The 144179-nt window shown below is 50.6% G+C and overlaps 1 protein-coding gene across 2 annotated transcripts; it reads left to right on the top strand.

Annotated features, from left to right (window-relative positions):
- The first annotated feature begins 55782 nt into the window (after positions 1-55782).
- Positions 55783-131003, top strand: LOC147106479 (carbohydrate sulfotransferase 1). 2 transcript variants are annotated; one of them, XM_086009702.1, is made up of 5 exons: positions 55783-55959; positions 70910-70941; positions 102925-102948; positions 109526-109542; positions 129941-131003. In XM_086009702.1, the coding sequence occupies exons 1-5, from the start codon at positions 55815-55817 to the stop codon at positions 131001-131003; spliced, it is 1281 nt and encodes a 426-aa protein (XP_085865828.1). In that variant the 5' UTR covers positions 55783-55814. The 2 variants fall into 2 exon arrangements, with proteins under 2 accessions (XP_085865828.1, XP_085865829.1); XM_086009703.1 differs by lacking the exons at positions 70910-70941; positions 102925-102948; positions 109526-109542 and having other exon boundaries at positions 129880-131003.
- The last annotated feature ends 13176 nt before the right edge of the window (positions 131004-144179 follow it).

Below are 144179 nucleotides of genomic sequence, written 5' to 3'. Positions count from 1 at the left end.
AAGTGAGGTACACACTCTGCACAGTGAGGTACACACTCTCTGCACAGTGAGGTACACAGTGAGGTACACACTCTGCACAATGAGGTACACACTCTCTGCACATTGAGGTACACACTCTCTGCACAGTGAAGTACACAGTGCGGTACACACAGTGCGGTACACACAATGAGGTACACACAGTGAGGTACACACAGTGAGGTACACACAGTGAGGTATGCACAGTGAGGTACACACAGTGAGATACAGTGAGGTACACAGTGAGGTACACACAGTGCGGTACACACAGTGAGGTACACACAGTGAGGTACACACTCTCTGCACAGTGAGGTACACACTCTCAGCACAGTGAGGTACACACTCTCAGCACAGTGAGGTGCACACTCTCAGCACAGTGAGGTACACACAGTGCTGTACACACAGTGAGGTACACACTCTCTGCACAGTGAGGTACACAGTGAGGTACGCACAGTGCGGTGCACACAGTGAGGTCACATTCTCTGCACAGTGAGGTACACAGTGAGGTACACACTCTCTGCACAGTGAGTTACACACTCTCAGCTCAGTGAGGTACACACTCTCTGTACAGTGAGGTACACACTCTCAGCACAGTGAGGTACACACAGTGAGGTACACACTCTCTGCACAGTGAGGTACACACAGTGCGGTACACACAGTGAGGTACACACTCTCTGCACAGTGAGGTACACACAGTGTGGTACACACAGTGAGGTACGCACTCTCAGCGCAGTGAGGTACACACAGTGAGGTGCACACTCTCTGCACAGTGAGGAGCACACTCTCTGCACAGTGAGGAGCACACTCTCTGCACAGTGAGGAGCACACTCTCTGCACAGTGAGGAGCACACTCTCTGCACAGTGAGGAGCACAGATAGGTACACACTCTCTGCACAGTGAGGTACACAGTGAGGTACACACTCTCTGCACAGTGAGGAGCACAGTGAGGTACACACTCTCTGCACAGTGAGGTACACACAGTGAGGTACACACTCTCAGCACAGTGAGGTACACACGCTCTGCACAGTGAGGTACACACAGTGAGGTACACACTCTCAGCACAGTGAGGTACACACTCTCAGCACAGTGAGGTACACACTCTCAGCACAGTGAGGTACACACAGTGTGGTACACACTCTCTGCACAGTGAGGTACACACTCTCTGCACAGTGAGGTACACAGTGCGGTACACACAGTGAGGTACACAAAGTGAGGTACAGTGAGGTACACACAGTGAGGTACACTCTCTCTGTACAGTGAGGTACACACTGATATACCTATCAATTCATCCAATGAAAAGCGACGAGTTAAGAAAGTAACTAAAGGTTTTTATTGGCTAAATAACAGAGCCCACCCTCATGGGTGATCGGATACAACAAGGAGGAATGCCAGCCAGTCGACTACCTTTATACCTGGGCAGGTAGGTGGAGTCATGGGCGGAGTCAGCAGTGGTCAGCCCAGGTATAGCAGCGTGACAAGAGGCGACCTCGTACAGTGATACAACAGTGTGAACAGTGATAACCATAGAGTAATGATATAACAGTGATAACTATAGTGTAACGATAGTGAACGATAAAAGTGGTTTACCACATTCACCCCTTGTTTAGATTTGAGTCCGGCGGGGTGAAGTGTACTACCAGTTCTGGTATGTCAGTCTGTCCGGAGGCCTCGTAAGCCTTTCTGATCGTCGCAGCGGCGGTGTTGCATTATCCAGTGTTAATGCTGGTGTCTGCGTGGTCGGCGAAGGCTCGTGGGGTTCCGGCATGCCGTCTACCTGGGCTGGAATTGGGGGGGTGGTGGGGGGGGGGGGTGAAGGTGGTGTCTCCGGAGTGCCCGAGGGTGCGAGGTCTCGTAAGGAGACTGTGTCCTCCCGCCCGTCTGGGTATGCCACATAGGCGTACTGGGGGTTGGCGTGCAGGAGGTCCACCCTCTCGACCAGGGGGTCCGTTTTATGGGCCCTCACGTGCTTTTGCAGCAAGACGGGCCCCGGAGAGGTCAGCCAGGTTGGTAGCGTGGTTCCCGTAGTCGACTTCCTGGGGAAAGCAAACATTCGTTCATGGGGGGTGGCGTTGATGGCAGTGCAAAGTAGTGACCGGGTGAAATGCAGCGCTGCCGGGAGGACTTCCTGCCAGCGGGAGGTTGGGAGGCCCTTAGACTTTAAGGCTAAGAGGACGGCCTTCCATACCGTCGCGTTCTCTCTTTCCACCTGGCCGTTCCCTCGGGGGTTGTAGCTGGTGGTCCTGCTTGCAGCAATACCTCTCGCTAGTAGGAACTGACGGAGTTCCTCGCTCATGAAGGAGGAGCCCCGGTCACTATGTATATAGTTTGGGAACCCGAACAAGGCGAAGAGGTCGTTCAGGCATTTAATGACCGTGGTACTGGTCATGTCTGGGCAGGGGAAGGCGAAGGGGAAACGGGAGTACTCATCAACAATGTTGAGGAAGTACACATTACGGTCAGAGGACGGGAGGGGCCCCTTAAAGTCGATGCTCAGGCGCTCGAAGGGGCGGGTGGCCTTGATCAGGCTTGCTCTGTCCGGCCTAAAGAAGTGCGGTTTGCACTCGGCACAGGTCTGGCAGTTCCTGGTCATGGTCCTGACCTCCTCGATGGAGTAGGGCAGGTTGCGGGCCTTAATGAAGTGGTAAAGTCTGGTGACCCCGGGGTGGCAGAGGTCGTTGTGGAGGGTCTGAAGTCTATCACTTTGCGCGCTGGCGCATGTAATTCGTGACAGAGCATCGGGGGTTTCGTTCAGCTTACCTGGCCGGTACAAGATATCATAATCATAGGTGGAGAGCTCGATTCTCCACCTCAAGATCTTGTCATTCTTGATTTTGCCCCTCAGCTTGTTATTAAACATAAAAGCGACCGAACGTTGGTCGGTAAGGAGGGTAAATCGTTTGCCTGCCAGGTAGTGCCTCCAGCGTCGTACCGCCTCCACAATCGCCTGGGCCTCCTTCTCGACCGACGAGTGTCGGATCTCAGGGCCCTGTAGGGTCCTTGAGAAGAAGGCCACCGGTCTCCCCTCCTGGTTAAGGGTGGCGGCTAGGGCGAAGTCGGATGCATCGCTCTCGACTTGGAAAGGGATGGACTCATCCACTGCGTGCATTGTGGCCTTGGCAATGTCTCCCTTAATGAGGGAGAAGGCTGCGCACGCTTCCTCCGTAAGGGGGAAGGATGTGGACTTCATGAGGGGTCTGGCTTTGTCCGCATAATTGGGCACCCATTGGGCATAGTAGGCGAAGAGCCCCAGGGTTCTCTTCAGTGCCTTTGGACAGTGGGGGAGGGGTAGCTCCATGAGGGGGCGCATTCTTTCGGGGTCGGGGCCGATGACTCCGTTCTCTACTACACAGCCGAGGATGGCAAGGTGCGAGGTGTTAAACACACATTTCTCCTTATTGTAGGTGAGGTTCCGCCGTTGGGCCGTACGGAGGAATCTCTCCAGATTAGCATCGTGGTCCTGCCGGTCGCGGCCGCAGATGGTGACGTTATCTAGATAGGGGAACGTGGCGTGCAGCCCGTTCTGGTCAACCATCCGGTCCATCTCCCTTTGGAAGACCGAAACCCCGTTGGTGACGCCGAAGGGAACCCTAAGGAAGTGGTAGAGGCGGCCGTTCGCCTCGAAGGCTGTATACTGGCGGTCCTCAGGGCGGATAGGGAGTTGGTGATAGGCCGACTTAAGGTCGATGGTGGAGAATACCCGGTACTGCGCAATCTGATTGACCATATCAGATATGCGGGGAAGAGGGTATGCGTCCAGCTGGGTGTACCTGTTTATGGTCTGGCTGTAGTCGATGACCAGGCGGTTTTTATTGCCGGTCTTAACGACCATGACCTGGGCACGCCAGGGGCTGGTGCTCCCCTCGATGATGCCCTCCTTCAGGAGACGCTGCACCTCAGAGCTAATGAAAGCTCTGTCCCCGGCGCTGTACCGCCTGCTCTTGGTAGCGACGGGTTTGCAGTCGGGGGTGAGGTTAGCGAACAGGGAAGGTGGCGGGACCTTGAGGGTGGATAGGCCGCAGGTGTTACGCGGTGGGCGGTTTAAAATCTGCTGGTTGTCGACTGTGAGTGGGGGGAGGGGTCCGCCGTATGCTAGCGTGACGCTTTGGAGGTGGGATTGGAAGTCTAGGCCTAGTAGGACGGCAGCGCATAGCTGGGGCAGGACGAGGAGTTTAAAATTTTTATACTCCGTACCCTTAACCGACAGGGTCACAACACAGTAGCCGCTGATGTCTGTGGCGTGTGACCTCGATGCCATCGAGATCCGGTTGCGTGTTGGCAGGACAGGGAGGGAGTAGTGGCTCACCGTGTCTGGGTGGATGAAGCTCTCCGTGCTTCCGCTGTCGAACAGGCAGGTCGTGGCGTGGCCGTTTACTTTGATGTCCATCATCGACTTGGACAGGTGATGCGGGCGGGCCTGGTCCAGTGTGACGGAGGCTAGTGTATAGCTGAGCGAGTTGTTGTAGTCTGCGGTTGAGGCGGTAGTCGGGTCTAGAGGCACGGTGGTGGTCGGGCGTGGTGGGTAAAATGGCGTCTCCCACGAGGTTGGACAAAATGGCGGAGAAGATGGCTGCCCCCATAACTCACATGAGGCACTGCTGGTGTCGGTTGCCTGTATCAAAGATGGCCGCCCCCATGACTCACATGTGGGGATGCTGGCCTCTGTTGCCTTGAAGGAAGATGGCCGCCCCCACAGCTCGCATGAGGCACTGCTGGCCTCTGATGATCCACCTCTGCAGGCCTTAGCGAAGTGGCCTTTCTTCATGCAGTTTGAGCAGGTAGAGTTCCTGGCTGGGCAGCGCGACCTCGGGTGTTTCGCCTGGCCGCAGAAGAAGCAGCCGGCGGCCCGATCGCGGGGGTCCGATGTCGGAGCCGGTACCGGGGGTGGCGGTCTCGATCGGGTCCGGGACGCCGACGCTGAGGTAGGTCCCAGGGGGGTTGCTGCGGGGGGTATCGCGGTCGGGGTCGGTCCCAAGTCCCAGGGTCGCGAGTTACAGTACCTTGAATATGCCTCGAGGTCCCGATGGGCCACCTCTAGAGAGAGAGCGAGGGCTGCAGCTTTGTCCAGGTCGAGGTCCCTTGCTTCCAGTAGTCTTTGCCGTGAGTAGTCGGACCGCAGGCCTTTCACGAAGGCATCGCGGACATTGTCTTCAGTATTTTCTGCCGCCGTTACCGCTTTAAAGTTACAGTCTCTGCCGAGTGCTTGTAGCACCCGTAAAAATTCCTCCACGGGCTCTCCTGGCTGTTGCGGGTGGGATCTTAGGAGGTGTCTGGCATACATGGAATTTACCGGGGTTTGGTACTGTCTTTTCAGCCGGTTGATGGCGTCCTCGTATGTTTTAAGGTCCCGGATGAGTGCGAATACTTTAGGGCTCACTTGGGTGTTCAGAACTCTTAGCATGGATTTCTGAGGCACACCGGATTCTCCCAGGTAGGCTTCGAAGCAGCTCAGCCAGTGTTCGAAGTCGAGGGCTGAGTTTGCTGCCTGTGGGTTTAGGTCCAGGTACGGTGGTCTGAGGGCTTGCAGCCAGGCTGGCTGCTGTGGCTGTTGTAGCTGGGCGTCTGGCTGGTCGCTTGGCTGGTCATTTGACTGCTCAAGTGTCGACATTTTAAAATTTAGCAAATAAAATTGATATACCTATCAATTCATCCAATGAAAAGCGACGAGTTAAGAAAGTAACTATAGGTTTTTATTGGCTAAGTAACAGAGCCCACCCTCGTGGGTGATCGGATACAACAAGGAGGAATGCCAGCCAGTCGACTACCTTTATACCTGGGCAGGTAGGTGGAGTCATGGGCGGAGTCAGCAGTGGTCAGCCCAGGTATAGCAGCGTGACAAGAGGCGACCTCGTATAGTGATACAACAGTGTGAACAGTGATAACCATAGAGTAATGATATAACAGTGATAACTATAGTGTAACGATAGTGAATGATAAAAGTGGTTTACCACACACACTCTCAGCACAGTGAGGTACACACTCTCAGCACAGTGAGGTACACACTCTCAGCACAGTGAGGTACACACAGTGAGGTACACACTCTCTGCACAGTGAGGTACACATAGTGCTGTACACACAGTGCGGTACACACAGTGAGGTACACACTCTCAGCACAGTGAGGTACACACTCTCAGCACAGTGAGGTACACACTCTCAGCACAGTGAGGTACACACTCTCTGCACAGTGAGGTACACAAAGTGCTGTGCACACAGTGCGGTACACACAGTGAGGTACACACTCTCTGCACAGTGAGGTACAGAGTGAGGTACACACTCTCTGCACAGTGAGGTACACACTCTCAGCACAGTGAGTTACACACTCTCTGCACAGTGAGGCACACACAGTGCGGTACACACTCTGCACAGTGAGGTACACAGTGAGGTACACACTCTCAGCACAGTGAGGTACACACAGTGAGGTACACACTCTCTGCACAGTGAGGTACACACTCTCTGCACAGTGAGGTACACACAGTGCGGTACACACAGTGAGGTACACACAGTGAGGTACACACTCTCAGCACAGTGAGGTACACACAGTGAGGTACACACTCTCTGCACAGTGAGGTACACACAGTGAGGTACACACTCTCTGCACAGTGAGGTACACACTCTCAGCACAGTGAGGTACACACAGTGAGGTACACACTGCCTGCACAGTGAGATACACACAGTGAGGCACACACTCTGCACAGTGAGGTACACACAGTGAGGTACACACAGTGAGGTACGCACTCTCAGCACAGTGAGGTACACACAGTGAGCTACGCACTCCCTGCACAGTGAGGTACACACAGTGAGGTGCACACTCTCTGCACAGTGAGGTGCACACTCTCTGCACAGTGAGGTGCACACTCTCTGCACAGTGAGGTGCACACTCTCTGCACAGTGAGGAGCACACTCTCTGCACAGTGAGGTGCACACTCTCTGCACAGTGAGGAGCACACTCTCTGCACAGTGAGGAGCACACTCTCTGCACAGTGAGGAGCACACTCTCTGCACAGTGAGGAGCACAGTGAGGTACGCACTCTCTGCACAGTGAGGAGCACAGTGAGGTACACACTCTCTGCACAGTGAGGAGCACAGTGAGGTACACACTCTCTGCACAGTGAGGTACACACAGTGAGGTACACACTCTCAGCACAGTGAGGTACAAACGCTCTGCACAGTGAGGTACACACAGTGAGGTACACACTCTCTGCACAGTGAAGTACACACAGTGAGGTACACACTCTCTGCACAGTGAGGTACACACTCTCAGCACAGTGAGGTACACACTCTCAGCACAGTGAGGTACACACAGTGAGGTACACAGTGAGGTACACACTCTCTGCACAGTGAGGTACACACAGTGAGGTACACACTCTCCGCACAGTGAGGTACACACTCTCCGCACAGTGAGGTACACACTCTCCGCACAGTGAGGTACACACTCTCCGCACAGTGAGGTACACACAGTGAGGTACACACTCTCTGCACAGTGAGGTACACACAGTGAGGTACACACTCTGCACAGTGAGGTACACAGTCTCTGCACAGTGAGGTACACACTGTGAGGTACACACTCTCTGCACAGTGAGGTACACACTCGCTGCACAGTGAGGTACACACTCGCTGCACAGTGAGGTACACACAGTGAGGTACACACTCTCTGCACAGTGAGGTACACACTTTCTGCACAGTGAGGTACAAACATTGAGGTATACACTACCTGCACAGTGAGGTACACAAAGTGAGGTACACACTCTCTGCACAGTGAGGTGCACACTCTCTGCACAGTGAGGTACACACAGTGAGGTACACACTCTCTGCACAGTGAGGTACACACTCTCTGCACAGTAAGGTACATACTCTCTGCACAGTGAGGTACACACTCTCTGCACAGTGAGGTACACACAGTGTGGTACACACTCTCTGCACAGTGAGGTACACACAGTGAGGTACACACTCTCAGCACAGTGAGGTACACTCTCAGCACAGTGAGGTACACACTCTCTGCACAGTGAGGTACACACAGTGCGGTACACACAGTGAGGTACACACAGTGAGGAACACACAGTGAGGAACACACAGTGAGGAACACACTCTCAGCACAGTGAGGTACACACTCTCAGCACAGTGAGGTACACACTCTCAGCACAGTGAGGTACACACAGTGAGGTACACACTCTCTGCACAGTGAGGTACACATAGTGCTGTACACACAGTGAGGTACACACTCTCTGCACAGTGAGGTACACAGTGAGGTACACACAGTGCAGTACACACAGTGAGGTACACACACTCTGCACAGTGAGGTACACACTCTCTGCAGAGTGAGGTACACACTCTCTGCACAGTGAGTTACACACTCTCTGCACAGTGAGGCACACACAGTGCGGTACACACTCTGCACAGTGAGGTACACAGTGAGATACACACTCTCAGCACAGTGAGGTACACACAGTGAGATACACACTCTCAGCACAGTGAGGTACACACAGTGAGGTACACACTCTCTGCACAGTGAGGTACACACAGTGAGGTACACACTCTCTGCACAGTGAGGTACACACTCTCAGCACAGTGAGGTACACACAGTGAGCTACGCACTCCCTGCACAGTGAGGTACACACAGTGAGGTACACACTCTCTGCACAGTGAGGTACACACTCTGCACAGTGAGGTACACACAATCTGCACAGTGAGGTACACACCCTCTGCACAGTGAGGTACACACTCTCTGCACAGTGAGGTACACACAGTGAGGTACACACTCTCTGCACAGTGAGGTACAAACTCTCTGCACAGTGAGGTACACACAGTGAGGTACACACTCTCTGCATAGTGAGGTACACACTCTCTGCACAGTGAGGTACACACAGTGAGGTACACATTCTCTGCATAATGAGGTACACACTCTCCACACAGTGAGGTACACACCCTCTGCACAGTGAGGTGCACTCCCTCTGCACAGTGAGGTACACACTTTGCACAGTGAGGTACACACCCTCTGCACAGTGAGGTACACACCCTCCGCACAGTGAGGTACACACAGTGAGTTACACACTCTCTGCAGAGTGAGGTACACACAGTGAGGTACACACTCTCTGCACAGTGAGGTACACACCGTGAGGTACACACTGTGCACAGTGAGGTACACACTCTCAGCACAGTGAGGTACACACTCTGCACAGTGAGGTGCACACTCTCTGCACAGTGAGGTGCACACTCTCTGCACAGTGAGGTGCACACCCTCTGCACAGTGAGGTGCACACTCTCTGCACAGTGAGGAGCACACGCTCTGCACAGTGAGGAGCACACTCTCTGCACAGTGAGGTACAAACTCTCTGCACAGTGAGGTACACAGTGAGGTACACACTCTGCACAATGAGGTACACACTCTCTGCACAGTGAAGTACACAGTGCGGTACACACAGTGAGGTACACACAGTGAGGTACACACAGTGAGGTACACAGTGCAGTACACACAGTGCGGTACACACAGTGAGGTACACACAGTGAGGTACACACTCTCAGCACAGTGAGGTACACACTCTCAGCACAGTGACGTACACACAGTGAGGTACACACTCTCTGCACAGTGAGGTAAACACAGTGAGGTACACAGTGAGGTACGCACAGTGCGGTACACACAGTGAGGTCACACTCTCTGCACAGTGAGGTACACACTCTCTGCACAGTGAGGTACACACTCTCTGCACAGTGAGTTACACACTCTCAGCACAGTGAGGTACACACAGTGCGGTACACATAGTGAGGTACACACTCTGCACAGTGAGGTACACAGTGAGGTACACACTCTCAGCACAGTGAGGTACACACAGTGAGGTACACACTCTCTGCACAGTGAGGTAGACACAGTGAGGTACACACTCTGAGCACAGTGAGGTACACACTCTCTGCACAGTGAGGTACACACTCTCTGCACAGTGAGGTACACACTCTCAGCACAGTGAGGGACACACAGTGATGTACACACTGTCTGCACAGTGAGGTACACACAGTGAGGTACACACTGTCTGCACAGTGAGGTACACACAGTGAGGTACACACTGTCTGCACAGTGAGGTACACACAGTGAGGTACACACTGTCTGCACAGTGAGGTACACACAGTGAGGTGCACACTCTCTGCACAGTGAGGTACGCACTCTCTGCACAGTGAGGTACACACAGTGAGGTACACACTCTCTGCACAGTGAGGTACACACTCTCTGCACAGTGAGGTACACACAGTGAGGTACACACTGTCTGCACAGTGAGGTACACACAGTGTGGTACACACAGTGAGGTGCGCACTCTCAGCACAGTGAGGTACACACAGTGAGGTGCGCACTCTCTGCACAGTGAGGTACACAGTGAGGCGCGCGCACTCTCTGCACAGTGAGGCGCGCGCACTCTCTGCACAGTGAGGCGCGCGCACTCTCTGCACAGTGAGGCGCGCGCACTCTCTGCACAGTGAGGCGCGCGCACTCTCTGCACAGTGAGGCGCGCGCACTCTCTGCACAGTGAGGCGCGCGCACTCTCTGCACAGTGAGGCGCGCGCACTCTCTGCACAGTGAGGCGCGCGCACTCTCTGCACAGTGAGGAGCACACTCTCTGCACAGTGAGGAGCACACGCTCTGCACAGTGAGGAGCACAGTGAGGTACACACTCTCAGCACAGTGAGGTACACACTCTCTGCACAGTGAGGTACACACAGTGAGGTACACATTCTCTGCACAGTGAGGTACACAGTCTTTGCACAGTGAAGTACACACTCTCTGCACAGTGAGGTACACACAGTGAGGTACACACCCTCTGCACAGTGAGGTACACACAGTGAGGTATACACTCTCTGCACAGTGAGGCACACACAGTGAGCTACACACAGTGAGGTACACACAGTGCGGTACACACTCTCTGCACAGTGAGGTACACACAGTGAGGTGCACACTCTCTGCACAGTGAGGTACACACAGTGAGGTGCACACTCTCTGCACAGTGAGGTACACACAGTGAGGTGCACACTCTCTGCACAGTGAGGTACACACAGTGAGGTGCACACTCTCTGCACAGTGAGGTACACACAGTGAGGAGCACACTCTCCGCACAGTGAGGAGCACACTCTCCGCACAGTGAGGAGCACACTCTCCGCACAGTGAGGAGCACACTCTCCGCACAGTGAGGAGCACACTCTCCGCACAGTGAGGAGCACACTCTCCGCACAGTGAGGAGCACACTCTCCGCACAGTGAGGAGCAAAGTGAGGTACACACTCTGCACAGTGAGGTACACACTCTCTGCACAGTGAGGTACACAGTGAGGTACACACTCTGCACAATGAGGTACACACTCTCTGCACATTGAGGTACACACTCTCTGCACAGTGAAGTACACAGTGCGGTACACACAGTGCGGTACACACAATGAGGTACACACAGTGAGGTACACACAGTGAGGTACACACAGTGAGGTATGCACAGTGAGGTACACACAGTGAGATACAGTGAGGTACACAGTGAGGTACACACAGTGCGGTACACACAGTGAGGTACACACAGTGAGGTACACACTCTCTGCACAGTGAGGTACACACTCTCAGCACAGTGAGGTACACACTCTCAGCACAGTGAGGTGCACACTCTCAGCACAGTGAGGTACACACAGTGCTGTACACACAGTGAGGTACACACTCTCTGCACAGTGAGGTACACAGTGAGGTACGCACAGTGCGGTGCACACAGTGAGGTCACATTCTCTGCACAGTGAGGTACACAGTGAGGTACACACTCTCTGCACAGTGAGTTACACACTCTCAGCTCAGTGAGGTACACACTCTCTGTACAGTGAGGTACACACTCTCAGCACAGTGAGGTACACACAGTGAGGTACACACTCTCTGCACAGTGAGGTACACACAGTGCGGTACACACAGTGAGGTACACACTCTCTGCACAGTGAGGTACACACAGTGTGGTACACACAGTGAGGTACGCACTCTCAGCGCAGTGAGGTACACACAGTGAGGTGCGCACGCTCTCTGCGCCGTGAGGTGCGCACGCTCTCTGCGCCGTGAGGTGCGCACGCTCTCTGCGCCGTGAGGTGCGCACGCTCTCTGCGCAGTGAGGTGCGCACGCTCTCTGCGCAGTGAGGTGCGCACGCTCTCTGCGCAGTGAGGTGCGCACGCTCTCTGCGCAGTGAGGTGCGCACGCTCTCTGCGCAGTGAGGTGCGCACGCTCTCTGCGCAGTGAGGTGCGCACGCTCTCTGCGCAGTGAGGTGCGCACGCTCTCTGCGCAGTGAGGTGCGCACGCTCTCTGCGCAGTGAGGTGCGCACGCTCTCTGCGCAGTGAGGTGCGCACGCTCTGCGCAGTGAGGTGCGCACACTCTCTGCGCAGTGAGGTGCGCACACTCTCTGCGCAGTGAGGTGCGCACACTCTCTGCGCAGTGAGGTGCGCACACTCTCTGCGCAGTGAGGTGCGCACACTCTCTGCGCAGTGAGGTGCGCACACTCTCTGCGCAGTGAGGTGCGCACACTCTCTGCGCAGTGAGGTGCGCACACTCTCTGCGCAGTGAGGTGCGCACACTCTCTGCGCAGTGAGGTGCGCACACTCTCTGCGCAGTGAGGTGCGCACACTCTCTGCGCAGTGAGGTGCGCACACTCTCTGCGCAGTGAGGTGCGCACACTCTCTGCGCAGTGAGGTGCGCACACTCTCTGCGCAGTGAGGTGCGCACACTCTCTGCGCAGTGAGGTGCGCACACTCTCTGCGCAGTGAGGTGCGCACACTCTCTGCGCAGTGAGGAGCGCACACTCTCTGCGCAGTGAGGAGCGCACACTCTCTGCGCAGTGAGGAGCGCACACTCTCTGCGCAGTGAGGTACACAGTGAGGTACACACTCTCTGCACAGTGAGGAGCACAGTGAGGTACACACTCTCTGCACAGTGAGGAGCACAGTGAGGTACACACTCTGCACAGTGAGGTACACGCTCTCAGCATAGTGAGGTACACACTCTCTGCACAGTGAGGTACACACAGTGAGGTACACACTCTCTGCACAGTGAGGTACACACAGTGAGGTACACACTCTCTGCACAGTGAGGTACACACTCTCAGCACAGTGAGGTACACACAGTGAGGTACACACTCTCTGCACAGTGAGGTACACACAGTGAGGTACACACTCTCTGCACAGTGAGGTACACACAGTGAGGTACACACTCTCAGCACAGTGAGGTACACACTCTCTGCACAGTGAGGTACACACAGTGAGGTACACACTCTCTGCACAGTGAGGTACACACTCTCTGCACAGTAAGGTACATACTCTCCGCACAGTGAGGTACACAGAGTGTGGTACACACTCTCTGCACAGTGTGGTACACACTCTCAGCAGAGTGAGGTGCACACTCTCAGCACAGTGAGGAGCACACTCTCAGCACAGTGAGGAGCACAGTGAGGTACACACTCTCTGCACAGTGAGGTACACACTCTCTGCACAGTGAGGTGCACACACTGCTGTACACACAATGAGGTACACACTCTCTGCACAGTGAGGTACACAGTGAGGTACACACAGTGCGGTACACACAGTGAGCTACACACTCTCTGCACAGTGAGGTACACACTCTCAGCACAGAGAGGTACACACAGTGAGGTACACACTCTCTGCACAGTGAGGTACACACAGTGCGGTACACAGAGTGAGGTACCGCACAGTGAGGTACACACAGTGCGGTACACACAGTGAGGTACACACTCTCTGCACAGTGAGGTACACACAGTGAGGTACACACAGTGAGGTACACACTCTCTGCACAGTGAGGTACACACAGTGAGTTACACACTCTCTGCACAGTGAGGTACACACAGTGAGGTACACATTCTCTGCACAGTGAGGTACACACATTAAGGTACACACTCTCAGCACAGTGAAGTACACACCCTCTGCACAGTGAGGTACACACCCTCTTCCCAGTGAGGTACACACAGTGAGGTACACACTTTGCACAGTGAGGTACACACCCTCTGCACAGTGAGGTACACACAGTGCCGTACACTCTCTCCGCACAGTGAGGTACACACTCTCCGCACAGTGAGGTACACACTCTCCGCACAGTGAGGTACACGCAGTGAGTTACACACTCTCTGCACAGTGAGGTACACACTCTCAGCACAGTGAGGTACACACTCTCAGCACAGTGAGGTACACACAGTGTGGTACACACTCTCTGCACAGTGAGGTACACACAGTGAGGTACACACTCTCTGCACAGTGAGGTACACAGTGCGGTACACACAGTGAGGTACACAAAGTGAGGTACAGTGATGTACACAGTGAGGTACACACAGTGAGGTACACACTCTCAGCACAGTGAGGTACACACTCTCAGCACAGTGAGGTACACACTCTCAGCACAGTGAGGTACACACTCTCAGCACAGTGAGGTACACAAAGTGCTGTGCACACAGTGCGGTACACACAGTGAGGTACACACTCTCTGCACAGTGAGGTACAGAGTGAGGTACACACTCTCTGCACAGTGAGGTACACACTCTCAGCACAGTGAGTTACACACTCTCTGCACAATGAGGCACACACAGTGCGGTACACACTCTGCACAGTGAGGTACAGAGTGAGGTACACACTCTCTGCACAGTGAGGTGCACACTCTCTGCACAGTGAGGTGCACACTCTCTGCACAGTGAGGTGCACACTCTCTGCACAGTGAGGTGCACACTCTCTGCACAGTGAGGAGCACAGTGAGGTACACACTCTCTGCACAGTGAGGAGCACAGTGAGGTACACACTCTGCACACTGAGGTACACACTCTCAGCACAGTGAGGTACACACTCTCAGCACAGTGAGGTACACACTCTCTGCACAGTGAGGTACACACTCTCTGCACAGTGAGGTACACACTCTCAGCACAGTGAGGTACACACAGTGAGGTACACACTCTCTGCACAGTGAGGTACACACAGTGAGGTACACACTCTCTGCACAGTGAGGTACACACAGTGAGGTACACACTCTCTGAACAGTGAGGTACACACAGTGAGGTACACACTCTCTGCACAGTGAGGTACACACTCTCAGCACAGTGAGGTACACACTCTCAGCACAGTGAGGTACACACTCTCAGCACAGTGAGGTACACACAGTGAGGTACACACAGTGAGGTACACACTCTCTGCACAGTGAGGTACACACAGTGAGGTACACACTCTCAGCACAGTGAGGTACACACTCTCTGCACAGTGAGGTACACACAGTGAGGTACACACTCTCTGCACATTGAGGTACACACTCTCTGCACAGTGAGGTACAGAGTGAGGTACACACTCTCTGCACAGTGAGGTACACACTCTCAGGACAGTGAGTTACACACTCTCTGCACAGTGAGGCACACGCAGTGCGGTACACACTCTGCACAGTGAGGTACACAGTGAGATACACACTCTCAGCACAGTGAGGTACACACAGTGAGGTACACACTCTCTGCACAGTGAGGTACACACTCTCTGCACAGTGAGGTACACACAGTGCGGTACACACAGTGAGGTACACACAGTGAGGTACACACTCTCAGCACAGTGAGGTACACACAGTGAGGTACACACTCTCTGCACAGTGAGGTACACACAGTGAGGTACACACTCTCTGCACAGTGAGGTACACACTCTCAGCACAGTGAGGTACACACAGTGAGGTACACACTGTCTGCACAGTGAGGTACACACAGTGAGGTACACACTCTCAGCACAGTGAGGTACACACTCTCAGCACAGTGAGGTACACACTCTCAGCACAGTGAGGTACACACAGTGTGGTACACACTCTCTGCACAGTGAGGTACACACAGTGAGGTACACACACTCTGCACAGTGAGGTACACACAGTGCGGTACACACAGTGAGGTACACACAGTGAGGTACGCACTCTCAGCACAGTGAGGTACACACAGTGAGCTACGCACTCTCAGCACAGTGAGGTACACACAGTGAGGTACACACTCTCTGCACAGTGAGGTGCACACTCTCTGCACAGTGAGGTGCACACTCTCTGCACAGTGAGGTGCACACTCTCTGCACAGTGAGGAGCACACTCTCTGCACAGTGAGGAGCACACTCTCTGCACAGTGAGGAGCACACTCTCTGCACAGTGAGGAGCACACTCTCTGCACAGTGAGGAGCACAGATAGGTACACACTCTCTGCACAGTGAGGTACACAGTGAGGTACACACTCTCTGCACAGTGAGGAGCACAGTGAGGTACACACTCTCTGCACAGTGAGGTACACACAGTGAGGTACACACTCTCAGCACAGTGAGGTACACACGCTCTGCACAGTGAGGTACACACAGTGAGGTACACACTCTCAGCACAGTGAGGTACACACTCTCAGCACAGTGAGGTACACACTCTCAGCACAGTGAGGTACACACAGTGTGGTACACACTCTCTGCACAGTGAGGTACACACTCTCTGCACAGTGAGGTACACAGTGCGGTACACACAGTGAGGTACACAAAGTGAGGTACAGTGAGGTACACACAGTGAGGTACACTCTCTCTGTACAGTGAGGTACACACTGATATACCTATCAATTCATCCAATGAAAAGCGACGAGTTAAGAAAGTAACTAAAGGTTTTTATTGGCTAAATAACAGAGCCCACCCTCGTGGGTGATCGGATACAACAAGGAGGAATGCCAGCCAGTCGACTACCTTTATACCTGGGCAGGTAGGTGGAGTCATGGGCGGAGTCAGCAGTGGTCAGCCCAGGTATAGCAGCGTGACAAGAGGCGACCTCGTACAGTGATACAACAGTGTGAACAGTGATAACCATAGAGTAATGATATAACAGTGATAACTATAGTGTAACGATAGTGAACGATAAAAGTGGTTTACCACATTCACCCCTTGTTTAGATTTGAGTCCGGCGGGGTGAAGTGTACTACCAGTTCTGGTATGTCAGTCTGTCCGGAGGCCTCGTAAGCCTTTCTGATCGTCGCAGCGGCGGTGTTGCATTATCCAGTGTTAATGCTGGTGTCTGCGTGGTCGGCGAAGGCTCGTGGGGTTCCGGCATGCCGTCTACCTGGGCTGGAATTGGGGGGGTGGTGGGGGGGGGGGGTGAAGGTGGTGTCTCCGGAGTGCCCGAGGGTGCGAGGTCTCGTAAGGAGACTGTGTCCTCCCGCCCGTCTGGGTATGCCACATAGGCGTACTGGGGGTTGGCGTGCAGGAGGTCCACCCTCTCGACCAGGGGGTCCGTTTTATGGGCCCTCACGTGCTTTTGCAGCAAGACGGGCCCCGGAGAGGTCAGCCAGGTTGGTAGCGTGGTTCCCGTAGTCGACTTCCTGGGGAAAGCAAACATTCGTTCATGGGGGGTGGCGTTGATGGCAGTGCAAAGTAGTGACCGGGTGAAATGCAGCGCTGCCGGGAGGACTTCCTGCCAGCGGGAGGTTGGGAGGCCCTTAGACTTTAAGGCTAAGAGGACGGCCTTCCATACCGTCGCGTTCTCTCTTTCCACCTGGCCGTTCCCTCGGGGGTTGTAGCTGGTGGTCCTGCTTGCAGCAATACCTCTCGCTAGTAGGAACTGACGGAGTTCCTCGCTCATGAAGGAGGAGCCCCGGTCACTATGTATATAGTTTGGGAACCCGAACAAGGCGAAGAGGTCGTTCAGGCATTTAATGACCGTGGTACTGGTCATGTCTGGGCAGGGGAAGGCGAAGGGGAAACGGGAGTACTCATCAACAATGTTGAGGAAGTACACATTACGGTCAGAGGACGGGAGGGGCCCCTTAAAGTCGATGCTCAGGCGCTCGAAGGGGCGGGTGGCCTTGATCAGGCTTGCTCTGTCCGGCCTAAAGAAGTGCGGTTTGCACTCGGCACAGGTCTGGCAGTTCCTGGTCATGGTCCTGACCTCCTCGATGGAGTAGGGCAGGTTGCGGGCCTTAATGAAGTGGTAAAGTCTGGTGACCCCGGGGTGGCAGAGGTCGTTGTGGAGGGTCTGAAGTCTATCACTTTGCGCGCTGGCGCATGTAATTCGTGACAGAGCATCGGGGGTTTCGTTCAGCTTACCTGGCCGGTACAAGATATCATAATCATAGGTGGAGAGCTCGATTCTCCACCTCAAGATCTTGTCATTCTTGATTTTGCCCCTCAGCTTGTTATTAAACATAAAAGCGACCGAACGTTGGTCGGTAAGGAGGGTAAATCGTTTGCCTGCCAGGTAGTGCCTCCAGCGTCGTACCGCCTCCACAATCGCCTGGGCCTCCTTCTCGACCGACGAGTGTCGGATCTCAGGGCCCTGTAGGGTCCTTGAGAAGAAGGCCACCGGTCTACCCTCCTGGTTAAGGGTGGCGGCTAGGGCGAAGTCGGATGCATCGCTCTCGACTTGGAAAGGGATGGACTCATCCACTGCGTGCATTGTGGCCTTGGCAATGTCTCCCTTAATGAGGGAGAAGGCTGCGCACGCTTCCTCCGTAAGGGGGAAGGATGTGGACTTCATGAGGGGTCTGGCTTTGTCCGCATAATTGGGCACCCATTGGGCATAGTAGGCGAAGAGCCCCAGGGTTCTCTTCAGTGCCTTTGGACAGTGGGGGAGGGGTAGCTCCATGAGGGGGCGCATTCTTTCGGGGTCGGGGCCGATGACTCCGTTCTCTACTACACAGCCGAGGATGGCAAGGTGCGAGGTGTTAAACACACATTTCTCCTTATTGTAGGTGAGGTTCCGCCGTTGGGCCGTACGGAGGAATCTCTCCAGATTAGCATCGTGGTCCTGCCGGTCGCGGCCGCAGATGGTGACGTTATCTAGATAGGGGAACGTGGCGTGCAGCCCGTTCTGGTCAACCATCCGGTCCATCTCCCTTTGGAAGACCGAAACCCCGTTGGTGACGCCGAAGGGAACCCTAAGGAAGTGGTAGAGGCGGCCGTTCGCCTCGAAGGCTGTATACTGGCGGTCCTCAGGGCGGATAGGGAGTTGGTGATAGGCCGACTTAAGGTCGATGGTGGAGAATACCCGGTACTGCGCAATCTGATTGACCATATCAGATATGCGGGGAAGAGGGTATGCGTCCAGCTGGGTGTACCTGTTTATGGTCTGGCTGTAGTCGATGACCAGGCGGTTTTTATTGCCGGTCTTAACGACCATGACCTGGGCACGCCAGGGGCTGGTGCTCCCCTCGATGATGCCCTCCTTCAGGAGACGCTGCACCTCAGAGCTAATGAAAGCTCTGTCCCCGGCGCTGTACCGCCTGCTCTTGGTAGCGACGGGTTTGCAGTCGGGGGTGAGGTTAGCGAACAGGGAAGGTGGCGGGACCTTGAGGGTGGATAGGCCGCAGGTGTTACGCGGTGGGCGGTTTAAAATCTGCTGGTTGTCGACTGTGAGTGGGGGGAGGGGTCCGCCGTATGCTAGCGTGACGCTTTGGAGGTGGGATTGGAAGTCTAGGCCTAGTAGGACGGCAGCGCATAGCTGGGGCAGGACGAGGAGTTTAAAATTTTTATACTCCGTACCCTTAACCGACAGGGTCACAACACAGTAGCCGCTGATGTCTGTGGCGTGTGACCTCGATGCCATCGAGATCCGGTTGCGTGTTGGCAGGACAGGGAGGGAGTAGTGGCTCACCGTGTCTGGGTGGATGAAGCTCTCCGTGCTTCCGCTGTCGAACAGGCAGGTCGTGGCGTGGCCGTTTACTTTGATGTCTATCATCGACTTGGACAGGTGATGCGGGCGGGCCTGGTCCAGTGTGACGGAGGCTAGTGTATAGCTGAGCGAGTTGTTGTAGTCTGCGGTTGAGGCGGTAGTCGGGTCTAGAGGCACGGTGGTGGTCGGGCGTGGTGGGTAAAATGGCGTCTCCCACGAGGTTGGACAAAATGGCGGAGAAGATGGCTGCCCCCATAACTCACATGAGGCACTGCTGGTGTCGGTTGCCTGTATCAAAGATGGCCGCCCCCATGACTCACATGTGGGGATGCTGGCCTCTGTTGCCTTGAAGGAAGATGGCCGCCCCCACAGCTCGCATGAGGCACTGCTGGCCTCTGATGATCCACCTCTGCAGGCCTTAGCGAAGTGGCCTTTCTTCATGCAGTTTGAGCAGGTAGAGTTCCTGGCTGGGCAGCGCGACCTCGGGTGTTTCGCCTGGCCGCAGAAGAAGCAGCCGGCGGCCCGATCGCGGGGGTCCGATGTCGGAGCCGGTACCGGGGGTGGCGGTCTCGATCGGGTCCGGGACGCCGACGCTGAGGTAGGTCCCAGGGGGGTTGCTGCGGGGGGTATCGCGGTCGGGGTCGGTCCCAAGTCCCAGGGTCGCGAGTTACAGTACCTTGAATATGCCTCGAGGTCCCGATGGGCCACCTCTAGAGAGAGAGCGAGGGCTGCAGCTTTGTCCAGGTCGAGGTCCCTTGCTTCCAGTAGTCTTTGCCGTGAGTAGTCGGACCGCAGGCCTTTCACGAAGGCATCGCGGACATTGTCTTCAGTATTTTCTGCCGCCGTTACCGCTTTAAAGTTACAGTCTCTGCCGAGTGCTTGTAGCACCCGTAAAAATTCCTCCACGGGCTCTCCTGGCTGTTGCGGGTGGGATCTTAGGAGGTGTCTGGCATACATGGAATTTACCGGGGTTTGGTACTGTCTTTTCAGCCGGTTGATGGCGTCCTCGTATGTTTTAAGGTCCCGGATGAGTGCGAATACTTTAGGGCTCACTTGGGTGTTCAGAACTCTTAGCATGGATTTCTGAGGCACACCGGATTCTCCCAGGTAGGCTTCGAAGCAGCTCAGCCAGTGTTCGAAGTCGAGGGCTGAGTTTGCTGCCTGTGGGTTTAGGTCCAGGTACGGTGGTCTGAGGGCTTGCAGCCAGGCTGGCTGCTGTGGCTGTTGTAGCTGGGCGTCTGGCTGGTCGCTTGGCTGGTCATTTGACTGCTCAAGTGTCGACATTTTAAAATTTAGCAAATAAAATTGATATACCTATCAATTCATCCAATGAAAAGCGACGAGTTAAGAAAGTAACTATAGGTTTTTATTGGCTAAGTAACAGAGCCCACCCTCGTGGGTGATCGGATACAACAAGGAGGAATGCCAGCCAGTCGACTACCTTTATACCTGGGCAGGTAGGTGGAGTCATGGGCGGAGTCAGCAGTGGTCAGCCCAGGTATAGCAGCGTGACAAGAGGCGACCTCGTATAGTGATACAACAGTGTGAACAGTGATAACCATAGAGTAATGATATAACAGTGATAACTATAGTGTAACGATAGTGAATGATAAAAGTGGTTTACCACACACACTCTCAGCACAGTGAGGTACACACTCTCAGCACAGTGAGGTACACACTCTCAGCACAGTGAGGTACACACAGTGAGGTACACACTCTCTGCACAGTGAGGTACACATAGTGCTGTACACACAGTGCGGTACACACAGTGAGGTACACACTCTCAGCACAGTGAGGTACACACTCTCAGCACAGTGAGGTACACACTCTCAGCACAGTGAGGTACACACTCTCTGCACAGTGAGGTACACAAAGTGCTGTGCACACAGTGCGGTACACACAGTGAGGTACACACTCTCTGCACAGTGAGGTACAGAGTGAGGTACACACTCTCTGCACAGTGAGGTACACACTCTCAGCACAGTGAGTTACACACTCTCTGCACAGTGAGGCACACACAGTGCGGTACACACTCTGCACAGTGAGGTACACAGTGAGGTACACACTCTCAGCACAGTGAGGTACACACAGTGAGGTACACACTCTCTGCACAGTGAGGTACACACTCTCTGCACAGTGAGGTACACACAGTGCGGTACACACAGTGAGGTACACACAGTGAGGTACACACTCTCAGCACAGTGAGGTACACACAGTGAGGTACACACTCTCTGCACAGTGAGGTACACACAGTGAGGTACACACTCTCTGCACAGTGAGGTACACACTCTCAGCACAGTGAGGTACACACAGTGAGGTACACACTGCCTGCACAGTGAGATACACACAGTGAGGCACACACTCTGCACAGTGAGGTACACACAGTGAGGTACACACAGTGAGGTACGCACTCTCAGCACAGTGAGGTACACACAGTGAGCTACGCACTCCCTGCACAGTGAGGTACACACAGTGAGGTGCACACTCTCTGCACAGTGAGGTGCACACTCTCTGCACAGTGAGGTGCACACTCTCTGCACAGTGAGGTGCACACTCTCTGCACAGTGAGGAGCACACTCTCTGCACAGTGAGGTGCACACTCTCTGCACAGTGAGGAGCACACTCTCTGCACAGTGAGGAGCACACTCTCTGCACAGTGAGGAGCACACTCTCTGCACAGTGAGGAGCACAGTGAGGTACGCACTCTCTGCACAGTGAGGAGCACAGTGAGGTACACACTCTCTGCACAGTGAGGAGCACAGTGAGGTACACACTCTCTGCACAGTGAGGTACACACAGTGAGGTACACACTCTCAGCACAGTGAGGTACAAACGCTCTGCACAGTGAGGTACACACAGTGAGGTACACACTCTCTGCACAGTGAAGTACACACAGTGAGGTACACACTCTCTGCACAGTGAGGTACACACTCTCAGCACAGTGAGGTACACACTCTCAGCACAGTGAGGTACACACAGTGAGGTACACAGTGAGGTACACACTCTCTGCACAGTGAGGTACACACAGTGAGGTACACACTCTCCGCACAGTGAGGTACACACTCTCCGCACAGTGAGGTACACACTCTCCGCACAGTGAGGTACACACTCTCCGCACAGTGAGGTACACACAGTGAGGTACACACTCTCTGCACAGTGAGGTACACACAGTGAGGTACACACTCTCTGCACAGTGAGGTACACACCATGAGGTACACACTCTGCACAGTGAGGTACACAGTCTCTGCACAGTGAGGTACACACTGTGAGGTACACACTCTCTGCACAGTGAGGTACACACTCGCTGCACAGTGAGGTACACACTCGCTGCACAGTGAGGTACACACAGTGAGGTACACACTCTCTGCACAGTGAGGTACACACTTTCTGCACAGTGAGGTACAAACATTGAGGTATACACTACCTGCACAGTGAGGTACACAAAGTGAGGTACACACTCTCTGCACAGTGAGGTGCACACTCTCTGCACAGTGAGGTACACACAGTGAGGTACACACTCTCTGCACAGTGAGGTACACACTCTCTGCACAGTAAGGTACATACTCTCTGCACAGTGAGGTACACACTCTCTGCACAGTGAGGTACACACAGTGTGGTACACACTCTCTGCACAGTGAGGTACACACAGTGAGGTACACACTCTCAGCACAGTGAGGTACACTCTCAGCACAGTGAGGTACACACTCTCTGCACAGTGAGGTACACACAGTGCGGTACACACAGTGAGGTACACACAGTGAGGAACACACAGTGAGGAACACACAGTGAGGAACACACTCTCAGCACAGTGAGGTACACACTCTCAGCACAGTGAGGTACACACTCTCAGCACAGTGAGGTACACACAGTGAGGTACACACTCTCTGCACAGTGAGGTACACATAGTGCTGTACACACAGTGAGGTACACACTCTCTGCACAGTGAGGTACACAGTGAGGTACACACAGTGCAGTACACACAGTGAGGTACACACACTCTGCACAGTGAGGTACACACTCTCTGCAGAGTGAGGTACACACTCTCTGCACAGTGAGTTACACACTCTCTGCACAGTGAGGCACACACAGTGCGGTACACACTCTGCACAGTGAGGTACACACAGTGAGGTACACACTCTCTGCACAGTGAGGTACACACAGTGCGGTACACACAGTGAGGTACACACTCTCTGCACAGTGAGGTACACACAGTGAGGTACACACTCTCTGCACAGTGAGGTACACACAGTGAGGTACACACTCTCTGCACAGTGAGGTGCACACTCTCTGCACAGTGAGGAGCACACTCTCTGCACAGTGAGGAGCACACTCTCTGCACAGTGAGGAGCACACTCTCTGCACAGTGAGGAGCACAGTGAGGTACACACTCTCTGCACAGTGAGGAGCACAGTGAGGTACACACTCTGCACAGTGAGGTACACACTCTCTGCACAGTGAGGTACACACAGTGAGGTACACACTCTCTGCACAGTGAGGTACACAGAGTGAGGTACACACTCTCTGCACAGTGAGGTACACACTCTCAGCACAGTGAGGTACACACAGTGAGGTACACACTGCACAGTGAGGTACACACAGTGAGGCACACACTCTGCACAGTGAGGTACACACATTGCGGTACACACTCTCAGCACAGTGAGGTACACACAGTGAGCTACGCACTCCCTGCACAGTGAGGTACACACAGTGAGGTACACACTCTCTGCACAGTGAGGTACACACAGTGAGGCACACACTCTGCACAGTGAGGTACACACAGTGCGGTACACACAGTGAGGTACACACTCAGCACAGTGAGGTACACACATTGAGGTACACACTCTCTGCACAGTGAGGTACACACAGTGAGGTACACACTCTCTGCACAGTGAGGTACGCACAGTGAGGTACACACTCTCTGCACGGTGAGGTACACACAGTGAGGTACACACTCTCTGCACAGTGAGGTGCACACTCTCTGCACAGTGAGGAGCACACTCTCTGCACAGTGAGGAGCACACTCTCTGCACAGTGAGGAGCACAGTGAGGTACACACTCTCTGCACAGTGAGGTACACAGTGAGGTACACACTCTCCGCACAGTGAGGTACACACAGTGAGGTACACACTCTCTGCACAGTGAGGTACACACAGTGAGGTACACACTCTCTGCACAGTGAGGTACACACAGTGAGGTACACACTCTCTGCACAGTGAGGTGCACACTCTCTGCACAGTGAGGAGCACACTCTCTGCACAGTGAGGAGCACACTCTCTGCACAGTGAGGAGCACACTCTCTGCACAGTGAGGAGCACAGTGAGGTACACACTCTCTGCACAGTGAGGAGCACAGTGAGGTACACACTCTCTGCACAGTGAGGAGCACAGTGAGGTACACACTCTCTGCACAGTGAGGTACACACTCTCAGCACAGTGAGGTACACACAGTGAGGTACACACTGCACAGTGAGGTACACACAGTGAGGCACACACTCTGCACAGTGAGGTACACACATTGCGGTACACACTCTCAGCACAGTGAGGTACACACAGTGAGCTACGCACTCCCTGCACAGTGAGGTACACACAGTGAGGTACACACTCTCTGCACAGTGAGGTACACACAGTGAGGCACACACTCTGCACAGTGAGGTACACACAGTGCGGTACACACAGTGAGGTACACACTCAGCACAGTGAGGTACACACATTGAGGTACACACTCTCTGCACAGTGAGGTACACACAGTGAGGTACACACTCTCTGCACAGTGAGGTACGCACAGTGAGGTACACACTCTCTGCACGGTGAGGTACACACAGTGAGGTACACACTCTCTGCACAGTGAGGTGCACACTCTCTGCACAGTGAGGAGCACACTCTCTGCACAGTGAGGAGCACACTCTCTGCACAGTGAGGAGCACAGTGAGGTACACACTCTCTGCACAGTGAGGTACACAGTGAGGTACACACTCTCTGCACAGTGAGGTACACAGTGAGGTACACACTCTCTGCACAGTGAGGTACACACTCTCTGCACTGTGAGGTACACCCAGTGAGGTACACACTCTCAGCACAGTGAGGTACACACTCTCTGCACAGTGAGCTACACACAGTGAGGTACACACCCTCTGCACAGTGAGGTACACACAGTGAGGTACACACTCTCTGCACAGTGAGGTACACACAGTGTGGTACACACTCTCTGCACAGTGAGGTACACACAGTGAGGTACACATGCTCAGCACAGTGAGGTACACACTCTCTGCACAGTGAGGTACACACAGTGAGGTACACACTCTCTGCACAGTGAGGTACACACAGTGAGGTACACACTCTCCGCACAGTGAGGTACACACTCTCAGCACAGTGAGGTACATAGTCTCTGCACAGTGAGGTACACACAGTGAGGTACACACTCTCTGCACAGTGAGGTACACACTCGCTGCACAGTGAGGTACACACAGTGAGGTACACACTCTCTTCACAGTGAGGTACACACTTTCTGCACAGTGAGGTACACACATTGAGGTATACACTATCTGCACAGTGAGGTACACAAAGTGAGGTACACACTCTCTGCACAGTGAGGTACACACAGTGAGGTACACACTCTCTGCACAGTGAGGTACACACAGTGAGGTACACACTCTCTGCACAGTAAGGTACATACTCTCTGCACAGTGAGGTACACACTCTGCACAGTGAGGTACACACAGTGTGGTACACACTCTCTGCACAGTGAGGTACACACAGTGAGGTACACACTCAGCACAGTGAGGTACACACTGTCTACACAGTGCGGTACACACAGTGAGGTACACAAAATGAGGTACAGTGAGGTACACACAGTGAGGTACACACAGTGAGGTACACACTCTCTGTACAGTGAGGTACACACTCTCAGCACAGTGAGGTACACACTCTCAGCACAGTGTGGTACACACAGTGAGGTACACACTCTCTGCACAGTGAGGTACACATAGTGCTGTACACACAGTGAGGTACACACTCTCTGCACAGTGAGGTACACAGTGAGGTACACACAGTGCGGTACACACAGTGTGGTACACACTCTCTGCACAGTGAGGTACAGAGTGAGGTACACACTCTCTGCACAGTGAGGTACACACTCTCAGCACAGTGAGTTACACACTCTCTGCACAGTGAGGTACACACAGTGAGGTACACACTCTCTGCACAGTGAGGTACGCACAGTGAGGTACACACTCTCTGCACAGTGAGGTACACACAGTGCGGTACAAACAGTGAGGTACACACTCTCTGCACAGTGAGGTACACAGTGAGGTACACACAGTGCGGTACACACAGTGTGGTACACACTCTCTGCACAGTGAGGTACGCACAGTGAGGTACACACTCTCTGCACAGTGAGGTACACACAGTGCAGTACAAACAGTGAGGTACACACTCTCTGCACAGTGAGGTACACACAGTGAGGTACACACTGTCTGCACAGTGAGGTACACACAGTGAGGCACACACTCTGCACAGTGCGGTACACACAGTGAGGTACACACTCTCAGCACAGTGAAGTACACACAGTGAGGTACACACTCTCTGCACAGTGAGGTACACACAGTGAGGTACACACTCTCTGCACAGTGAGGTGCACACTCTCTGCACAGTGAGGTGCACACTCTCTGCACAGTGAGGAGCACACTCTCTGCACAGTGAGGAGCACACTCTCTGCACAGTGAGTTGCACACTCTCTGCACAGTGAGGAGCACAGTGAGGTACACACTCTCTGCACAGTGAGGAGCACAGTGAGGTACACACTCTGCACAGTGAGGTACACACTCTCTGCACAGTGAGGTACACACTCTCAGCACAGTGAGGTACACACTCTCAGCACAGTGAGGTACACACTCTCAGCACAGTGAGGTACACACTCTCAGCACAGTGAGGTACACACAGTGAGGTACACACTCTCAGCACAGTGAGGTACACACTCTCCGCACAGTGAGGTACACACAGTGAGGTACACACTCTCAGCACAGTGAGGTACACACTCTCCGCACAGTGAGGTACACACTCTCCGCACAGTGAGGTACACACTCTCCGCACAGTGAGGTACACACAGTGAGGTACACACTCTCCGCACAGTGAGGTGCACACTCTCCGCACAGTGAGGTACACACAGTGAGGTACTCACTCTCCGCACAGTGAGGTACACAGAGTGAGGTACTCACTCTCTGCACAGTGAGGTACACACAGTGAGGTACACACTCTCCGCACAGTGAGGTACACACAGTGAGGTACACACTCTCTGCACAGTGAGGTACACACTCTCCGCACAGTGAGGTACACACTCTCTGCACAGTGAGGTACACACAGTGAGGTACTCACTCTCCGCACAGTGAGGTACACACTCTCTGCACAGTGAGGTACACACTCTCCACACAGTGAGGTGCACACTCTCCGCACAGTGAGGTACACACTCTCTGCACAGTGAGGTACACACAGTGAGGTACACACTCTCTGCACAGTGAGGTACACACTCTCCGCACAGTGAGGTGCACACTCTCCACACAGTGAGGTACACACAGTGAGGTACTCACTCTCCGCACAGTGAGGTACACACAGTGAGGTACTCACTCTCCGCACAGTGAGGTACACACAGTGAGGTACACACTCTCCGCACAGTGAGGTACACACAGTGAGGTACACACTCTCTGCACAGTGAGGTACACACTCTGTGCACAGTGAGGTACACACAGTGAGGTACTCACTCTCCGCACAGTGAGGTACACACTCTCTGCACAGTGAGGTACACACAGTGAGGTACTCACTCTCCGCACAGTGAGGTACACACAGTGAGGTACTCACTCTCCGCACAGTGAGGTACACACAGTGAGGTACACACTCTCAGCACAGACCAGCCGTGTATTCAGCCAATAGGAATGTGGGGTTCTGTTTCTGTGCCCCATAAAAGCTTCCTTTGGGTCAGTATTGAGCAAAGACAGATACAAGTTAGCGATGAACTAAAGTTTACCCAAAAATATCTTTAGAATTAAAGCATTTCAAGAGCATGCAGCCCAGGAAATCTTTGCAGGGTTTAGAATCAGCAGGTGGTTTATTTCTGCATATGCTGTTTAACAGGTAATAATCTGAAGAGGCTGATTATCAACAGTTCCTGACTCTAATTCTGAATGTTTTGATCCTGTTTGTTCACCATCATAACCACACCGCCTTGATTACTGCTGGAGTAGCAGGTTCTAGAAAGGAGATTGTAGCATTGACTCTGTAAATGTAGCTTTTAAAATCACAAATCTCCCTTTGTGTTGACTGCCTGTGGAGACTCACTTCTCCATTTGAATATATTTACCAGCAATTGAGTATTTCCCACTCACAAATATCGGCACCTTGGAGATTCAGAACAGACACATTTAAAGATTGAGGAATCTGCTGTGAAATGCGAGTTGCCTTGTGCTCTCTAATAAATCACAATCGGGCCAATCACACTTCTAATGCCAATCTGCTCCCCGCGGTGGCATTGGAGATTTTTTTCTCGCTTGTTTATTCTGTTATGTGAAGGGCAGATTTTCTATAATGTGCGGTGATTTACCAGTCTGTTCATCTCTCCCGCTCAGGTCCATAGTGCGACCCATTACTCGCACAGTGTTTGTTCAGACACTGAGGGGTCAGCGGTCAGTGTTAATGAGGCTGATTATCGAACATTGGGCTGGTGGCAGAGCAGATCGATATCCAGGGGATTCCAGCCGCCTGCTATTAATCAATAATCTGATTATTGGGAGGCGGCGATGAGAAAGCTGCAGTCTCCAGAACTGCAATTGAAAGAATTTTCATTTATAAAGTATTTTTCTTTCTTATTTTCTATATTGAATCAGAACCTGTCCGTGTGCAAGTGCCAATATCTGCTTGGGGGCAGCGAGTGTTCTTCACCGAGGTGAGCGAATAATGACCGCACTGGGGCCACATATACTCAAGCGGCTCTCCTGTTCCTCCTGTGTGTCTGTGGCAGATTCAACATTTCTAAACCTGTCTCATCAAAACCAGCCCAACATTCAGTCCAAAAGAAAAATCCTGGAAATCTGAAATAAAAACAGAAAATGCTGGAAATACTCAGCAGGTCAGGCAACAAATGTGGAGAGAGAGAGAGAGTTAACGTTTCAGGTCGATGACCTTTCATCATTCTGAAAAACAGGTAACTCCATTTCTTCCACAGTATTTTACATCCAGTAGATGTGCTCTGAGCTGTTTCTGTAACAGAGAACTTTGTTTGTGTTGTGGACAGCTCATTAGCTCGAATCACGGGCCCCAGTGGGTGTGACGTGGAGTCACTCCTGCTCTCCCCATGGATGCCAGCCCATTGCTTCACATTTTCTTTTCTTTTCTGAAGTTGGTGGTACTGACAGGTTGTGCTGCTCGAATTTAGGATTCGCCCACAAAATTTGGGGGGCGGGGGAAGGTGAATTTAACCCTAACCTGAGCTGGCTGAGTGCTGGGAGTGTGCGGTGGGGGTGTGGGGGGTTTACATGTGTCATTGTTGTGATGAAATATTCCATTCATCACTCATCAGTATTTCTCTGCCTGTGACTGTGGTTGGTTTCAGTTTCATTTCCATTGTATTGTACTGTGTGTAGGGCTCCGCCCATACCTGGCTCCTATGTAAGCTGGCCCAGCCTGCAGCACATCCAGTACGGCAGACCTCTGGATGGAAGATACATTCTCCTCTGTGTGTTACCTTCTAAGTCAATAAAAGCCTTGTTTTGTTTCGCTAACATCGAGTCTCGGATTTATTGAGGCACATCAATTTTATTGACTTAATTTTCAACACAATGGATCAACTCTTGAAACCCGAACGTTTGGATTTGGACCAGCATGCTTCGGACGCATCGGCACGCTTCGGACACTGGTTTATGTGTATGGAATTCTTCCTGGACAATTCCGCAGCCGTCAAAGACGCTACGGACGCTGCGAGTATGAAACTCGGAATTCTGCGGAATTGGGTAAGCCACCGGGTTTACCCCCTCATCCAAGACGCCGACACGTACCCGGCTGCCTGCGACATCTTAAAGGCGCATTACCAGCAGCCTACGAATGAGGTTTATGCTAGGCATCTGCTCGCTACTCGCGCACAGCGACCTGGGGAATCGGTGGAGGAGTTCCTAGGCACCCTGAAAACGCTTGGCAAAGACTGCAAGTGCCAAGATGTAAAAGCTGCAGTGTACACTGACGAGCTTGTTCGCGATGCCTTTATCACAGGCCTCAGCTCCACTTACATCCGGCAGAGACTGCTGGAAAAAACGGGATTGGACCTGAAACAGGCTGCGGACACAGCGCGATCCCTGGATGTGGCCCAGAGAAACTCGGACACCTACTCTTCAGCCCGCGCCGTCCACGCCGCCATGTGTGCACCAAGGGCGCCGCCATCTTGGAAGGCATCTTCCCCGCCCGGCAGCCCGACACCGTCGGGGCCCCGCTCTCCCCCCAGAAGCCCTACGACAGCCGCGACGCGTCGGGGACCCAACTGCTACTTCTGCGGGCAGCCGAAGCACACCAGAAACCTGTGCCCGGCGAAAGGCACCACCTGCTTTAACTGCGGTAAGAAGGGGCACTTCGGGAAGGTGTGCAGGGGGAACCCCGCCGGAAAACCCGCCACCGCTGCGTGTGCGCCGTGGGAGCGGCCATCTTGGACGCCATCTTGCCCGACCTCGTGGGGTCCGCCATCTTGTGAGCAGACAGCGTGGACGCCATCTTGTCTCGATCAGGGCCCTACAGTGGCATCGGTCACAGTGGACCAGACCAGGCCGCACCCGCTATCCAAATCAATGGTGGACATCGAGGTAAACGGGTGCAGGGTTAAATGTTAATTGACAGTGGAAGCACGGAGAGTTTTATCCACCCTGAACTGGTACAACAACTCTCCCTAAAGGTGGTCCCTACTCGGGGTACCATCTCCATGGCTGATAAAACCCAGACATCGACCATTATGGGTTACTGCACGGTACAATTGTCCGTTAACGGAATTGTATACGATAATTTTAAAGTATTAATCATGAAGAATCTATGTGCGAGCGTGATCTTGGGTCTGGATTTCCAGTGCTACCACCAAAGCATCACGCTCAATTACGGTGGGTCCCAGCCGTCCCTCACAGTGTGCGGTCTGGCTACCCTGAAGGTAAAGCCGCCTTCGCTATTCGCGAACCTTACCCCTAACTGCCGGCCAATAGCGACCAAAAGCAGGAGGTACAGCTGGGAGGACAGGCGGTTTATCGCGACCGAGGTAGACAGGCTCCTGAAGAGCGCATTATTGAACGCAGCAATAGCCCGTGGCGCGCCCAAGTGGTGGTGGTAAGGGGTAGCGAGAAGAAACGGATGGTGATCGACTATAGCCAAACGATCAACAGGTACACCCAACTAGATGCCTACCCGCTACCCCGCATATCAGAAATGGTGAACCAAATCGCCCAATACCGGGTGTTCTCCACCATCGACCTCAAGTCAGCGTACCACCAGCTCCCTATCAGACCAGAGGACCGCCCGTACACCGCCTTCGAGGCGAACGGACGCCTCTCCCAATTCCTCAGAGTCCCCTTTGGGGTGACGAATGGGGTCTCGGTCTTTCAGAGGGAGATGGACCGCATGGTCGATGACCACCACTTGCAGGCAACCTTCCCCTACCTCGACAATGTCACCATCTGCGGTCACAACCAGCAGGATGACGACTCGAACCTCGAGAGGTTCCTGAAAACCGCACAAAAACTCAACCTCACCTACAACGAGGACAAGTGCGTTTACATACTAGGCAGCGCCTCTGCATACTAGGCAGCGTGGTGGAGAATGGGGAAATCGGACCAGACCCCGACCGATTGCGCCCCCTACGGGAGCTACCCCTGCCCAACACTCCCAAAGCCCTGAAAAGGTGCCTGGGGTTATTTTCTTATTATTCCCAATGGGTCCCCAACTACTCCGACAAAGCCCGCCCCCTCTTGAAAGCATCCTCTTTTCCGCTCTCTGCTGAGGCCCATGCCGCCTTCAAAAGCATTAAGCAGGATATTGAGCGGGCCACGCTACAGGCAGTGGACGAGAACACTCCCTTTCAAGTGGAAAGTGATGCGTCTGACTTTGCCTTGGCGGCCACCCTCAACCAGGCGGGGCAGCCCGTAGCTTTCTTCTCGAGGACCCTCCAAGGGCCCGAGATCAGACACTCCTCCGTAGAAAAGGAGGCCCAAGCCATCGTGGAGGCAGTGCGCCACTGGCGCCACTACCTAGCCGGCAAACGCTTCACCCTACTTACCGACCAGCGGTCGGTAGCGTTTATGTTCAATAATAAACAGAGGGGGAAGATTAAAAATGATAAGATTCTTAGGTGGCGGATCGAGCTCTCCACCTTCGAGTACGACATCATTTACCGGCCAGGGGCCCTTAACGAATCCCCCGACGCCCTCTCACGAGGGATGTGTGCCAGCGCCACCGGGGATCGGCTACAGACCCTCCACAATGACCTCTGCCACCCAGGGGTCATGCGGCTGTTCCACTTCATAAAGTCCCGCAACTTACCCTACTCGATTGAGGAAGTTCGGTCCCTGACCAGGAACTGTCGCACTTGCGCTGAGTGCAAGCCTCGGTTCTACCGCCCAGATAGAGCCCACTTAATCAAAGCTACACGGCCCTTTGAGCGGCTCAGCTTAGATTTCAAGGGCCCCCTCCCGTCCGTCGACCGCAGTGTTTACTTCCTGAACATTGTGGACGAATACTCTCGTTTCCCATTCGCCTTCCCCTGCCCAGACATGACCAGCGCCACGGTCATTAAATGCCTCAACAGCCTGTTCTGCCTGTTCGGTATGCCGAGCTACATCCATACGGATAGGGGGGGCGTCCTTCATGAGTGAAGAGCTATGTCAGTACATGCTGTCCAGGGGGATCGCCATGAGCCGTACCACCAGCTACAACCCCCGGGGTAACGGTCAAGTGGAGCGAGAGAACGGGACAGTATGGAAAGCAGTCACTCTAGCTCTAAGGACCAAAGGCCTCCCTATCTCCCGCTGGCAGGAAGTCCTCCCAGATGTGCTCCATTCGATACGGTCGCTATTGTGTACTGCCACTAATGTCACGCCTCATGAGCGAATGTTTGTCTTTCCCCGGAAATCCACCTCAGGCGTATCCATGCCGTCATGGCTCTCCACCCCAGGTCCGGTATTCGTGCGAAGGCATGTGAGGGGCCACAAGATGGACCCTCTCGTGGAGTCAGTGCACCTACTCCACGCCAACCCCCAATACGCGTATGTCCGGCACGCCGACGGAAGGGAGGACACCATGTCCATAAAAGATGTCGCCCCAGCCGGTAACGACAACAACCATGACAACAGCAGCAACAACGACCACAGCAACTCTTACCCACCCACTACTCTTTCATCACCCCCGGAAGAACATCGACCAATGGTACCCCCACCAACTACCCCTTCAACAACCCTGGCGGCACCCCCGACAGAGACCCAGGAGGCCACCGGGGACACCCAGCCGACACCCGCGGCACCACAACAGCCACGTCGGTCGCAGAGGACTATCAAACCCCCGAACAGACTAAATCTATAGAAGGGGTGAATGTGATGAAATATTCCATTCATCACTCATCAGTATTTTTCTGCCTGTGACTGTGGTTGGTTTCAGTTTCATTTCCATTGTATTGTACTGTGTGTAGGGCTCCGCCCATACCTGGCTCCTATGTAAGCTGGCCCAGCCTGCAGCACATCCAGTACGGCAGACCTCTGGATGGAAGATACATTCTCCTCGGTGTGTTACCTTCTAAGTCAATAAAAGCCTTGTTTTGTTTCGCTAACATCGAGTCTCGGATTGATTGAGGCACATCAATTGTCAGTCTCTTGGGCCTGAGGTGGACCTGGGGTGGGGGTGGAGGCAGTTTGGGCTGCTCCTCTCCCATCGCTCTGTGGGCAGCCTGGTCCTGTCTCCTCACTCCCACCTGACCAGGTCTCAGAGGGGCATGAAGGCAGGACATGTTGGGTATCGAAGTTCCTGGAATTGGATGAGATTTGGCGTCTAACTAACTGCTGTTAACAAAAATAAAATAATGTGTCATAGTAAAAAAAATAATCTTTGGAAATAATAGACAGGATGGAGAAGTCCGGAATGTTCCGAGCTGGTGTTTATAGAACATGAGGAAATGGAAATTGAGAAGAGATGTACTTCCCTAAATAAGTAGAAGTTGAGGGAAAATCTGCAACAAGATCTGTTGAAGTCAGGAAGACATTTGCTGAGATGTAGACAAGGGGGTTATAAATGATGGAAGGCTGGAGGTGAAATGGCTGTTGTTGGGTTAGAGGAGTGAGAGGCCAGGAATGTTAAGACAGGTTAAGGTGGCCGAGGGATGGAGGGCCAACAGACTGTTGAGGTGGAAGGCCCAGGATCTGTTAGAGGAGAGCGAGCGTGTATAATGCTGAAGGAACTGCTCTCCTGTTCCTGAGTCACATCGAAACCCAATCGACAAGACTCAAAGTTGAACGTGAAGGTGGCGAATCCCACACCTCACTGAGGGAAAACCTGAGTGGGTCCCGTCCCGTATGATTGGTCACCTAACCGCACCAACAAGATTAGTGAAGGCATTTAATTTGAATCCATTCTGGGGGTGGGGCATCACTGCCACGGCCAACATTCATTGCCCATAATAATAATAATAATAATCAACTTTTATTGTCATTGTTAGTGCACAAGTGCAGTACAACGAAATGTAGGCTTGCGGCTCCCGAGAGTGTACATTTAGATTAAGACATTTAAACATTCAACATTCATTTGGCTTGTAATACATTAACATAAACATAATAAAGTGCATTGACAGATGTGCAGGCTTTAGAGTTTATTTGTGGAGTTCAGTAGGATGACAGCCCTGGGAAAGAAGCTGTTCCTAAATCTGGTCGTTCGGGTGCGAATGCATCTGTAGTGTCTCCCAGATGGCAGGAGGGCGAACAGACTGTGGCTGGGGTGGGTAGGGTCTTTGATGATGGTCCGTGACCTCCGTAAACAGCGTTTCTGGTATATGTGCTCTATGGTCGGTAGCCGAGTTGCCCAGGTTTGAGTAACTTGCTGACCCACTTCACAGGGCAGTTAAGAGCCAATCATGTTGGTGTGGGTCTGGAGTCACATATAGGCCCAGACCGGGTAAGGATGGCAGGTTTCCTTCTCTGAAGGACATCAGTGAACCAGTTGGGTTTTTAATGAAAATCCGACTCATGGTCACTTTTACTGACGCTGGCTTTTTATTTCCAGATTTTGTCTTGTTACTAATCCAGTAACATAACATACAATCTCACACTGAGCACCTTGGCTGTCTAAGATGAAACATAGAAACATAGAAGATAGAAGCAGGAGTAGGCCATTCGGCCCCTCGAGCCTGCTCCGCCATTCAATGAGATCATGGCTGATCATCCAAATTCAGTATCCTGTCCCTGCCTTCTCCCCATACCCCTTGATCCCTTTAGCCTTAAGAAATATATCTAACTCCTTCTTGAATATATTTAATGAATTGGCCTCTACTGCCTTCTTTGGGAGAGAATTCCACAGGTTCACCACTCTCTGGGTGAAGAAATTCCTCCTCATCTCTGTCCTAAATGGCTTACCCCTTATCCTTAGACTGTGACTCTTGGTTCTGGACTCCCCGACCATCGGGAACATCCTTCCTGCATCTAGTCTCTCCAGTCCTGTTAGAATTTTATATGTTTCAATGAGATCCCCTCTCATTCTTCTAAACTGCAGCGAGTACAAGTCCAATCGACCCAATCTCTCCTCATACGTCATTCCTGCCATCCCAGGTATCAGCCTGGTGAATCTTCGCTGCACTCCTTCCATGGCAAGAACATTCTTCCTGAGATAAGGCGACCAAAACTGCACACAATACTCAAGATGTGGTCTCACCAAGGCCCTGTACAACTGCAGCAAGACATCCTTGTTCCTGTACGCGAACCCTCTCGTTTCGAAGGCCAACATACCATTTGCCTTCTTAACTGCCTGCTGCACCTGCAAGCTTACCTTCAGCGACTGGTGCACAAGGACGCCCAGGTCTCCTTGCACTTCCCCTTCTCCCAATCTATTGCCATTCAGATAATAATCTGTTTTCCTGTTTATGAGCGGATACGGTTTAAATCTTCAATCCTTAGACCATCCTTCTCACGTAAATGGCTCTGAATCCTGCAGCAAAACCCAACGTCTCACTCCCCAGATGAGGCGGGGCTGGCCGACCTTAGTCCCACCATCTGCGAATCGCTCTCCGCCATTACCAGGCTCCGCCTGCTGTCTCTGTATCTCTGCTGTGTGGGAGAATGGGCACCAGTACAGAGATGACCAGAGGCTGAAGTTCCCTGTTAATGCGTCTCGTCTCTCACCAAGACCAATGTCAATACCCAGCCTCAAGAATGTGACCGTGGAACAATGGTCAGAATTTTAATCGAGTGACACAGCACATGTGAAGAATATTATAGGATGTGATAAGGAGGGAGTGCTCTGCTGGCCAGGCCAGAGCAGTTCTCCCTGGGGAAAGCACAGATGGAGCCTCCAGCCCCGACATCCCTCCCTATCTCTGTAACCTCCTCCAGCCCTACAACCCTCCCTAGCTCTGTAACCTCCTCCAGCCCTACAACCCTCCCTATCTCTGTAACCTCCTCCAGCCCTACACCCCTCCCTATCTCTGTAACCTCCTCCAGCCCCTACACCCCTCCCTATCTCTGTAACCTCCTCCAGCCCCTACACCCCTCCCTATCTCTGTAACCTCCTCCAGCCCCTACACCCCTCCCTATCTCTGTAACCTCCTCCAGCCCCTACACCCCTCCCTATCTCTGTAACCTCCTCCAGCCCTACAACCCTCCCTATCTCTGTAACCTCCTCCAGCCCCTACACCCCTCCCTATCTCTGTAACCTCCTCCAGCCCCTACACCCCTCCCTATCTCTGTAACCTCCTCCAGCCCTACACCCCTCCCTATCTCTGTAACCTCCTCCAGCCCTACAACCCTCCCTATCTCTGTAACCTCCTCCAGCCCTACACCCCTCCCTATCTCTGTAACCCCCTCCAGCCCTACAACCCTCCCTATCTCTGTAACCTCCTCCAGCCCTACAACCCTCCCTATCTCTGTAACCTCCTCCAGCCCCTACACCCCTCCCTATCTCTGTAACCTCCTCCAGCCCTACAACCCTCCCTATCTCTGTAACCTCCTCCAGCCCCTACACCCCTCCCTATCTCTGTAACCTCCTCCAGCCCTACACCCCTCCCTATCTCTGTAACCCCCTCCAGCCCTACAACCCTCCCTATCTCTGTAACCTCCTCCAGCCCTACAACCCTCCCTATCTCTGTAACCTCCTCCAGCCCCTACACCCCTCCCTATCTCTGTAACCTCCTCCAGCCCTTCAACCCTCCCTATCTCTGTAACCTCCTCCAGCCCCTACACCCCTCCCTATCTCTGTAACCTCCTCCAGCCCTACACCCCTCCCTATCTCTGTAACCCCCTCCAGCCCTACAACCCTCCCTATCTCTGTAACCTCCTCCAGCCCTACAACCCTCCCTATCTCTGTAACCTCCTCCAGCCCCTACACCCCTCCCTATCTCTGTAACATCCTCCAGCCCCTACACCCCTCCCTATCTCTGTAACCTCCTCCAGCCCTACAACCCTCCCTATCTCTGTAACCCCCTCCAGCCCTACAACCCTCCCTATCTCTGTAACCTCCTCCAGCCCCTACACCCCTCCCTATCTCTGTAACCTCCTCCAGCCCCTACACCCCTCCCTATCTCTGTAACCTCCTCCAGCCCTACACCCCTCCCTATCTCTGTAACCTCCTCCAGCCCTACAACCCTCCCTATCTCTGTAACCCACTCCAGCCCCTACACCCCTCCCTATCTTTGTAACCCCCTCCAGCCCTACACCCCTCCCTATCTCTGTAACCTCCTCCAGCCCTACAACCCTCCCTATCTCTGTAACCTCCTCCAGCCCCTACACCCCTCCCTATCTCTGTAACATCCTCCAGCCCCTACACCCCTCCCTATCTCTGTAACCTCCTCCAGCCCTACAACCCTCCCTATCTCTGTAACCCCCTCCAGCCCTACAACCCTCCCTATCTCTGTAACCTCCTCCAGCCCCTACACCCCTCCCTATCTCTGTAACCTCCTCCAGCCCCTACACCCCTCCCTATCTCTGTAACCTCCTCCAGCCCTACACCCCTCCCTATCTCTGTAACCTCCTCCAGCCCTACAACCCTCCCTATCTCTGTAACCTCCTCCAGCCCTACACCCCTCCCTATCTCTGTAACCCCCTCCAGCCCTACAACCCTCCCTATCTCTGTAACCTCCTCCAGCCCTACAACCCTCCCTATCTCTGTAACCTCCTCCAGCCCCTACACCCCTCCCTATCTCTGTAACCTCCTCCAGCCCTACAACCCTCCCTATCTCTGTAACCTCCTCCAGCCCCTACACCCCTCCCTATCTCTGTAACCTCCTCCAGCCCTACACCCCTCCCTATCTCTGTAACCCCCTCCAGCCCTACAACCCTCCCTATCTCTGTAACCTCCTCCAGCCCTACAACCCTCCCTATCTCTGTAACCTCCTCCAGCCCCTACACCCCTCCCTATCTCTGTAACCTCCTCCAGCCCTTCAACCCTCCCTATCTCTGTAACCTCCTCCAGCCCCTACACCCCTCCCTATCTCTGTAACCTCCTCCAGCCCTACGCCCCTCCCTATCTCTGTAACCCCCTCCAGCCCTACAACCCTCCCTATCTCTGTAACCTCCTCCAGCCCTACAACCCTCCCTATCTCTGTAACCTCCTCCAGCCCCTACACCCCTCCCTATCTCTGTAACATCCTCCAGCCCCTACACCCCTCCCTATCTCTGTAACCTCCTCCAGCCCTACAACCCTCCCTATCTCTGTAACCCCCTCCAGCCCTACAACCCTCCCTATCTCTGTAACCTCCTCCAGCCCCTACACCCCTCCCTATCTCTGTAACCTCCTCCAGCCCCTACACCCCTCCCTATCTCTGTAACCTCCTCCAGCCCTACACCCCTCCCTATCTCTGTAACCTCCTCCAGCCCTACAACCCTCCCTATCTCTGTAACCCACTCCAGCCCCTACACCCCTCCCTATCTTTGTAACCCCCTCCAGCCCTACACCCCTCCCTATCTCTGTAACCTCCTCCAGCCCTACAACCCTCCCTATCTCTGTAACCTCCTCCAGCCCCTACACCCCTCCCTATCTCTGTAACATCCTCCAGCCCCTACACCCCTCCCTATCTCTGTAACCTCCTCCAGCCCTACAACCCTCCCTATCTCTGTAACCCCCTCCAGCCCTACAACCCTCCCTATCTCTGTAACCTCCTCCAGCCCCTACACCCCTCCCTATCTCTGTAACCTCCTCCAGCCCCTACACCCCTCCCTATCTCTGTAACCTCCTCCAGCCCTACACCCCTCCCTATCTCTGTAACCTCCTCCAGCCCTACAACCCTCCCTATCTCTGTAACCCACTCCAGCCCCTACACCCCTCCCTATCTTTGTAACCCCCTCCAGCCCTACACCCCTCCCTATCTCTGTAACCTCCTCCAGCCCTACACCCCTCCCTATCTCTGTAACCTCCTCCAGCCCCTACACCCCTCCCTATCTCTGTAACCTCCTCCAGCCTGGGTGCCTTTGGAGCACAAGGAGGATGTTCAGTAACAGCTGGAACGAGCTTCACTGAAGCAGTCAGTCTCAGGGTTCAAATCCGGACTCGTCAAACTGTCTCCTGCTCTGAGGAACATTGATATTTCCCGAGTAAACAGAGAGAATCGAACGAATGCTCGCTGGTGCTTTGGGGAGCTGGTTTACATCGACTGTTCCAAACTCGATATACTATCTTGGATTTGAAAGCAGCTTGAAGCCTGTTGCTGTTCTGATTCCGTGCTGTAGGCATTCCTGGTAACACTGCACACTCCTCAACCTTTACCACAACTTGCATTTATATAGCGCCTTTAATGTAGCAAAACTCCCCTAAGTGCTTGACAGCAGGGTTATCAGAAAGTAACTGACACTGAGCCACATAATGAGATATTAGGGCAGGTGACGGAATGCTTGGTCAAAGAGGGAGGTTTTAAGGAGCGTCCTAAAGGAGGAGAGAGAGGTGGAGAGGTTTAGGGAGGGAATTCCTGAGCTTAGGGCCCAGGCAGCTGAAGGCACAGCCGCCAATGATTGAGTGATTATAATCAGGGATACTCAAGAGGTCAGAATTGGAGGAGCGCAGAGATCTCGGAGGGTATTAGGGGCTGGAGGAGGTGACAGAGATAGGGAGGGGCAAGGCCATGGAGGGATTTAAAAATAAGGATGAGAATTTTAAAATGAAGGCATTGCCAGACTGGGAGCCAATGTAGGTCAGTGAGCAGAGGGGTGATGAGTGAACGGGACTTGGTGCGAGTTAGGACACATGCAGAAGAGTTTTAGTTGAGCTTAAGTTTATGGAGGGTGGAAGCTGGGAGGCCGGTCAGGAGAGTGTTGGAATAGTTGAGTCTGGAGGTAACATGGGCATGGATGAGGGTTTCAGCAGCGGATGAGCTGAGGCAGGACCGGAGACGGGCGATGTTGCTGTGGTGGATGTAGGCGGTCTTGGTGATGGAGCGGATTTGTGTTCAGAAGCTCAGTTCAGGATCTACAGTTGGTGAGTGAAATTCTCATCTTAAGTTCTGGTGTGATCGAGAATCTGATTGCAGTCGGAATCCCTGTTTACACATCAATTCCAGCATTGCAGTGAAGTGTGGGGTGGGGAGGGGGGTGGAAACCGATTTATGGTGTAAACATGTCTGCTGTGACTCATTGGGTAGCACTCTCGCCTCTGACTCAGAAGGTAGTGGGTCCAAGTCCCACTCCAGAGACTTGAGCCCATAAACCAGGCTGACACTCCCAGTGCAGTACTGATGGAGCGCTGCACTGTCGGAGGGGCAGTACTGATGGAGCGCCACACTGTCGGAGGGGCAGTACTGAGGGAGCGCTGCACTGTCGGAGGGGCAGTACTGAGGGAGTGCCGCAGTGTCGGAGGGGCAGTACTGAGGGAGAACTGCACTGTCGGAGGGGAAGTACTGAGGGAACGCTGCACTGTCGGAGGGGCAGTACTGAGGAGGCGCTGCACTGTCGGAAGGTCAGTACTGAGGGAGCGCTGCACTATCCGAGGGGCAGTACTGAGGGAGAACTGCACTGTCGGAGGGTTAGTGCTGAGGGAGCGCTGCACTGTCGGAGGGGCAGTACTGAGGGAGCGCCGCACTGTCAGAGGGCAGTACTGAGGGCATGCTGCACTATCCGAGGGGCAGTACTGAGGGAGAACTGCACTGTCGGAGGTGAAGTACTGAGGGAACGCTGTACTGTTGGAGGAGCAGTACTGAGGGCGTGCTGCACTATCCATGGGCCAGTACTGAGGAGGCACTGCACTGTTGGAGGGGCAGTACTGAGGAGGCGCTGCACTGTCAGAGTGTCAGTACTGAGGGCGTGCTGCACTATCCACGGGGCAGTACTGAGGAGGCACTGCACTGTCGGGGGGGCAGTACTGAGGAGGCGCTGCACTATCGGAGGGGCAGTGCTGAGGAGGCGCTGCACTGTCGGAGGGGCAGTGCTGAGGAGGCGCTGCACTGTCAGAGGGGCAGTAATGAGGGAGCGCTGCACTGTCGGAGGGGCAGTACTAAGGGAGCGCCGCACTGTCGGAGGGGCAGTACTGAGGGAGCGCTGCACTGTCGGAGGGGCAGTACTGAGGGAGCGCTGCACTGTCGGAGGGTCAGTACTGAGGGAGCGCTGCACTGTCGGAGGGGAGTACCGAGGAGGCACTGCACTGTTGGAGGGTCGGTACTGAGGGAGCACTGCACTATCAGAGTGGCAGTAGTGAGGGAGTGCCTCAGGGTCGGAGGGGCAGTACTGAGGGAGCGCTGCACTATCAGAGGGGCAGTGCTGAGGGAACGCTGCACTGTTGGATTGGCAGTACTGAGGGACTGCTGCACTGTCGGAGGGGCAGTACTGACAGAGCGCTGCGCTTTCAGGGGGGCAGTACTGAGGGAACGCTGCACTGTTGGATTGGCAGTACTGAGGGAGCGCTACACTATCGGAGGGGCAGTACTGAGGGAGAACTGACTGTTGGAGGGGAAGTACTGAGGGAATGCTGTACTGTTGGAGGGTCAGTACAGAGGGCGTGCTGCACTGTCAGAGGGTCAGTACTGAGGGCGTGCTGCACTATCCACGGGGCAGTACTAAGGAGGCGCTGCACTGTCGGAGGGGCAGTACTGATGAGGCGCTGCACTGTCGGCGCGTCAGTACTGAGGGAGCGCTGCACTATCAGAGGGGCAGTGCTGAGGGAGCGCTGCACTGTCGGAGGGGCAGTACTGAGGAGGCACTGCACTGTCAGAGGGCCAGTACTGAGGGAGTGCTGCACTGTCGGAAGGGCAGTACTGAGGGAGCTTCTGCTGCACTGTCGGAAGGGCAGTACTGAGGGACTGCTGCACTGTCGGAGGGGCAGTATTGAGGGAGTGCTGCACTGTCGGAGGGGCATTACTGAGGGAGTGCTACACTGTTGGAGCGTCAGTAGTGACAGAGCGCTGCACTTTCAGAGGGGCAGTACTGAGGGAACACTGCACTGTTGGAGGGGCAGTACTGAGGGAGCGCTGCACTGTTGGAGGGGAAGTACTGAGGGAGTGCTGCACTGTCGGAGAGGCAATAGTGAGTGAGTACTGCACTGTTGGAGGGGCAGTACTGAGGGATTGCTGCACTGTCGGAGGCGCGGTACTGAGGGAGCGCTGCACTGTCGGAAGGGCAGTACTGAGGGAGTGCTGCACTGTCAGAGGGGCTCTACTGAGGGAGTGCTGCACTGTTGGAGGGGCAGTACTGAGGGAGTGCTGCACTGTCGGCAGGGCAGTACTGAGGGAGTGCTGCACTGTCGGAGGGGCAGTACTGAGGGAGTGCTGCACCGTCGGAGGGGCAGTACTGAGGGAGTGCTGCACTGTCGGAGGGGCAGTACTGAGGGAGTGCTGCACTGTTGGAGGAGTAGTACTGAGTGAGTGCTGCACTGTCGGAGGGGCAGTACTGAGGGACTTCTGCACAGTCGGAGGGGTAGTACTGAGACACCGTCGCACTGTCGGAGGGTCAGTACTGAGGGCGTGCTGCACTATCCGCAGGGCAGTACTGAGTGAGTGCTGCACTGTCGGAGGGGCAGTACTGAGGGAGTGCTGCACAGTCGGAGGGGTAGTACTGAGACACCGTCGCACTGTCGGAGGGTCAGTACTGAGGGCGTGCTGCACTATCCGCAGGGCAGTACTGAGGGAGCGCTGCACTTTCGGAGGTGCTGCCTTTCGGATGAGACATTAAACCGAGGCCCCCATTTGCCCTCTCAGGTGGATGTAAAAAATCCCATGGCACTGTTGGCAGAGGAGCAGGGGAGTTCGCCCTGGTGTCCTGGCCATTGTTTATCCCTCAATCAACATCACTAAAACAGATTATCAGGGCATTTATCTCATTAGCTGCTGTGAAATGTTGCTGTTTGTAAATTGGCTGCTGTGTTCCCTACATTACAACAGAGACCGCACTTCAAAAGTACTTGTTATGTTCATTGGCTGTAAAGCGCTTTGGGACATCCTGAGTTTCTGTAAGGCGCTGTAGAAATAGTCTTTCTTTATAATTTTCATAACCTCAAACCTGTGGAACACTTCTTGTACCTCCATCTCACCCCTCTACAACCTCCAGACTTTTAACACCAAAGCTTTGTGCCACCCAATCACTATGCGCTGATTTTCCACATGCATTTCCACCATTTGCCCCGTACTCTGAGCCCAGCTCCCACCATGAGGCAGCGCGAGCACTGCCAGGGGTGGGACACACAGGGAAGCCTGAGAAAGGTGGGCTAAAGTCATTGGGTTATTTACAACCTGGAACTAATCCTGATAATGTCAGATGACATAGGGTCCTGTCCATCACCAGCATTACTAATACAAAATTAATGAGTTTGTTTATCAGTAAAAGCATACATTCTGGTGACTGCTGCATTTTGTCAGCTTGTGGAAAGCAGAACTTTAACACACTGAACTTAATATGGGAGTTGATGAAATTACTCCTTAAACCCCTCCCTATCTCTGTAAACTCTTCCAGCCCCTACACCCCTCCCTATCTCTGTAACCTCCTCCAGCCCCTACACCCCTCCCTATCTCAGTAACCTCCTCCAGCCCCTACACCCCTCCCTATTCCTGTAAACTCTTCCAGCCCCTACACCCCTCCCTATATCTGTAACCTCCTCCAGCCCCTACACCCCTCCCTATCCCTGTAAACTCTTCCAGCCCCTACACCCCTCCCTATCTCTGTAACCTCCTCCAGCCCCTACACCCCTCCCTATCTCAGTAACCTCCTCCAGCCCCTACACCCCTCCCTATCCCTGTAAACTCTTCCAGCCCCTACACCCCTCCCTATCTCAGTAACCACCTCCAGCCCCTACACCCCTCCCTATCTCTGTAACCTCCTCCAGCACCTACAACCCTCCCTATCTCTGTAACCTCCTCCAGGCCCTACAACCCTCCCTATCTCTGTAACCTCTTCCAGCCCCTACACCCCTCCCTATCTCTGTAACCTCCTCCAGCCCTACACCCCTCCCTATCTCCGTAACCTCCTCCAGGCCCTACACCCCTCCCTATCTCCGTAACCTCCTCCAGCCCCTACACACCTCCCTATCTCTGTAACCGCCTCCAGCCATACATCCCTCCCTATCTCTTTAACCTCCTCCAGCCCTACACCCCTCCCTATCTCTGTAACCTCCTCCAGCCCTACAACCCTCCCTATCTCTGTAACCCCCTCCAGCCCTACAACCCTCCCTATCTCAGTAACCTCCTCCAGCCCTACACCCCTCCCTATCTCGGTAACCTCCTCCAGCCCCTACACCCCTCCCTATCTCTGTAACCTCCTCCAGCCCCTACACCCCTCCCTATCTCTGTAACCCCCTCCAGCCCCTACACCCCTCCCTATCTCTGTAACCTCCTCCAGCCCTACAACCCTCCCTATCTCAGTAACCTCCTCCAGTCCCTACACCCCTCCCTATCTCTGTAACCGCCTCCAGCCCCCTACAACCCTCCCTATCTCTGTAACCTCCTCCAGCCACTACAACCCTCCCTATCCCTGTAACCGCCTCCAGTCCTACACCCCTCTCTATCTCTGTAACCTCCTCCAGGCCTACATTCCTCCCTATCTCTGTAACCTCCTCCAGCCCCCTACACCCCTCCCTATCTCTGTAACCTCCTCCAGCCCTACATCCCTCCCTATCTCTGTAACCTCCTCCAGCCCCTACACCCTTCCCTATCTCTGTAACCTCCTCCAGACCTACAACCCTCCCTATCTCTGTAACCTCCTCCAGCCCCTACACCCCTCCCTATCTCTGTAATCTCCTCCAGCCCCTACACCCCTCCCTATCTCTGTAACCTCCTCCAGCCCCCTACACCCCTCCCTATCTCTGTAACCTCCTCCAGCCCCTACACCCCTCCCTATCTCTGTAACCTCCTCCAGCACTACACCCCTCCCTATCTCTGTAACCGCCCCTGCCCTACAACCCTCCCTATCTCTGTAACCTCCTCCAGCCCTACAACCCTCCCTATCTCTGTAACCTCCTCCAGCCCCTACACCCCTCCCTATCTCAGTAACCTCCTCCAGCCCCTACACCCCTCCCTATCCCTGTAAACTCTTCCAGCCCCTACACCCCTCCCTATCTCAGTAACCACCTCCAGCCCCTACACCCCTCCCTATCTCTGTAACCTCCTCCAGCACCTACAACCCTCCCTATCTCTGTAACCTCCTCCAGGCCCTACAACCCTCCCTATCTCTGTAACCTCTTCCAGCCCCTACACCCCTCCCTATCTCTGTAACCTCCTCCAGCCCTACACCCCTCCCTATCTCCGTAACCTCCTCCAGGCCCTACACCCCTCCCTATCTCCGTAACCTCCTCCAGCCCCTACACACCTCCCTATCTCTGTAACCGCCTCCAGCCATACATCCCTCCCTATCTCTTTAACCTCCTCCAGCCCTACACCCCTCCCTATCTCTGTAACCTCCTCCAGCCCTACAACCCTCCCTATCTCTGTAACCCCCTCCAGCCCTACAACCCTCCCTATCTCAGTAACCTCCTCCAGCCCTACACCCCTCCCTATCTCGGTAACCTCCTCCAGCCCCTACACCCCTCCCTATCTCTGTAACCTCCTCCAGCCCCTACACCCCTCCCTATCTCTGTAACCCCCTCCAGCCCCTACACCCCTCCCTATCTCTGTAACCTCCTCCAGCCCTACAACCCTCCCTATCTCAGTAACCTCCTCCAGTCCCTACACCCCTCCCTATCTCTGTAACCGCCTCCAGCCCCCTACAACCCTCCCTATCTCTGTAACCTCCTCCAGCCACTACAACCCTCCCTATCCCTGTAACCGCCTCCAGTCCTACACCCCTCTCTATCTCTGTAACCTCCTCCAGGCCTACATTCCTCCCTATCTCTGTAACCTCCTCCAGCCCCCTACACCCCTCCCTATCTCTGTAACCTCCTCCAGCCCTACATCCCTCCCTATCTCTGTAACCTCCTCCAGCCCCTACACCCTTCCCTATCTCTGTAACCTCCTCCAGACCTACAACCCTCCCTATCTCTGTAACCTCCTCCAGCCCCTACACCCCTCCCTATCTCTGTAATCTCCTCCAGCCCCTACACCCCTCCCTATCTCTGTAACCTCCTCCAGCCCCCTACACCCCTCCCTATCTCTGTAACCTCCTCCAGCCCCTACACCCCTCCCTATCTCTGTAACCTCCTCCAGCACTACACCCCTCCCTATCTCTGTAACCGCCCCTGCCCTACAACCCTCCCTATCTCTGTAACCTCCTCCAGCCCTACAACCCTCCCTATCTCTGTAACCTCCTCCAGCCCCTACACCCCTCCCTATCTCTATAACCTCCTCCAGCCACCTACGCCCCTCCCTATTTCTGTAACCTCCTCCAGCCCCTACACCCCTCCTTATCTCTGTAACCGCCTCCAGCCCCAACAACCATCCCTATCTCTGTAACCTCCTCCAGCCCTACACCCCTCCCTATCTCTGTAACCTCCTCCAGCCCCTACAATCCTCCCCATCTCTGTAAGCTCCTCCAGCCCTACACCCCTCGCTATCTCTGTAACCTCCTCCAGCCCTACACCCCTCCCTATCTCTGTAACCGCCTCCAGGACCTACATCCCTCCCTATCGCTGTAACCGCCTCCAGCCCTACAACCCTCCCTATCTCTGTAACCTCCTGCAGCCCCTACACACCTGCCTATCTCTGTCACCTCCTCCAGCCCCTACACCCCATCCTATCTCTGTTACCTCCTCCAGCTCTACACCCCTCCATATTGCTATAATCTTCTCCAGCCCCTACACCCCTCCCTATCTCTGTAACCTCCTCCAGCCCTACATCCCTCCCCATCTCTGTAACCCCCCTCCCATCCTACAACCCTCCCTCTCTCTGTAAACTCCTCCAGTCCCTACACCCCTCCCTATCTCTGTAAACTCCTCCAGCCCCTGCACCCCTCCCTATCTCTGTCACCTCCTCCGGTCATACAATCCTCACTATGTCTGTAACCTCCTCCAGACATACACCCCTCCCTATCTCTGTAAACTCCTCCAGCCCCTACACCCCTCCCTATCTCTGTAACCTCCTCCACCCCTACACCCATCCCTATCTCTGTAACCGCCTCCAGCCGTACACCCCTACCTATCTCTGTAACCTCCTCCAGCCCCCTACAACCCTCCCTATCTCTGTAACTGCCTCCAGCCCCTACATCCCTCCCTATCTCTGTAACCTCCTCCAGCCCTACACCCCTCCCTGTCTCGGTAACCTCCTCCAGCCCTACATCCCTCCCTATCGCTGTAACCGCCTCCAGTCGCTACACCCCTCCCTATCTCTGTAACCGTCTCCAGCCCCTACACTCATCCCTATCTCTGTAACCTCCTCCAGCCCTACACCCCTCCCTATCTCTGTCACCTGCTCCAGCCCCTACACCCCATCCTATCTCTGTTACCTCCTCCAGCTCTACATCCCTCCATATCGCTGTAAACTTCTCCAGCCCCTACACCCCCCCATCTCTGTAACCTCCTCCAGCCCTACATCCCTCCCTATCTCTGTAACCCCCCTCCCACCCTACACTCCTCCCTATCTCTGTAAACTCCTCCAGTCCCTACACCCCTCCCTATCTCTGTAACCTCCTCCAGCCCCGACACCCCTCCCTATCTCTGTCAACTCCTCCAGTCCTACAACCCTCACTATCTCTGTACCCTCCTCCAGACATACACCCCTATCTCTGTAACCTCCCCCAGCCCTACACCCCTCCCTATCTCTGTAACCTACTCAAGCCCCTACAACCCTCCCTATCTCTGTCACCTCCTCCAGTCCGACACACCTCCCTATCTCTGTAACCTCCTCCAGCCCGTACAATGCTCCCTATCTCTGTAACTACCTCCAGCCCCTACACCCCATACTATCTCTGTAACCTCCTCCAGCCCTACACCCCTCCCTATCTCTGTAACCTTCTCCAGCCACTACACCCCATCCCATCTCTGTAACCTCCTCCAGCCCTACAGCCCTCCATATTGCTGTAACCTCCTCCAGCCCTAAACACCTCCCTATCTCAGTAACCACCTCCAGCCCCTACACCACTCCCTATTGCTGTAACCCCCCTCCCGCATTACACCCTCCCTCTCTCTGTAACCTCCTCCAGCCCCACACCCCTCCCTATCTCTGTAAACTCCTCCAGTCCCTACATCCCTCCCTATCTCTACCACCTCCTCCAGCCCTACATCCCTCCCTATCTCTGTAACCTCCTCCAGTCCCTACATCCCTCCCTATCTCTACCACCTCCTCCAGCCCTACATCCCTCCCTATATCTGTAACCACCTCCAGCCCCCACACACCATCCTATCTCTGTAACCTCCTCCAGACCTACACCCTCCCTATCTCTGTAACCTTCTCCAGCCCCTACAACCCTCCCTATCTCTGTAACATCCTCCAGCCCCTACACACCTCCCTATCTCTGTCACCTCCTCCAGTCCTACACCCCTCCCTATCTCTGTAACCTCCTCAAGCCCCTACACCCCACCTATCTTTGTAACCTCCTCCAGCCCTACACCCCTCCTTATCTCTGAAACCTCCTCCAGTCCCTAAACCCCTCCCTATCTCTGTAACTTCCTCCAGCCCTACAACCCTCCCTATCTCTGTAACCCCCTCCATCCCCTACAACCCTCCCTATCTCTGTAACCTCCTCCAGCCCTACATCCCTCCCTATCTCTGTAAACTCCTCCAGCCCCGACACCCCTCCCTATCCCAGTAACCTCCTCCAGCCCCTACACACCTCCCTATCTCTGTAACCTCCTCCAGCCCTACATCCCTCCCTATCTCTGTAACCTCCTCCAACCCCTACAACCCTCCCTATCTCTGTAACCCCCTCCAGCCCTACATCCCTCCCTATCTCTGTAACCGCCTCCAGCCCTACATCCCTCCCTATCTCTGTAACCGCCCCAGCCCTACAACCCTCCCTATCTTTGTAGCCCCCTCCAGCCCCTACACCTCTCCCTATCTCTGTAACCCCCCTCCCGCATTACACCCTCCCTCTCTCTGTAACCTCCTCCAGCCCCACACCCCTCCCTATCTCCGTAACCACCTCCAGCCCCCACACCCCATCCTATCTCTGTAACCTCCTCCAGACCTACACCCCTCCCTATCTCTGTAACCTTCTCCAGCCCCTACAACCCTCCCTATCTCTGTAACCTCCTCCAACCCCTACACGCCTCCCTATCTCTGTCACCTCCTCCAGTTCTACACCCCTCCCTATCTCTGTAACCTCCTCCAGCCCCTACACCCCGCCTATCTTTGTAACCTCCTCCAGCCCTACACCCCTCCTTATCTCTGAAACCTCCTCCAGTCCCTACACCCCTCCCTATCTCTGTAACCTCCTCCAGCCCTACATCCCTCCCTATCCCAGTAACCTCCTCCAGCCCCTACACCCCTCTGAGATATCTCTCCCTTTCTATCTTTCTCTTTATCTCTCCCTCTCTCTCTCTCTCTCTCTCTCCATCTCTCTCTCTCTCTCTCTATGTCTCCCCCTCTATCTCTCTACCTCTCTCTATCTCACCATCTCTCTTTCTCTCTCTCTCCATCTATCTCTATCTCGCTCTCTCTCTCCCTCTCTACCTCTCCGTCTCTATCTCGCTCCATCTCTCTCTCTCTCCATCTCTCTCTATCTCTCTCTCTCCCCCTCTCTATCTCTCTGTCTCTATCTCTCTCCATCTCTCTCTCTCTCCATCTCTCTCTCTCTCCATCTATCTCTATCTCGCTCTCTCTCTCCCTCTCTACCTCTCCGTCTCTATCTCGCTCCATCTCTCTCTCTCTCCATCTCTCTCTATCTCTCTCTCTCCCCCTCTCTATCTCTCTGTCTCTATCTCTCTCCATCTCTCTCTCTCTCTATCTCTCTCTCTCTCCCTCTCTATCTCTCTGTCTCTATCTCTCTCCATCTCTCTATCTCTCTATCTATCTATCCTGATTGAACATGGCCATTGAATGACGTAGGGGTTTGGGAAAAGCAGAAGTGTTCCTATTTCTCCAGGTGTTGAGCTGAAGCGGTGTAAAGTGATGAATCTGCAGCCTCTCTAACACCGCGCTGTATCTTGGATGTAGGTTGCTGGTTGTGTGGCTGATTCCCTCCCCAGGGATTGGGTAACTCCAGCAGTTTGCAAGTTCCAGGCCAGTTCTAGTCAGCGCGGACTCTCTCCAGTCATCTGGTCCCATTGGCAGTTCAATAATTGCCTCCCCAGAGCCCTCAGACATCAATCCTCCTGTTGACCCGCCTTCATATATATTCCCTGTGTCTTAAAAAAACTGTGGAATGAAGTATGACTTATTGCACAGAGTGAGAAAGCATTGTCATCGATACGGTATTTGCAAAGTCAATTGATGGGAAATCTCAGCTCGGTAAATGCACAATAAATCTGAGCAAACTATTGATTCATTTTTACTTATATGGGGCAGAGAGAAAGAAGAAACGAGCCTTTGACAGATAGGATTGGTAACAGGTCAGTGTGTCGAGACAGACTAGAAACAACAGATTTACGTCAGGGCTAGATCCAAAGGACAGCAGCTGTCAGTCATCCTGATTGACAGGAGGAGGTGTACCTCCGACCTGGAATATCGGTGTTTTGTGTTTGAGAGGGAGACAGGAACAGGAGGAGGCCATTCAGCCCATCGAGTCTGCTCCGCCATTCAATGAGATCATGGCTGATCTGAGACCCAACTCCATAGACCCGCCTTTGGCCCATATCCCTTTGGTTAACAGAAAACCGGAGGACGATCAGGGCCTCTAATGCCGAATAAAATCGTGTGGAGACAACGTAACTGAGCCATTTCCAAGTGTATTTCTGGCGTACTGAGGAGACAGACTGCAAACCGCTGACTTGTTTGTGTGCAGCTCCCTGTGACTGAGGGACAGCTACAGGTAGGATACTTTTCATGTGTTTGCACTTGTATCTGAGCATTGTCTGGCAGCTTCTGGCCATTAGTTAAAGATATATACATGGCCAGGATATATTCAGGATATACACCTCTCACATCTCAGCGTAGACAAGATAAAAGCAGGTTTTAGGATAGAAAGAAATAGCCCTACATTTCCATAGCGCCTTTGACCACCTCAGGACGTCCCAAAACGCTTCTCAGCCAATGAATGACATTTGAAGTGTAGTCACTGTTGTGTTGTAGACAGATGGATATAGTCTGTAGCCTAGTGGCCATGGGACTGGGCTAACAAATCCCGGAGCTAATAGAGAAATGAAATTCAGTCTGACTTGTGAAGTGGAACCAAGAAAGCGACCATGAAACCCGCTGCATTGTTGTAAAAACCCAACTGGTTCACTGATGTCCCTCAGAGCAAACAGGGCGATAGGGTGGATGCTGGGAGAATGTTTCCCTTGGCTGGGGAGTCTAGAACCAGGGGCCACAGCCTCAGGGTAAGGGGTAGGTCATTCAGGACTGAGATGAGGAGAAATTTCTTCACACAGAGGGTGGTGAATCTTTGGAATTCTCTACCCCAGAGGGCTGTGGAGGCTCAGTCATTGGGTATATTCAAAACAGAAGTCGATAGATTTCTGACTAGTAAGGGCATCAAGGGATATGGCGATAGGGCCGCTGAATGGAGTTGAGGCAGAAGATCAGCCATGATCTCATTGAATGGAGGAGCAGGCTCGAGGGGCTGAATGGCCTACTCCTGCTCCTATCTCTTATGTTCTTATGACCGCCGGCGCTCACATCCCAAAAACACATGTGGTGGTCAATTTGTGCACAGCAAGATCCCACAAACTGTAATGAGATGAAGGATCTGTTGTCGGTGATGTTGGTTGAGGGATAAATATTGGCCGGGACACTGGGGAGAACTCCCCAGCTCTTCTTCCAATAGTGGCCGTGGGATCTTTCAACACCCTTATTTATTCTATAAAACCAACTTGGAAAGTTCCCTTCAGTCCACAGCGCTCTCTTTGTCTCTATGTGTACATGAAGGTGTTAAATCTGCAGACACCGCCTGTCTACATTGCCCTGCGAATCCGTGGAGTCTGCACTGCTATATTCTGGGGATGTCCATGCAGAGGGGGTGTCCATGCAGAGGGGGTGTCCATGCAGAGGGGGTGTCCAGGCAGAGCGGGTGGGGGGTGTCCAGGCAGAGGGGGTGTCCATGCAGAGGGGGTGTCCAGGCAGAGCGGGTGGGGGGTGTCCAGGCAGAGGGGGTGTTCATGCAGAGGGGCTGTCCATGCAGAGGGGCTGTCCATGCAGAGGGGGTGTCCAGGCAGAGCGGGTGGGGGGTGTCCAGGCAGAGGGGGTGTCCAGGCAGAGGGGATGTCCATGCAGAGGGGCTGTCCAGGCAGAGGGGCTGTCCATGCAGAGGGGCTGTCCATGCAGAGGGGGTGTCCAGGCAGAGGGGCTGTCCATGCAGAGCGGGTGTCCAGGCAGAGGGGCTGTCCATGCAGATGTACCTGTGCAGCTCCCACTCTCTCCCCGCACCGACACTGTCAGTAGGCTGCGAGGGGCGGAGGGGGTCTGCGGCGCTCTTTGTGTCAGAGGATTGTGAAGCAAGGTGAGACACAGGATGTAAAGTGGACCTAGCAGCTGAGGATTGGATGGAAGGTTGATGGAGAGGGAGGTGAGTGTGGGGCGGGCAGGGGGCTGAGGGTCTCTGTAAGTCCACCAGTTGGACAGAGAGCGGGGAGTGGGCGGCAGTCCTGAACCTTTCTCACTCTCTGAGCCCCACTTTCACAAACTCCAGCAAGCTGGTGTTTTGTTGGACGAGTTCCTCCGAACCTTTTTCTGTTAGAGAGACGGGAAAGATAAACCCGGGAGATTTTCTCCAGTTTTGAACTGATTTCACGGTGTTTGGACTCGGTGCCCGGGAGATGTTGGAATCGGAGGCGAGGGACCAAACATCTGGGGCCGGGGGAGATCCAGATGTGAAGAGGTTCGCCAGTCCGGGATTTAAACAGAATCCACGGGATGTGGAGCCGTTACTCTCCAAATATCCAGCGGTCGGCACCGGACCTCTGGCCAGCGGGACTATCCCGGGATCAGATTGTGGGAACCGGTGGAATCTCCCGGTACCGGGACTCCCGGTGTGGGCCGATTCTCCTGATCGCTTTGCTGCCCATTCGGTGCATTGAAATCAGCCCGAGAAACCCTCACAGCAACCGGAAAATAAACCGCTGTGAACACACTCACCGTGTCAGAGAGTGAACACACTCTGTGTCAGAGTGTGAACAAACCGTGACAGCGTGAACACACTCACCGTGTCAGAGAGTGAACACACTCCGTGTCAGAGTGTGAACACACTCCGTGTCAGAGTGTGAACAAACCGTGACAGCGTGAACACACTCACCGTGTCAGAGAGTGAACACACTCCGTGTCAGAGTGTGAACACACTCACCGTGTCAGAGAGTGAACACACTCCGTGTCAGAGTGTGAACACACTCACCGTGTCAGAGAGTGAACACACTCCGTGTCAGAGTGTGAACACACACCGTGACAGCGTGAACACACTCACCGTGTCAGAGAGTGAACACACTCACCGTGTCAGAGTGTGAACAAACACCGTGTCAGAGTGTGAACACACTCCGTGTCAGAGTGTGAACAAACCGTGACAGCGTGAACACACTCACCGTGTCAGAGAGTGAACACACACCGTGTCAGAGTGAGAACAAACCATGACAGTGTGAACACACTCACCGTGTCAGAGAGTGAACACACACCGTGTCAGAGTGAGAACAAACCATGACAGAGTGTGAACACACTCACCGTGTCAGAGAGTGAACACACACCGTGTCAGAGTGAGAACAAACCATGACAGAGTGTGAACACACTCACTGTGTCAGAGAGTGAACACACTCCGTGTCAGAGAGTGAACACACTCCGTGTCAGAGTGAGAACAAACCATGACAGAGTGTGAACACACTCACTGTGTCAGAGAGTGAACACCCTCCGTGTCAGAGTGTGAACACACACCGTGTCAGAGTGTGAACACATTCACTGTGTCAGAGTGTGAACACATTCACCGTGTCAGAGTGTGAACACACACCGTGTCAGAGTGTGAACACATTCACTGTGTCAGAGTGTGAACACACTCACCGTGTCAGAGTGTGAACACACACCGTGTCAGAGTGTGAACACATTCACTGTGTCAGAGTGTGAACACACACCGTGTCAGAGTGTGAACACACACACCTTCTGCTGTCGTAGTGTGTACCTAGCAGAGTTGGGAGAGGGCGAGGGTCCGGGAGAGGGAGAGGGTCCGGGAGAGGGCGAGGGGGATGGGAGAGGGAGAGGGGGCCGGGAGAGGGCGAGGGGGCCGGGAGAGGGGGATGGGAGAGGGAGAGGGGGCCGGGAGAGGGCGAGGGGGCCGGGAGAGGGCGAGGGGCCAGGAGAGGGCGAGGGTCCGGGAGAAGGACTGGCATTTGCCTTTATTTAGCACCAGGTGTAATTGCTCAATTATTTATTTTGCTCTATTTAATCTGTGAAGGAGATTGTGTGAATACTCCTGGCTCTCTGATTGGGAGCCCAAAGTTATCATGGTCACTGATTGGACGTCTTATCCTCTTTCAGGTGGAGCTGGGGAAACTGCAGCCGCGATGTAACATTTAAAGCATGGAGTGCTCCTGGAAAACCATCCTTCTCCTGGTCTGTGCTTCATTAGGGATTGAGTACACGGCCATCCGATCCCTGACTGCCACCATCACCTCCCACTGCCCCAGCACACAGACTGGGAAACACTGTCACTCACAGCGGAGAGGTAACATGTGGGAATGGGGCTGTGGGGAGTGGGGCAGTGAGGGTGTGGAGAGTGGGAGTGTGTGGGAGTGGGAATGGGGCAGTGAGGGTGTGGGGAGTGTGAGTGTGTGGGAGTGGGAGTGGGGCAGTGTGGGTGTGGGAGTGTGTGGGGTTGTGGGGAGTGGGGGTGTGGGGAGTGTGTGGGAGTGGCACTGAGTGAGCTTGGTGCTCACAGTTCTCTCTACATTAACCAGCTCGGGCTGAATCTTTACACTGTGTTAGATACAATAATGTCCTAGCTGGACTGGGGAGAATGCAATTGTCTGATTTGTCCCAGCTTTTTCTGATTGAGACGGTTAGGCTATGAGTTACAGGTTAAGGGAGGTCACATATCTAATCAAAATATTCAGGTTAGTCACAGGTCAGTGTAAACAAATATGGGCCATGGATGAAATTTGCAGAATATGTGGTCTTAGGGAATTAAGCAGGGTTAGTCCCTGATCAAATGTAAGGCAGATTAAACTGCTGACTGTGTGCAATCCTGCTTCATAAAGTTGCCTTTAACTGTTATGGTGATCACTTGCTCGAAACACTACTTTCCAACTGTAACGTATGTACCTTTAAGGGGGGGACTACTTTCTACAGCTCATGTATACTGTAGTACCGGCAGTGACCACACCTGTCTATAACGCTGAGTAGTAATCTGTTGTTTCAGTTGCAGTGTGAGCCACATTGAGTAAACACCGTTGTGCCGTTCTCCGCAGTCTGTGTCTGATTATTACACGGACGTAACATTGGCGACGAGGCGGGTTCAAACCTACCTGCAACTCTGCATCACCTCCCGGGGATTCGTTCCTGGAGATCAGTGGATTGGAGGTCAAGGCCAGAGACTCGGGCGTCGACCACGGGCAACCGCCCAGTCATCCAGCAGAGACTCGAGAATTGCGGGGGAGGCTGTCGAGAGCCAGGCTTGGCTTTCCAGTTGAGGTGGTCCAGTGAAACGGGCTGGCAACAGGTAGTGCGCAGACCCTTCCCGGACAGCGGCGGGCTAGAGCCCGACCGAGTGGCACAGCAAAGACCCGAGCAGCGTCGACGGGGGAGAGAGAGAGAGGGCAGAGTGCACAGGGCGCAGCCGGTGTTCAAGGGCTGAGCAGCGCCGGAGAGAGGGAGAGAGAAGCGCGCGAAACCTACAGGGCACCGCCATTGCCACGAGAACCACCGGGAGCGGCGTCAGCAGCAGCGGGGGAGGAAGGAAAGCGCGGGAGATGCCATTTTAAGCCATTGGGAGACGCCATTTTAAACCACACCCAAAATGCTGAAGAGTGGCAGTATCACCGCATTTGACAATGAAGTTGAAGATTGGACTACATATGTCGAACGAATAGAGGTGCACTGCAAGGCAAATGGGGTGTCAGATGACAAGAAAGCGTCGGTATTGTTAAATTTAATGGGTGCAAAGACGTATGGTTTATTACGAAATCTAGTAACCCCAACAAAGCCAATGGAAAAGAGTTTTGAAGACATAGTAACGATACTAAAGGAACATTTAAACCCCACACCGCTGCTGATAGCAGAAAGATTCAACTTTCACAAACGGAACCAGCATAAGGATGAAAGCAATGCTGATTATTTAACAGAACTGCGCAAACTATCGAAACACTGCCAGTTTGGAGCAGGACTGACAGATGCCTTAAGGGACAAGTTTGTGTGTGGGCTTCAAAGTGAAGGAACCCAGAAACGACTTTTATCTGAAAAGGACCTTACGCTAGAAAAGGCTTTCAGCATTGCGGTATCATATGAAGCAGCAGCACGGGGCGCTGCAGAGATATAACAGAGACCGCAAGAATATGGCACAAACGAAATGTCATATGGAACAGAGAAGTGCTATCGTTGCGGCAGAACAACACACGACCAGAATGATTGCTGGTTCAAAGACAAAGTGTGCAGACAGTGTGGAAAAGTAGGACACATAGCACGAGTCTGCAGGTCGGGAAAGAAAACCAGCAATAAGAAACCTACCAAAGGAAAGTACCAGAAGGTACATAAGATGACGGAGAATAGTTCAGACGAACAAAAGAGTGATAACAACTCCGAAAGCAGGGAACTGAGGTGTCTGAAACTACATAATGTGATCACAACGGAGGATCACCGAACCATTTGGGTCACTTTCAAGATAGCAGGAGTCCAGGTAAAGATGGAATTGGACACAGGATCAGCCCTAACAGTCATAAACCGACGGGACTATGAGCGGCTATTCTCACACATACCCTTGAGCGACACAAAAATTATTTTGAAGACGTGCACGGGGCAAAAAGTCTACCCCAAAGGAAAAATAAGGGTGACCGTTATATATAACGGTAAGGAAACACCAAAACTAGACCTGTATGTATTGCAAGATGGAGGACCACCATTACTGGGACATGAATGGATCCGGAAAATACAACTGGATTGGCATTCCATACAGGCACTGACTGTGGCTGACAAAAAGGATGACGACGTCACACCTGGGCGACTGTCAAAGATCCTAACTGACACGAAAGAAGTGTTCCAGCAAGGACTCGGAACACTAAAAGGCATGACAGCGATGATTAAAATTGAAGAAAACGCAAGCCCAAATTTTTTTAAGGCCAGACCGGTACCTTATGCGATCCGCCCAGCTGTCGAAGCAGAGCTGGAGAGTCTGGAGCTTTCAGGTGTACTGTCCAAGGTAGACTGGAGTGAGTGGGCTACACCCATCGTCCCTGTGATGAAAAAGTCGTTGAGCAGCACGCCTGGGGAACCAAAGAAGGTTTGCACCTGCGGGGACTTTAAGGTAACAGTAAACCCGGTCCTTCACACCGTACAATATCCACTTCCGCGGATTGAAGATATTTTTGCCTCGCTATCTGGTGGGAAATGCTTCACTAAGATTGATCTGGCCCAGGCGTATCTGCAAATGGAGGTAGAAGAAGCATCAAAAAAATACCTCACAATCAACACCCATAAAGTTCTCTACCAATACAACCGGCTGGTATTCGGGGTAGCATCAGCTCCGGCTATTTGGCAGAGGGCAATGGAACAAGTCCTGCAAGGGATCCCAGGGACCCAGTGTTATTTGGACGACATCCTGGTCATGGGCGAAAATGACAGTGATCACCTTGCCAACCTGGAGCAGGTGCTCACTAGATTGCAGGAATATGGGCTCCGAGCTAACCGCCCCAAATGCGAGTTTTTTAGAAAACAAATCTCGTATTGTGGCCACGTTATCGATAAAGAGGGGTTACATAAGTCACCAGAGAAGATTGAGGCAGTAGTCAAGGCTCCAGCACCGGAAAATGTGTCACAACTGAGGTCGTTCCTCGGGCTGGTAAACTACTACCATAAGTTCTTGCCAAATTTGTCTACTATACTACACCCACTGAACACCCTACTGCAAACTGGGGTGTCATGGAAGTGGAGTGACGAATGTAGACGAGCTTTCCAGAAGAGCAAAACACTAATCACATTGAAAGAGGTATTGGCCCATTACAACCCAGCATTGCCAATTCGGTTGGCATGTGATGCGTCACCCTACGGCATTGGAGCGGTGCTGTCGCACAAATTCTCAGACGGCTGAGAGAGGCCAATAGCCTTTGCGTCACGATCACTAACCTCAGCCGAGCGTAACTACGCCCAGATTGACAGGGAGGCCCTCAGCCTAGTGTGGGGAGTGAAAAAGTTCAATCACTATCTGCACGGGCAGAAATTCACCTTGCTGACTGATCACCAGCCTCTTGTCTCCATTTTTAATCCGAAGAAGGGCATTCCGGTGATGACTGCGCAACGACTACAAAGATGGTCACTTTTTCTAGGGGCGAACCAATATGAAATCGAGTATAAGGGCACAAAACAGCATGGAAACGCTGATGGGCTATCACGCCTGCCACTGCCTACTGCGGAGGAAGCACCAGCAGTGGACCCTGTCAAAATATTTTATTCGGCTATAATTGAACGCTTGCCAGTAACTAACGCTGATATAGAGAAGGAGACCCGAAATGACCCGACACTGTCTCGGGTATATGACTTGACGGTGAAGGGATGGCCAGCACATGGCGACTCATTGTTGCCAGCATTCTCGACAAGGAGAGAACAGCTGTCAGTGTGCCGGGGGACCTTGATGTGTGGATCCTGAGTGGTAATTCCACCCAAGTTGAGGGATAGAGTGCTCAATGAGCTTCATGAGGGTCACCTGGGAGGGGTAAAAATGAAAAGCCTAGCCAGGGCTTATGTGTGGTGGCCGGAAATCGATAAACAAATCGAGGAACTGACCAAGGGCTGCTCAGGATGCCAGAAAGTCCAAAATGCACCACCACAGGCCCCTCTACACCCATGGGAGTGGCTCTCATCTCCATGGCAATGGGTGCATATTGATTTTGCTGGTCCATTCATGGACTCAATGTTTTTAATAGCCGTGGATGCGCACTCGAAATGGCCTGAGGCCATCAAAATGTCCTCCACCACCACGGAGAAAACTATTGCAGTCCTACGGACCATTTTTGCCAGGAATGGCTTGCCAGAACAGATTTGCTCTGACAACGGACCACAGTTTGTGTCCGAAGAGTACCGGAGGTTCTTGAAAAAGAATGAGGTAAGGCCTTACACATCCGCCCCGTATCATTCATCCACAAATGGATTGGCTGAGAGGTTCGTACAAACCTTTAAGAAGGCAATAAAGGCTATGTACAATGACAACATTCCGCTGCAGCACAAGGTGGACAATTTCCTGTTCGCCTACCGGAATGCGACACATGCAGTCACCAACCAAGCCCCAGCCATGATGTTCTTTAACCGAAGGTTAAGACCTCGCCTGGATTTGCTCAGACCAAACGTACGAAGAGATGTTGAGAGTAAGCAATTCCAGCACATCCATGAGAAGCCAACAAGGAGCTTCAATGTAGGGCAACCAGTCTTGGCCCGCGACTACCGAACAGAAAAATGGCAGCCAGGAACGATATGCACACGGCAGGGCCCACTAATGTACACAGTGGACGTTGGGGAGAGCATCATGAGATGCCATGCTGACCAGATCCTAGAGTCACAGGAACAAGTCAACCCCATGCCTCGCCCATACGTACCTGGTGATGAACCCAACGTACAGGTAGCATCTACCCCAGAAACAGTAGCATCGGAAGCTGATGAACCAACCGACGACAGGGGGCCAGAATCGCCTCCGCACCAAGAGCAAGACACTCGGGAAAGGCGCTATCCAGAAAGGATCAGGAAGCCTCCCCAAAGATTGAATTTATAAATAGACTATTTTCAGCTAATGTTGCATGTTAAAAGTGTTAATTGTAATTAGTTTGATATTTAATTGTTAAATGAGTGTTATGGTACTGTTAATTTAAAAGGGGAGGAATTGTAATGTATGTACCTTTAAGGGGGGGAACTACTTTCTACAACTCGTATACTGTAGTACCGGCAGTGACCACACCTGTATATAACGTTGAGTAGTAATCTGTTGTTTCAGTTGCAGTCTGAGCCACGTTGAGTAAACACCGTTGTACTGCTCTCCGCAGTCTGTGTCTGATTATTACACGGACGTAACACCAACTATAAATTTTTACACAGTGAGTTGTTGCTAGGTTTGACTCCAGCCAGTGGAGAGTTCCCCCCCCCCCCCCAACCACCCGATTCCCATAGACTTCAGTTTTACTCGGGCTCCTTGATGCCACACTCGGTCAAATGCTGCCTTGATGTCAAGGGCAGTCACTCTCACCTGATTGGAGACAAGTGAACAGCTTGTAGTATTTTTTTAAAAACTTCTAAACAAACAGATTTCAGTGAAACGTCAGCAAGGCTGACTAAATAATTAACAAAAATTCCAACTCTATAGGAAATTTACTTAATTACAACGTTTTAGCAAGAAACCGGCAAATGAACAAAGCATGCCTATATTTTGAGACTTTTGTTTGCTACCCAAGTGAGCGTCTCTTTGAAAGCCAGGAGCAGCGTTCTGATTGTAGTCAGCACGCCCACGTGTTACCGTCACATATATTAGGCTAGTCTCATTGTGTCGAGGTTGTGCACACAGTTCTATCACTGAGCCAGTGGATTGGCACAGATTACCAAGAATGGATTCACTGATTCCACACTCCTGAGGAACCATGGACAGGGGATCAACTCTCATTGTTGTCGTCCTGTCTCTGATTCACACTCTGGGAATTTGGATTCCCTTGGGATCACTGAATTTAACCGACCATTGTTTCATATCTGGCTTTGAACCCAGCCGGGACAAGGGATTGAGAATTGTTTCTCACTCCCAGCTGTAAGAGGTTTATGTTGATGTGAGTTCAGCTTCAGTCCAGTTTGCACAGGATTATTAGTGGATCAATTAGCATTAACCTCACCTTATCTATCTAATCGTAGCCAGAGAATCACCTGTAATGGCTTCTCTTCCCGCTCCTGCATCGTTACCTCTGGTGTCCCCCAAGGATCTATCCTTGGCCTCCTCCTATTTCTCATCTACTTGCTGCCCCTCAGTGACATCATCCGAAAACACAGCGTCGGTTTCAACATGTCCGCTGACGACACCCAGCTCGACCTCACCATCACTTCTCTTGACTGCTCCACTCTTTCTGATTCTGATGAGAGGACATAAAAATTGGGCAGAAAAAGCAGGAAACCTGAGGATTGGGAGCAGTTTAGGATTCAACAAAGGAGGACAAAGGGATTAATTAAGAAGGGGAAAATAGAGTATGAGCGTAAGCTTGCAGGGAACATAAAGACTGACTGTAAAAGCTTTTATAGATATGTGAAGAGAAAAAGATTGGTGAAGTCAAGCGTAGGTCCCTTGCAGTCAGAATCAGGGGAATTTATAATGGGGAACAAAGAAATGGCAGACCAATTAAATACATATTTTGGTTCTGTCTTCACAAAGGAGGACACAAATAACCTCCCAGAGATGTCGGGGAACATAGAGTCTAATGAGAGGGAGGAATTGAATGAAATCAGTATTTGTAGGGAAATGGTGTTAGGGAAATTGACGGGATTGAAGGCCAATAAATCCCCAGGGCCTGATAATCTACATCCTAGGGTACTTAAGGAAGTGGCCCTAGAAATAGTAGCTGCATTGCTGATCATCTTCCAACATTCGATAGAATCTGGAACAGTACCCATGGATTGGAGGGTAGCTAATGTTATCCCACTATTCAAAAAAGGTGGTAGAGAGAAAATGGGGAATTACAGACCGGTAAGCCTGACATCGGTAGTGGGGAAAATGCTAGAGTCCATTATAAAAGATGTAATAGCAGAGCACTTGGAAAACAGTGACAGGATCGGACAAAGTCAACATGGATTTACAAAAGGTAAATCGTGCTTGACTAATCTACTGAAATTTTTTGAGGATGTAACTGGTAAAATAGATATGGGAGAACCAGTGGATGTGGTGTATTTGGACTTTCAAAAGACTTTCGATAAGGTCCCGCATAAGAGATTAGCGCATAAAGTTATGGCACATGGGATTGGGGGCAAGGTATTGACTTGGATAGAGAACTGGTTGGCAGACAGAAAGCAAAGAGTTGGAATAAACGGGACGTTTTCTGAGTGGCAGGCAGTGACTAGTGGGGTACCGCAGGGATCGGTCCTTGGACCCCAGCTATTCACAATATATATTAATGATCTAGACGAGGGAACTAGATGTAATATCTCCAGGTTTGCAGACGACACAAAGCTGGGTGGGCGTGTGTGCTGTGAGGAGGATGCCAAGAAACTGCAGGATGATTTGGACAGGTTGGGTGATTGGGCAGAAGCATGGCAGATGCAATATAACGTGGATAAATGCGAGGTTATCCACTTTGGTGGCAAAAACAGGAAGGCAGATTATTATCTGAATGGCAATAGATTGGGAGAAGGGGAAGTGCAACGAGACCTGGGTGTCCTTGTGCACCAGTCGCTGAAGGTAAGCATGCAGGTGCAGCAGGCAGTTAAGAAGGCAAATGGTATGTTGGCCTTCGTAGCGAGAGGGTCTGAGTACAGGAACAAGGATATCTTGCTGCAGTTGTACAAGGCCTTGGTGAGACCACATCTTGAGTATTGTGTGCAGTTTTGGTCGCCTTATCTGAGGAAGGATGTTCTTGCCATGGAGGGAGTGCAGCGAAGATTCACCAGACTGATACCTGGGATGGCAGGAATGATGTATGAGGAGACATTGGGTCGATTGGGCTTATACTCGCTGGAGTTTAGAAGAATGAGAGGGGATCTCGGAAACTTATAAAATTCTGACAGGACTGGACAGACTAGATGCGGGAAGGATGTTCCCGATGGTCGGGGAGTCCAGAACCAAGGGGCACAGTCTAAGGATAAGGGGTAAGCCATTTAGGACAGAGACGAGGAGGAATTTCTTCACCCAGAGAGTGGTGAACCTGTGGACTTCTCTACCGCAGAAGGCAGTAGAGGCCAATTTATTAAATATATTCAAGAAGGAGTTAGATATATTTCTTAAGGCTAAAGGGATCAAGGGACATGGGGAGAAAGCAGGGACCGGGTACTGAATTTGGATGCTCAGCCATGATCTCATTGAATGGCGGAGCAGGCTCGAGGGGCTGAATGGCCTACTCCTGCTCCTATCTTCTATGTTTCTATGTCACGCTGTTATCCGAGATCCGGTCCTGGATGAGCAGAGGTTTCCTCCAATTAAACATTGGGAAGATGATATCCATTGTCTTCGGTCCCCACCACAAATTCCGTTCCCTAGCCACCGACTCCAACCCTCTCTCTGGCCGCTGTCTGAGACTGAATCAGACTGTTTGCAAACTTACCGTCCCATTTGACCCTGAGCTGAGTTTCTGATCCCATATCCTCTCTGTCACAAAGGCTGCCTGCTGCCACATCCACTAGCTCCTGGTCCACTAACGCCTCAAATTTAAAATTCTCATCATGTTTAATTCCCTCCATGGCCTTGCCCCTCCCTATCTCTGTAACCTCCTCCAGCCCTCCAAGAACTCTGCATCTCTCTAATTCTGGCCTCTTGAACATCCCCGATTTTCATCGCCCCACCATTGGTGGCCGTGTCTTCAGCTGCCTGGGCCCGAAGCTCTGGAATTCCCTCCCTAAACCTCTCCACTTCTCTCTTAATGTTCCCGTTAGGTTGCGTGCCACATGCAGCGCAGCGGTCTGGAGGTCCCGCGCAGGCCACTCACCGGCTTTTAAATGGAAAAAAACGCACATGCGCGGAAATATGAATGGGACGCACAACTACTTAAAGGGGCCACTCACCCGAAAAAAGATTAGAGGGAACAAGAGTCGCTCCTCCTTTAAGGTGCACCTTAAACCTAACTCTTTGACCAAGTTTTTGGACACATTTCCCAATATCTCTTTACGTGGCTCGGTGTCAAATTTTGTCTGATAACACTCCTGTGAAGCGCCTTGGGACATTTTACTATGTTAAAGGTGCTATATAAATGCAAGTTGTTGTTGTTGAGGTGGAGTTTGTGTACCGAGGAGCTCGGGAGGCTGTATCATTTCGGATATTATCTGCATGGCCTGTACAGGATTTTGTTCTAATCTATGGAAAGATATTGCTGTAACATCAATTTTGGATTAGAAGGGGTTAACTCCCAAAACCATCAGAAATGTAATCCAGACTGTTGCTATAGTAATTGTAATGCTAATTAGGGAACAATGGGAGTGGTTGAACGTTATCTCTAGCATTCCACACCATAGTGATAGAATTGTTTCTGGGTCACTGGGCAGATTGTCCAAGGCACTCTTTATTTATGCAAATTTCAGTCACTTTTAAATAACAGGTCAATCCCAGGGCTCAGTTCTCTAAAACGGTCATATTACTGAGAGACATCTCGGGTCACCAATAGCCTTGGTCTACTTTGTTTTCCAGCAATTGACTGGAGTGGAATACCCATTGTGGGTCACATGGAAAGACATTCTGTGATTCCATGATATGGCTTGGCTTTAGAAGCTTGACCATCAGCGGCAGTGGAGTTACAGTTTTATTATTTTGAAACTTCAACTCAATTATTTTAAAACTTTAGGTAAAAGCTTACAGCCTAGCTACTAAATGAGGAGCAGTTGGAAATGGATGGATTTCACTGTCAGAACCTTTCTGTTTAATTGGTTTGGAATCATTTTCTCACTAGACTGATTTTTAGTCCAACATCCATAAAAACAGGAGAAGGTAGTACAGGAGTAATGTGAGACATGACGTGTGGGGAGTGCAGCGTGCTCGGGAAGAACAGGTGACTTTGAACCTCTGGTTCCCAAAGCTCTCCACCACTGGGGTTTTCCTCGCTCATGTCTGGGTCTATTTAGACTAATTGATTGAGATTGATTGCCATGATTAGCCAATAACTCTGTATCATGTGACAACCATGATAGTAGAAGGCAACGAGTTAGACCTTGGTATTTCTCCATCTAGCAATGTGGAATATGCAAGGTTACAGTAGCCAATACATGCAACAAGAGTTCTTTTATAATCCCTGGGTCATACTATCATCAACTGGCTATTGGACAGAAAAGGTGCACTCCGGATCATAGGAGACATGAGGTCCACTGATCGGAGTGATCAGTGTTACTGAATCCAACAGAATATCTAGTGTAAAATCCAGGGGTTTTAGAGAACTCGAGTGTGAGGGGAACAGATGCCAGCCAGGGAGTTCAGCAACAGTGAGAGTGAGATAAAGGCAGAGACAGGTGATGTTGTGGTGGTGGTGGAGGTAAAGAGTCTTGAGAAGTGAAGCTGAGTTCAGGGTTGGACAGGACACTAAGGTTGTGCACCATCTCTGCAACCTGAAGGAGATGTTGAGGAGGAGGATGAAGTGAGGCAAAAGTGCAGTTTCTTTGGATGCTTTTAATGTTTGTCTATGAGGAGAGACTTCAGACCCTGGGACTGTTTCCATTGAAGCTGAAAGGCTAAGGGGAGATTTAATAAAGGTTTGTAAAATTATGAACTGTTTTGATTGGGTAATAGGGGGCCTATTTCCTCTGGTTGAGGATTCAGTGACGCGGGGCCATCTAATCACTAAGTGAGCGAGGAGAGAGGTTCGGAGAAAGTTCTTTACTCAGGTTTGTTGGAGTCTGGAATACTTTACCACAGGGAGGGGTTGAGGCTGAGACCGTCGCATCATTGAAGGGAAAATTGGATAAATATTTGAAACAGAGGAAGATACGGGGCTATGGGGCGAGAGCGGGGCAGTGGGATTAGTTTGGGATTGATACAGGGCTATGGGGAGAGAGCGGGGCAGTGGGATTAGTTTGGGATTGATACAGAGCTATGGGGAGAGAGCGGGGCAGTGGGATTAGTTTGGGATTGATACAGGGCTATGGGGAGAAAGCGGGGCAGGGGGATTAGTTTGGGATTGATACAGGGCTATGGGGAGAGAGCGGGGCAGTGGGATTAGTTTGGGATTGATACAGGGCTATGGGAAGAGAGCGGGCAGTGGGTTTAGTTTGGGATTGCTCTAGCAAAGAGCCAGGATAGGCGCAATGGGCTGAATGATCCCTTCTATGCTGTAAACCGGTGTGTTCTAATCCAGTGTAACGGTTTGTTTTACTTTTGATGTAGCGCTATTGCCTTACTCCTAGTACAGTGACATTTATTTACATCTGTGGTATAATTATATTTTATTATGGTTTTAGTTTTCATCCTATGTTGTTTTTGAATTATCTTCACACCCAGAGAGGGACCAGAGAAAATATTTCAACTTCCTGATTCCAATTTTATATTTGAGCTTTCAATGAACGGCGATTGACAAAATAATGTAACTATTTTATTAACCCTTTCTCCGCTTCCATTACAGCAGAATGATTCATGTTTTTCCAAGTAATTACTGGTAATTATTTTATAATTTTGTTAGTTCCAGTTATGCGGAATTCTGCCTCCCAATAATGTCTAAATGCGTTGACCAGACATCACACTTGGCTTAGTGGCAGGAGGCAGAGGGTGATGGTCGAAGGTTGTTTTTGTGATTGGAAGCCTGTGTCCAGTGGTGTACCGCAGGGATTGGTGCTGGGTTCTTTGCTGTTTGTATTGTACATTAATGATTTAGATATGAATGTAGGAGGTATGATCAGTAAGTTCGCAGATGACACGAAAATTGGTGGAGTGGTAAATAGCGAGGAGGGAAGCCTCAGGCTACAGGACGATATAGACGAGTTGGTCAGATGGGCAGAACAGTGGCAAATGGAATTTAACCCTGAAAAGTGTGAGGTGATGCATTTTGGGAGGACTAACAAGGCAAGGGAGTACACAATGAATGGTAGGACCCTAGGAAGGACAGAGGATCAGAGGGACCTTGGTGTGCATGTACATAGATTCCTAAAGGCAGCAGGACAGGTAGATAAGGTGGTTAAAAAGGCATATGGGATACTTGCCTTCATTAGCTGAGGCATAGAATATAAGAGCAGGGAGGTTATGATGGAGCTGTACAAAACGCTAGTTAGGCCACAGCTGGAATACTGTGTGCAGTTCTGGTCGCCACACTATAGGAAGGATGTGATTGCATTGGAGAGGGTGCAGAGGAGATTCACCAGGATGTTACCTGGGCTGGAGCGCTTCAGCTATGAAGAGAGACTGGACAGGCTGGGGTTGTTTTCCTTAGAGCAGAGAAGGCTGAGGGGGGACCTGATTAGAATAGGCAGGGCTTGATGGCCGGCACGGACATGATGGGCCAAAGGACCTCTTTCTGTGCTGTATAACTCTATGACTATGACTCAATGGCACACAGACAGGAGGCTGCATTATTTAAAATAAAACCATGAAGTTCACAATAACACAGCCGTCTGCAGAGTGATTGATTCAGGACTTAAATAAGGGCTTGAACCAGGGGAAGGATTATAGAAAGCAGATGTGAGAGTGAAGATTACATGGAAATCCCAATCTCAAAGCACGTTTGAAGATTTTAAGCTCTCTGCTGTTATCTCAAGAAATCTGGAAAGTAATCTGCTTCTTCTCAAAATCGATCAGGATTCACAACTTTTAAGTGACCCCGTGCTTGACTTTATTTATCGGGTTGAAGTTATTTGGGAAGTTGAGCAAACTGACCACAGCACCAAGTGGGGGGAGTAAAAAGAAATGTTGTAGTGATAGGGGACAGTATAGTGAGGAGGATAGATACTGTTCTCTGCAGCCGAGAGCGTGAGTCCCGAAGGTGTGTTGCCTGCCCAGTGCCTAAGGACATCTCCTTTGGGCTGGAGAGAAACTTGGAGGGGGAGGGGGAGGATCCAGTTGCCGTGGTCTACGTAGGCACCAACGACATCGGTAGGACAAAGACAGAGGTTCTGCTGAGGGAGTATGAGCAGCTAGGGGCTGAATTTAAAAGCAGAACTTCAAAGGTAATAATCTTTGGATTCCTACCTGAGCCACGAGCAAATTGGCATAGGGTAAGTCAGGTCAGAGAGATGAATGTGTGGCTCAAAGATTGGCGTAGGAGAAATGGGTTTCGATTCATGGGGCACTGGCACTGGCACCAGTACTGGGGAAAGAGGGAGTTGTTCCGTTGGGACGGGCTTCACTTGAACCAGGCTGGGACCAGTGTCCTGGCAAATTGAATAAATAGGGCTGTAGATAGGTCTTTAAACGAAATAGTGGCGGGGGGGGAAGGGTTCAGGTGAGGGGAAATTTAAAAAGTTAGAGAGAAAGGAGAAGGCAATAGTGCAGGGTAACGATAGGGGTAATGATAACCAGAGTGTGACAGGGAGGGACAGAGTGTATAAACATAAGAGTGCATCAGAAAGTAGAGTCAGAGTAGGGAAAAATGGTAAAAAGACAAAATTAAAAGCTCTTTATCTGAATGCACGCAGCATTCGTAACAAGATAGACGGTGACATGAATCAGTCATTCATGAAAGAAAGACTTATGAAATAATACTGAGCGGCCTGCTGGTGGCGCTGTCCAGGGAGCGTATAAATACTCGGGCACTGGCCCAGCTTGCACAGGGCATTCTGAACAGGAACTAGTGAAGGACACAACTAGACCTCCATGTTGTAAAACAGTTGATTAAAGCTTTGTTTAATGCTTAGACCAAGTGCCTAGTAGTTTTCTTATGTCAGACAGCACAAATAGAAATAAATGGGTATGATCTGATAGTCATTACAGAGACGTGGTTGCAAGGTGACCAAGGCTGGGAACTGAATATTCAGGGGTATTTGACATTTCGGAAGGATAGGCAGAAAGGAAAAGGATGAGATCGGTGCAGTAATGAGAAATGATATTGACTCAGAACATCAAGATTTAGAATCAGTTTGGGTGGAGATAAGAAATAATAAGGGTAATAAGTCACTGGTGGGAGTGGTCAATAGGCCCCCTAACAGTAGCTACACTGTAGGACAGAGTATAAATCAAGAAATAATGGAGGCTTGTAAGAAAGGTACTGTAATAATCATGGGCGATTTTAATCTTCATATAGATTGGAAAAATCAAATTAGCAAAGGTAGCCTTGAGGAAGAGTTCATAGATTATATTCAGGATGGTTTCTTAGAACAATACATTGTGGAACCGACCAGGGAGCAGGCTATTTTAGATCTGGTAATGTGTAATGAGATAGGATTAATTAATAATCTCATAGTAAAGGATCCTTTAGGGAAGAGTGACCATAGCATGTAAGAATTTAAAATTCAGTTTGAGGGTGAGAAACTTGGGTCTCAAACTCGTGTCCTGAATTTAAAAAAAATAGGACCTCAAAGGTAGTAATCTCAGGATTGCTACCAGTGCCACGTGCTAGTCAGAGTAGAAATAGAAGGATATTTCAGATGAATATGTGGCTAGAGGAATGGTGCAAGGGGTAGGGATTCAAATTCCTGGGACATTGGAACCGGTTCTGGGGGAGGTGGGACCAGAACAAACCGGACGGTTTGCACCTGGGCAGGGCCAGGACCAATGTCCTTGGGGGAGTGTTTGCTAGTGCTCTGGGGGAGGGTTTAAACTAAAATGGCAGGGGTTTGGGAACCTGAGCAGCGAGACAGAGGAAAGGGAAACAAGGATAGAAGCAAAAGACAGGAAGGAGAAAAACAAAGGTGGCAGTCAGAGAAATCAATGGTTTAAATCAAACATGGCCACAGTAAATAATAATTCTAAAAGCTGTAAGAGTGTTAAAAAAACAAGCCTGAAGGCTTTGTGTCTTAATGCGAGGAGCATTCGTAATAAGGTGGATGAATTAGCTGCGCAAATCGAGGTAAAAGGATATGATATGATTGGGATTACGGAAACATGGCTTCAGGGTGAGCAAGGCTGGGAACTCAACATCCAGGGGTATTCAATATTCAGGAAAGATAGGCAAAAAGGAAAAGGAGGTGGGGTAGCATTGCTGGCTAAAGAGGGGATTAACACAATTGAAAGGAAGGATATTAGCTCTGATGTGGAATCTGTATGGGTAGACCTGAGAAATACCAAGGGGCAGAAAACATTAGTGGGAGTGGTATACAGTAATGTGGAGGTTGGGGATGGCATTAAATGGGAAATTAGAGATGTATGCGATAAGGGAACAGCAGTTATCATGGGTGACTTTAATCTACATATAGATTGGGCTAACCAAATTAGTCACAATAATGTGGAGGAGGAATTCCTGGAGTGTATATGGGATGGTTTCCTGGACCAATATGTCAAGAAACCAACTAGAGATCAGGCCATCTTAGACTGGGTATTATGTAATGAGAAAGGATTAATTGGCAATCTTGTTGTGCGAGGCCCCTTGGGTCGGAGCGATCATAATATGATAGAATTCTTCATTAAGATGGAGAGTGAAGTAGTTGACTCAGAGACTATGGTCCTCAATTTAAATAAAGGAAACTACGATGGTATGAGGTGCAAGTTGGGTAGGATTGATTGGGGAATGTTACGCAAAGGGTTGACGGTGGATAGGCAATGGCAAACATTCAAAGATTGCATGGATAAACTACAGAATTTGTTCATCCCAGTTTGGCATAAAAATAAAACAACAAAGGTGACTCAACCGTGGCTAACAAGGGAAATTAGGGACAGCATAAGATCCAAGGAGAGGACATATAAATTGGCCAGAAAAAGCAGTAAACCTGAGGAATGGGAGCAGTTTAGGATTCAACAAAGGAGGACAAAGGGATTAATTAAGAGGGGGAAAATAGAATATGAGAGTAAGCTTTCAGGGAACATAAAAACTGACTGTAAAAGCTTTTATAGATATGTGAAGAGGAAAAGATTGGTGAAGTCAAGCATAAGTCCCTTGCAGTCAGAATCAGGGGAATTTATAATGGGGAACAAAGAAATGGCTGACCAATTAAATAAATACTTTGGTTCTGTCTTCACAAAGGAGGACACAAATAACCTCCCAGAGATGTCGGGGAACATAGGGTCTAATGAGAGGGAGGAACTGAAAGAAATCAGTATTTGTAGGGAAATGGTGTTAGGGAAATTGATGGGATTGAAGGCCGATAAGTCCCGAGGTCCTGATATTCTACATCCTAGGGTACTTAAGGAAGTGGCCCTAGAAATAGTAGATGCATTGCTGGTCATCTTCCGAAATTCGATTAAACTCTGGAACAGTTCCCATGGATTGGAGGGTAGCTAATGTTACCCCACTATACAAAAACGGTGGTAGAGAGAAAACGGGGAATTATAGACCGGTAAGCCTGACATCGGTAGTGGGGAAAATGCTAGAGTTCATTATAAAAGATGTAATAGCAGAGCACTTGGAAAACAGTGACAGTATCGGACAAAGTCAACATGGATTTACAAAAGGTAAATCGTGCTTGACTAATCTACTGGAATTTTTTGAAGATGTAACTGGTAGAATTGATAAGGGAGAACCAGTGGATGTGATGTATTTGGACTTTCAGAAGGCTTTCGATAAGGTCCCGCATAAGAGATTAGCGTGTAAAGTTAAGGCACATGGGATTGGGGGCAAGGTACTGACTTGGATAAAGAACTGGTTGGCAGACAGGAAGCAAAGAGTTGGAATAAACAGCTCTTTTTCTGAGTGGTAGGCAGTGACTTGTGGGGTACCACAGGGATCGGTCCTGGGACCCCAGCTATTCACAATATATATTAATGATCTAGACGAGGGAACTAGATGTAATATCTCCAAGTTTGCTGATGACACAAAGCTGGGTAGGCGTGTGTGCTGTGAGGAGGATGCCGAGAAACTCCAGTATGATTTGGACAGGTTGGGTGATTGGGCAGAAGCATGGCAGATGCTGTATAATGTGGATAAATGTGAGGTTATCCACTTTGGTGGCAAAAACAGGAAGGCAGCTTTTATCTGAACGGCAATAGATTGGGAGAAGGGGAAGTGCAACGAGACCTGGGTGTCCTTGTGCACCAGTCGCTGAAGGTAAGCATGCAGGTGCAGCATGCGGTTAAAAAGGCAAATGGTATGTTGGCCTTCGTAGCGAGAGGGCTCGAGTACAGGAACAAGGATGACTTGCTGCAGTTGTACAAGGCCTTGGTGAGACCACACCTTGAGTATTGTGTGCAGTTTTGGTCACCTTACCTGAGGAAGGATGTCCTTGCCATGGAGGGAGTGCAGCAAAGATTCACCAGACTGATACCTGGGATGGCAGGAATGACGTATGAGGAGAGATAGGGTCGATTGGGCTTATACTCGCTGGAGTTTAGAAGAATGAGAGGGGATCTCATTGAAACTTATAAAATTCTAACAGTACAAAACAGACTAGATAACGGAAGGATGTTCCCAATGGTGGGGGAGTCCAGAACCAGGGATCACAGTCTAAGGATAAGGGGTAAGCCATTTAGGACAGAGATGAGGAGGAATTTCTTCACCCAGAGAGTGGTGAGCCTGTGGAATTCTCTACCACAGAAGGCAGTGGAGGCCAATTCATTAAATATATTCAAGAAGGAGTTAGATATATTTCTTAAGGCTAAAGGGATCAAGGGATATGGGGAGAAGGCAGGGACAGGGTACTGAATTTGAATGATCAGCCATGATCTCATTGAATGGCGCAGCAGGCTCGAGGGGCCGAATGGCCTACTCCTGCTTCTATCTTCTATGTTTCTAAATAAAGGCAATTACAAAGGTATGAAGACAAAATTGGCTAAAGTGGACTGGGAAAATAGTTTAAAGGGTAAGGTGGTAGATAAGCAGTGGCAGACATTTAAGGAGATATTTCATAACTCTTAGCAAAGATATATTCCAGTGAGAATGAAAGACTCTAAGAGAAGAATGAACCATCCATGGCTAATTAAGGAAGTTAAGGATGGTATCAAATTGAAGAAAAAGGATGCGAAGATTAGTGGTAGGCCAGAGGATTGGGAAATTTTCAGAAGCCAGCAAAGCATGACTAAAAAAAATTGAAGAGAGAAGATAGATTATGAGAGTAAACTAGCAAGAAATATAAAAACAAACAGTAAGAGCTTCTACATGTATATAAAAAGGAAGAGAGTAACTAAAGTAAACGTTGGTCCCTTACAGAATGAGACTGGGGAATTAATAATGGGAAACAGGGAAATGGCAGAGACTTTGAACAAATATTTTGTATCGGTCTTCAGGGTAGAAGACACTAAAAGCATCCCAATAATAATAGATAATCAAGGTGCTTTAGGGAGGGGGAACTTAAAACAATCACTATCACTAGAGAAAATGTACTAGGCAAACTTATGGGACTAAAGATAAACAAGTCCCCTGGACCTGATGGCTGCATCCTAGGGCCTTAAAATAAGTGACTGCAGAGATAGTGGATGCATTAGTTGCAATCTACCAAAATTCCCTGGATTCCGGAGAGGTCCCAGCAGATTGGAAAACCACAAATGTAACGCCCCTATTTAAGAAAGGAGGGAGACAGAAAGCAGGAAACTATAGGCCAGTTAGCCTAACATCTGTCATTGGGAAAATGCTGGAGTCCATTATTAAGGAAGTAATAGCAGGACATTTAAAAAAATCATAATACAGTCAAGCAGAATCAGCATGGTTTTATGAAAGGGAAATCATGTTTGACAAATTTGCTAGAGTTCTTTGAGGATGTAACGAGCAGGGTGGATAAAGGGGAACCAGTAGATGTGGTGTATTTGGATTTCCAGAAGGCATTCGATAAGGTGCCACATAAAAGGTTACTGCACAAGATAAGAGCTCATGGGATTGGGGGTAATATATTAGCATGGATAGAGGATTGGCTAACTAACAGAAAACAGAGAGTTGGGATAAATGGGTCATTTTCAGGTTGGCAAACTGTAACTAGTGAGGTGCCACAGGGATCAGTGCTGGGGCCTCGGCTGTTTACAATCTATATTAATGACTTAGATGAAGGGACCGAGTGTAATGTAGCCAAATTTGCTGATGATACAAAGATAAGTGGGAAAGCAAGTTGTGAAGAGGACACAAAGAATCTGCAAAGGGATATCGACAGGTTAAGTGAGTAGGCAAAAATTTGGCAGATGGAGTATAATGTGGGAAAGTGTGAGGTTATCCACTTTGGTAGGAAAAATAAAAAAGCAAATTATTATTTAAATGGAGAGAGACTACAAAATGCTACAGTTCAGAGGGATCTGGGGGTCCTCGTACATGAAACACAAAAAGTTAGCATGCAGGTACAGCAAGTAATTAGGAAGGCAAATGGAATGTTGGCCTTTATTGGAAGGGGGATGGAGTATAAAAGTAGGGAAGTCTTGCTACAACTGTACAGGGTATTGGTGAGACCACACCTGGAGTACTGCGTACAGTTTTGGTCTCCTTATTTAAGGAGGGATATACTTGCATTGGAGGCAGTTCAGAGACAATTCACTAGGTTAATTCCAGAGATGAGGGGGTTGACTTATAAAGAAATGTTGAGCAGGTTGGGCCTATACTCATTGGAATTTAGAAGAATGAGAGGTGCTCGTATTGAAACGTATAAGATTCTGAAGGGGCTTGACAGGGTAGATGCAGAGAGGATGTTTCCCCTCGTGGGGGAATCTAGAACGAAGGGGCATAATTTCAGAATAAGGGGTCGCCCATTTAAAACAGAGATGAGGAGGAATTTCTTCTCTCAGAGGGTCGTGAATCTTTGGAATTCTCTACCCCAGAGAGCTGTGGAGGTAGAGTGATTGAATATATTTAATGTGGAGATAGACAGATTTTTGAAAGGTAAGGGAGTCGAGGGTTATGGGGAGTGGGCAGGGAAAGTGGAGTTGAAGACCAGATCAGCCATGATCTTATTGAATGGCGGAGCAGGCTCGAGGGGCCAAATGACCTACTCCTGCTCCTAATTCTTAAAAAAAAGAGTTGTGCAATGGTGGTAGTGCGACGGAGGTTGTGTTCTGTGTTTGGGATCGAGTCTTGATTCGACTGAACGTACAGTATTCTAACCACACTGCTCAGTGGCTGTCCCTCTTTATCTGTAGTTGCTCCATAGAATCATTGAATCTTACAGCACAGAAGGAGGCCATTTGGCCCATCATGCCTGTGCCGGCTCTTTGAAAGATCTCTCCAATTAGTCCCACTCCCCCCTGCTCTTTCCCCGTAGCCCTGCAAATTTTTTCTTTTCAAGTATTTATCCGATTCCCTTTTGAAAGTTACTACTGAATCTGCTTCCAACGCCCTTTCAGGCAGCGAATTCCAGGTCCTCACCATTCGCGGATTAAAAAGTTTTTCCTCACGTCCCTCCTGTATCTCTTGTCCAAAACCTTAAATCTGTGTCCCCTAGTCCTTATACCATCAATTAGTGGGAACAGCCTTTCCCCGTCTAACTTATCCAAACCCGTCATAATCTTGTACACCTCTATCAAATCACCCCTCAACCTCCTTTGCTCTAATGAAATCAAATCCAGCTTCTCCAACCTGTCCTTGTAGCTAAGATCCCCCATCCCCGGAACCATTCTGGTAAATCTCCTCTGCACCCTCTCAAGGGCCTTCACATCCTTCCTAAAGTATGATGACCAGAACTGGAGGCAATACTCCAGTTGTGGCCTAACCAGCGCTTTATAAAGGTTCAGCATAACTTCTCTACTTTTGTACTCAATACCTCTATTTATGAAGCCCAAGATCCCATATGCTTTGTTAACCACTCTCTCAATATGTCCTGCCACCTTCAGGGACCTATGCACATTAACTCCCAGGTCCCTCTGTCCCTGCACACTCTTTAAAACTGTGCCATTAAGTGTATATTGCCTCTCCCTGTTCCTTCTTCCAAAATGCATCACCTCACACTTCTTTGTATTAAATTCCATCTGCCACTTGTCTGCCCATTCTGCTAGTCTTTCTATGTCCTGTTGCAGTCGATTGGTATCATCTTCACTGGTTTGCCACACCCCCAAGTTTGGTGTAATCGGCAAATTTAGAAATTCTACTCTGTATTCCAATATCCAGGTCATTTAAATTATATGTCAAAAAAAGCAGTGGCCCCAGCACTGACCCTTGGGGAACACCACTATCTACCATCCTTCAGACTGAAAAACAGCCATTTACCACAACTCGCTGTTTTCTGTCCTTAAGCCAATTCCTAATCCAAGCTGCCACTGACCCACCTATTCCACGAGCCTCAATTTTGTTAACCAGCCTTCTATGTGGTACTTTGCCAAACACCTTCCGAAAATCCATGTAGACAACATCCATTGCATTCCCTTCATCAATCCTCTATGTTACTTCATCAAAATATTCAATTAGATTAGTCAAACACGATCTGCCTTTTACAAATCCGTGTTAGCTCTTCTTAATTAGCTTAAACCTCTCCAAGTGCCCGTTAATTTTTTCCTTGATTATTGTTTCTAAAACTTTACCCACCACTGATGTTAAACTGACCAGCCTGTAGTTACCAGGATTGTCCTTACACCCTTTCTTGAACAACGGTGTCACATTTGCCACTTTCCAATCCTCAGGCACCTCCCCCACATCTTTATTTCCAAACAAACAGTAATACGAGGCATAGAACAAACAACAAATATCAAAAGTGTGACATAAACACACAGGGAGTGTCTTTAATGGGTTAATTAGCACAGCCCCTGATTGAGTTCCAGTGACTGTTTTATGCAGGTGTCCACCTAGATAGCAACAATGACTGCACTTCAGACTAATTCATCAGCTGGGAGACGTGAAAAGTGCTTTATAAATAGGAATGTAGGAATGGCTAGATGTAAAAAGATTCCGGTCCGTCTAATTCGCCTTCTACCATCCTGGGAGTCTCAGATATGGAGTAATTGACTCAATGCATCTTGGAATATCGGAACAGGAGGAGGCCATTCAGCCCCTCAAGCCTGATGCACCATTCAATGAGATCATGGCTGACCTGTGACCTAACTCCAGATACCTACCTTTGGCCCATATCCCTTAATACATTTGATTAACAAAAATTTATCAATCTCAGATGTAAAATTAACAATTGATCTAGCATCAATTGTCATTTGCGGACGAGAGTTTCAAACTTCTACCACCCTTTGTGTGTAGAAGCGTTTCCTAATTTCACTCCTGAAAGGTCTGGCTCTAATTTTTAGACTATGTCCCCTAGTCCTAGAATCCCCAACCAGCGGAAATAGTTTCTCTCTATCTACCCTATCTGTTCCCCTTAATATCTTGAAAACTTCAATCAGATCACTCCTTAACCGTCTAAATTCTAGGGAATACAACCCTAGTTTGTGTAATCTCACCTCGTAATTTAATCCTTGAAGTCCGGCTATCATTCTGGTGAACCTATGCTGCACTCCCTCCAAGGCCAATATATCCTTCCTAAGGTGTGGTGCCCAGAACTGCTCCCAGTGCTCCAGGTGTGGTCTAACCAGGGCTTTGTACAGCTGCAGCATAACTTCTACCCCCTTGTATTCTAGTCCTCTAGATATAAAGGACAGCATTCCATTAGCCATTTTGATTATTTTCTGTACCTGCTCATGACATTTTAATGATCGATGTACCTGGACCCCCAAGTCTCTTTGGGCCTCCACTGTTTTTTAGCCTTTCACCATTTAGAAAGTACCCTGTTCTATCCTTTTTAGTTCCAAAGTGGATGACCTCACATTTGCCTACATTGAAATCCATTTGCCACAGTTTTGCCCATTCACTCAATCTATCGATATCTCTTTGCAATTTTATGCTTCCATCTACACGGCCTACAATGCCGCCTATCTTTGTGTCATTGGCAAATTTGGATAAATGATTTTCTATGTCATCATCTATGTCGTTAATAAATACTGTGAATAGTTGAGGCCCCAACACAGATCCCTGCGGGACACCACTCGTCACATCCTGCCAATTAGAGAACCTGCCCATTATCCCTACTGCCTGTCTCCTGCCACTCAGCCAATTTCCTAACCAGGTCAATAATTTTCCCTCAATTCTGTGGGCTTCTACCTTACCCGGTCTGACCTACTGGTTTACTCTTAACACCATTAGAAGCAGCCTTCGTAATCCACTCAATTGTTAGGGATTGGACTAAATGCAACTCTCAGCATTGGCCACAACCTGAGAACAAATGAAAGGTTACTATTCTGTTAAGCTTTCTCCGCCTGATGCTCCTCCACAAACTTCACAACCGTCACAGATCAGACTCAGCCGAACCTCTCGCTGTGTCACATAAACTCAGCTTGGATTCCCTGGAGTATAGAAGGTTGAGGGGTGATTTGATTGAGGTTTATAGCATTTTGAAAGGAGTTGATAGGGCAGAGAGAGAATGTTTTTCCACTGGTGGGGGGGTGGGGGGAGTCTAGGACAAGGGGGTACAGCCGTAAAATCAGAGCCAGGCCATTCAGGAGAGAAGTTAGGAAACACTTCATCATGCAAACAGTGGTAGAAGTGTGGAACTCCCTCCCACAAAACGTAGCAGATGTGAGCTCAATGAATCATTTTAAATCTGAGATCGATAGGTTTTTGCTAGCCAAGGGTATAAAGGGATATGGAGCCAAGGCAGGTAGGTGGAGTTAAGACACAGATTAGCTATGATCTCATTGAATGGCGGAACAGGCTCGAGGGGCTGAATGGCCTCCTCCTGTTCCTTTGTGCCAAAGCCCCAAATCCAATATTTCTGGGGCCGCTCTGATTTTCAGAAAGAAACAAACAGATTTTTATACAACTTTTTAATTAGTGTAGGAGATTGCTGCAACAAATCAAAATACTTTGTGAATAAAACCAATTAAACTGAGGAAACAGACTTGACAAAATCCCGGTCTTAATTTGCAGGAGGTCAGTGGTGGTGATGTGAAGACTGTGCTGTCAGTGTGAAATCTCACACATTGTGGCTGTGGGACAAGACAGTTCTCGAGATCAAAGGAGAGCTGCTGTTTATAAAGAAGACCATTGCAATCTGAATCAATCAATCTGCTCTCAACTCAAGAATGACGTTTGAAAGAGTAAAAACAAACAACACAGACTTAGCAGATCATTAAGCGGTGAAAGATATTGTCAGGCTTGAGAGATTGTGGATTATTTATGCTGCCTATTTCACTGTAGTTGATTTTATGTGAAAATTTAATGTAAATATTGAATGTGATAAAAAAGAATTCATCAGAACAGATAAATAAAAACTGCAATTGCTGGAAATGCACAGTAGGTCGATCTGTGTGGATGGGCTAACACTCTGAGCATAGACCCTTCATTAAACTGATCATACATGTCGATGAGTGAGAGGCCGGTTATTCCTTCACAAGCCACCCAATTCTGTTTCAACTGACATCCACAACACCTTGCCCTTATATAGCTTCGTCTTCTTAGGCAGTCCCTCGGAACCGAGGATGACTTGCTTCCACATTAAACATGAGTTCGCAGGTGACTGATGAGTCCATTGTGGGACCTACAGTCTCTGTCACAGGTGGGGCAGACGGTGGTTGAAGGGGCGGGTGGGTGGGGTGCTTGGGTTGACGTGCGCTCCTTGCGTTGCTTGCGCTTGGCTTCCGCTTGCTCCCGGCGAAGAGACTCGAGGTGTTCGGCGCCTTCCCGGATGCTTCTCCTTCACTTTGTGCGGTCTTGGGCCAGCGATTCCCAGGTGTCGGTGGGGATGTTGCACTTTTTCAAGGAGGCTTTGAGGGTGTTCTTGAAGTGCTTCCTCTGCCCACCTGGGGCTCTCTTGCCGTGTCGGAGCTCCGAGTAGAGCGCTTGTTTTGGGAGTCTCGTATCGGGCATGCGGACGATGTGACCCGTCCATCGGAGCTGATCGAGCGTGGTCAAAGCTTCGATGCTGGGGATGTTGGCCTGAGCGAGAACACTGACGTTGGTGCGCCTATCCTGCCAATCCAGTGCTTTGAGGTGCCTGCTGTACATGGTCCATGTCTCTGAGGCATACAGGAGGGCGGGTATCACTACTGCTCTGTAGACCATGAGCTTGGTGCCGGGCTTGAGGTCCTGGTCTTCAAACACTCTCTTCCTCAGGCGACCGAAGGCTGCACTGGCACACTGAAGGTGGTGTTGGACTCTGTCGTCGACGTCTGCCCTTGTTGACAGTAGGCTCCCGAGGTATGGAAAGTGGTCCACGTTGTCCAAGGCCTTGTCGTGGATTTTGATAATCGGAGGGCAGCACAGCATGGTGGGGGCAGGTTGGTAGAGGATCTTTGTCTTACAGATGTTTAGTGTAAGGCCCATGCTCCCGTACGCTTCGGTGAAGGTGTTGATGATGGTTTGGAGTTTGACTTCCGAGTGTGCGCAGATGCTAGCGTCGTCTGCATACTGTAACTTGACGACAGAGGATGGGACGACCTTGGATCTGAACTGGAGGCGACGGAGGTTGAACAGTTTTCTGTTTCTTCTGTAAATTAGCTCCACTTCAGCAGGGAGCTTACTGAGGGTGAGATGGAGCATTGCAGCAAGGAAGATCGAGAAGAGTGTTGGTGCGATGACACAGCCTTGCTTGACCCCGGTTCGTACGTGAATTGGGTCTGTGGTGGAACCGTTGGTCAGGATCACAGCTTGCATGTCGTTGTGAAGCAGGCGGAGAATGGTGACAAACTTTTGAGGGCAGCCGAATTTGAGGAGGACACTCCATAATCCCTCACGGTTGACAGTGTCGAAGGCCTTTGTGAGATCAAAGAAGGCCATGTACAGTGGTTGGTGCTGTTCCCTGCATTTCTCTTGTAATTGACGTGCGGTGAAGATCGATCGATCTGTGTGGATGGGCTAACACTCTGAGCATAGAATCTTTGTTAAACTGATCGTAAATGTCGATGAGTGAGAGGCCGGTTATTGCATCACAGACGTCATCACAACCCGCTCAATTCTGTTTCAAATGACATCCACAACACCTTGCCCTTGTATAGCACCATTAACATGGAAAACATGTACGCAACATGTAGGGGAATGGTCTTAGGGAAATTGATGGGATTGAAGGCCGATAAATCCCCAGGGCCTGGTAATCTACATCCCAGGGTGCTTAAGGAAGTGGCCCGAGAAATAGTACATGCATTGCTGGTCATCTTCCAAAATTCTATAGATTCTGGAACAGTTCCCATGGATTGGAGGGTAGCTAATGTTACCCCACTATTCAAAAAGGGTGGTAGAGAGAAAACGGGGGATTATAGACCGGTAAGCCTGACATTGGTAGTGGGGAAAATGCTGGAGTCCATTATAAAAGATGTAATAGCAGAGCACTTGGAAAACAGTGACAGGATCGGACAAAGTCAACATGGATTTACAAAAGGTAAATCGTGCTTGACTAATCTATTGGAATTTTTTGAGGATGTAACTGGTAGAATAGATAAGGGAGAACCAGTGGATGTGGTGTATTTGGACTTTCAGAAGGCTTTCGATAAGGTCCCGCATAAGAAATTAGCGTGTAAAGTTAAGGCACATGGGATTGGGGGCAAGGTACTAATTTGGATAGAGAACTGGTTGGCAGACAGGAAGCAAAGAGTTGGAATAAACGGGTCTTTTTCCGAGTGGCAGGCAGTGATTAGTGGGGTACCATAGGGATCGGTCCTAGGACCCCAGCTATTCACAATATATATTAATGATCTAGACGCAGGAACTAGATATATCTCCAAGTTTGCAGACGACACAAAGCTGGGTGGGCGTGTGTGCTGTGAGGAGGATGCCGAGAAACTCCTGTATGATTTGGACAGGTTGGGTGATTGGGCAAAAGCATGGCAGATGCAGTATAATGTGGATAAATGCGAGGTTATCCACTTTGGTGGCAAAAACAGGAAGGCAGATTATTATCTGAATGGCAATAGATTGGGAGAAGGTGAAGTGCAACGAGACCTGGGTGTCCTTGTGCACCAGTCGCTGAAGGTAAGCATGCAGGTGCAGCAGGCGGTTAAGAAGGCAAATGGTATGTTAGCCTTCATGGTGAGAGGTTTCGAGTACAGGAACAAGGATGTCTTGCTGCAGTTGTACAGGGCCTTGGTGAGACCACACGTTGAGTATTGTGTGCAGTTTTAGTCGCCTTATCTGAGGAAGGATGTTCTTGCCATGGAGGGAGTGCAGCGAAGATTCACCAGACTGACACCTGGGATGGCAGGAATGACGTATGAGGAGAGATTGGGTCGATTGGGCTTATACTCACTGGAGTTTAGAAGAATGAGAGGGGATCTCATTGAAACTTATAAAATTCTAACAGTACTAGACAGACTAGATAAAGGAAGGATGTGTCCGATGGCGGGGAGTCCAGAACCAGGGGTCACAGTCTAAAGATAAGGGGTAAGCCATCTAGGACAGAAATGAGGAGGAATTTCTTCACCCAGAGAGTGGTGAACCTGTGGAATTTTCTACCACAGAAGGCAGTTGAGGCCAATTCATTAAATATATTCAAGAAGGAGTTAGATATTGTAGTGTATGTACCTTTAAGGGGAGAACTACTTTTTACAGCTCCTGTATACTGTAGTACCGGCAGTGACCACACCTGTATATAACCCTGAGTAGGGATCTGTACAGTTAGTTTTAGAGTAACCCTCATCCAGTAAACACCTGTTGATTGTTCCCCTGCAGTCTCTGTCTAGTTATTGAAGGACACACATCAAGATACACGGATTTAACATTGGCGACGAGCAGATTCGAACCTACCTGCAACTCTGCAGAAGAAGGCCGATTCCACAAGCACGGGTGTCGATCATCCAACGGAGACTCCAGCGAAATGGGCTGGCAACAGGTACGGCGCAGACCCTTCCCGCACAGCGGCGGCTAGAGCCGACCGACAACACAGGAAAAGGCCGAGCAGCGTCAATGGGAGCAGAGAGAGGGTAGAGCGCACAGGGCGCAGCCACTGTTCAGGACCGAGCGGCATCAACGAGAGAGAGAGGCGGTGTTCAGGGGGCGAGCAGCATCAGCGGGGAAGAAAGGAAGCGCGGGAGACGCCATTTTTTTTCAGCCGCAGCGGAGAAGAAGTGAGAGCGCGGGAGACGCCATTTTGAGCCAGTCTAACCACACCCAGGGATGCCGAAGAGTGGCAGTGTCACAGCGTTCAACAATGAAGTCGAAGATTGGACGACATATGTCGAACGCATAGAAGTGTACTGCAAGGCGAATGAAGTGCCAGATGACAGGAAAGCGCTGGTATTGTTGAATTCAATGGGTGCAAAAACATATGGCTTACTGCGAAACCTAGTAACCCCAGAGAAGCCAGTGGAAAAGGATTTTGAAAACATAGTGTCAATCCTACAGGACCACTTAGACCCCACTCCGCTGCTGATAGCGGAAAGATTTAAGTTTCACAAAAGGAACCAGCATAAAGATGAAAGTAATGCTGAGCTTTTAACGGAACTGCACAAGCTATCGAAACACTGCCAGTTTGGAACGGGACTAGCAGATACTTTAAGGGACAAGTTTGTGTGTGGGCTTCAAAGTGAAGAAGCCCAGAAACGGCTTCTATCAGAAAAGGATCTTACGCAGGACAAGGCTTTCACCATGGCAGTATCACATGAAGCAGCAGCACGGGGTGCGGCAGAGATACAACGGAGACTGCAAGAATATGGCACAAATGAAATGTCATACGGAACAGTGAAGTGCTATCGCTGCGGCAGAACAACACATGACCATAATGATTGCTGGTTCAAGGACCAAGTGTGCAGACAGTGTGGAAAAGTAGGACACATAGCAAGATCCTGCAGGTCGGAAAAGAAAACCAGCAGCAAGAAATCCCCACAGGAGAAGTACAAGAAGGTACATAAGGTGACGGAGAGTAGTGCAGACGAACAGAAAAGTGATACAGATATTTTCGCCTCGCCATCGGGAGGAAAACGCTTCACTAAGATTGATCTGGCCCAGGTGTACCTGCAAATGGAGGTAGAAGAAGCCTCGAAACAGTACCTCACGATCAACACTCATAAAGGTCTCTACCAATACAACCGGCTGGTGTTCGGGGTAGCATCAGCTCCGGCTATTTGGCAAAGGGCAATGGATCAAGTCCTGCAAGGGATTCCAGGGACCCAGTGTTATTTGGATGACATCCTGGTCACGGGCGAAAATGACAGTGATCACCTCGCCAACCTGGAGCAGGTGCTCACTAGATTGAAGGAATATGGGCTCTGAGCTAATCGCCACAAATGCGAGTTTTTCCAGAAGCAGATCTCTTATTGTGGCCATGTTATTGATGAAGAGGGGTTACATAAGTCCCCTGAAAAGATTGAGGCAGTAGTCAAGGCTCCAGCACCGGAAAATGTGTCACAACTGAGGTCATTCCTCGGGCTGGTGAACTACTACCATAAGTTCTTGCCGAATTTGTCTACAGTACTACACCCACTGAACACCCTACTACAAACGGGGTACCATGGAAGTGGAATGAGGAATGTAAACGAGCTTTCCAGAAGTGCAAAGAATTGATCACATCACACCCTAGTCCACTCCTCTATCACCCCAAACAGCCCTTCCCCTTTGCCTGGCACCTTCCCGTGCAAGCGGAGGAGATGTACCACCTGCCCCTATATCTCCCCCCTTCCCACTGTCCAGGGCCCCAAACACCCCTTCCAGGTGAAACAGCGATTTACTTGTACTTCTCGCAATCTAGTATATTGTATTTGCTGCTCATGATGCGGTCTCCTCTACATTGGGGAGGCCAAACGCAGATTGGGTGACCGCTTTGCGGAACACCTCCGTTCAGTCCGTAAGGGTGACCCCGAGCTTCCGGTCGCCTTCACCGCTCCATTCCCACGCGGACCTCACCGTCCTTGGCCTCTTGTATTGTTCCACGGAAGCTCAACGTAAACTCGAGGAACAGCATCTCATCTTCCGATTAGGCACTCTGCAGCCTTCCGGACTGAATATCGAGTTCAACAATTTCAGATCATAACCTCGGCCCCTATTTCATTTTTTCTTGTAATTTTTCCACTCCTTTTCCCCCCCCCCTTTCCTTTTGTTTCTCTCTCACACCTGGCAGCTACCTCTTGCCCTGCCAGTACACTTTACACCTAATCTCAGTCTATTACCATCTCGTCTAGCTTCTAATGCCTTTTATTGTCTCTTTTTTACTTCTTTTGTTTCTTTTATTCTTTTGTCCGATCGCAGCCCTGCCTCCGATCTATCTTTTCTTTCCAGTTTTGAAGAAGGGTTCGACCCGAAACGTCAACTCAAATTTCTGTCCACGGATGTTGCCTGACCTGCTGAGTTTTTCCAGCATTTTCTGTTGTTACATCAAAAGAGGTGTTGGCTCATTTCAACCCAGCACTACCAATTCGGTTGGCGTGTGATGCATCACCCTATGGCATTGGAGCGGTGCTGTCGCACAAATTCCCGGACGGCTCGGAGAGGCCAGTAGCCTTTGCGTCTCGGTCGCTAACCTCAGCTGAGCGTAACTGTGCCCAGATTGACAGGGAGGCCCTCAGCCTAGTGTGGGGAGTGAAAAAGTTCAACCACTATCTGCACGGGCAGAAGTTCACCTTCCTGACTGACCACCAACCACTTGTCTCCATCTTTAATCCAAAGAAGGGCGTTCCGGTGATGACTGCGCAACGGCTACAAAGATGGTCCCTTTTTCTAGGGGCGAACCAATATGAAATCGAGTATAAGGGCACGAAACAGCATGGAAACGCTGATGGGCTATCACGCCTGCCACTGCCTACTGCGGAGGAAGCACCAGCAGTGGACCCTGTCGAAATATTTTATTCGACTATAATTGAACGCTTGCCAGTAACTAACGCTGATATAGAGAAGGAGACCCGAAATGACCCGACACTGTCTCGGGTATATGACTTGACGGTGAAGGGATGGCCAACACATGGCGACTCACTGTTGCCAGCATTCTCATCCAGAAGAGAACAGCTGTCAGTATGCCAGGGGACAGTGATGTGTGGATCCCGAGTGGTAATTCCACCCAAGTTAAGGGAGAGAGTGCTCAATGAGCTTCACGAAGGCCATCTGGGAGGGGTGAAAATGAAAAGCCTTGCTAGGGCTTATGTGTGGTGGCCAGGGATCGATCAGCAAATCGAAGACCTGACAAAGAGCTGCTCAGGATGCCAGAAGGTCCAGAATGCACCACCACATGCCCCTCTACACCCATGGGAGTGGCCCTCATCTCCATGGCAACGGGTGCATATTGATTTTGCTGGTCCATTCATGGACTCAATGTTTTTAATAGCCATGGATGCGCACTCGAAATGGCCTGAGGTGATCAAAATGTCCTCCACCACCACGGAGAAAACTATTGCAGTCCTACGGACCATATTTGCCAGGAACGGCTTGCCAGAGCAGATTTGCTCTGATAACAGACCACAGTTTGCGTCCGAAGAGTTTCGAAGATTTATGAAAAGGAATGGGGTAAGGCATTACACATCCGTCCCGTATCATCCAGCCACAAATGGATTGGCTGAGAGGTTCGTACAAACCTTTAAAAAAGCAGTAAGGGCCATGTGCGATGACGACATTCCACTGCAGCATAAGGTGGGCAATTTCCTGTTAGCCTACAGAAATGCGACACATGCAGTCACCAACCAGACCCCGGCCATGATGTTCTTTAACCGAAGGTTGAGATCTCGTCTGGATTTGCTCAGACCAAATGTACGAAGAGATGTTGAGAATAAGCAATTCCAGCACATCAATGAGAAGTCGACAAATAGCTTCAATGTAGGGCAACCAGTCTTGGCTCGCGACTACCGAACAGAGAAATGGCAACCAGGAACAATATGCACACGGCAGGGGCCACTAATGTACACAGTGGATGTTGGGGAGAACATTGTGAGATGCCATGTTGACCAGATCCTAGAGTCAGAGGAACGAGTCAACCCCATGTCTCGCGTACCTGGTGATGAAACTGACATACAGGTAGCATCTACCCCAGAAACAGTAGCATCGGAAGCTGATGAACCAACCGACGACAGGGGGCCAGAATCGCCTCTGCACCAAGAGCAAGACACTCAGGAAAGGCGCTATCCAGAAAGGATCAGGAAGCCTCCCCAAAGACTGAATTTATAAATAGACTATTTTCAGTTAATGTTGCATGTTAAAAGTGTTAATTGTAATTAGTTGATATTTAATTGTTAAATGAATGTTATGGTACTGTTAATCTAAAAGGGGAGGAATTGTAGTGTATGTACCTTTAAGGGGAGAACTACTTTTTACAGCTCCTGTATACTGTAGTACCGGCAGTGACCACACCTGTATATAAACCCTGAGTAGGGATCTGTACAGTTAGTTTTAGAGTAACCCTCATCCAGTAAACACCTGTTGATTGTTCCCCTGCAGTCTCTGTCTAGTTATTGAAGGACACACAACATCAAGCTACATGGATTTAACAGATATATTTCTTAAGGCTAAAGGGATCAAGGGATATGGGGAGAAGGCAGGGACAGGGTACTGAGATTGGATGATCAGCCATAATCTCATTAAATGGCGGAGCAGGCTCGAGGGGCCGAATGGCCTACTCCTGCTCCTATCTTCTATGTTTCTATGTTTCTATCCCAAGGAGCTTCAGAGAGGCAGAAGGAAAAGAGGAGATATTGGGACAGGTAACCAGAAGCTTGGTCAAAGAGGTAGGTTTTAAGAAGCATTTTAATAGAGGAGAGAGGTAGAGAGGCGGAGAGGTTCAGGGAGGGAATTCCAGAGTGTGGGGCTAGGCGACTGAAGGTACAGCTGTCAATGGTGGGGGGAAGCAGGGGTGGGGTGGTTGTTCCACAAGGTGCCAGAGTCGGAGGGACGGAGTGTTCTGGGGGGCGAGGGGGTTGGGGGCGTTGGAGGTAGTAGTTGTGGGGCTGGAGGACGTTACAGAGAGAGGGAGGGGCAAGGTCCTTTGAAAACAAGGATGAGAATTTTAAAATCGAGGCGTTGCCGGACCGGGAGCCAATGTAAGTCAGCAAGCTCAGGGGGTGATGGGCGAACGGGACTCGGTGTGAGTTAGGACACGGGGTGATGGGCGAACAGGACTCGGTGTGAGTTAGGACACGGGGTGATGGGCAAACAGGACTCGGTGTGAGTTAGGGCACGGGGTGATGGGCAAACGGGACTTGGTGTGAGTTAGGACACGGGGTGATGGGCGAACAGGACTCGGTGTGAGTTAGGACACGGGGTGATGGGCGAACGGGACTCGGTGCGAGTTAGGACACGGGGTGATGGGCGAACGGGACTCGGTGCGAGTTAGGACACGGGGTGATGGGCGAGCGGGACTCGGTGCGAGTTAAGACACGGGGTGATGGGCGAACAGGACTCGGTGCGAGTTAGGACACAGGGTGATGGGTGAACGGGACTCAGTGTGAGTTAGGACACGGGGTGATGGGCGAACGGGACTCGGTGTGAATTAGGACACGGGGTGATGGGCGAACGGGACTTGATGCGAGTTAGGACACGGGTGATGGGCGAACGGGACTCAATGCGAGTTAGGACACAGGGTGATGGGCGAATGGGACTCGATGTGAGTTAGGACACGGGGTGATGGGCGAACAGGACTCGGTGCGAGTTAGGACACAGGGTGATGGGCGAACGGGACTCGATGCGAGTTAGGACACGAGGTGATGGGCGAACGGGACTTGATGCGAGTTAGGACACGGGGTGATGGGCGAACAGGACTCGGTGTGAGTTAGGACACGGGGTGATGGGCGAATGGGACTCGATGTGAGTTAGGACACAGGGTGATGGGCGAACGGGACTTGATGCGAGTTAGGACATGGGGTGATGGGCGAACGGGACTTGATGCGAGTTAGGACACGGGGTGATGGACGAACAGGACTCGGTGTGAGTTAGGACACAGGGTGATGGGCGAACGGGACTTGATGCGAGTTAGGACATGGGGTGATGGGCGAATGGGACTCGATGCGAGTTAGGACACAGGGTGATGTGCGAATGGGACTTGGTGTGAGTTAGGACACAGGGTGATGTGCGAATGGGACTCGGTGTGAGTTAGGACATGGGGTGATGGGCGAACAGGACTCGGTGTGAGTTAGGACAGGGGCAGCAGAGTTTTGAATGAGCTGAAGTTTATGGAGGGTGGCAGGTGGGAGGCCGGCCAGGAATAGTCGAGTCTGGAGGCGATCAGGATTTTTTTTTAAAAATTTGCTTATGGGATCTGGCCGTCGCTGGCAGTGCCAGCATTTATTGCCCATCCCTAATTGCCCTTGAGAAGGTGGTGGTGAGCTGCCTTCTTGAACCGCTGCAGTCCGTGTGGTGATGGTACTCCCACAGTGCTATTAGGGAGGGAGTTCCAGGATTTTGACCCAGCCACGATGAAGGATCGGCGATATACTTCCAAGTCAGGATGGTGTGACTTGGAGGGGAACTTGGAGGTGGTGGTGTTCCCATGCACCTGCTGCCCTTGTCCTTCTAGGTGGAAGAGGTCGCGGGTTTGGGAGGTGCTGCCGAAGAAGCCTTGGCGAGTTGCTGCAGTGCATCTTGTAGATGGTACACACTGCAGCCACAGTGCGCCGGTGGTGAAGGGAGTGAATGTTTAAGGTGGTGGATGGGGTGCCAATCAAGTGGGCTGCTTTGTCCTGAATGGTGTCGAGCTTATTGAGTGTTGTTGGAGCTGCACTCATCCAGGCAAGTGGAGAGTATTCCATCATACTCCTTACTTGTGCCTTGTAGATGGTGGAAAGGCTTTGGGGAGTCAGGAGGTGAGACACTCACCGCAGAATTCCCAGCCTCTGGCCTGCTCTTGTAGCCACAGTATTTATGTGGCTGGTCCAGTTAAGTTTCTGGTCAATGGTGACCTCCAAGATGTTGATGGTGGGGGATTCGGTGATGGTAATGCCATTGAATGTCAAGGGGAGGTGGTTAGACTCTCGCTTGTTGGAGATAGTCATTGCCTGGCACCTCTGTGGCGCGAATGTTACCTGCCACTTATCAGCCCAAGCCTGAACGTCATCCAGATCTTGCTGCATGTGGGCATGGACTGCTTCATTATCTGTTGTGAATGGCGCTGAACACTATGCAGTCATCAGCAAACATTCACATTTCTGACCTTATGTTGGAGGGAAGGTCATTGATGAAGCAGCTGAAAATGGTTGGGCCCAGGACACTGCCCTGAGGAACTACTGCAGTGATGTCCTGGGGCTGTGATGATTGACCTTCAACCACCACAACCATCTTCCTTTGTGCTAGGTATGACTCCAGCCAGTGGGGCGTTTTCCCCCTGATTCCCATTGACTTCAGTTTTACTAGGGCTCCTTGATGCCACACTCGGTCAAATGCTGCCTTGATGTCAAGGGCAGTCACTCTCACCTCACCTCTGGAATTCAGCTCCTTTGCCCATGTTTGGACCAAGGCTGCAATGAGGTCTGGAGCCAAGTGGTCTTGGAAGAATCCAAACTGGGCATCAGTGAGCAGGTTATTGGTGAGTAAGTGCCGCTTGGTATCACAGTTGACGATACCTTCCATCACTTTGCTGATGATTGAGAATAGACTGATGGGGCGGTAATTGGGAACCCGAGTTGGTTTTTTAACCCTCCTTATTTCCAAGATGCTGAGGCCATTGCAACACTTTTAGTCGAGACTGTTAAGTATGTGTATTGTATTGAACAATTAACACAAAGACTTAAACGTATAACTCAAACAGGTCTTTACTGGTTGGAGGTAGGGACTGCACGTAGGTCTTTACTTCATGCCCACAGGCGGGAACTGAGGGGAGATCAGTACCCACAGTACTACTTATACCCCATGGCCAGGAGTGGTACTGCGTATCACTACGCCCTACAAGTAGTGCAGTCCTGTCCATAGGTTCAAAGTAGCACACATATTACATACACAACATTCCTCCCTTCTTAGCTTTACAGTCATCTCCCCATTTAACATAACGTAATAACCTATATACATATATAACTTCAGGTTTACATAACAGAATAACATAGATACATAGATAACTTCATGTCAAAACAGATCACAGATTCAGTCTCTGCGGAAAACAGTTCACAGATTCAATCTCTGTGGTGTAGTCGGTTCACGTTGCTGGAGTGACTCATTCAATAGTCCTTCCATGGATTTAACAGTTTGAACTTCCGAACTGAATTGGCTCCGTTCGGAGGGACCACGTGTGTGATCTGGTAGAGGTAATAATGGTTCAGATGGGTCATCTTCTGTTTCGACTTTTCCTTTTCTGCTTCTTGGAGACTCTCTGGGCTCCACTGTCAGCTGCCAGCTGCATGCGCAGTTCCTCCTTCTCTTCCTCCTTTTTCCGTAGTAGAGCCACCTTCTCCCGATGTTCCGTAGACTTTCGGTGCTCCTCCATGATTTCTGTATGGTGGGAGTCGAAGTTACAAGTTGGGCAGGACAGGACATAGTAATATTCGGTGTCGTCCTGATCTAGGCCAGCGAGAGGGTCTTCTATTTCCTCCATACCCAGCTGGGCGTTAGCCAGCTTTTGTTCCAAGTCCAGACATCTTTCCTGAAGAGACTTCTTCATGCGTACCTCTTCATCCAGCTTTTTCTGGGCTTTCAGCAAGTCGTTTACTACTGACCTCATTTGAGATTTTACTACTTCAACTTCTTTTGGAGATTGATTGATCGGACTATTCAATCCCTCTACCGGAGCAGCTGTTTCAGCGGTCTGTTGTTCTACGTTGACGTGAGTCAGCGTACTTTTGGCATCCAAGGGCTGCTCTGTTGCAGTCATCTCAGTCTGTGTTGCCACCTCAGCTCTTCCAATAACCTTTGAGAGCTCCGAACCCCTTTCGTTTGAATATTGAAGTTCGTGTTCAAGTTTTTCCCATTTCAGAGTCCTGTCCTTCAGCATATGCAGGAGTTGGCTGACCGTTAACTCCTCTGACATCAGACGTTTTGTGTGCTCCTGCTCCATTTTCTCCATCAGCTGCTTCTGTTGTCTTTCCAGATTCTCCAACTCTATATCAAAGAACTCTTTCGTTGCATTCAACTCTTGCTCAAAACGGCGAAGCATTTGTTCTAATTGCTGTTGTAGTTTGAAATGGAGTTGAGTTCGAGCCCGGTGTCCCTCAGAAATGGGCACATCAGTAGACTTGCCAGACTCAGAATCCACAGTTAAACTATGTTGTTGTTGCTCAGTGGAATTCTGTGCTGAAACTTTGTCTTTTGCACCCGAGTTGGGCTTACCATCATCCGTTCCAGAGTCTGGGCCGACTATCTTCACCGAGTTCTCACTCGTTATTGTTTGTAGGAAATGCCAGTCCATATTCATTTTCCTAATCCACTCCCGTCCTAGTAGTGGAGGACCTCCTTCAGATATCACATATAAGTCCATTATTTGACTGTCTTCGCCCTTGTGGACCACTGCAACCTCTATTTTCCCGATGGGGTACACTCTTTGCCCCGTGTATGTTTTCAATATAATCCCCGTATCCTGTAGGGGAATATGTTGGAATAACTTTCCGTAATCTTTCTTATTTATGACCGTCAATGCCGATCCAGTGTCCAATTCCAGTTTTACTTGGACTCCTTCTATCTGAAGAGTGACCCAAATTGTCTGGAGGTCTGCACCCTTACCAGCGTTGAGTACTCTTAAGCTAGCCAGTTCATTACAGCTTAAGCTAGCCAGTTCATTACTGCTAGCGTCTGAATCGGACTCCTGTTCGGTCACCTTGTGTACCTTTGCGTATTTTCCTTGCGGTGACTTCTTGTTGCTGGTCTTCTTCCCTGACCTGCATACTCTAGCTATATGTCCAAGCCTACCACAAGTTCTACATTCTTGGTTTTTAAACCAACACTGGTTCTGATCATGCGTTGTCTTTCCACAACGATAACATTTGCCAGAACTCACACCCAATTTGTGTGCACTGAGCTCCGGTGACCGTAGCTGCATTACTGCCGTGCCTCTCGCTGCGGCTTCGTGTGCTGCTGCCATAGTGACCGCCTTCTCAAGCGTCAGCTCATTCTCCTCGAGCAGTCGCTTTTGTGTATCCTGTTTAAATAAACCACACACAAATTTGTCTCGTAGTGCATCTGTCAGTCCCGTTCCAAACTGGCAATATTTCGCTAATTTACGCAATTCCAGCAAATATTCAGCATTGCTTTCATGCTGTAGCTGCCTTCTGTCGTAAAATTTAAATCGTTCCGCTAGCATCAGTGGCGTGGGGTTTAGATGATCTTTCAGGACAGTAACAATCTCATCGAACGTCTTATCCGCCGGTTCATCTGGTGATAACAGGTGTTTCAATTGCCCGTATGTCTTCGCACCCATTAAATTTAATAATGTTAGAGCTTTATCTTGGTCACGAATTTTATTGGCCTTACAATAATTTTTTACTCTTTCAACATATATGGCCCAATCTTCGAGGTCACTATCAAAGGTGCTAATATTCCCGTGTTTAGGCATTGTAGATTTGCAATTTCTCAGATTTTCTTTTCTTTACTTGTTATCAAAGATGGCGGCTTCCCGCTCTTGCCGTCGTCCTCCGCCCACAAAATGGCGGTTTTCCCGCGCTTGGCGGTCTTCACCCGTCCCCCGACGCCGTCTCCCTTCAGCCCCCGAGTGCGGCCCTTATCTTCTGTGCGATCGATAGCCCGCGCTGTGCACCGCGGCTCTCGCACCTTGAGCTTCTGCAGCCGCCGCGCCTTTCAGTCCGAGTGCGGCCCTTATCTTTGGTCCCGATCGCTGGCCCGCGCTGCGCCTCGCACTTGAAGCGGCTCCCGGCCTCTGGCTCACCCGCTCACGCGGCTCTTGCTCGCTCCCTCCCGGGCTCTGGCTTACCCACGAGGTTATGGAGGCTTCAGGGTCCTAATGCCTGTCGCTTCCAGTCGCTGGAAGCTGTCAGGATTTCTGCTGCCCTTCAGTTTTGAGTGGGGTGTTGAGGATTGAAACCTCTCTTCAACGTCCTGTCTTTGGACGAAGCCGCCGTGGAATAACTGCCGCAGGGTTCGAACCGACTCGTCGCCAGTGTTAAGTATGTGTATTGTATTGAACAATTAACACAAAGACTTAAACATATAACTCAAACAGGTCTTTACTGGTTGGAGGTAGGGACTGCACGTAGGTCTTTACTTCATGCCCACAGGCGGGAACTGAGGGGAGATCAGTACCCACAGTACTACTTATACCCCATGGCCAGGAGTGGTACTGCGTATCACTACGCCCTACAAGTAGTGCAGTCCTGTCCATAGGTTCAAAGTAGCACACATATTACATACACAACAGAGACCAGCAAACTCAACACAGAGCGATTGATTGATTCTGGGATCTTGCTGACCTCTATAGCGGAGTGAAGTATCAGGCAGTGCATTTACCCTCTGAGCCATCGAAGGAGTTTGGAAAATATGTCCGAGGAAATTGTCCTTAAAGATTAGTGGGGTGTTGGACGAGTGCAGTGCATTGTGGACCGTTCATCAGGCTCTGGGATTTTGCCTCATCTCCCATCATCAATCCCCTGATCGCGAGCCCTGGTTACAGTCAGTCAATGTGAAGACAATTTACACCTGCAAATCTCCAATAATCTGAGAAAGCAGCGTGATGTACCGAAACCTGATGAAATTATTTTGTTCTCTTACTGTGAAGGGTTTGAGGTGATGTAAAAATCGCTTTTGCTCCGAGTCCTGCTTTGCCCTTTCCCCATTCTGCCCATCGCACCTGTACCCTCTCTCCGAGAGAGCTCTCCCTCAGTCACATTCCCCATTCAGCCCATCGTCCCAGTGCATTCTCTCCGAGGGAGCTCTCCCTCTGTCACATTCCCCATTCGGCCCATCGTCCCAGTGCACTCTCTCCGAGAGAGCTCTCCCTCAGTCCCTTTCCCCATTCTGCCCATCGCACCTGTGCCCTCTCTCCGAGAGAGCTCTCCCTCAGTCCCTTTCCCCATTCGACCCATCGCACCTGTCCCCTCTCTCCGAGAGAGCTCTCCCTCAGTCTCATTCCCTGTGTCCTCTCTCCGCAGCCATTACACTTATAGAAATTCATGTTCTGAAAAGTGATTTGAAACTTGTCCCACTGTTGGTTTTGGTGATGGTGTCAGTTTGTCCTGTCCTGTAATCGGAGGCTTCTCCTTGACCTTGGCTGTGACTGAGGTGAAACAAGAGCTTGCGGTGTTTAATACAGAGACTTTCTTTCAATAAACTCTGTCTGGGTCTATTTTCCTCTAGATTATTTTAATTTCCACGATTCAGAGTTTGGGATAAACTGCAAGGATATTCAGCTGTTGGGATTTTACTCAGATTCGGATTCTTGGTGTTAAATATAACGAGGTGTCATTTCCACACTGGTTATTCACATTCGGTTCTTATCATGAAGCCTCCAGCAGGCGAGTTGCTGATTGGTTTGTTGGATGGACAATGCTCAGCTGCTGGGCTAAGGAAACAGCAATAATCTGGAGATATCTAATCCTTGGATCAGGTGGCACTGGGGAGCAGATTCCTGAGGGACCAGGACAGCTGAAGACAGATCCTGCTCGCACAGGTTTCATCCCATCACACTTTCAGCAATCATTCTCTGCAGAAGTAAAACAAGCAAATTAATGGCATTTGGTGGATTACCTCAGATATCTTTAGTTTATTTTGTAATTCATTCAATCTTTAAGATCTGTATTTGTTTTATTTACAGTGGCAGATGACAGAATTATACCGAGCAGCAGTTTAATGAGCTCAGCCTTACTCCAGCTTCACTAGAAACATAGAAGATAGGAGCAGGAGTAGGCCATTCGGCCCTTCGAGCCTGCTCCGCCATTCAATGAGATCATGGTTGATCATCCAAATTCAGTACCCTGTCCCTGCCTTCTCCCCATATCCCTTGATCCCTTTAGCCTCAAGAAATATATCCAACTCTTTCTTGAATATATTTAATGAACTGGCCTCCACCGCCCTCTGTGGCAGAGAATTCCACAGGTTCACCACTCTCTGGGTGAAGAAATTCCTCCTCATTTCAGTCCTAAATGGCTTACCCCTTATCCTTAGACTATGACCCCTGGTTCTGGACTCCCCGGCCATCCAAAACATCCTTCCTGCATCTAGTCTGTCCAGACCTGACAGAATTTTATAGGTTTCGATGAGATCCCCTCTCAATCTTCTAAACTCCAGTGAGTATAAGCCCAATCGACACAATGACTCCGGGGCCTCCTGAGACTCTCCAACACTCCGATGTGATTGGGTGTTGGGACGTCCCATAGAGGTCGCCAGTGATTGGTGCGACAGTGTGTCTCGATTGTCAGCGAGTTAGACCGAAAGCAAAGCTTCAATAAAAACAGAAAATGCTGGAAACATTCGGCAGTCAGGCAACGTCAGGAGTTCTGATGAAAGGTCCTTGAGCTGAAATGTTAACCCTACGTCTCTCTCTCAGCCGTGGTTCAGTGGGAAGCACGCTCGCCCCAAGTCAGAGGTTGTGGGTTCACGTCCTGTAACATATGAGAGTAGAACAAATGAAGGACAGAGACACGATGAGCTGCGAGTCAAGGTGCTTGTTTACTAGGCCAGAGCGAACTGAGCATGCTCATACTAAACCATGTGACAAACCATGTGATAATACATTACACTGCTTTCCCCCTTTTAAACAATGTACATCCCCCCTCTCAAATACAACAAAACTGTGGCCCCAGCCTTCCCAACATTACATGTGCCACAGAATAAAAACTCTTTCTGATGTCTGAACGGAGTCAAACACATGTATGTGTTCATGATCAAGTGGTTCAGGATCACGTCTTGGTTCATCTCTAGCAGAGATCATTTGATCTACATGAACACTTCAGATGTTGTCACCAATCTAAACCAAATATCTCTTGGTTCCACCAACCTCTACCACGGTCCCTATATCTCACTTGTGTGAACTCGACTTGCCAGGGGGACTGAGAACACGAACACACTCGTTTTGTCTGAAACTGCATTCTTTCTGATTGCTGTCATAATAACGTTTCTGACTCAACTCTTTCTGTTCCACGCTTGAGGCCAAATTTGGTTGAACAAGACTCAATCATGTTCTCAATCTCCTCTTCATCAAGAGTTCTGCTGGGGTATGTCCAGTTGTAGTGTGCAGAGTAGTTTTGTACTTCAGCAAGAAATTTGCTTCATGCTGAGTCCCAAACAACCCGGTAACACTTGCTTTTTGAGAGCTTCTTTTACTATCCTGACTGACCTTTCGGCTCCGTTTGAAGCTGGATGATATGGTGGAACGAGAGTGTGTTTGATACCGTTCCATTTCATGAACTCTTGGAATAGAGCAGAACGGAACTGAGGGCCATTGTCAGAAACAAGCTCTTCAGGTAAGCCATGACATGCAAAGATAGACCTCAACTCATCTATGGTACGTTCAGTTGCAGTATTTGAATCCATGTGTTTCACTTCAATCCACTTTGAGTGACTTTCTACAAGTACCAGGAAATAATCATTTGCTTTCTCACAGAAGTCTGCATGTACTCTCGGAAAAGGTTTACTTGGCCATGACCAGGGTTGTAGTGGAGTTTTGGGGGGTTTGTTTCTGCAATTTTGGCAAACGCTGCATTTGCTGACAAGTGATTAAAGATCACTGTCCAATCCAGGCCAGTAAACAAAGCTTCTTGCAATTGATTTCATACTGACAATCCCTGGATGTTCAGTATGAAATTCGACCAGAATTCTATCTCTCAAAGAAGTAGGTACCACCACTCTGTTTCCCCACTTGATACAACCTTGCTCACAAGACAATTCAGTACGAATGGTTTCAACTCTGTGTGCAGACTTTTCAGTACTGAGTCCTTTTGAGTCTTTCTCAACTGCACCTAGCGTGAAAATCTCACCTTCACTCCCAACACAGGAGACTTCATGTGGCAACCTGGACAAGGCATCTGCGATTGCGTTTTGCTTTGAAATGCGATATTCAAATGTGTACTCATATTGTGACAACAACACTGCCCAGCGTTGCATTCTTGATGCGGCCATTGCAGGGATAGCAGGTTTGTGATCGGTTACCAGGGTAAACTTTCTGCCGATCAGGAACTGGTGGAATTTCTGGATTCCAAACACTGGCCAGTGCTTCCTTTTCAATTTGCGCATCGTTTTTCTCGCTCTTTGTGAGGGTTTGCGATGCGAATGCGATTGGTTTCTCTTGGCTGTCATCCATTATGTGGCTTATGACAGCTCCCACACCATAACTAGAAGCATCACACGCTAACTTGAGCTCATGCTCTGTGTCGTAGTGCACAAGTAGAGCATCGCTAGAGAAACTTCTCTTACAAGTGCCGTAAGCTTCCTGTTGTGCTTTCGTCCACTTCCACTGGACATCCTTCTTGAGGAGCTCGTGCAATGGAGCTAACATGGTCACTAACTCAGGTAAGAAACGTGCGTAATACTGGATCATTCGAAGGAAAGATCTTAACTCAGACACGTTTTGTGGCTTTAGAGCATTGATGACAGCATCAACCTTTTCCTTCACTGGTTGCAAGCCATTTACATCAACTTTCAGACCAAGGTACACAACCTAGGGCTGCACTAAAGCACATTTGCTCCTTTTCAATTTGACGTTATGGGCATTTAACCTTTGAAGCACTAAATCTAACACTTCTAGATTTTCACTGCTTGTTGCAATCAGCACATCATCTTGATTGCATAAGCAATTTGGAATTCCTTACAAAATCTTATCCATCGTAGCCTGGAAGATTTTGGGGGAGGACTTTACACCATATGGCAGCTTGGTGTATGAGTACAGTCCCTTGTGTGTGTTGATGGTGAGATACGGTTGACTCTCTTAGTCAACATTCAGCTGAGCGTAAGCGTGCGACAGGTCAAGCTTGGAGAAAACATTGACCCAGAGAGTGCTGCATACAAATCTTGCGATGTAGGTAACGGGTACTGCTCATCGTCAACTGCTTGGTTGATAGTAAGTTTGTACTCACCACACAAGCGTACAGTTTGTCTGCTTTAGGCACTACCACAATCTGGGTAGCCCATTCACATTTGTCAGTTTTTACTAGCACTCCGTTCTCTCTGAGCTTCGCTAGCTTTCCCTCCACCTGACTTTTCAATGAATAGGGGACCGGCCTTGCCTTACAATAGACAGGCTTCACATTGGACTTGATGTGGATATGCGCATCATACCCAGTGATGCCCTCATAACTGTCTGAGAACATGCTTTCGTATTTGTCCAGCATTGTGTCGAGTTGCTTCTTTGAAGCATCTACACTGAAGACATTTTTCCAGTCTAGTTTTAACTTTCTCAATCAGTCTTTGCCCATGAGGGTTGGCCTGTTGTTGTAGCTCGCTACAATAATAGGCAGCTTTACTGACTGGCCATTGTGTTGAACAGTACATTCCATTTGTCCACATGTCTCTAGGATTTCTCCAGAGTAGGTTTTTATCTCTACGGTACTCTTTGAAAGTGGTATTTGATTAAACTTACTCTCATATGTGTCCTTACTCATGATAGAGCAGTCCACCGCCGTGTCGATATACATATCAATATATCGCTCGTTGATCAAATGTTTTGCAGGGAAGTCCTTCTCACGACTACTAGCATTGCCGCTAGTGGCATAGATACTGTAGGTGCCTAGTTCTTCAACATCAGGTTTGTTCACTTCAATATTGTGAATTCCTCCCTTTTATTGTCGCTGCTTTGTATTGCCACTAGAATGGTTCTTACTTCCTACTTTGATCGAGCTCCGCAAGCTGTTGAAATATGGCCTTGCTTCTGGCAGTGAAAACACTTCACATCTCTGCATTGGCAGGTCTGTGGTGAGTGATTTCCATTGCAGTGATAACAATTCGCTGAACTGCTCTCACCGACATGCTTTTGACTCGGTCTCACAACTTTAGATTTGGTGGTGGCTTTGTGACTGTAGACCTCAGCTGCACTAGTCAATTCAATTCAATTCAAATCGCTTTATTGGCATGATAAGGTACATCTTATGTTGCCAAAGCATCGAAAAACATTTATGGTTGAACACATAAACGCAGATCTATCCATACAGTGTATAAACAGATATATCCCTGAGTGTCTAAATACACTCAGGGATATATCTGCTGCTCCGAGTGGTTGCGAGGCCCGACCACTTGGAGCAGCAGGGAGCAGCGAGGAGGAGCCCGGCTTAAAAACCGGCGGCAGTTGCGAGGCCCGACCACTCGGAGCAGCAGGGAGCAGCGAGGAGGAGCCCGGCTTAAAAACCGGCGGCAGTTGCGAGGCCCGACCACTCGGAGCAGCAGGGAGCAGCGAGGAGGAGCCCGGCTTAAAAACCGGCGGCAGTTGCGAGGCACACCAAATCAACAGCAGAGGAGAGAGGTAAAAAGTAATCAGTGTGTGACGTCACCAGGGAGCAGGTAAGTGATTGGTTGGTGAGTATTTCTCTTTTTTAAACTTTAACTCTGTAGTTTATAGTGACTAGGGTCTTTTCTGGTGTAGCAGGGACTGTAGGTAGACTATACAAGCGCGTTAGAGGTATCTTTAATTGGTGATAGTGAATTTAATTTAAATTAATTAAAGGGTAAGTCATGCCAGGAGAGCCCAGCCCCGTGATGTGCTCCTCTTGCTCTATGTGGGAATTCAGGGACACTGCCCCTGATGACCACGTGTGCAGGAAATGCATCCATCTGCAGCTACTAGCAGACCGCATTGAGGCGCTGGAGCTGCGGGTGGATGGGTTGTTGAGCATTCACGATGCTGAGAGGGTCGTGGATAGCACGTTTAGTGAGTTAGTCACACCGCAGGGAAGGGTTGCACAGGAAGAAAGGAAATGGGTGACCACCAGGCAGAGCAATAGAAGCAGGCAGGTAGTGCAGGAGACCCCTGTGACCATTCCCCTCTCAAACAGGTATACCGATTTGGATACTGTTGAGGGGGATGACTCACCAGGGGAAGGCAGCAGCAGCCAACTTCCTGGCACTGGGGGTGCTCCCGCTGCCCAGGAAGGGAGGAAAAAGAGTGGGAGAGCAATAGTGGTAGGGGATTCTATAGTAAGGGAAACAGATAGGCGTTTCTGTGGCCATAGACATGAATCCAGGATGGTTTGTTGCCTCCCTGGTGCCAGGGTCAAGGATGTCACTGAGCGGCTGCAGGGCATTCTGGAGGGGGAGGGTGAACAGGCAGAGGTCGTGGTCCACATTGGTACCAACGACATAGGTAAAAAGAGGGATGAGGTCCTGCAGCAAGAATTTAGGGAGCTAGGTGGAAGATTAAAGAGCAGGACCTCAAAGGTTGTAATCTCTGGATTACTCCCGGTGCCACGTGCTAGTGAGTATAGGAATAGGAAGATAGAACAGATGAATGCGTGGCTAAAGGGATGGTGCAGGGGGGAGGGCTTTAGTTTCCTGGATCACTGGGCCTGCTTCTGGGGAAGGTGGGACTTGTACAAGTCGGACGGTCTACACCTGAACCAGAGGGGGACCAATATCCTTGCGGGGAGGTTTGCTAGCACTGCTGGGGGGGGTTTAAACTAACTTGGCAGGGGGATGGGATACAGAGTGGAGCTATAGTAGGGGGTGATTTACAGCCAAATACAGAGGAAAAAACAAGTCAGCTGGGAAGGCAGAGAAAATATGTGAGGGCAAAAGGGAATATGGCAAGGCTGGAAGGCATTTATTTTAATGCAAGGAGTCTTGCAAATAAGGTGGATGAACTGAAGTTGTTGTTGAACACATGGGAGTACGATATTGTTGCTATCACGGAGACATGGTTGAGGGAGGGTCAGGACTGGCAGCTCAATATTCCGGGGTATAGAATCTTCAGGAGAGATAGAGGGGGGTGTAAAAGGGGAGGGGGTGTTGCAATATTAATTAAGGAGTCGATTACTGCTGTAAGGAGGGATGATATATTAGCGGGTTCCTCTAATGAGGCCATATGGGTAGAAATTAAAAACAAAAAGGGGGCAAGCACCTTGCTGGGAGTGTACTATAGGCCCCCAAACAGTCAGGGGGAGATAGAGGAACAGATATGTAGGCAAATCTCAGAGAAGTGCGAAAATAATAGGGTAATAATAGTGGGGGATTTCAACTTCCCCAATATTAATTGGGATAGTCAGAGTGTGAAAGGCTTAGAGGGTGCAGAATTCTTAAAGTGCATCCAGGAGAGCTTTTTGAGCCAACATGTAGAAAGTCCTACAAGAGAGGGGGTGGTACTGGACCTAATTCTAGGGAATGTAGCCGGGCAAGTGGTGGAAGTATCAGTAGGAGAGCATTTTGGCGACAGTGACCATAATTCGGTGAGATTTAAGGTGGTCATGGAAAAAGACAATGATGGCCCGGAAATAAGGGTTCTAAATTGGGGGATGGCCGATTTTAATATGATAAGGCAGGATCTGGCCAAAGTGGACTGGGAGCAGCTACTTATAGGAAAATCCACATCAAAGCAGTGGGAGGCTTTCAGAAGGGAAATAGAGAGAGTACAACGCCAACATGTTCCTGTAAAGGTCAAGGGTGGGACCAACAAGCAAAGGGAACCTTGGATGACAAGGGATATACAAAAATGCATTAGGAAAAAAAGTTTTTTTTTTGGCAGTTACAAAAGACTAAAGACGGAGGAAGCCCTAGAGGAGTATAAAAAGTGCAGGGGCATACTTTAAAAAGAAATTAGGAGGGCGAGGAGGGGCCATGAAATAACACTGGCGAGCAAAATAAAGGAAAATCCTAAGATGTTTTATAAGTATATTAAGGGCAAGAGGATAACCAGGGAAAGGGTAGGGCCCATTAGGGACCAAAGTGGCAATCTGTGTGTAGAGCCAGATGATGTAGACGGGGTTTTAAATGAATTTTTTGCATCTGTGTTCACTATGGAGAAAGATGATGTAGACATAGAAATCGGGCAAGGGGACTGTGACATACTTGAACATATTAGCATCGGGAGGGAGGAGGTACTAGCGGTTTTAGCAGGCCAAAAAGTGGATAAATCCCCAGGCCCGGACAAGATGTGTCCCAGGCTGTTGTGTGAGGCAAGGGAGGAGATTGCAGGGGCTCTGACACAAATTTTCAGAACCTCTCTGGCCACAGGGGATGTACCAGAGGACTGGAGAACAGCTAACGTAGTACCCTTATTCAAGAAGGGTAGCAGGGATAAACCAGGGAATTACAGGCCAGTGAGCCTAACATCTGTGGTAGGGAAATTATTGGAAAAAATTCTGAGGGACAAAATTAGTCTCCACTTGGAGAGGCAAGGATTAATCGGGGATAGTCAGCATGGCTTTGTCAAGGGTAAATCATGTCTGACAAATCTGATTGAATTTTTCGAGGGGGTGACTAGGTGTGTGGATGAGGGAAATGCTGTGGATGTGGTTTACATGGACTTCAGTAAAGCTTTTGACAAAGTCCCGCATAGGAGACTGGTCAAGAAGGTAAGAGCCCATGGGATCCAGGGTGCCTTGGCACGTTGGATCCTAAACTGGCTGAGTGGCAGGAGGCAGAGGGTGATGGTCGAAGGTTGCTTTTGTGACTGGAAGCCTGTGTCTAGTGGGGTACCTCAGGGATCGGTGCTGGGTCCCTTGCTGTTTGTGATCTACATAAATGATTTGGATGAGAATGTAAAAGGTATGATCAGTAAGTTCGCAGATGACACAAAAATTGGTGGGGTGGTAAATTGTGAGGAGGAAAGCCTCAGGCTACAGGAAGATATAAACGAGTTGGTCAGATGGGCGGAAAAGTGGCAAATGGAATTTAACCCTGAAAAGTGCGAGGTGATGCATTTTGGACGGACAAATAAGGCAAGGGAGTACACAATGAGTGGTAGGACCCTAGGAAGTACAGAGGGTCAGAGGGACCTTGGTGTGCATGTACATAGATCCCTGAAGGCAGCGGAACAGGTAGATAAGGTGGTTAAAAAGGCATATGGGATACTTGCCTTCATTAGCCGAGGCATAGAATATAAGAGCAGGGAGGTTATGATGGAGCTGTACAAAACGCTGGTGTGGCCACAGCTGGAGTACTGTGTGCAGTTCTGGTCGCCTCACTATAGGAAGGATGTGATTGCTTTAGAGAGGGTGCAGAGAAGATTCACCAGGATGTTACCTGGGATGGAGCGCCTCAGCTATGAAGAAAGACTAAACAGGCTGGGGTTGTTTTCATTGGAGCAAAGAAGGCTGAGGGGGGACCTGATTGAGGTGTACAAAATGATGAGGGGCATAGATAGGGTAGATAAAGAGGAACTTTTCCCCTTAGTAGGGGGGTCAATAACAAGGCGGCATAGATTCAAGGTAAGGGGCAGGAGATTTAGAGGGGATTTGAGGAGGAACTTTTTCACCCAGAGGGTGGTTGGAATCTGGAACTCTCTGCCTGAAAGGGTGGTAGAGGCAGGAACCCTCACAACATTCAAGAAGCATTTGGATGAGCACTTGAAATGCCATTGCATACAAGGCTATGGACCAAATGCTGGAAAATGGGATTAGACTGGACAGGGATTGATGGACGGCGCAGACACGATGGGCTGAAGGGCCTCTTTCTGTGCTGTAAAACTCGATGACTCTAAAACTCTATGACTCTAATTTGTATATACTCTTTTCTTAGATTTAATGGTTGTCCCTCTGTTTATGGCAAGCTGTAACATAGTGTGCCGCTAAGGTTACACAATTTCTCTCTTCCCCTAGTAGGTATGGGAGTTTTTGGTCGTCATTCAAATTTCTGAATTCAGGGCATATTTTTGTGAATTTTGGGTAGAAATTCTCCCTGATGCCCTGATATTTTCCACAAGCTGTGAGGAAGTGCATCTCTGTCTCCACCACTCCCTGACTGCAGTGAGAGCATATCCTGTCCTCTCTTGGCAGCCGGGTCTGCCTGTGTCTGCCTTTTTCGATGGCCAGGCTATGTTCACTAAGTCTGTACATTGTCAAGGTTTTTCTCAGTTTGCTATCCTTTACCATGGTCAGGTATTCAGCCATGTTGTATTGTCTGTTTAGGGCTGTGGTAAACCACTGTCATACCTGTCTGTGTCTGTATGTGTATTCCACTAGGTACAGGTCTGGACATGCCTCGGCTGACTCCTCCCACTATTCCAGGTATATAAGTGACTACCTCCCAGTCCCTTAGTATTCTGGACGGGTCGACCACTCGAGACTAGACCTTCATTCTTTAGTTAATAAAAGCCTGATTGTTACTCGCTCAACTTCAGTCTTTTGAGTAATTGATGGCGCATCAATTTTATTAACTAAATTTTTTATAATGGAGAAGATCCTCACACCAGCATGCCTGGACCTGGACAGTCGGGAAGCGGACGCTTCCACCAAGTTTGCTCACTGGCTCACGTGCTTCGAGACATTCCTGACTGCCTCCACTGCGGTCGAAACGGATGCGGACAAACTGTCTGTCCTGATCTCCAAGGTGAACCACCGAGTGTACTCAGTCATCCGGGACGCGACCTCGTACACAGCCGCCCTCCAGCTCCTCAAGACCCAGTACACGCGCCCTGTGAACGAAGTATACGCTAGGCACCTTCTGGGGAGTCGCAAGCAACAACCTGGGGAATCGACTGAGGAATACCTCCAAGCACTGTCCGTGCTTGGCCGGGCCTGTGGGTGTAAGGCGGTAACGCCCACTAAGTACACGGAGGAACTGATCCGGGATGCCTTCGTAGCGGGCCACAGGTCCAACTACACCCGACAGCGACTGCTGGAGCAGAGTGACCTCACCCTCGACAAAGCCTCCGACATCGCACTAACGCTGGACGCAGCCTTCCGGGGCATGGATGCCTACTCCTCTGCACCGTGGACGCCGCGGGGAACGACAACCTGGGACACGGTAGGACAGCCCCATAGCACCGTGCCACCCCAGCCACAGCCCAACAACGGCCCAACTACCGCAGCAGTGTCCCAAAGCCAGACAGCAGTATCCCAAGGCCAGAAATGCTACTTCTGTGGCCAGGCCAAACACCCCAGAGCGCGCTGCCCGGCGAAGAATGCAACCTGCTCGGGCTGCGGGAAAAAGGGACACTACGCCAGCGTCTGCAAGGCCAAAGCCACCCCGAACGCCAGCAGCGCCGCGTGTGGGCCGTGCGAGCCGCCATCTTGGGCCTCCCCAGCCATGTGCGAACCACCGCAGCAGCAGCCATCTTGGACGACTCCAGCCACATGGGAATCATGGGCGCCGCCATCTTGGACACCAGCCGGGACGCAGCAGACCGCCAACCCCCCCCCATCTGATACTCGCAGCGACACACCGACCCCTACGCTGGCCTCTGTGACGCTGGACCAAACGAGACCGCACCAGCTAGCTCGGTCCAAAATGGACGTTAAGGTAAACGGCCATGCAATAAACTGCCTTTTTGACTCCGGGAGCACAGAGAGCTTCATCCACCCCGACACGGTGCGGCGTTGCTCTCTCCCAGTCCTGCCTGCGCACCAGCGGATTTCTATGGCCTCCGAGTCCCAGTCAGCGGACATTGGCGGCTACTGCGTGGTGACACTAGTAGTAGACGGGACTGTGTTCAATAATTTTAAACTCCTGGTCCTGCCCGACCTCTGCGCTGCCGTTCTACTGGGGTTGGATTTCCAGTGCCACCTCAAAAGCGTTACGATGGCGTACGGTGGCCCCCTCCCCCCACTCACAGTCCGCAGCCAGCAGCCTCCAAATTGCCCGCCGCGCACTAGATGCAACCTCTCCACACTCAGAGTCCCACCCCCCCCACTGTTTGCTAACCTCACCCCCGACTGTAAGCCCATCGCCACAAAGAGCAGGCGATACAGTGCCGGGGACAGGGTTTTCATCAAAACCGAAGTGGAACGGCTCCTGAAGGAGGGGATTATTGAGGGCAGCTCCAGCCCCTGGCGAGCCCAGGTTGTGGTCGTTAAGACCGGCGAGAAACAACGCCTGGTCATCGACTACAGCCAAACAATAAACCGCTACACCCTGCTGGACGCCTACCCACTCCCCCGCATAGCTGACATGGTCAACCAGATCGCGCAGTACCGCGTCTTTTCGACCATTGACCTGAAATCAGCGTACCACCAGCTCCCCATCAGCCCTGAAGACCGCCAGTATACTGCTTTTGAGGCAAACGGCCGCCTCTATCACTTCCTTAGGGTTCCCTTCGGCGTTACCAACGGGGTCTCCGTCTTCCAAAGGGAGATGGACCGGATGGTCGATCAAAACGAGCTGCAGGCCACTTTCCCTTACCTAGATAATGTGACCATCTGCGGCCATGACTTGCAGGACCATGACGCAAACCTCGAGAAATTCCTCCGCACCGCCCAACTCCTGAACCTGACATATAACAAGGAGAAGTGCATATTCCGCACAGACCGCCTCGCCATCCTTGGCTGTGTTGTAGAACACGGGGTCATCGGTCCCGACCCGGACCGGATGCGTCCCCTTATGGAACTCCCACTGCCCCACTGCCTAAAAGCTCTGAAGAGGTGCCTAGGGTTTTTTTCCTACTACGCTCAGTGGGTCCCCTACTATGCAGACAAAGCCCGTCCGCTGATCAAGTCCACCTCTTTTCCCGTGACGGCAGAGGCCCGCTTAGCCTTCCACCGTATCAAGGAAGACATTGCCAAAGCCACCATGCATGCAGTGGACGAATCCATCCCCTTCCAGGTGGAAAGCGATGCGTCCGACTTCGCTCTGGCCGCCACCCTTAATCAGGCGGGGAGACCTGTGGCATTCTTCTCACGAACCCTCCAGGGCCCGGAGACCAGACACTCCGCGGTCGAGAAGGAGGCCCAGGCTATCGTGGAGGCTGTGCGTCATTGGAGGCACTACCTGGCCGGAAAACGATTTACCCTGCTCACTGACCAGCGTTCAGTTGCTTTTATGTTCAACAACAAGCAGAGGGGCAAAATCAAAAATGACAAGATCTTGAGGTGGAGAATCGAACTTTCCACCTACAATTACGAGATCTTGTACCGGCCTGGGAAGCTCAATGAACCCCCAGATGCCCTATCGCGTGGCACCTGCGCCAGCGCGCAGATCGATAGGCTGAGGGCCCTCCACAATGACCTCTGCCACCCGGGGGTCACCAGGTTCTTCCACTTCATCAAGGCCCGCAACCTGCCTTACTCCATTGAGGAGGTCAGGACCATGACCAAGAACTGCCAAGTCTGCGCTGAGTGCAAACCGCACTTTTATAGACCAGACAGAGCCCACCTGATAAAAGCCACTCGCCCTTTCGAACGCCTGAGCGTCGATTTTAAAGGGCCTCTCCCCTCCTCCGACCGCAATGTGTACTTCCTCAACATCATTGACGAGTACTCCCGGTTCCCGTTCGCTATCCCCTGCCCGGACATGACCAGTGCCACGGTCATTAAATGTCTGAACAGCCTCTTCACCCTGTTCGGTTTCCCCAGCTATATCCATAGCGACCGGGGCTCATCGTTTATGAGCGACGAACTCCGCCAGTACCTGCTCGCTAGGGGTATAGCCACAAGCAGGACCACCAGTTACAACCCCCGGGGGAACGGACAGGTGGAAAGAGAGAATGCAACTGTTTGGAAGGCTGCCCTACTAGCCTTAAAGTCTAGGGGCCTTCCGACCTCCCGCTGGCAGGAGGTGCTCCCCGATGCGCTCCACTCGATTCGGTCACTTCTCTGCACTGCCACCAATGCCACCCCTCACGAGAAAATGTTTGTCTTCCCAAGGAAGTCCACATCGGGGACATCGTTACCGCCATGGCTGACGTCCCCAGGGCCGGTACTACTGAGAAGACACGTGAGGGCCAATAAAACGGACCCCCTGGTCGAGAGGGTCGACCTCCTCCACGCCAACCCCCAGTACGCTTACATTGCGTACCCGGACGGGCGGGAGGACACAGTCTCCATACGAGACCTCGCACCCTCGGGGACCGCTGTAACCCACTACCCATTACCACCCCCCCCCACGACCCGATATCCAACCCCAGCAGCCGGCTCGCCTTGGACCGTCACCCACGAGGACTACACTCCAGGGCCCCAGCCTACACGGGACGCGACGCCGGAAGCTCCACCACCCCTGCCGTCGCCACGTCGATCACAGCGGCAGACAAGACCTCCGGAGAGACTCCAATACACGAACTTTTAAATACACTTCACCCCGCCGGACTCATTTCTAAACAAGGGGTGAATGTGGTAAACCACTGTCATACCTGTCTGTGTCTGTATGTGTATTCCACTAGGTACAGGTCTGGACATGCCTCGGCTGACTCCTCCCACTATTCCAGGTATATAAGTGACTACCTCCCAGTCCCTTAGTATTCTGGACGGGTCGACCACTCGAGACTAGACCTTCATTCTTTAGTTAATAAAAGCCTGATTGTTACTCGCTCAACTTCAGTCTTTTGAGTAATTGATGGCGCATCAAGGGCCAAATAGCAATTGAGTTTGTTTTGGGTTTTTGTTGTTTCTGCCCAATATGACAGATATTTTTCCTTTTGCTTAGTGACAATTGTGTTGGGTCGAATTCTCTGTGCTACGATGTCACTGTCCTGGGGCTGGTTATTGTTAGTAGTGTTAGTAGTTACTTCACTGAGTCCCAGGACTTGAGTTGGACGGAGCTCCCGAGCATTCTTAGACACCATCTCCATAGATAGGGTGATTTTACATGCTATGTCAAACGTTAAGAGCATAAGAACATAAGAAATAGGAGCAGGAGTCGGCCATTCGGCCCCTCGAGCCTGCTCCGCCACAAGGCCCCTCGAGCCTGCTGCGCCATTCAATAAGATCATGGCTGATCATTGACCTCAATTGCACTTTCCCCCCGAGCTCCATATCCCTTGATACCCCTAGAGTCCAAAAATCTATCTATTTCAGCCTTGAATATACTCAAAGACTCAGCATTCACAGCCCTCTGGGGCAGAGAATTCCAAAGATTCACAACCCTCTGAGTGAAAAAATTCTTCCTCATCTCAGTCTTAAATGGCCGACCTCTTTGTGGTAAACCACTTTTATCGTTACACTATAGTTATCACTGTTGTATTGTTATCACCGTTATCACTGTTGTATCACGATACGAGGTCGCCTCTTGTCGCGCTGTTATACCTGGGCTGACCACCTCTGACTCCGCCCATGGCTCCACCTACCTGCCCAGGTATAAAGGTAGTCGACTGGCTGGTATTCCTCCTTGTTGGACCCGATCACCCACGAGGGTGGGCTCTGTTATTTAGTCAATAAAAACCTTTAGTTACGTTCCTAACTCGTCGCCTTTTATTGGACGAATTGATAGGTATATCAATTTTATTGACTAAATTTTAAAGATGTCTACTACTGGCCAGCCAGAAGCCCTCCCAGAAGCACAGCCACACCAGCCGGCTTGGCTGCAAGCCCTCAAACCACCGTACCTGGATCTAAACCCACAGGCAGCAAACGCAGCCCTCAACTTCAAACACTGGCTGGACTGCTTCGAATCCTACCTGGAAGAATCCGGCGCCCCGCAGAGATCCAAACTAAGACTTCTGAACGCCCAAGCGAGCCCGAGAGTATACGCACTCATACAGGACACGACTACGTACGAGGCCGCTATCAACCTACTGAAACAGCAGTACCGCAGCCCGGTAAATTACATGTACACCAGGCACCTCCTAAGATCCCGCCCGCAACAGCCAGGAGAGTCTGTAGCTGAATTTTTACGGGCGCTAAGAGCACTCGGCAGGAACTGTGACTTTAAAGCGGTGACGGCTGTTGAAAATACGGAAGATAATATCCGCGATGCCTTTGTGAAAGGCCTACGGTCCGACTACTCACGGCAAAGACTGCTTGAAGCTAAAGACCTCGACCTGGACAAAGCTGAAGCCCTCGCTCTCTCCCTGGAGGTGGCCCATCAGGACCAGGAGGCGTTTTCCAGGTACTGCTCGCGACCCTGGGACTCGGGCCCGACCCCTACCGCAATACCCTTCGCAGCGCCGCCCCCGGGACCTACCTCAGCGTCGGCGTCCCGGACCCGACCGGGCCCGCCACCCCTGGTACCGGCTCCGACATCGGGCACCCGCGATCGGGCCGCCGGCTGCTTCTTTTGCGGCCAGGAGAAGCACCCGAGGTCGCGCTGCCCAGCCAGGAACTCTACCTGCACAACCTGCAGGAAGAAAGGCCACTTCTCTAAGGCCTGCAGGAGCGGATCTTCAGAGGCCAGCAGTGCCTCATGCGAACTGTGGGGGCGGCCATCTTCTTTCACGGCAACTGAGGCCAGTATCCCCACACGTGAGTCATGGGGCGGCCATCTTTGATCAAGGCAACCGACCCCAATAGTGCCTCATGTGAGTTATGGGGGCAGCCATCTTCTCCGCCATTTTGTCCTACCTCGTGGGAGACGCCATTTTACACACCACGCCCGACTGCCACCGGGCCCCCGGACCCGACGACCGCCTCGCCCGCAGACGACAACGACTCGCTTACCTACACGCTAGCCTCCGTCACTCTGGATCAAGCCCGCCCACACCACCTGTCCAAGTCGATGATGGACATCAAAGTAAACGGCCACGCCACGACCTGCCTGTTCGACAGCGGAAGCACGGAGAGCTTCATCCACCCAGACACGGTGAGCCACTACTCCCTCCCTGTCCTGCCAACGCGCAACCGAATCTCGATGGCATCGAGGTCCCACGCCACGGACATTAGCGGCTACTGTGCTGTGACCTTGTCGGTTAAGGGTACAGAGTATAAAAACTTTAAACTCCTCGTCCTCCCCCAGCTCTGCGCTGCCGTCCTACTAGGGCTGGACTTCCAATCCCACCTCCAAAGTGTAACCCTAGCATACGGTGGACCCCTCCCCCCACTCACAGTCGACAACCAGCGAAGGTTAAACCGCCCACCGCGTAACACCTGCAGCCTATCCACCCTCAAGGTGCCGCCACCTTCCCTGTTCGCTAACCTCACCCCCGACTGCAAACCCGTCGCTACCAAGAGCAGGCGGTACAGCGCTGGGGACAGAGCTTTCATTAGCTCTGAGGTGCAGCGTCTCCTGAAGGAGGGCATCATCGAGGGGAGCAACAGCCCCTGGCGTGCCCAGGTCGTGGTCGTTAAGACCGGCGATAAAAATCGCCTGGTCATCGACTACAGCCAGACCATAAACAGATACACCCAGCTGGATGCATACCCCCTTCCCCGCATATCTGACATGGTCAATCAGATTGCACAATACCGCGTATTCTCGACCATCGACCTTAAGTCGGCCTACCACCAACTCCCTATCCACCCCGAGGACCGCCAGTACACCGCCTTCGAGGCGAATGGGCGCCTATACCACTTCCTTAGGGTCCCCTTCGGTGTCACCAACGGGGTCTCGGTCTTCCAAAGGGAGATGGACCGGATGGTTGACCAGAACGGACTGCAGGCCACATTCCCCTACCTAGATAACGTCACCATCTGCGGCCGCGACCGGCAGGACCACGACGTGAATCTGGAGAAATTCCTCCGTACAGCCCAACGGCTGAACCTCACCTACAATAAGGAGAAATGTGTGTTTAACACCTCGCGCCTTGCCATCCTTGGCTGTGTAGTAGAGAACGGACTCATCGGCCCCGACCCCGAAAGAATGCGCCCCCTCATGGAGCTACCCCTCCCCCACTGCCCTAAGGCACTTAAGAGAACCCTGGGGCTCTTCGCCTACTATGCCCAATGGGTGCCCAATTATGCGGACAAAGCCAGACCCCTCATGAAGTCCACATCCTTCCCCCTTACGGAGGAAGCGTGCGCAGCCTTCTCCCTCATTAAGGGAGACATTGCCAAGGCCACTATGCACGCAGTGGATGAGTCCATCCCCTTCCAAGTCGAGAGCGATGCATCCGACTTCGCCCTAGCCGCCACCCTTAACCAGGAGGGGAGACCGGTGGCCTTCTTCTCAAGGACCCTACAGGGCCCTGAGATCCGACACTCGTCGGTCGAGAAGGAGGCCCAGGCGATTGTGGAGGCGGTACGACGCTGGAGGCACTACCTGGCAGGCAAACGATTTACCCTCCTTACCGACCAACGTTCGGTCGCCTTTATGTTTAATAACAAGCTGAGGGGCAAAATCAAGAATGACAAGATCTTGAGGTGGAGAATCGAGCTCTCCACCTACGATTATGATATCTTGTACCGGCCAGGTAAGCTGAACGAACCCCCCGATGCTCTGTCACGAATTACATGCGCCAGCGCGCAAAGTGATAGACTTCAGACCCTCCACAACGACCTCTGCCACCCCGGGGTCACCAGACTTTACCACTTCATTAAGGCCCGCAACCTGCCCTACTCCATCGAGGAGGTCAGGACCATAACCAGGAACTGCCAGACCTGCGCCGAGTGCAAACCGCACTTCTTTAGGCCGGACAGAGCAAGCCTGATCAAGGCCACCCGCCCCTTCGAGCGCCTGAGCATCGACTTTAAGGGGCCCCTCCCGTCCTCTGACCGTAATGTGTACTTCCTCAACATTGTTGATGAGTACTCCCGTTTCCCCTTTGCCTTCCCCTGCCCAGACATGACCAGTACCACGGTCATTAAATGCCTGAACGACCTCTTCGCCTTGTTCGGGTTCCCAAACTATATACATAGTGACCGGGGCTCCTCTTTCATGAGCGAGGAACTCCATCAGTTCCTACTAGCGAGAGGTATTGCAGCAAGTAGGACCACCAGCTACAACCCCCAAGGGAACGGCCAGGTGGAAAGAGAGAACGCGACGGTATGGAAGGCCGTCCTCTTAGCCTTAAAGTCTAAGGGCCTCCCAACCTCCCGCTGGCAGGAAGTCCTCCCGACAGCACTGCACTCCATCCGGTCACTACTTTGCACTGCCGTTAACGCCACCCCCCATGAACGAATGTTTGTTTTCCCCAGGAAGTCGACTACGGGAACCACTCTACCAACCTGGCTGACCTCTCCGGGGCCCGTCTTGCTGCGAAAGCACGTGAGGGCCCATAAAACAGACCCCCTGGTCGAAAGGGTGAACCTCCTGCACGCCAACCCCCAGTACGCCTACGTGGCTTACCCAGACGGGCGGGAGGACACTGTCTCCTTACGAGACCTCGCACCCTCGGGCACTCCGGAGACATCACCTTTACCCCCCCCCACCACCCCCCCAATTCCAGCCCAGGTAGACGGCATGCCGGAACCCCACGAGCCTTCGCCGACCACGCAGACACCAGCACTAACACCGGATAATGCAGCACCGCCGCTGCGACGATCGGAGAGGCTTACGAGGCCTCCGGACAGACTGACATACCAGAACTGGTAGTACACTTCACCCCGCCGGACTCAAATCTAAACAAGGGGTGAATGTGGTAAACCACTTTTATCGTTACACTATAGTTATCACTGTTGTATTGTTATCACCGTTATCACTGTTGTATCACGATACGAGGTCGCCTCTTGTCGCGCTGTTATACCTGGGCTGACCACCTCTGACTCCGCCCATGGCTCCACCTACCTGCCCAGGTATAAAGGTAGTCGACTGGCTGGTATTCCTCCTTGTTGGACCCGATCACCCACGAGGGTGGGCTCTGTTATTTAGTCAATAAAAACCTTTAGTTACGTTCCTAACTCGTCGCCTTTTATTGGACGAATTGATAGGTATATCACTCTTATCCTGAGACTATGCCCCCTACTCCTAGACACTCCAGCCAGGGGAAACAACCTCTCAGCATCTACCCTGTCAATCCCCTTCAGAATCTTGTATGTTTCAATGAGATCAGCTCTCATTCTTCTAAACTCCAGAGAGTATTGGCCCATCCTACACAATCTCTCATCATGGGACAGCCCTCTCATCCCAGGAATCAATCTAGTGAACCTTCGTTGCACCGCCTCCAAGGCAAGTATATCCTTCCTTAGATAAGGAGACCAGAACTGTGCACAGTACTCCAGGTGTGGTCTCACCAAGGCCCTGTACAATTGCAGCAAGACTTCCTTACTCTTATACTCCAATCCCTTTCAATAAAGGCCAACATGCCATTTGCCTTCCTTATTGCTTGCTGTCCCTGCACGCTAGCTTTCTGTGTTTATTGCAAAAGGACACCCAAATTTCTCTGAACACCAACATTTGAAAGTTTCTCACCATTTAAAAAATATTCTGTTTTTCTATTCTTCCTACCAAAGTGAATAACCTCACATTTCCCTACATTATACTCCATCTGCCACCTTACTGCCCACTCACTCAGTCTATCGATATCCCTTTGCAGACTCTCTGTGTTCTCCTCACAGCTTACTGTCCCACCTAGCTTTGTATTGTCAGCAAGCTTGGATCCATTACATTTGGTCCCTTCATCTAGGTCATTAATTAATCTATATATATAAAAGGATCGATCTGTCTGTCTGTCTATCTGTCTGTCTGTCTGTCCTTCGGTGTGCGTCTGTCCGGCTATGCACTCGAAAGTTATAGAGCGTACCTACACGTGCGTTACCTCCAAAGAAAGCTTACGGTTCCAGGATGGTCGTAAGCGTATTTACTTTTCGGTCGGACGAAAATTGTTCGCGCCTTATGCAAAAAACCTTCAAAATTAAACTCATTATCTGCTAATTACCATTGATTGACTGACGTCAAGGTTCGACCAATCCTGTGCCGTCATGACTGACCAAGCCTACAGTTCAGTCGCCTGATGGTTGGCCAATCGCTGCGTCTGTGGGCGGGACTAATCGTTTTCATCTCAGGGATCTGGCAGCCATTGCCTCAAGCTAAAAACCCCATTTACTTCCAGCTCAAAATCTGCTAATCCAGCTTCGAAAAAGTTAGTATCTCTTTTAAAAATAACATAAGATTTACCAAAAACGTTTTATAAGTACTTCCACATTCATCTTTCAAGGTATTAAAAGGTAGAAATGTTGCCCGCCAGCAGATTGAGAGAGGGACACAGAGACAGGGCCCAAAAGCCTGGGACTCGATTTAAAATGTTGCCCGGCAGCAGATTCACAGAGGGACACAGAGAGGCCCCAAAGCCTGGGAGTCGATTTAAACCGCCCGGCCCAAAACAGCCCTGGCAAAGCCGGGCTCCCCCAGCTAGTATAAATTATAAATAGCTGAGGCCTCAACACTGATCCTTGTGGCACCCCACTAGTTACAGCCTGCCTACCTGAAAAAATCCATTTATCCCTACTCTCTGTTTTCTGTCCATTAACCAATCCTCTATCCATGCTACTATATTACTCCCAGCCCCAATTCTTTTGTAATAACCTTTTATGTGGCACCTTATCGAATGCCTTTTGGAAATCCAAATATACTACCTCCACTGGTTCCCCTTTATCTACTCTGCTAGTTACATCCTCAAAAAACGCTAATAAATTTGTCAAACACAATTTGCCTTTCATAAAACCATGTTGACTTTGCTTAATCATGTTATGATTTTCTAAGTGTACTGATACCACTTTCTTAACAATGGATTCAGAGGGCTGGATTTTGCCATTGGGAGCGGGTTGGGGGCGGGTCAGGTGGTCGGTGGTTCCCGCTCCCGCCTCCGATGTCAAGCGGGAGAATTTATCAATTTTGCCCTAATTGGCACTTGATTCCCAGCGTGTGTGAACCCCTGACCCAGTGAGTCTTTTGGTCCTGGAACTCGCCTCTGATGACGTCATTTATGCGGCTGCATTTAAGGCCTGCAAGCAGCCTTGGTTCATTTTCTGCCATAGAACTTTTATTGGAGATACTTCTGAGGGATTTGTAGTGCACAGATGTCAGCCTCAAGGTCCAAGCCGCACCCCGCTTTGATGAGGACTCCCTCCATGCTCTGGTGGAGGGAGCCAGAGCTCAGAAAGAGGAAAAAACCTCCCCAGCAGACCAAAGCTGTGTGGCTACAAGTGGCCCAGGAGGTCAGTGCAAGATCAATGTGCAGCAGAACCTGGTTGCAGTGCCGAAAGAGGTTTAATGACCTTCTCCGCACAGGAAAAGTGAGTATTACATCACCATGACCCTCAATCTGCTCCCCATCGCCTCTCATCACCAGCACTCTGCATTGTCAACCTGCTCCTCCATATCCCACTTGACCCTTAATCATTCCCTCTCTCTCTATGGACACATTCACTTAACTATTTGACTATGCTGCCCTCACACTCCCTGTCACTGTGATGCTATGACAACAACTTACAACACACAGGGAGGGCCCTTGGTCTTGGGACCTCTTTGTGTCCTTCTAAGCATCTATGTTATGGATTCTCTACACTCACTCCTTCATTCTCATTCAAACTCCACTTGTGTCTCTCATTGCAGGAAAAGAGAGCCCACAATAAGAGGGAAAGGGCGAAGACAGGAGGAGGGCCACCCTCAATAGTCCAGCTCACCAGCGCAGAGGAGGCGGCTCTCGAGATCGTGGGAGCCAAGGAAGGTGCACAAGTGGGAGACGGACAGTCGGGCACATCAGAGCAAGCTGGTGACAGAGTAGTTTTTCGTCTCTCTCATTGACATTGCATGAGTGACTGATCTTGATTCTGATGCTCTAACAGATTGACTTATGATCATCTGCACAATTCAATGAGCAGGCAACATTTATCTCACATCTTTAACTCTTTCCTTTACTCCCCACAGGACCATCGATAGCCCCCCTCCCCACTGTCCAGGAGGAACAGCCTGAGCCAGAAGACTCCTCAGAGGAAGCTGCAACCTCTGAGGGCACAGCGTCACCAGAATTAAGCGCACCCAACACCAGCGCAGACACTCACACCTCAGTGGGACCTTCAGAACATAGAGTAGTGTTATCACCTGGTGTATCACAGCTCACAAGCGAGCATCAGCAGATGGTGGAGACATGGACAGCAGTGGAGAGTCCTCGTCGCAGTGGAGAGGACGCTCCCAGCTCAGCTCCGCTGCATGTTGACCCTCTGCCTCTGGGCCCATCCAGAAGGAGAGTGGTGCTGGATCTCCAGGAACAGGTGCAGGAGTCTCTGGCAGGTTTTGTCTCCAGGGTCGCTGCGAGTGTGGAACGGATGGAAGAGTCCATCGCTAACATGAGCAGAGCCTTTGTGGAGGCATTGGTGCATGAACGCATCACCATGGAAAGGATGGCAACCTCCGTGGAAAGGATGGCTACCTCCGTGGAAAGGATGGCTACCTCTATGGTAAGGATGGCTACCGTAGAGGACAGGATGGCTACGGTAGAGGAGAGGATGGCTACGGCCATGGAGGAGCTAAGTCGCCAGGGTCTTGAAAACATGGTCATTGTTCAGAATAGACTGACATCTCTGGAGGAGCGATGGTCAGCTATTGAGCAGAGAAACCAGACCTTCATGGAAGTCCTCTGGAGTAGGACTTCCAGTGCAGAAACTGGTCCTCATGGCCCGCCCTGAAGTGCAGCAGGGTGCTGTCAAGCCACTTGCTAGCTCTGAAGTGGGGCTGACCCATGAGAGGGATGTTGGTGGCAGACAACAAGGAAGAGGGGGCTCCTCTCCAAGCGCTCACACAACCATGCCACTGCAGAGCCCACCAGAGTCCTCACCCAACTGAGATCGGCGTCTCAGCACCTGCACAGCCGCAGGAGGAGCAGACTGTTGGCGAGCCCTCACAGGTTTGCAACCCCAGAGGATGCCCTCCAAAGGGGTCGAGGCAGGAGCAGCATGAAAGTGAGCAAGGGGCCTCCACATCTGCTGAAGCCACAGGGGAAGCACCACGTAGGAGCACAAGTAAGAGGAAGATAAAGCACAAGTAGTCACAAGGGTAGTCACTTGGGTGTTCTGTTGTGTTTAATAGTGAAATGCCATCCATGAATGATTGTTATAAAATGACTTGATGGCAAACTGTTGACGTTGTGGGCTGTGTCATTTCGCAAATGGGACTTCCACATTGAGGGTTCAGGGCGACTTGGATTTGTCAGTACGGTGGTCAGAGTGATAGGAAGCCGCAGGTTCTTGTCCATTGTCGATGGTGTGGTAAGAAGGTGTGAACCAAATGTGTTTGATTGTGCAGCCTAAGCAAATCTGGCCAAGATCAGTGCATCCCTTGCATCCTGGGCAGTAATGTTCTCGTGTGCTGCTGCCGCTGGTTGATGCACCTCCGCAAGCTGTTCGTTGTTGCTCTCCTCCTCCTCCTCATCCTCCTCCTCCTCATCCTCATCCTCATCTGAGGAGGCTATGTGCTGAGCCACTTGTACCTCAGGCAGCTGCAAGCCACGACGCTGTGCCATGTTGTGAAGTGCACAGCAGACCCCGATGATTCTGGCTGCTGAGTACTGCAGGGCTCCACCTGATCTATCAAGGCATCTGAATCGCATCTTCAGCAAGCCGATGGTTTGCTCGATAATGGATCTGGTGGAAATGTGGCTGGAGTTGTAGCGCTCCTCAGCTTCGTTGGATGGCCTCCTGAACGACATCATTAGCCATGTCTTCAGGGGATAGCCCTTGTCTCCAAGTAGCCATCCACAACAACAGAAAATGCTGGAAAAACTCAGCAGGCCAGGCAACATCCGTGGAGAGAAAATAGAGTCGACGTTTCGGGTCTAACCCTTTTTCAAAACTGGAAAGGAAATGAAATAGATTGAAAGGCAGGGGTGGGAGAGAACAAAAGAAGTGAAGAGACATTAAGAGGTATTCAAAACCAGACGAGATGGTGATAGGACTAGTAAAGAAACAAAAGACAGCTCAGATTAGGTGTGAAATGTACTGGCAGAATGAGAGACAGCTGCCATGTAAAAAAAAGAGGAAGGGGGGGGAGGGAAAACCCAAAACAAAGGGGTGGAAAAAAAAAACATTTTAAGTAAAAATGCGATAGGGGCTGAGGTTATGATCTGAAATTGTTGAACTCGATATTGAGTCCGGAAGGCTGCAGAGTGCCTAATCGGAAGATGCGGTGCTGTTCCTCGAGTTTACGTTGAGCTTCCGTGGAACAATGCAAGAGGCCAAGGATGGTGAGGTCCGAGTGGGAATGGAGCGGTGAATTAAAATGACAGGCGACCGGAAGCTTGGGGTCACCCTTGTGGACTGAATGGAGGTGTTCCGCAAAGCGATCACCCAATCTGCGTTTGGTCTCCCCAATGTAGAGGAGACCGCATTGTGAGCAGCGAATACAGTATACTAGATTGCAAGAAGTACAAGTAAATTGCTGTTTCACCTGGAAGGGGTGTTTGGGACCCTGGACAGTGGGAAGGGGGGAGGTATAGGGGCAGGTGTTACATCTCCTGCGCTTGCACGGGAAGGTGCCAGGCTCCCCTCACTCACTCCAACCTACCTCCCTCTGAACTTGCAGCACTCCATTCTCTTAGATCCAACCCTGACATTGTCATTAAACCTGCTGACAAGGGTGGTGCTGTTGTTGTTTGGCGAACTGACCTCTACCTAGCGGAAGCTGAACGCCAACTCTCCGACACCTCCTCCTACCTCCACCTGGACCATGACCCCACTACCGAACATCAAACCACCGTTTCCAAGACTGTCACTGACCTCATCTCCTCTGGAGATCTTCCCCCCGCAGCCACCAACCTCATAGTTCCCCAACCCCGCACAGCCCGCTTCTACCTCCTTCCCAAGATCCACAAACAGGACTGCCGTCTTTTGTCTCTTTACTAGTCCTATCACCATCTCGTCTCGTTTTGAATACCTCTTAATGTCTATTCACTTCTTTTGTTCCTTCCCCAGCCCTGCCTTTCGATCTATTTCATTGATTGATTAAGAAAGGGAAGATAGATTATGAAAGTAAATTAGCAAAAAATATAAAAACAGATAGTAAGAGTTTTTATAGTTATATAAAAAGAAAAAGGGTGGCTAAAGTAAATGTTGGTCCCTTAGAGGATGAGACCGGGAAATTAATGGTGGGAAATATGGAGATGGCAAAAACACTGAATGAATATTTTACATAGATACATAGATACATAGAAGATAGGAGCAGGAGTAGGCCATTCGGCCCTTCGTGCCTGCTCCGCCATTCGATGAGATCATGGCTGATCCTTTAATTCAGTATCCCGTCCCCGCCTTCTCTCCGTAACCCTTAACCCCTTTTGCCCGTAGAAATATATCTAATTCCCTCTTAAATATATTTAATGAGCTGGCGTACACTGCCCTCTGTGGCAATGAGTTCCACAGGTTCACCACTCTCTGAGTGAAGAAATTCCCCCTCATCTCTGTCCTAAATGGTTTAGCCCTTATCCTTAAATTATGTCCTCTAGTTCTGTTCTCACCCGCCAAGGGAAACATTCCTTCTGCATCCAGTCTGTCTAGACCTGTCAGAATTTTATACACTTCTATGAGGTCCCCTCTCAATCTTCTAAACTCCAGTGTGTACATCCCTAAACTACATAGTCTCTCCTCATAGGTCATTCCCGCCATTCCTGGTATCAGCCTGGTGAATCGCCGCTGCACCCCCTCCATGGCAAGAACATCCTTCCTCAGATGAGGCGACCAAAACTGTACACAGTACTCGAGGTGTGGTCTCACCAGTGCCCTGTACAGCTGCAGCAAGGTATCCCTGTTCCTGTATTCTAACCCTTTTGCTATGAAGGCCAGCATTCCGTTTGCCTTCTTGACCGCCTGTTGCACCTGCATGCTCGCCTTCAGTGACTGGTGTACAAGAACACCCAGGTCTCTCTGTACTTCCCCCTCTCCCAATCTATTGCCATTTAAATAATAATTTGCCCTCCCGTTCCTGCACCCAAGGTGGATAACTTCGCACTTGTCCACATTATAGTGCATCTGCCATTTATCCGCCCAATCGCCCAGTCTGTCCAAATCGCTCTGGAGCTTCCTGGTCTCTTCCTCTGAGCCCACCCCCCCTCCTAGTTTAGTGTCGTCTGCAAATTTGGAAATGCTGCATCCGACTCCCTGATCCAGGTCATTAATGTAAATTGTGAACAGCTGGGGGCCCAGGACAGATCCCTGTGGTACCCCACTTGTTACTGCCTGCCATTCAGAAAATTTTGTATCAGTCTTTACAGTAGAGGACAATAAGAAAACCCAACACTGGACAAACAGGGGGCTAAAGGGGGGGGAGGAGCTAAACATGATCAAAATCACTAAGGAAGTGGTACTCGATAAAATAATGGGACTCAAGGCGGAAAGATCCCCTGGACCTGATGGCTTACATCCTAGGGTCTTGAGGGAAGTGGCGGTAGGGATTGTGGATGCATTGGGAATAATTTTCCAAAACTCCCTGGATTCAGCAAAGGTCCCGGCAGACTGGAAAACTGCTAATGTAACACCCTTATTTAAAAAGGGCAGTAGACAGAAGGCTGGAAACTATAGACCGGTTAGCCTAACATCTGTGGTAGGTAAAATTTTGGAGTCCATTATTAAGGAGACAGTAACAGGACATTTGGATAATCATAATTTAATAGGACAAAGTCAGCATGGTTTTATGAAGCGGAACTCATGTTTGACAAATTTGCTGGAGTTCTTTGAGGAAATAACATATAGGGTGGATAAAGGGGAACCAGTGGACGTAGTGTATTTAGACTTCCAAAAGGCATTTGACAAGGTGCCACACAAAAGAGTATTGCTTAAGATAAAAAATCACGGGATTGGGGGTAATATTCTGGCATGGCTAGAGGATTGGCTATCTAACAGAAGGCAGAGAGTTGGGATAAATGGTTCATTCTCAGACTGGCAATCAGTAACTAGTGGTGTTCCGCAGGGGTCAGTGCTTGGTCCCCAACTCTTTACAATCTATATTAACGATTTGGAGGAGGGGACCGAGTGTAACATATCAAAGTTTGCAGATGATACTAAGATGGGAGGGAAAGTAGTGAGTGAGGAGGACATAAAAAACCTGCAAGGGGACATAGACAGGCTCAGTAAGTGGGCAGAGATTTGGCAGATGGAATACAATACTGGAAAGTGTGAGGTTATGCACTTTCGCAGGAAAAATCGTAGAGCAAGTTATTATTTTAATGGCAATAAACTGGAAAGTACTGAAGTACAAAGGGATCTGGGGGTCCTGGTGCACGAAACTCAAAAGGTTAGTATGCAGGTGCAGCAAGTGATTAAGAAGGCCAATGGAATGTTGGCTTTCATTGCTAGGGGGATAGAATATAAAAATAAGGAGGTATTGCTTCAGTTGTACAAGGTATTGGTCAGACCGCACCTGGAATACTGCATACAGTTTTGGTGTCCATACTTAAGAAAAGACATACTTGCTCTCGAGTCAGTACAAAGAAGGTTCACTCAGTTAATCCCGGGGATGAGGGGATGGACATATGAGGAGAGGTTGAGTAGATTGGGACTCTACTCATTGGAGTTCAGAAGAATGAGAGGCGATCTTATTGAAACATATAAGATTGTGAAGGGGTTGGATCGGGTGGATGCGAGGAGGATGTTCCCGATGATGGGTGAAACTAGAACTAGGGGGCATAGTCTTAGAATAAGGGGCTGCTCTTTTAAAACTGAGATGAGGAGGAACTACTTCACTCAGAGGGTGGTAGGTCCATGGAATATGCTGCCCCAAAAAGCTGTAGAAGCTACATCATTACATAAATTTAAAACAGAAATAGACAGTTTCCCAGAAGTAAAGGGAATTAAGGGTTACGGGGAGCGGGCAGGAATTTGGACATGAGTCTAGGTTCGGATCGGACATGGCCCTGTGGGTAGCGGAGCGGGCCCAGGGGCCTTGTAGCCTGATCCTGCTCCTATTTCGTGTGTCTAATTCTGTTAGATTCAGGAGATGGATCTGTGATAGTAGATTGGCGGTTAGGATCAGATCAGCCATAATCTTATTGAATGGCGGAGCAGGCTCGAGGGGCCGATTGGCCTACTCCTGCTCCTATTTCTTATGTTCTTATGTTCTTATGTTCATTTCCATTCCAGTTTTGAAAAAGGGTTAGACCCGAAATGTCGATTCTAATTTCTCTCCACGGATGTTGCCTGGCCTGCTGAGTTTTTCCAGCATTTTCTGTTGTTATTTTGGATTTCCAGCATCTGCAGTATTTTGCTATCGTACTAGCCATCCACAAAGTTGGTCTGGTGGACTGAATAGCGGAGGCACACTCGACTGCCGCAGGATGAAGGATTCATGGCAACTGCCAGGGTACTTGGCGCAAACATGGAAAATTTCCTTCTTGTGGTTACACACCAGCTGCACGTTGAGGGAGTGGAAGCCCTTGCGGTTGACAAAAATACCTGGATTGTGATGGGGTGCCTTAAGGGCCACATGTGTGCAGTCTACGATGCCCTGCACCCTTGGAAAGCCTGCCAGATTAGCAAATCCAACCGCACGCACAGTTACACTTGCTTGTTCCTTGGAGAAGTTGATGTAATTGTGTGCGTTGGCAAAGAGGGCATCGGTTACCTGCGTGATGCATGTGTGTGCGGCCACCTGGGAGATGCCGCTGATGTCTGCTGTTGATCCCTGGAATGAGCCTGAAGCAGAAAAGTTGAGTGCAGTGGTGACTTTGATGGCCACTGGTAAGGGTTGTCCACCTGGTCCTCTGGGCTCCAGGTCTTGGTGCATTGCGCAGATGTCACCCACTACCTCTCGCGAATGTCTCAGCCTCCTTTGGCACTGCTGCTCAGTCATGTTGAGGTAGCTCATCCTCTGTCTGTAAACTCTGTTTTGGGGGTATCTCCTGCGGCGACGTGCTTCCCTGCGCTGCTGCCTTCTGCCCTGTGCAGCTTCAGGTGGGTGAGCAGCAGGTTGGCACTCCTGTTGTTGCTGCTGCTGTTGGTGCTGCTGTTGTTCCGGGTTCTGGTGCTGCCGTGGCTGGTCTTCGTCCGAATCTGAGGTCCAGGAGGAAAGGAAATAAATGGTTCCCATGCTGCAGGTATATACCTCAGTTGAGGAAGCGCTCACTCAAGGTGGGGAGAGGGTTTTCCCAGGAGATCACAGTGGAGATGGATCTTGGCTTCAAAACTTCCAAAATCAGTAGACCTGCAAAAAGTTCTCCAAGACCTGAGAAAACAAAGTTCTGCCACCTGCAACTGATCCTTGTGGAAAACGCTGTTTTTATGTTGGAGCTGCAGCTGTTAGTAAGCCAACCACTTGTGAACCCGACAGGATTAGCTGGCGTGTTTCAGGGGAGACGTGCAGCACGCTGGAAATGTGGTAAACTCTGAAAGGCCTCTCAATGGGATTATAGAGGTCATTAACTGGTTGTTAAATGCCTTAAGGGCCTATCCCGCCGCTTGGAGGTGGGATCGAAACGGAGTCTGCAAGCCGGCATTTGGGAAAGTTGCGCAGAGGCGGATTAAAGGCGGGATCGGAGCCCGACGCCATTTTTTGCAACTTTCCCACCTGACCTGCCTTCAAACCCGCCTCCTTGGGGCTGGTAAAATCCAGCCCAGAGTGTTCAGTAACTTGGACCAGTCCACACACAAACTTATCTCGCACGCACGATCCAAAAATGTGTTGAAGTTACAATGTAAGACAGGTTCTTAAGAGCTACAATGTACTCATTGATGGTTTCACTTTGCTTTTGGTTTCTGGCACCAAACTTATAGCTCTCTGCTATTTCTAATGGCTTTGGGTCGAAAGGTTCTCGAGTTTCTCGATAATGTCTTCAAATGACACGTCCTTCACTTTCCCTGGCACGAGTAGGTTTATCAGAGTTCCGTAGACATCTGGCCCAGAAAATTGCTTTCTTCCGTTCACGAATTACTTTATTTTGAGCTTAAACATTCTCATCTGCACCTTCAGTCTTAATAATGTTATTGGCCCTAAAAAATATCTCCATCCGCTCAGAGAACTGAATGGTTCTTGAGCTCGGTCACACAGGCCGAGGCTCCTGTTGAATCCCGTAAGTGTGGCCATGATTGTCCTGATCCCATCGAACAGTGACTCAGCACGCTCCCTGTGTACCTGTGAGAATCAATGCTGCTGTTGCTGTGTGTACATACACACAAAGGCAAAGCACAGGCGATTCTGCATCAGCATTAACAGTAATTATCTGCTCATTATCACATTGCTGTTTACTTCAAAAGTACTTCATTGGCTGTAAAGCAATTTGAGATGTCCGGTGGTCATGAAAGGCACTATAGAAATGCAATTCTTTTTTTTTTTTTAATTTGCAAAAAATTCAGTTTAGGTGTAACAAATTCACCTTAAACTTTTCCACTCGAAGGTTGAACACCGTGTCCTTCCCTGATCCCTAAAGCTGGCTTTGGGATTCCATTCTCGTCGCCAAAAATGTAATATATGTGGGTACAACAAATGAAGGACAGAGACACCATGATCTCCTCGTCCATGTGCTTGTTTAGAAGGCCAGAGCAAACTGAGCATGCTCATAATAAACCATGTAACAAACCATGTGATAATACATTACACGTCCCACTCCAAAGACCTGAGCACAAAAATCCAGGCTGATAATCAAGTGCAGTACTGAGGGAGTGCCGCACTGTCGGAGGGGCAGTACTGAGGGAGCGCAGCACTGTCGGAGGCGCAGTACTGAGGGAGCGCTGCACTGTCAGCGGCGCAGTACTGAGGGAGCACTGCACTGTCGGAAGGGCAGTACTGAGGGAGCGCCGCACTGTCGGGGGGGCAGTACTGAGGGAGCGCCGCACTGTCGGAGGGGCAGTACTGAGGGAGTGCCGCACTGTCGGAGTGGCAGTACTGAGGGAGCGCCGAACTGTCGAAGGGCAGTACTGAGGGAGCACCGCACTGTCGGAGGGGCAGTACTGGGGGAGCGCCGCACTGTCGGAGGGGCAGTACTGGGGGAGTGCCGCACTGTCGGAGGGGCAGTACTGAGGGAGCGCCGCACTGTCGGAGGGGCAGTACTGAGGGAGCGCTGCACTGTCGGAGGGGCAGTACTGAGGGAGTGCAGCACTGTCGGAGGGGCAGTACTGAGGGAGCGCTGCACTGTCGGAGGGGTAGTACTGAGGGAGCGCAGCACTGTCAGAGGGGCAGTACTGAAGGAGCGCTGCACTGTCGGGGGGGCAGTACTGAGGGAGTGCCGCACTGTCGGAGGGGCAGTACTGAGGGAGCGCTGCACTGTCGGAGGGGCAGTACTGAGGGAGTGCCGCACTGTCGGAGGGGCAGTACTGAGGGAGCGCTGCACTGTCGGAGGGGCAGTACTGAGGGAGTGCTGCACTGTCGGAGGGGCAGTATTGTGGGAGCGCTGCACTGTGATAATTACCAGATAATCTTTTTTAGTGATGTTGGTTGAGGCATAAATATTGCCCCGGACATTGGGGCGAACTCCCCTGCTCTTCTACAAAACAGTGCCATGGGATCTTTTACATCCAGCTGAAAGGGCAGACGGGGCCTCAGTTTAACGTCTCAACTGAAAGACGGCACCTCCGACAGTGCAGCACTCCCTCAGTACTTCATTGGAGTGTCAGCCTAGAATTTGTGTTCAAGTCTCTGGAGTGGGACTATGAACCCAGCACCTTCTGACCCAGAGGTGAGAGGGCTGCCCACTGAGCCACGGCTAATATTTAGATCAGATTTAGAGTTCAGTTGGGCTGCTGATGTGATGTCACTCAGGTGACTCATCCAGTCAGGAGGCGCGGACACCAAATCCCAAGAGGGGATAATGAGTCTGTACAGTCACTCTGGGAGCATTGAAACATAGAAACATAGAAACATAGAAGATAGGAGCAGGAGTAGGCCATTCGGCCCTTTGAGCCTGCTCCGCCATTCAATGAGATCATGGCTGATCATCCAAATTCAGTACCCTGTCCCTGCCTTCTCTCCATATCCCTTGATCCCTTTAGCCTTAAGAAATATATCCAACTCTTTCTTGAATATATTTAATGAACTGGCCTCCACTGCCCTCTGTGGCAGAGAATTCCACAGGTTCACCACTCTCTGGGTGAAGAAATTCCTCCTCATTTCAGTCCTAAATGGCTTACCACTTATCCTTAGACTATGACCCCTGGATCTGGACTCCCCGGCCATCATAAACATCCTTCCTGCATCTAGTCTGTCCAGGCCTGACAGAATTTTATAGGTTCCGATGAGATCCCCTCTCAATCTTCTAAACTCCAGTGAGTATAATCCCAATAATCCCAATCGACACAATCTCTCCTCATACGTCATTCCTGCCATCCCAGGTATCAGCCTGGTGAATCTTCGCTGCACTCCTTCCATGGCAAGAATGTCCTTCCTCAGGTAAGGCGACCAAAACTGCACACAATACTCGAGGTGCGGTCTCACCAAGGCCCTGTACAACTGTAGCAAGACATCCTTGTTCCTGTACTCAAACCCTCTTGCTACGAAGGCCAACATACCATTTGCCTTCTTAACCGCCTGCTGCACCTGCATGCTTACCTTCAGCGACTGGTGCACAAAAACACCCAGGTCCCTTTGCACTTCCCCTTCTCCCAATCTATTGCCATTCAAATAATAATGTGCCTTCCTGTTTTTGCCATCAAAGTGGATAACCTCACATTTATCCACATTATAGTGCATTTGCCATGTTTCTGCCCAATCACCCAATCTGTCCAAATCGTACTGGAGTTTCACGACATCCTCCTCACAGCTTACCCTCCTACCCAGCTTTGTGTCGTCTGCAAATTTGGAGATATTACATCCAATTCCCTCGTCCAGATCATTAATATATATTGTGAACAGCTGGGGTCCTAGGACCGATCCTTGTGGTACCCCACTAGTCACTGCCTGCCGCTCGGAAAATGACCCGTTTATTCCAACTCTTTGCTTTCTGTCCGCCAACCAGTTCTCTATCCAAGTCAATACCTTGCCCCCAATCCCATGTGCCTTAATTTTGCATGCTAATCTCTTATGTGGGACCTTATCGAAAGCCTTCTGAAAGTCCAAATACGCCACATCCACTGGTTCTCCCTTATCTATTTTACCAGTTACATCCTCAAAAAATTCCAGTAGATTAGTCAAGCATGATTTACCTTTTGTAAATCCATGTTGACTTTGTCCGATCCTGTCACTGCTTTCCAAGTGCTCTGCTATTACATCTTTTATAATAGACTCTAGCATTTTCCCCACTACGATGTCAGGCTTACCGGCTTACTATAATTCCCCGCTTTTTCTCTACCACCTTTTTTGAATAGTGGGGTAACATTAGCTACCCTCCAATCCATGGGTACTGTTCCAGAGTCTGTACAGTCACTCTGGGAGCATTGGGTGCAGTTCTCTTGAATTAAATGATTAACGGGTGTATATAATAATATAGTTGCAGGGAACGTGTGGCCATTTGTCGAGTGAGGGGTTACACACTGAAACTTTTGACAGGCTGTGTCCTTTCTGTTCTGGTGCAGGTTCCAATGGCTGCCCTGGGATGTCTCAGCCACACAGAGAGTCGCCAAATGAAGATCAGAGACAGAGGAAACACATCCTCATCTTCGCCACCACCAGGAGCGGATCCTCTTTCTTGGGGCAGTTATTTAATCAGCACCCCGCCATCTTTTACCTGTTCGAGCCTCTCTACCATGTCCAACAGGTGTTTGCCAACTCCAGCAGCAGGACCAGGCATGTGCTGGACAGACGAGCGCTGCTGGGGGCTCACAGGGATTTGCTCAGCAACTTGTACCACTGCAATGTGAATTTTCTGGAGAATTATCTGCGACCTGTGCCCAGGGACCACGAGACGGCGGTGTTTTTCCGGAGGGGAGCCAGCAATGCGCTGTGCCACCCTCCGCTCTGCCAGTTAGACTGGGGTTCCAAGGAGGTGATTGAACATCTCTGCGCCAAGAAATGCAAAGTGCTGAACCTCACCCTGGCGTCCCAGGTTTGTCAGACACGGTCACACGTGGCAATAAAAACCGTCCGGATTCCCGAAATCAAAGACCTCCGCTTACTGAGCGAGGACCCGCGGCTCAACCTGAAGATCATCCACCTGGTCCGGGATCCCAGGGGAATCCTCGCCTCCAGGATGGGGACTTTCACCGATCATTTCCGGGCCTGGAAGATCTGGAACGCCACCGGCAGAAAGCCCCGCAGTTTGGACTTGTCCCAAATATCAACAACTTGCAAAGATCTCTCCAACTCCGCCGGCACCGGACTCGGCAGAGCGGCCTGGCTGAGGGGCAAGTACATGTTGGTGAGATACGAAGACTTGGCCAGAGAACCCTCCAAAAAAACCGCCGAGATTTATCATTTCATTGATCTGGATCTGGACACTCAGGTCAAGAAATGGATCCTTCAGAACACCAGGGGGTCGAGCGGTCCAGCGGGGAATTACAAATATACCACCACAAGGAACTCGACAGCGACTGCAGAGAGCTGGAGGCTCAACCTGTCCTTCAACATTGTCCAAACCCTGCAACATCTGTGCAATGACACTCTGCTCCAACTGGGATACCGCCTGGCCCGCTCGCTGCAGGAGTTGCGGAATATCTCCAACAGTTTAGTGGAAGCTAAGACATTTCTACCCTTCCTGTAGACACATCCTTTGGGTCATCAGAGGAGGGTTTCCTGAGGCGGCAGAGGGATGAGGAACTGGGGGGTGGACATTGGTTCCCACCAGTTTACTGCTCGCGAGCTGCAAACCCCAATCAGGTTCCAGACACAACGCCCAGTCCGTGGGAACAAGGTCTGGCCGACTGAATCCCCAGAAACAACTGCAGTGGGGGGGGGGGGGGGGGGGGGGGATCATAAGGGAGCGAGAGAGAGTGTTTATGTGGTAAACCATAAATGTATTTTGATGCTTTGGCAACATAAGATGTAACTTATCATGCCAATAAAGCGATTTGAATTGTGAATTGTGAATTGAGTGGAGATCAGGAGAGAGAGAGTGTGGAGATTGAGAGAGAGAGAGAGTGTGGAGATTAGAAGAGAGAGAGGAGATTAGGAGAGAGAGAGAGAGAGAGAGTGGAGATCAGGAGAGAGAGAAAGAGAGTGGAGATCAGGAGAGAGAGAAAGAGAGTGGAGATCAGGAGAGAGAGAGAGAGAGAGAGTGTGGAGATCAGGAGAGAGAGAGAGAGAGAGGAGATCAGGAGAGAGAGAGAGAGAGTGTGTGGAGATCAGGAGAGAGAGAGAGAGAGTGGAGATCAGGAGAGAGAGAAAGAGAGTGGAGATCAGGAGAGAGAGAAAGAGAGTGGAGATCAGGAGAGAGAGAGAAAGAGTGTGGAGATCAGGAGAGAGAGAGAGGAGATTAGGAGAGAGAGAGAGAGAGAGGAGATCAGGAGGGAGAGAGAGGGAGAGTGCGGAGATTAGGAGAGAGAGAGAGTGTGGAGATTAGGAGAGAGAGAGAGAGAGAGTGGGGATCAGGAGAGAGAGAGAGAGAGTAGAGATCAGGAGAGAGAGAGAGAGAGAGAATGTGGATGTTAGGAGAGAGAGAGAGAGAGTGGGGCGATGGGGAGGGAGAGAGAAAGTGGGGCGATGGAGAGGGAGAGAGAGAGGGGCGATGGGGAGAGAGAGAGTGGGGCGATGGGGAGAGAGAGAGAGTGGGGCGATGGGGAGAGAGAGAGAGTGGGACGATGGGGAGGGAGAGAGAGAGTGGGGCGATGGGGAGAGAGAGAGAGAGTGGGGCGATGGGGAGAGAGAGAGAGTGGGGCGATGGGGAGGGAGAGAGAGAGTGGGGCGATGGGGAGGGAGAGAGAGTGGGGCGATGGGGAGAGAGAGAGAGAGTGGGGCGATGGGGAGAGAGAGAGAGTGGGGCGATGGGGAGAGAGAGAGAGAGTGGGGTGATGGGGAGAGAGAGAGAGAGTGGGGCGATGGGGAGAGAGAGAGAGTGGGGCGATGGGGAGAGAGAGAGAGAGAGAGTGGGGGCGATGGGGAGAGAGAGAGAGGGAGTGGGGCGATGGGGAGAGAGAGAGAGAGTGGGGCGATGGAGAAACATACAAACATAGAAGATAGGAGCAGGAGTAGGCCATTCGGCCCCTCGAGCCTGCTCTGCCATTCAATGCGATCATGGCTGATCATCCAAACTCAGTACCCGGTTCCTGCTTTCTCCCCATATCCCTTGATCCCTTTAGCCTTAAGAAATATATCTAACTCCGTCTTGAATATATTTAATGAATTGGCCTCTACTGCCTTCTATGGTAGAGAATTCCACAGGATCCCCACTCTCTGGGTGAAGAAATTCCTCCTCATTTCTGTCCTAAATGGCTTACCCCTTATCCTTAGACTGTGACCCCTGGTTCTGGACTCCCCGACCATCGGGAACATCCTTCCTGCATCTAGTCTGTCCAGTCCTGTCAGAATTTTATAAGTTTCAATGAGATCCTCTCTCATTTTTCTAAACTCCAGCGAGTACAAGCCCAATCGACCCAATCTCTCCTCATACGTCATTCCTGCCATCCCAGGTATCAGCCTGGTGAATCTTCGCTGAACTCCTTCCATGACAAGAACATCCTTCCTCAGATAAGGCGAACAAAACTGCACACAATACTCAAGATGTGGTCTCACCAAGGCCCTGTACAACTGCAGCAAGGCATCTGTGTTCCTGTACTCAAACCCTCTCGCTACGAAGGCCAACATTTGCCTTCTTAATCGCCTGCTGCACTTGCATGCTTACCTTCAGCGACTGGTGCACAAGGACACCCAGATCTCATTGCACTTCCCCTTCTCCCAATCTATTGCCATTCAGATAATAATCTGCCTTCCTGTTTTTGACACCAAAGTGGATAACCTCGCATTTATCCATGTTATATTGCATCTGCCATGCTTCTGCCCAATCACCCAACCTGTCCAAATCATCCTGGAGTTTCTCGGCATCCTCCTCACAGCACACACGCCCACCCAGCTTTGTGACGTCTGCAAACTTGGAGATAATGGCCCAGTAATTCGGGTCGGTGGCTTGCCGCGCGTGCAAGCCCCTGATATGCACTTACCCGACGCGCTGACATTTCACCTCCAGGGACGCCTGGAATTCGTGTTTGAAAAAGAAGAATCCCGGGCAGCGTCTGACGTCACGCCGCCCAGGAGTGCAGCCAGCGCGAAGCCTGGAGTGCGCTGTGCAAGTGAGACACGCCCCTTGAGGTCTCAGTTTAATAGGACACGCCCCCAATGTTTCTCACAAGCTGCTAAGCATTTTTACATGCAAAGCAGCATTTTAAATAGGTTTTTGGTATTTTTATGAAGCTTTTGGTAACTTTTATAAACTTTTAAAAACGTTTACATTATTTTGAAGAATCTGAAGTAGTTTTAAACAGAATTAAAGCTATTTAAAGACTTTTAAAAGCCCTAAAATAATTTTTTTTATTCCATTTATTTATTTACCAATGTCGTCGTCATACGTGTCTTCACACTGTTCCCTTTGGGGAACTGTATGAAGTGGTGGAAGGATTTATGGCCGTGATTAACACTCATTCCGTGACCGTAACCATCTTTGAACCAGCCATTAGGGCGGTTAGTCCTATGGCGGGAGGGTTTTACGGGCTCCCACAAGCTATACAAGGAGGGGGGGCCACCCACACCCATGGACGCAAATATCCCACTGGATGTCAACCCAGAATTTAGAGCCGGAGCTCCGACTCCACTTGCCGGGACTGTCTGGAGCGGGGTTCGAAACCCTACCCCGTCTGGCCCAGCGGCGGGGATCCTACCGCTACGCCAAAGGCCCAATCCGATTAGCAACGTGAAATGGCTGGAATGAGCACAATTCACGGCATTAAAAGAACTCACAATTGAACTGATGATGACCTCAGCAATCTCCTCAAGGAGGTGGAGGCGCAGTGCCTGCTCATCATTGGTAATGAGAAGTCAAAGGCGCCGCAAAAAGGACAGATGATAGCTTGGTCTTTCAAGTGGCAGCATAGGGCCCCAATCACGGGGAGGGAAAAGGCGCAGGAAACGTATGGGTGTCACCTTTTGTGCGGAGTGGGCCTTTTGCGTAGCGGTAAGCATCCCCGCCACTGGGCCAGAAGGAGTAGGGTTTCAAACCCCGCTCCAGACAGTCCCGGCAAGTGGAGTCGGAGCTCCAACTATAAATTCTGGGTGGACATCCAGCAGGATACTTGCGTCCGCGGGTGTGGGTGGCCCCCCCCCATCAGATGGGTTGTGGGAGCCCGTAAAACCCTCACGCCATAGGACTAACCACCCTAATGGCTGGTATGAAGATGGTTATGGTCACGGAAGGAGTGTTAACGTGGCCAGAAATCCTTCCACCACTTCATACAGTTCCCGAAAGGGAACAGTGTGAGGATACGTACGACGATGACCTGTTGCGCAATGCACCTCCTTGGACCCTCAGTCGCAGATGCGAGGGGGCAAATCGTGCAATTGTTAAATTTTTCATTTTATTGACATGTAAAATGTTGGCCCAGTAATTCCCTTCCAAACGCGCGAATACGGTCAGGGTACTTACGCGTCTGTCCGGAGGAAATGCCGGTTTTCAGCATGCACAGCGCATGCGGGGAAAACCGGCATTTCCTGTCCTCTGAACGAAGGGGTTCAGAGGCAGAACGCGTGCGACTGTACAGGCAGCGCTGTGCGCAGTAAAATTTGCCGCTTTCATTCATGCTTTCAGTGAGGTCAAGTCAATACAACTTACACATGAAAAAAGCATGAGTACAGTTGCTCCAGAGGCTGCGGTTGTTTGGGAAAGGGATTAAAGTTATTTTAAGAAATGCTGAGGTAAGTTTTAAAGTTTATTTTTGTTTTTTAAAACGGGTTTTCAGTACTGTAGGCAGAAGGATCAATTGTGGCTATGTGAATTGAATTTGCTGTGTTTATTAAATGTGAAAATGACTCCAACATTTTTAAGAAAGAAACTTTTCATCAGTAATATATTCTTTTAAGTAATTATGTATGTATGTCTGTATATATTCCTTTGCGTGTATGAATATATTCCTTTACTTATGTGTATGAATGTATGTATTTAATTATGACTTTCAGAGAAAGTAACTTATTGGAAAATCATAATTAAAAACATACATTCATACACATAAGTAAAGGAATATAAAACATACATACATATACGTAAAGGAATATATGCGGACATACATACATACATAATTACTTATTACTGATGAAAAGTTTCTTTCTTAAAAGTGTTGGAAATGTTACATTACTCATTTTAGAACACTCATTCTCACATTCAATTCACACAGCCACAATTGCTCCTTCTACCTACCGTACTGAAAACCCGTTTAAAAAAAAAAATTTAAACTTTAAAACTAACCTTAGCATTTCTTAAAATAACTTTGCTCCCTTTCCCAAACAAAAATATTGCCTTTCAGAAGCTCCACGATAAAATATATCTTCCTCCGCAGCCTTGGACCAACTTTACACATGCTTTTTTCACGTGTAACTTGTTCGGACTTACCCTCACTGAATCCATGAATGAAATTGACGAAGTTCACTGCGCACGCGCTGCCTGTGCAGTCGCACGCGCTGTGCCTCTGAACCCCTTCATTCAAAGGACCGGAAATGCCGGCGTTCTCCGCATGCACGGTGTTTCCTGAACGCCGGCATTTCATCCGGCCAGATGCGTGAGTACCCAGACCGTACTCACGCATTTGGACCCGAATTACTGGGCCATTACATCTAGTTCCCTCATCTAGATCATTTTTATATATATTGTGAATAGCTGGGGTCCTAGCACCGATCCCTGCGGTACCGCACTAGTCACTGCCTGCCACTCGGAAAAAGACCCATTTATTCCAACTCTTTGCTTTCTGTCTGCCAACCAGTTCTCTATCCAAGTCAATACCTTGCCCCCAATCCCATGTGCCTTAACTTTACACACTAATCTCTTATGCGGGACCTTATTGAAAGTCCAAATACACCACATCCACTGGTTCTCCCTTATCTATTTTACCAGTTACATCCTCAAAAAATTCCAGTAGATTGGTCAAGCATGATTTACCTTTTGTAAATCCATGTTGACTTTGTCTGAGGGAGAGAGAGAGTGGGGCGATGGGAAGAGAGAGAGAGAGAGAGTGGGGTGATGGGGAGAGAGAGAGAGTGGGGCGATGGGGAGAGAGAGAGAGAGTGGGGTGATGGGAAGAGAGAGAGCGAGAGTGGGGCGATGGGAAGAGAGAGAGAGAGTGGGGCGATGGGAAGAGAGAGAGCGAGAGTGGGGCGATGGGAAGAGAGAGAGAGAGAGTGGGGCGATGGGGAGTGAGAGCGAGAGTGGGGCGATGGGGAGAGAGAGAGAGGGAGTGGGGCGATGGGGAGAGAGAGAGAGAGTGGGGCAATGGGGAGAGAGAGAGAGAGTGGGGCGATGGGGAGAGAGAGAAAGAGTGGGGCGATGGGGAGAGAGAGAGAGAGTGGGGCGATGGGGAGAGAGAGAGAGGCGATGGGGAGAGAGAGAGAGAGAGTGGTGCGATGGGGAGAGAGAGAGAGAGAGTGGTGCGATGGGGAGAGAGAGAGAGAGTGGGGCGATGGGGAGAGAGAGAGAGAGAGTGGGGTGATGGGGAGAGAGAGAGAGAGAGAGTGGGGCGATGGGGAGAGAGAGAGAGGCGATGGGGAGAGAGAGAGAGAGAGTGGTGCGATGGGGAGAGAGAGAGAGAGTGGTGCGATGGGGAGAGAGAGAGAGAGTGGGGCGATGGGGAGAGAGAGAGAGTGGGGTGATGGGGAGAGAGAGAGAGTGGGGCGATGGGGAGAGAGAGAGAGAGAGAGAGTGAGGTGATGGGGAGAGAGAGAGAGCGGGGCGATGGGGAGAGAGAGAGTGGGGTGATGGGGAGAGAGAGAGAGTGGGGCGATGGGGAAGGAGGGCTGGGCTGGTTTTGGTTCTTGTGTCTTGGCCAACATTCCTTCTTCAACAAATTTGCCAAAAACTGGTCATTCATCTTGGAACAGTTTCTGGGATCTTGCTATGCTGTATTAGCTCCCATAACAACAGGAGGGCCCCTCAGTCATTGATGTATGTGAAGTGTTTTGAGATGATAAGGTGCTGTATAAACAAAAGTTTTTAACCTATTGTTTTAAACAAGAGGACTCACAAGGAAGAACTTTGGCGATTTATGGTTTAAATAAATCTACCATCTCGGAGAGTGATTTCTGCAAAGGGTTTCTGACTGTAACCATATTTCAATTAAAAAGTATTGATAATAAATCCAATGTTTGTTCTCATATGGCTGCATTTTCACCAGTAATGTGTGAATGGTGAAGTGTGTTTATTAACTGATGGTGTATGTGAGCAGAAAATGTTGGACATAACGATGGAAATCAATGTTAAAATAAATGGGAAGTAGAGGAACCTTTAGGCTAAACATCAATGTAATGACTGGAGCGGTTAGTGGTTCAGCTCAGTAACATCAGTCAGTGAGTGAGTGGAAAATATGAGTAAATTGGATGATTAACTTCAAAGCTACTTAGTGCCTTAAACTCTTATTAAACTGTAAGGGCGATTTTAACCCCACTCGCTCAGCAGAAACTTGGCGGGCAGGTGGTTAAAATCACCCTGGCTCTCACCTGTCCGAAAGCTGCCATGATCGCAACACCTGCAATTATAACCTGCTCTCCTGAGCAAGCAGCAAGGACACACGCCCGGAACCAACAGAAAGAAAGACTTGCATTTCTATAGCGCCTTTCACGACCACCGGACGTCCCAAAGCGCTTCACAGCCAATGAAGTACTTTTGAAGTGTGGTCACTGTTGTAATGTGGGAAACGCGGCAGCCAATTTGCGCACAGCAAGCTCTCACAAACAGCAATGTGATACTGACCGGATCATCTATTTTAATGACGTTGATTGAGAGATAAATATTGGCCCAGGACACTGGGGAGAACTCCCCTGCTCTTCTTCGAAATAGTGCCATGGGACCTTTTACACCCACCCAGGAGAGCAGACGGGGCCTCGGTTTAACGTCTCATCTGAAAGACGGCACCTCCGATAGTGCAACACTCCCTCAGTACTGCACTGGGAGTGTCAGCCTAGATTTTTGTGCTCAAGTCCCTGGAGTGGGACTTGAACCCACAACCTTCTGGTTCAGAGGAGAGGGCTACCAACTGAGCCATGGTTGACACAGGAGAGCAGAGTCCTTCTTTACACAGGCATGTTGCGGCCGGATGATATCACAGAGACCCAACTGTAATTTTAACTCAGGCCTGAGCGGGGAATCCACCTGGAGTTACTGGCATCGGGAGACATTGTGAATAGACCCTCTCTGCATCCAGTGCAGACTTGCAGACTTGCTGAATCAGTAACGAGGGGCACAGACTGAGGATTATCACTGGGAGAGTGAAGGGGGAAGTTAGAGGAAATGTTTTCACACCAAGGGTTATTGGAACAGGGAATGATTCACCACGAGGGGCTGTTGAGACGGAGACAGGAGCATCGTGTAAAAGGGAATTGGAGAAATATTTGAAAAGGAAAGGGGAAAGGGCAGGTCAATGGGATTAGAGTCGAGAGCTCCGATTGAAGGTCTAGCACTGGCACAGAACGATGGGCTGAAGGGCCTCCTTTTGTGCTGTAATTTCTATGATTTGTGACTTGGTTCGGTCTGGATTGAATGCCTGATGCAGCCCTGGTTGGCACAGCAACCAACTAAACTGGAGTGAACCATCTGGTGAAAAGCGTCTGTTGTAATAAGTGCAAGAAATGCCTGAGGTCAATGAGAAGTCACAAATCGGTGAGTTCAATCGTACCCTGGGGAAGGAGAGGATTGGAGTGTCAACACCTTCCTCATGTATGAACTAGTCAGTCGAAAATTATGGAAATAAATAAACTGTGCTGTCAACTAACATCCAATTCAACACACTAATATTAGCTTTCGACACGCAGTGCTTGTGCCTGACAAGGAATTGTAATCCATCTTTTGGATGAGATGTTAAACCGAGGCCCCGTCGTAAAAGATCCCATGGCACTATTTTGAAGAAGAGTAGGGGAGTTCTCCCCAGTAACCAACATCACTAAAAACAGATGATCTGGTCATTATCACACTGCTGTTTGTGGGAGCTTGCTGTGCACAAATTAGCTGCCGCGTTTCCCACATTACAACGGTGACTACATTGCAAAGTGCTTTGGGATGTCTGGTGCTCGTGAAAGGCGCTATAGAAATGCAAGTCTTTCTTTTCTTACAATAAAAGGAGTTGGAATATTGTGGCCCAGATGTTCATGGAAGCTGCGCCTGTTTAAATGCGTAAAGCGGCCAATATGGCGGGTGGCATGAGCGCGCGTACGGTCTGCGCTGGAGGTGCTTCACCCGCCATGTTGGTAAAGGCACCCAGATTTGAAACAGACGATATTCAGGACCCCTTTCCCAAACTGGGCTGCCTGAACACTGCCTGCTGCATTCAGGAAACCGGGTCTGCAGGCGGCCTGACCAGGTGTGGGGTGGGGGGGGTTTATTTGTTTCTGGGATGTGGGCGTCGCTGGCAAAGCCAGCATTTATTGCCCATCCCTAGTTGCCCTTGAGAAGGTGGTGGTGAGCCGCCTTCTTGAACCGCTGCAGTCCGCGTGGTGAAGGTGCTCCCACAGTGCTGTTAGGGAGGGAGTTCCAGGATTTTGACCCAGTGACGATGAAGGAACAGCCGATATCATATCATAATCATAATCATAATCAACTTTATTGTCATTGTTAGTGCACAAGTGCAGTATAACGAAATGTAGGCTTGCGGCTCCCGAGAGTGTACATTTAGGTTAAGACATTTAAACATTCAACATTCATTTGGCTTGTAATACATTAACATAAACATACCCATAATAAAGTGCATTGGCAGATGTGCAGGCTTTAGAGTTTATTTGTGGAGTTCAGTAGGATGACAGCCCTGGGAAAGAAGCTGTTCCTAAATCTGGTCGTACGGGTGCGAATGCATCTGTAGCGTCTCCCAGATGGCAGGAGGGCGAACAGACTGTGGCTGGGGTGGGTAGGGTCTTTGATGATGGACTGTGACCTCCGTAAACAGTGTTTCTGGTATATGTGCTCTATGGTCGGTAGCCGGGTGCCGGTAATGCGTTGGGCAGTTTTGACTACCCGCTGCAGGGCTTTCCGGTCATAGTAGCTACAGCTGCCATACCATACTGTGATACAGTTCATCAGGATGCTCTCTATTGTGCAGCGGTAAAAGTTAGAGAGGATCAGGGGTGACAGGTTACATCCCTTCCGCCTCCTTAGGAAATATAGGCGCTGCTGGGCCTTCTTCACCAGAGAGGAGGTATTGAGGGACCAGGAGAGGTCTTCCGTGATGTGGACTCCGTGGCTGGTCCAGTAAAGTTTCTGGTACTTAAAGGGCCAGCTCTAGCCCCGCCACCAGTAAGTTAAAAAAAATACTTACCTGAATGTGGAGGTGTGAGGCGTGAGGCATAGGACTGTTCCCCACCTCCACTGCGGCACTGAAGGTCATTGCTGACCTCGTGGAGTGATTGCGGGATTGTTCGCACACACCTCTGTCCCAAGACCGGGATTTGATAGGAGCTGATTGTATTATTTGGTGTGTTTTTCTCTATTACAATCAGAACTTTTCACTGACTCACATTTCAGTCGATTACTCAGTTTGTAATGATTCAGTAAGAGTGCGTGGAATACAAATTTCAACAGCATTAAAGATTTGTATTTTACAATTTGGAATTTAATTTAGTTTTTGCTTCAGTTTAAATAAAAACAAAATAAATTAAATCAATTGTTGAATTTTGCACAAAATAATCCCTGGATTTGCAAGCAGTGAGTTTTTATTGTGTCAAAGTAGAATGTAAATCAATTTTAAAATTGACCTTAAGGGGGAGAAATTCATTATCGCCCCGTTTGGGCAGTGCAGCGCTTTCACGTGCCGAAGCTCCTTCCCTCCCTTAAAGGGAAGGGCCGTCACTGCAGGCTCTGCATTGGGACCGGTCAGCTAGTCCCCGACAGTGGCTGCGATCCGGCTCGATCAGCCCCGTGCACTCCCGCAGAGTGCCCGGCCGATCGGCTGTGGCCCAGGAAAAGGAAAAATTAAATTGACAAAAATGATTTGAAAAATTTAGGGACTTACCTGGGCAACCTCCCCTGTAGCTTTCACCCCCGAAACGCCCGGCCTCCCGATGAACGCCTCCTGCAGCTGTCGGTGTTTTCACCCAGCAATGCTGCAGAGGGTGGAACCAAGGTTCGTGTCCGGGGCGCTACTGGGGCGATGCGCACGGCGATGACATCACGATCTCCGGGCGAAGGAGATCGGAGCACAACGCCATACCGCCGCCGCAAACCTCCCGCTGAATTTAGCGAGAGGGGATATTCTCGCCGCGCCCGGGCGGTAAGTGGTTAGTGCCCCGTTATCGCCCCCCGGAGGCGATAGCGGGAGGCGCAAAGGTAGCCAATTTCTCCCCCTAAAGTTTAAGTTACGAGTTATAAACACAGAAGCTGATTCTATTTTCAAAGACGTGGCCTGAATTTAGTTTGTAATTTGGGATAAATTACTTCATGTTTCACATCTCCACACACTTGGCAACACCTTTCCAAATCTGTACAAAGTCACACAACTTGCTCCTTCCTGTCTGTCACTGGATAATTGGATTTAACTTCACGGACTTTTTGCAGCACATCAACTATCATAGTTTGGATTCTGTTTTATTTTATGTACATTTAAGAATAGAATAGATGGTATAATGGTCTATATTATAGTGAGCAGTGAGGAGGATAGTGATAGACTTCAAGAGGGCATAGACAGGCTGGTGGAATGGGCGGACACGTGGCAGATGAAATTTAATGCAGAAAAGTGCGAAGTGATACATTTTGGTAGGAAGAACGAGGAGAGGCAATATAAACTAAAGGGTACGATCCTAAAGGGGCTGCATGAACAGAGAGACCTGGGGGTATATGTGTACAAATCATTGAAGGTGGCAGGGCGGGTTGAGAGAGCGGTTAAAAAAGCATACGGGATCCTGGGCTTCATAAATACAGACATAGGGCTAGATTTTCAGTTGCTTGCGCCAGCAGTTAGCGCCTTAAGAGAAGTGATTTCCGGGCGCTATGCGTGTAGCGCCCGGGCGCAGCGCAGTTTGCGCCCCGCCCCAAATTAAGTTGCCCGTTAGCGCCGGCGCAAAGTTTAGCGCCCGCCCGGATGCGCGCGCAGAAAATGACGTCACATCCTCGTGCAACGCCCTTTGGCCGCCCCGATTGCAAACTTCAGTCGGACCGCCCCATTGTGCGGCGGGCGGCCGGAGCGTTTGGAAAAAGGAACGCAACACAACCAGCGCGGGCCCCGGGGGGCGCTAATTAAAGGGAACGTCCTCTCCAGTATAAAGGCCATCCTTTTTTCAGAAAACAGTCTTGTGCAACGCATTTCTGGAGACACAACAAGGAGGATAGCTAACTGGTTTCAAGCAGCAAGAGCCAGGTATTTTTGGACTCAGGCAACAGCGCTGCAAGTGGCCATTTGGAAATTAGAGTGTTTGCCAGGATTTGATGGGGGTTGCATGGGGTGCCAACGCGGAGCTGCAGCTCCATGTCCGTAGGGCTCGCAGACGCATTGTGAGAGGGGCAGCCCTGGCTAGAGGCAGAGGGGGCTACAGGCGTCGGCCACGTAGGCCTTACCCAGTCAGGCTATACCGCCAGCAGCGCTCCTACCTAAACATGAGTGCCGCGCGATGTGTTAAAAGGCTCCGATTCCGAAAGGGGGTGATTGCAGAGATCTGCCACCTGCTTCGCCGAGATCTGCGGCCAAAGCTCAGGTGCAGGACGTCTCTGTCGGTGGAAGTGAAGGTGACAGTGGCATTGAACTTCTATGCCACCGGCTCCTTCCAATACGCTGCTGGGGACATAGCAAACATCTCCCAGTACGGCGTGCATCGCTGCATCCGCCAGGTGACCGAAGCACTGTTCAGAAGGAGAAGCCAATTCATCTCCTTCCCCATGGCCCTGGAGAGCCAGCATCAGCGCGCATTGGGATTTTCCAGACTCGGGGAATTCCCCTTGGTGCAGGGCGCCATTGACTGTACGCATGTGGCTTTGCGGGCCCCTCTGGAGCATGGCGAGCAGTATCGCAACAGGAAGGGCTACCATTCTCTGAATGTGCAGCTGGTCTGTGACCACAAGCAGCGCATCATGGCAGTCAATGCCAGCTTCCCAGGCAGCAGCCACGATGCCTTTATCCTGCGGCAGAGTACTGTGCATGACATGTTCCAGGCACAGCCTCCCCCAAGAGGATGGCTACTCGGGGACAAAGGCTATCCTTTGTGCACCTGGCTCATGACCCCGCTCCGCGCGCCCAGGACTGCTGCTGAAGAGGCCTACAACGAGAGCCATCAAACCACCCGCAACATCATCGAGCTAACTATTGGGGTCCTCAAGCAGCGGTTCCGCTGCCTTGATCGCTCCGGAGGAGCTCTCCAGTATTCGCCGGACCGGGTCTCCCAATTTGTGGTGGTTTGCTGCATGCTACACAACCTGGCTATCCGCAGGATTCAGGCACTGCCACCTGACGTTGGACCAGCACCTCAGGAGGAGGAGCAGGAGGAGCATGAGGAGGAGGAGGAGGAGGAGGAGGAGGAGCAGGAGTACGTTCCCAGGAGGGAGCGACCAGGGCCAAGGGCCGCACGACGCCACCTTATTACACGGTACTTCTAAGCCCCCTGTCAGGGAATGGCCAGGGGCCATGAGGGAAGATGAATGCAGCCGCTCCGCAAGCCCTCAGCCGGCGAAGCCAACAAACACTAAGAAGAACAACCATGGAGACTGCATGAATAAAGATAATTTTTTATTACACAAAAATGAAAAGCCCTTCCCACATGAATCCCCAAAAACAATAAACGGGCC

The sequence above is a fragment of the Somniosus microcephalus genome, chromosome 16 (assembly GCF_052327205.1).
Source record: "Somniosus microcephalus isolate GS21.2 chromosome 16, FLI_Smic_1.0, whole genome shotgun sequence".
Taxonomy (NCBI): Eukaryota; Metazoa; Chordata; class Chondrichthyes; order Squaliformes; family Somniosidae; genus Somniosus; species Somniosus microcephalus.
The sequence above is the reverse complement of the archived record's forward strand: the minus strand, read 5'-3'. Positions and strand labels throughout refer to the sequence as shown.

Excerpts from the sequence above, each read along its gene's own strand:
- LOC147106479 (XM_086009702.1), top strand. The coding sequence starts at position 55,815 with ATGGAGTGCTCCTGGAAAACCATCCTTCTCCTGGTCTGTGCTTCATTA. Across the intron at positions 55,960-70,909 it reads CTGTCACTCACAGCGGAGAG|AAAAACAAAGGTGGCAGTCA; the intron begins GTAACATGTGGG and ends GACAGGAAGGAG. Across the intron at positions 70,942-102,924 it reads GGCAGTCAGAGAAATCAATG|TGCGAAAATAATAGGGTAAT; the intron begins GTTTAAATCAAA and ends ATCTCAGAGAAG.